The following is a 118303-nucleotide window of genomic DNA, read 5'->3' on the forward strand; positions in this document are numbered from 1 at the left end:
ACATCTCGCTCACACATACCATCGGGGGACACTGACACCTTGAATCTATGAACATGCAAAAATAGCCGTTGTCTTTTCAGCCTTGGTACTTGGAGTACAATTGAAAGCCCCGCAAGAAGGTCGCTATTCACATCATTGTGACATATGGCATCCACTACATTTTGGTCCGAGCGTGGAAGTAAAAAGCTGGATGGAAGGAACTAGTATTGTGCTTTTAGGGAGTGCAATTCTTAATCGTGGATATCCATTGCGATTAGAAGCTACAACGTGACAGGAGATACGCGTTGGAGATCAGTAACTCTTCCACAACAAACAACATCTTCTCCAAGCGGGATCCACTTTACTTCTCTCAACCGAAATGTCTCCTTTCCCGGATTTTCCCTTTCTGGGAGGACAGTAACTCCTCCCTTCCCAAGCCATACTGGTGCTATAGTTACTATAACTCCATCTATAAACCCTTGACCTTCAGCAAGCATGTCATTAATAATTCCAGCACCTCCTTCGATCATCAGGCTTTCGATACCTTCTTTCCAGAGCGCTTCTAGAATATCTTGCCAGGAGAATCTTCCTTCTTGATCCGGTGGTAAATATATGAACTTCCCGCTCGCTGCTCTTAGCGATTGTCTTTTTTCAAATGATATCTCATCTTCTTGCTTGGCAGTAATGATCCAAGGAGCTTTGCCTCTACCATCCTTCACCAATCCAAAAATTTTACTGTCCTCTCCGAAATCCCATCGGCCTTTAGGGTCAATTATAACCGGTCTTGGTTGCCCCTTCAAGTTTTTTCCTCCTCCATAACCTCCAACCCCTTCTATTCTGCAGTTCAAACTTGGATTATCTGCAATTGCTGTATTGACACCAATCAATATAGCATCATGTTTCGATCTCAAGTAATGCGTCATTGCTTTTGAAGCCGGGCCAGATAAGGGTGAACCGATGCCTGGACGCATAGTAATCTGAGAGTCCATGGAGGTGGCAAATGTGAGTGTTGTATGTGGAAGTGACTTTAAGTGAGCAGCTGCAATAGAACTTTTGCATGGTAGATAATCATCTATTTGGGCGCGATCAGTTTCTGGGAAGCGGAGAACGTCCCTGGTGGAAGACATTGTACTTTGATGACTCGTTAATCTGATTACCAATCGTTTAGAATGACGATTTCGTTTTGGTGTGTTACAGACAGTGCGTTGGAAAGAGCAATGTCAATACGATCATATTCTCGTGGTTTGCGTCGAAGCGTGTGCACGTGAAACAGAAACTCACTGGATCGAGCTACAGTACCATAGTCATGTGACTAAACGAGTTAAAGACTCCTACCAAGTACTTTTGTTCGACATGACTTCTGCGACAAATCTTTTTCTACGTCTTTCCTTGTACTTTTCCATGTATTCTGGCTACCTTTCCCGTACTCCAGTGATGATACAGGAAAATAAAGGTTCAGCTGGAGCGATGACACAGTTCAATTGACAGTGTCGCACTCGGCTGCTCTGATGGTTTGGCGATATATCAATGTTGTGAAATGTTATCATGCTCTGCTGACGAACATATAATCCAGTATTGCGTTTTTCACTAATTTATCATGTCTTTGTACGACCATGAAGTCTGACTATTGCCATATGCGAAGAATATTCTTTTAGTAGAAGTACAAATATGTAAGGAGTCTTGATGCGGTACTTGATTTATCCAGCGCAGCGCAGTGTTTCCAATGATCAACCGCAATTCAATTTAAGAATTTAGTTCCAAGGTTCTGAAGCTACTGTTATTGATTTCATTATTTTTTTTATTCCAAATAAATGTAACAATCAGAAGTATTTCATTATCTAAAACAACTTCAATATTCAGAAGGAACTGGATACCTTCGGATTTTAGATTGTTTCATTGCAGTCCGAATTGTTGAACACTCTGGAAGCACTTGCTTTGTCACTCTAAAGCCACCTCTTATGTATCTCCCCTGTATTACTCCCAATATTGAGACGGTTCCCCTGCCTTGCTGATCTCATTCGTTTTGTGTCCCGCCTGCGCGATTTCCATTCAATGGCTAGAAACGTTTTGAACCCTATTTACTGTTCAAACACAGCAGTCCAGTCTTCCTTCTTCATCCACTCTTCTAGAGTAGTCATGGGGCATTTCACCCCAGCCTATGAACTCAAATTAGTCACAAAGTTTCTTATCACTCGCAGATCTCATCCTCCTTCCCCCACACAATGTATTTCACGTACCTTCTCAATATCTTCCTTCATCCACAATGTCTTATCACCTCCATCATATCCCGGGTCGCTAGAATAGACGAACATAGCATTCAATTCCTCTCCGAAAGCTTTATCCTGTTCTCGTCCCACAAACTCATCTTCTGTGCATTGCCTATATGTCGCAGCGTTTCCAGTTGTTTCGCTCCATAAACGAATATACTCGCTCCAAGAACAGTTGCTACCGCATGCCATGTAGCTCTTACCAGGTGGAAGCTGCGAAACTGCATAAACAAAAGAACCAAGATCACTGTTTATGGCAATATGAGGAACTGCTTTATCCGGGGTCGTTGGGAAACTCATTTGGAAAGTTCCGTCGGGTTGCTATTCAGTATCAGGTTAGCTGATGACATCCCCTCACATCACCACATCCAGTTGTGAAGGCATCAATAATAAAATGACAATCTTAGGACTTTGTGTGATATATAGACGAAAGAATAAAGGAACATACCTTTCCCAAATAACTTTTCACAGCCAATTTATAACTACTAGTAAAGTACCCGGTCATAACACAACTCATTTTTCTAGCCAATTGCCCTTCGCCTCCATATTTCTCCCTCACATAATACGGGAAAATATCAGCCTTTGCATCATGATGATACACTTCCGTAAACTTTCCTTCACTAGATTTTCCAGCATGACTCAACGTACTCGCAATGAACCCATTTGCATCAAGTCCTGAAACAACACTCGAGTGGGCAGCAGCATCAGCGATATTCTTTCCTTGTCGATACTCAACATCATAGGCATATTTCCGGCACGAGATTCCATGCTCCTGAGCTTGTTGACGACAATCGGGACGGAAGAAAGGTTCCCAGTAATTTGTGACGCTAAAGATAAGGTGTGCACCCTTAAAAGCAGAAATCAAAGAGTTTACATCATCTAAGTCCGCTTCCACGATCTCAACGCCTTGCGCGGAGAGTGATTGAGCTGTGGCGGATGAGGCATTTCGTGTTATACCGCGGACTTTGTAGTTGGAGTCCTGAAGAAATCTTTGGGCGACAGAATTCCCTTGATTGCCTGTTACACCGATGATTACGATTAATTTGGTCATAATGATTGGAGTGGGGATGGACACGGAGATGGCTTTGTTTGCGGAACGGGATGATTTCTGATTAATTATTTTTGAAGATGGCACCGAAAAAGATACCAAGGTTAAGTGGGGTTTCACAATCTACTCTACTTACCCCACAGTCATCCAGTTTTTTTCATTCGATGTCGAAGTAAGCAACATTCCATTTATGATGTACTAAATATTGCAAGAACATACTTGAGAACTCAGTTTCACATCATGACCGTCCTGACTCTTTCATATTGGCACACACTGAAATTGAATTCACCAATCGAGAGAATGTCGAATCAGATTTGGAGAAAGTGTCATGTCAAAAAGAAAATGAACAAGCAGACAGACAGATTTAAAGTTGACATTTGAGATTATGTTTTTGTTAGTTACAAATCCTCAACCACTATTTCGTGGTCTTTTCCATGCTTTTCCATCCATCTGTAATCTACCAAAAATATTACAACAAGTATGCAGGCTCGAAGATAAATGCCATCCAGAGAAAAACATCGAGGTGGCTTGGCTGTACAACTTCATCCCTAGAAATCATTTCCCACGAAGAACAAATTATCATAGAATGTGATGTTAGCAAAAGCAGACCTATTTCCTAGCGAGGAAAGACTCTCCTAGTAAAAAGCTTATTCATTCACGATTTCGCTCATATCCGTTCTGTGTGAGAAGGTGAAACTGCAAGAACCTCTTTGTTGTGCTTCGAATGATGTACCGTACGCCAGCTCACGCGAACCATGACGATTGAGCACACATACACTTGCCCAACCCTACATGGAATGCATCCCAAGCCCTTGCCAACGGCTAAAAGCATGGTATGGAAGCAACGAAAGGTAGATTTTGATTCCCAAAAGCCTGGTTGCCGGCATATACCCGTTGGTCGAAATAGCTTCGCTTCGGTAAATACCGCTGGACACGCCGAGGATAGGAGAGAGCTCTTCATACAGGTCATGATTCCCGCATTGATGCAAGTCAAATTTGTGGACATCAATGCACTTGCTGATATTCTTGAGCAAAAATGTCGCTCACGATATGGACGAAAATTGATGGTAATTTCTCGATGTAATCTTACATTAAACGAACCTTGCTGATCACACCAAGTATCAAAAGTCGAAGATATAAATTTCATGTAACTAATCGGAAATTTTAGAGTCTCTTCAGCTAGGATGGAAAGCGGGGACATAAACCTGTCAAAACCGAAACTAATTTTCGGGTGTGGCCGTTTTTCCGTCCAGCTGGGGAGAGTAAAATTATCGGAAATTTCAAGTGTGGGGTTGTGGGGTTGTGGGATGAGGGGGAAGGGGCGGGGATGAGATCGACATTTATCTCACCGTATATTGTCAAGTTCAAAGTTTTACCCCATCTTAAACTTTGAAAGTTTTGAAGATAGTACAGCTTCGATCAACCGTTTTTGCTACCCGTTTCCCAAAGCTTGATCTCAATGGTTGGTTGAATTTTCGGCCACACTGTGCAAGCGTACCCGATCGGTTCTATCCAATCACTTAAGGTTCTAAGGACATTAGCTCTTGGAACTCATGGTGGACGGAATGGGTATGTGAGAAGAAGAGTGGACGTGATAGATGTCCTCGTGAGTGGTAAAATCCAAATGGAATCGAGATTGCTGTGCCTATTCTCAGATTCCAGGTGTTTAAAAGCTAGAGAATCCCACGTCAATCTCTGAACTCCCACTTGTATATCAGTTGCAAACAATGGAGCCCCTCAATCCAAAAAGTCTGCTTCGTGCAGCTTTGCTTTCCACTGCGCTGTGTGGTCCGAGTATCATAAAGGCGCAGGATGTTATCACCGATGATACATATTTCTATGGACAATCTCCACCTGTGTATCCATCTCGTGAGTTCCCATCTTTACATCTCCCATAATTTCCTATCTCTCTTTGGACAAATGACTTATATATGCCACAGCCGAAATGCCAGGAAACGGATCATGGGCAACTGCTTATTCCAAAGCTGTCGCTCTGGTTTCCCAGATGACCATGGCTGAGAGAGCAAACCTCACAGTTGGGAAATCAGAAGGCTTAAACGGTTGTGATGGCCTAACAGGCTCTGTACCGCGACTCAATTTCAAAGGCATCTGTATGAACGATGCCGGAAATGGTCTTCGTGATACTGAATTGGTGAATTCCTGGCCTAGTGGTGTCCACATGGGTGCAAGTTGGAATAAAAACTTAACTTACCACAGAGGGTACAATATGGCAGGGGAATTCAAGGCAAAAGGCATCAACGTTGCTCTTGGTCCCGTTGTCGGTCCCCTTGGAAGAGTTCCAATCGGTGGGAGGAATTGGGAGGGGATGGGCAACGATCGTACGTTTTCTTTCCATCACTTGATTCCCCAAAGTCATACTCTTTTTGGCAATGCCTCGAGACAATCTAAATATCGCTAACAATAAATAGCATATCTTTCAGGAAAGCTCGCCGCTCAAACTGTTTCCGGAATGCAAGATGCTGGTATAATAGCATCAGTGAAACATTTCATTGGGAATGAGCAAGAATATAAGCGAAACCCATCGGGCAACGTTTCCGCCATCTCATCTAATATCGATGATAAAACAATGCACGAATTATATCTTTGGCCATTTGCCGATACTGTTCATGCAGGAGCTGCCTGTGTCATGTGTTCATACAATCGACTAAACAATTCATATTCCTGCCAAAATAGTAAAGCTCAAAATGGACTTTTGAAAACTGAATTGGGCTTTGAAGGATTCGTTGTAAGTGACTGGGGTGCATTGCACGCTGGTTATGCAGCAGCAGAGGCAGGATTGGATGTTGTCATGCCAAGCTCAGACCTCTGGGGAGTGAGTGGTGAAAATTTGACAGCATCCGTTGCCAATGGGTCTCTTGCGGAGTCAAGATTGACCGATATGGCTACTAGAATTGTGGCCAGTTGGTATCAAATGGGTCAAGATGAAGATTTCCCAAAACTTGGTTTGGCGTCTTCATATTTGACACCACATGCCAAAGTCAATGCCCGAGATCCTTCATCAAAGCCAATTCTTTTGAGCGGGGCAATGGAGGGCCATGTTTTGGTTAAGAATATCAACAGTGCTCTTCCCCTCAAGAAACCCGAATTACTTTCTATCTTTGGGTATGATGCACCCGTATCAAGTCAGAGTAACATTGGAAATACTCGATTTTCGTACGGGATGGAAGCTATCTTGGATCTCAATATAACTGACACCCCCATCGATATCTCATTACAAATCGCAAGCAACGGAACCCTCATTGCTGGAGGTAAGAATGAGTTCGATATTCCCAATAAAATAGCACATATTAACAATATGTATAGGTGGAAGCGGCTCAAACGCCCCGCCATATATCTCTGCCCCGTTTGATGCGCTACAGGAACAAGCTTATAATGACGACACAAGTCTTTTCTGGGATTGTAAGTTTATGTCAATTTATGTTTGTAAGCCTGACTAATAGATCATAGTCGTCTCCGTTGATCCTGATGTTGATACCGGCTCGGATGCTTGTCTTGTATTCTTAAACGCGTATTCTATCGAGAATAGTGATAGACCTGGTCTTTACGGTTAGTTGAACATTTCCTATCATACTCAAGAAAAATAATACTAACAGATGTAGATGAATTCTCTGATACTTTGGTAAACAATGTTGCATCAAAATGCAACAACACCATTGTGACTATTCATAATGTTGGAATACGTCTGGTCGATCAATGGATCGAGCACCCAAACGTTACTGCCGTGATTTTTGGTCATCTACCTGGTCAAGATAGTGGACGAGCACTTGTTAAATTGTTGTACGGTGTTGAATCATTCTCCGGTAAACTGCCATATACGATAGCAAAGAACGAGTCAGATTACAATGTGTATAATCACTCGGTACCTGAGGGTATTTATACACAATTTCCACAGAGCGATTTTTCAGAGGGTGTCTATCTCGATTATCGCGATTTTGATGCCAAAAATATAACCCCAAGATTTGAGTTTGGATTCGGATTAACCTACACTACTTTTAAGTATTCCGACCTCTCGAGTACAGTTGTTTCGAATGCGAGCACAGCTTACTTACCGCCGATTACCACCATCATTCAGGGTGGAGCCCAGTCTCTCTGGGACGTTATCGCAAAGGTTCAAGTAACTGTGTCAAACAACGGTACAATGGCCGCCATGGAGGTTGCGCAATTATATGTCGGTATTCCGAATGGACCAGTTAGACAACTGAGAGGTTTCGAGAAGGTCAACATACCAGTTGGAGAAAGCGCAGTTGTGGAATTTGAGTTGACCAGGAAGGATTTGAGTGAGTGGAGTGTGGAGGAACAAAGTTGGGTCTTGCAACAGGGAAATTATGGGATCTGGGTTGGATCGAGTAGTAGGGATTTGCCTTTGAGTGGAAATTTGATCATTGGAGGATCATGAAATTGGAAGAGAAATCAAATGAATCGCCAAGGGTAATGAATAGTAATGATAATGATACATTTATCAAAATCAGAGTTTTGATTTCTTTTGTGACAACAAGAGACTGCTTGTGTTGTGAGCTCTCTATAGTGTGAGACTGTAGGAATGCCTCACACCTTGTTATATCACGACCCTCCTCACCAAAGTCCCCTGGTGCCATGAATTCCTTTTTGGGACGAATCAATATAAAGCTTCCTTCACGGAGGACATCGATTTTTGTTTATCCATGAGCTTCGTATAGATGCTTGATGGGATGTCTGGGAATGAATATACAGGACTTCCTGTTATCCACTCGGGGATTTCGGAAATACATCACGATAAATCTCTCCGTAATCTTATAATTATCCAAGTAGCGACGATTGAGCCAATCTGCTACAGACTTCAAGGTTCGTACAGGATTCAGAAGTTATTCAAGACACCAGCCAAACTTTTGCTAATGTATAGCTTCTTCTGTAAAAGTACGTTCTCTATAAGCTCCACGTGTTCTTGACGTGTCATTAGCTTCAGCACTAGATTGGTGTTGGTGTTGGTGTTTGTGTATCAGATCTGGTCCGTAAGCTTGCTAACTTATCCTTGAGCTCTCTCCACTTGGAGTGTTCAGGGTCTCTTGAAGAATACTGGCATAGTGCCTAGTAATAATAATGATATCGCGGCCAGTTTTCAGATGACGATAGGCTCAGCCACCATCAAATCAATCCGGCAATCCGGGGCACAAAACTTGAACATTGACTCGCTCGAGATTGATAGGATGAGACGTGTTTGTTTCATCGATATACACATACACTCGGTACTAAAATGTAATTCCTCAGAGGATAGATATATACATTGCTCTTGAAGGGAAGGCTGTGTTGCTTGGCGACAGCGATGATTTGTGAGTAGACTATTGATGGTTACGACGAGGTGACGAACTCAAACTGTATACTCATTGCCACATGATGACTTTGAGAATAAGCTGGTAGGTAGGTGGATAGGTGGGTAGGTAGGTCGTTGGGTATTTTGGTTATTGTTCTCTGTCCCAGCGTGTGTATATATCGTACCTAGGGATGTATTAAAGTCGTTTCAGACACACTACGATAGTTCAAAGTAAATATTCCATTTGGCAACATTTAAAGGACCATTCTCCCTCTCCTTCTTACCTGCCAATTGAAGAAATATATCGAAATTTTGACCGGATTGGGGTTTCATAAAAACTACGCCGCATCGCTGCATTTTCCAAATTGCTATCATATCAGCCTCCTTCACATTTACCTACCGCCCTTTCCCCAGATAACCGCCCATCAAATCAAAATCATTTTTTTTCTTTCCCTGAAAAAATTCATACAGGAAAATATATCGAAGAATACCTGAGAAACCGAAACAAACTGTGTATCGAAAATATCGGTCGAAACTTCATGCAGATCATCGACGGTCCACAGCCTATGGTGATATAATTCAAGCAACGGCTTTCGTTGTCGCAGTACATAAGATCTCACTATCGCATTCCCTACAAGACATCGGCATCGATTTACCTGAAAGATAGAACGTGTCGCAGATTATTAAAGGCAGTTTTCGCAGTCACAGCCATGAAAGCCATGAAGAATATGGGCATGAATCGCATGTTGGGTTCACTGAAGCGATGTAGGTAGATCTCGGAGGAAGTTCCACTACTTATGCGCCATAAAGTAAGGGGGTTGATTTGTATTTGACTGACCATGGAAATTCTCCCTTGTAGCCAAAGATTCTAATGAAGAAACTGGAGATCCTCAACACGATACACCCGAAGCAAATGCAGCCAGAAATATTGTATGTTATTCTCGGAAATGACCGAAAGTGATGGTGTTGATCGTAATACAGCGTTTGTTCTGCGAATCTGGGGGTCCAAATGGATCGGTATGTAATCCTACATTCACCTCACTTTGAATATCCTTTCGCAAAGCATTATATCTAATATTTTACAGGGTGAGGAAGTGGGTTATCTGCCTGCGATAGTTGAAGCCGCAGAATCCTCCCCGGGAGCTGCGAAAGAATGCGCCTACCATATTCGAAAGTTCCTCTCCAAGGACAACCACAGCAAAGCCTACGTACAATACAATGCGATAATGTTAATTCGAATTCTGACCGATAACCCTGGAATGACCTTTACGAGGAATATCGATGCGAAGTTTGTACAAACAGTCAAGGAGCTTCTGAGAACTGGAAGAGACCCAAGTGTCAAGCAGATATTGATGGAAACTTTGATCACATTCACGAGAGACAAGGCAAACGATGAAACATTGGCCCCTCTAATTGAGATGTGGAAAAGAGAGCAAGAGAAAATGATGAAATTAGCAGCAAGTTTCCCCAAGCATTATGGTCGATGGATTTTCTCTTCTAATACATCACAGGGTCCCGCCGGTCCCGCCGGTCCGCGAACCCTCGCCGCTCCGCCCTTTGATCCTAATGCGCAGAATTACTTTGGACGAAACCACCATACTCATCGCCTCCCTCCTCCACATGAACTCTCGTCCCGTATCGAAGAGGCACGCACTTCCGCAAAACTCCTCTCCCAAGTCGTACAATCTACGCCTCCTTCCGAACTCCTTGCTAATGACCTCATCCGCGAATTTGCTGATCGTTGTCAATCTGCAAGCAGAAGTGTACAAGCATACATGGTTTCGGAGAATCCAGCACCAGACAACGATACTATGGAAACCTTGATCGACACCAATGAACAATTAAGTAAAGCTATGAATCAACATCAAAGAGCAGTGCTACATGCGCGGAAACTTATGGGGCTTGGGAATGGAGATAGTACTCCTCCGACTGGAACAAGCTCGGGATTTACACCACCACCTGGTCCGCCACCCAAACAAGTTTCCAAACCTGTCCCAAGTAATGGTAAGAGATCAGTGCCACCGATTCCTCCACCAGGAGATATCGCGCCTATGGATGACGAGGACGATGAACGAAACCCTTTCAGTGACCCAGAGCCAAACTCATCAAGGAAACCACCGTTCCCGTCTGATGCGCCACCGAAAACAACTGGTCAGTTTAATGATACTCTTGGTGTCGAACCATATCACCCTGGATTCAAAGAAACCAAGAGCTATGTCGGAAGGCAAGATAGTAGTATAGGCAATGTTACAATGCATGCTGCAGTCAACGAGCAGGTATCAGATGATGAGGACGACGAGCCAAGATACTCAGTAGCTCAGGGTAAACAACCTGTCTATCGATACTAGAAGATTTTCAAGAATATATAAAACGAGGGTAGAGAGATTTCAAAGCATGTGGTGAACATTGAAGAATTGATGCATTTACGATTTGACGGATGTATATTGGAGCAATTTTCTCGGGTTGAGAGCGAAGCGGCATTTTGATACCTTGGGGTTTTAAGATTTTTAAGTGGAGTTTTTAATGGGTGGTCGTAGCTGTCAATTTAAGATCGAAATCATATTTTTTCGATCCTATTTCCTTTCACATCTTGAATTAAAGGGTTGGCCCGAGAAATTGGACGAAATCGATCAATACATTAGATCAATCGGGATCCGATGATATTTCCACTGTATGTTAGCCCACCTCCCACTGCGGAACCATCATTTGCAAGCTGATAGATTGGAATGCATTCAAAGTTTGAGGTGAGATGTCATAGGTATCCATCCGCCTCTGACGTTGATCCCCGCATGATTTCGGGCTAAGACGTCCGAAGTGTGAATTGTAGATTGAAAAGGCTGGAACTCACCGGAAACTTTGGGATTGTATCGTCAATGCTTCATCCCATTTATGATCATTTCCGGTCCCGAATTCGAGATTATCACTATGCAGGTACAATCTCAAGTACTTGCCATGGAAAAGTTATGACAAGATTCTCATGTCAAAGATTGGGCGAACTTATTATCAACCGCCTATCAGTCTTATAAAAACGCCTATCAATACGCCCCACTAATATACTGTTGATGTATGGATCTAGCTTGAGCCGAATAAACCCCACCCGAGCTTCGAGCTTCCTTATTAGGTTAATCCCCTGACCTTCTCCCCCGCCATCTCGGAAATACCCTTGCCTCGGGGTCTAATATCAACGTGAGTATGGAAACCAATGAGATAACAACTGAGCAGTCAATTAGATCTTCAAGCAAGTACCTCGTACGAGACGCATTCAAGGTTCTCGCCAATCATCAGATGGGGAACACACGCGGCTCAGTCATGATTGCTATCACTATGTTGCGGTGTCAAGTATTCCTGCAAGTTCCTGCATTATCAATAACTCTAGATAATGTCAAGCCGATTTCGGTGTCCATGATTTACATTGATTTGTATAAGTATACACCATTTGTTGAGAATCAACAATTCAATACTACCTTACCCCTCTTGTCAAGAACAGTGAAGGCGATGCCAATCTCATTTATATAATACTAGGAAAACGCAGGAATAGCTTCCACTCCAACATCCCGATCGACGTATTTCCTCGTTCTTGTAGCCTTCATTCTTTGCCTCATTGCCATCACCTTTTCGTGTCGATTTTCGGCTTGAAGTTTCAAGATGTTGTTCCCTCGTCGTCTTCCTCACGTTCTCAGTGTCGCCTTGGCAGCTTTACCTTCCATAAAAGCTACATCGATACCACTAAACTCGACGTCACATGGCGATGGAAAGAATGGAGCCGTTGCTAGTGAAAGTTCTATTTGCACAGACATTGGTATCGATATTTTGAAAGTCGGAGGAAATGCAGCTGATGCTGTAAGTTCAATCACACCAAAATTTACGTTCAAATCTCAATTATTCTAACACCCCCACTAGATTGTGGCCGTACAACTCTGTGTCGGAGTAGTTGGAATGTATCATTCTGGTATTGGAGGTGGTGGTTTCGCAACTGTACGATCAGCCAATGGTAGTTACGAGTTTATTGATTTCCGTGAAATGGCTCCCGCCGCCGCTTTCGAAACAATGTATTCCCCTCCTCTCTCCAACTCTGACGCCTCCCTCTACGGTGGTTTGGCAAGTGGTGTACCAGGGGAACTTCGTGGTCTCGAGCACATCCACACAAAATACGGGGTATTGCCATGGAAACAAGTAGTTCTACCTGCAGTTAAGGTTGCTCGCTATGGTTTCAATGTTACCGCTGATTTGGTCCGCTACATGGCCTCTTCTACAACTTCTTACGATTTTCTGACGTACGACGAAACTTGGGCAATTGACTTTGCACCAAATGGGACCAGAGTCAAGCTGGGTGACCTATTTACGAGAAAGAGATATGCGAATACACTTGAATCCATTGCCGAATATGGTCCAGATGCATTCTACACAGGCGCCATTGCAAATGCTACAATTGTTGCACTTCAAAAATCGAATGGAACGATGGAGCTTTCGGATTTGAAAAATTATACTATCGAATCTAGAGTCCCTTCAAATATTACCTATCGAGGTTTCAAAATTCATAGCGGAACTGCTCCATCCAGCGGCGCTGTAGTTTGCAGTGTCTTGAACATTGTTGAGGGGTATGATATGTCAAGTCCAAGTCAGCTGAACTTCTCGACTCATTACTTAGATGAGGCAATGCGATTTGCTTATGGTCAAAGAACTTTGTTGGGAGATCCAACTTTCTTACCAAACTTGACAAGTTATCAGCAGGAGATGCTATCAGAAGATACAGCTGTTGAAATCCGATCGCAAATCGAGAAATATCATACTTTGAATGTATCCGCTTATAATCCTGAAAATTATGGTATTCTTTCTGATGATGGAACATCTGCTTCCGTTGCTGCTGACAAGAGCGGTCTCACAATTGCCATGACATCTACCATTAACACATTATTTGGAAGTAGACTCATGGTTCCAGAAACAGGTGTCATTATGAACAATGAAATGAATGGTAAGATCTTTAATTCAAACTGTGTTTTTGTATTTCCGCATCATATTAATGATTCTCCAGATTTCTCTATCCCAAATACCACCAACGCTTTCGGTTATGCTCCGGCCCCAGCCAACTTCATTCAACCCTTCAAGCGACCCCTCTCCTCCATCTCCCCAACCATCGTTGAATACCCCAACGGTACTGTCTACATTGCCCATGCCTCTGCAGGCGGCTCCCGTATTATCACAGAAGTAATCCAACATCTTTGGCACGTCCTCGACCAAAACATGACTTCAGCTGAAAGTCTCCGTCAACCAAGATTACACGATCAATTATCTCCTAATAACGTTTACTTTGAGTATGGATCCGACACTTTCGGCATCGAAGGATATAATAATGAAACCACTGCATTCTTTGAGGAAATCGGAGCAACAATTTCGTTTGTAGCGGTTGGAAGTACGACTGCGCAGGCATTGAGGAGATTAGGAAACGGAACTTTTGAGGCGGCAGGTGAACCGAGACAACTTAACAGTGCGGGTTATACGATTTAGATCTTAGGAGTGACATTAAGGATACGGTGTATATGTGACACGATCATGAAAAGTTTATTATTCCCCTATTATTCCCTATTACCGGGATATGTACTTTAGAATTTTGACAATAATAAGCATTTTAGTTTACGACTTTTATAAAAAGCAATTTGACTCTTTCTTGAACCCTCGATTTTTTGGCCATCACTCATTCAATTCTAGAAGGGGAATCGGCAAATTACATGCTACATATTATCATTGCATTTTATTGCGTTTTTTAATCACTTCCGAATTCTAGATTTTGCCTCACGCCCTCCCTACCTGGTAACCACGGATTCCACCACTTTACCCTGTCACCATAGCAGGAATCACTTCCATTTTCGGGAAATATGTATAACGTTGAAACAATCACCCCCAACCAGACTCGGTATCAGTAAAGGGACTTCATCGTAAAGCGGACTGCTGAAGAGGTCACAAGATTGAAAGCCAAGGAAACTATACTTGTAGTCAAGTCAAATCATTAGCAGAAAATGTCACAGTTGAATGAAGGGGTTATTTTTTTAATTCTTTTTTGAGATATTGAGAAAATTGAGTGTGATATAAGTACTATAGAGTGTATCACAAGAAATGTCTACGTGATTAGATATGTCAGCAGTTGTCTCGGAGAGAAATGAGCATAATAAGATCGCAGTTGATGTCAAAATGACACGAGAGATCATACGATTCGCGATTCAGATCTAGTTTATTTGTGCGGCAGGAATCTCCTAAAATAGACAAAAGTGTGAAATGAAGTATTTCATACGCGAAAGTGCCAGAATATTTGGTTCGAATATAGGTATCTTTAAACTTTCTTTTTGGTTCATGAAACTGACACATAAAAATGAACAGATTAACTGATCTCCGAGTGCCAATGGCAACTGTAAAGCTATCATTTATTCCGAGATCAAGTCGGTGGACCCCTTAAGCTGGGATATGCGAAATGTGCGATGTAAGCTATGAAGATTAACAAGGCAAACAATCATACTGCATAATATATGAAAGCATGAGTTGGGGACGGAAGATTTCAAATATTGCCAAGAATGGGTAAGATCATCAACAACTGTGGCAACCAAGCAGAGAAATAGCAAGCAGATCTTATTTGACTAAATAATAGATAATATATGTGTGCTAGTACCACACAAAGATATAACACAATCATTAAATGATAAAATTGATCCTTTTAAGAAAGGATCCAGAAAAAGAAACCAATGTTAACCAAGGAGACGAAAACTGGTATACCAAACACACCACCATTGAACCTCGAACCATCCATAATAAACAACCGGGCGCTATTCTTTTTGGTACCTCATCGCAAATGATTCTTGAGATACTCGCCAATTTTCCATCCTGACAATGTACCTCCAATGACCTCCAATAGCCAACTAACAACTCCCTACAAATAGTCCCGAAACGTCATAAAAAGAGAATTATCATCCATAAATTGCTTCCAAAAATCGGGAGCAAATTAATGGCGTTGGAAGTCCTAACTCTAGAAGATATCCAAGATGAACGAAGATGCCAATATGAGATGACAATATAATCAATCATCCGATCCTTGCTGATGATCTGATGTGTACATATTCTATTCCATATTTTGCTATTCCTGTGATATACTTTTGTTATTGAGTAGTAGCCGCAGCCGCAGCTGAAGCCATCTGTGCTAATAATGTATGTTCAGCAGAGACTCTCCTTTCTTGCTCTGGCTTTGATTGTGGTGATCTGACTGGAACAGTGGCGGCGATGTTGGGAACGTGATTGTTGATTTTTGTTGCGTTTTGAGGACGCAATTCAGCTTCTAGACCAGAAAGAATTGACATGTGCTGTGCGTGGGCCTAGAAAATTAGGGATTTAGTGGGGTGATTGACTTGTGAAAAGGATGGCGATAGAAAAAGAGAACACTCATTAAGAGTTGAATGAAAATAGATGTGACAACTTACTGGAATTTGTCTACCCGATCCGCTTGCTCCACCTGCTGCGATAGTAGTAACACCACCACTAGTTGCCAAGGTAGATCGTTCTGGTGTATGCTTTTTATCAACAATTAACAACCCATCTTCTGATGAACCGCAAGAATCTCGCTGTACAGATGCAGATGCTGTTGCTTCGAGTTCACCATCCTTGACATCCTTCCAAGAACATTTAGCATGCTTCTTTGTGCATGCAGCACAAGCAGTCATATGCTTGGTGCATGTAAATCGTAAACGTCGACATCGATCGCACGGTGGTGTAATTGGATCTCCTTTGTGGAGTTTCTCAATCCTGGCAGCCATCAAAACGCGATATTGCCCTTCGATCCCATCATCAGAATTAGATGGTGGCTGTGATGCTCGTTGGTGATCAGAACCTGGAGCTGCACCATTGAAGGAATGGAAGTTTGAGTGCTCAGAATTATTAGGACGGGGTTGCTTTGATCTTGGCTGAGATGGTAACGATTGACGACGGCTTGGGCTATGAAATTGTTCCAACAAATCTTGTTGCAGCTTGGCAGTCTCACCATTTAAGGGAGCGGGTGATCTGCTTCGATTGACGGCAGAAAATGGTTGAGATGCGAATGGAAGGGGAGATTCAGTAGGTTGTTCGGGAGATTTCTTTGCCTTGATAGCATTCTTTCTGCCTTTCATATGGTAATTGAGTTGTCTTGCTTTACTGGCCACTGCATCGGCCTTTTTGATTAACATTGTAAGTCGATTCTCGAGAATGAGAAGGGTTCCGAGCTCCGAGTCTTCATCTTCTGGAAGAGGCTGACTTGGAATCATCCTTTCCGGAGCACCTGACATGATCAGTCGATAATCGTCTTCAGATATTTCGACTTGACCTCCATTGATCCAGAACCGACAAACTTTCATGCTATGTAATGCATCGCTAAGAATGAAGTCTGTTGGGTTACTACGCGCGAAAGAAACAACTTCCAGCCAGGTAATTGGCGTTTGTTCGAGGGCATAGGAGCTTTGAATGACTTTGATTGGACCGTCAAAAAGCTTTTCAAATGATTTCAATAGTAAAGGACCGACAAGTTTTGCACCAAGATTAGATGCCAGACTTTCGCGTCGTTGAAGAACACCTAGCTACGTTATTATTATATCCCTTAATGGTCATCACGCACAAGGAAAACTTCCTCCCTTGCTCCCCCACCGAGCGGGAATCAATACACGTGATTCATATACACACCTTCATATTCGTCCAACATGCTCAAAACATCTCCGAACGTTTCGGAATCTCCTTCGACCAGTTTAAGTTTGTCGCTTCTGGCTTTGACTAAATAGTTGATTTGCGCAGCAGCTGTTGGGGTTGCGCTTTCGCCCAATCGAGGAGCTTGTGTTATGCGTCCATGGCCCTGACTTCCTGAACTTTCCGGGCTACGTTTCCGTTTTTCACCTTGGGGCTCCGTTGTAGATTCCATGATTATCGCTGCAATTCAATCGTTTGGAATGGCAAATTGTAACCTATATGTAGATAATACGTAGGTGAAGAAAGATGACGAGGATGAGCGGAGGGGGAAGGTGGAGAAGTAGGAGAGGCGGAGAGGTGACAACAAGTTAAGAACAAAGAAAGGGAAGAGCAGAGGGTGATTTTAATGTTTCAAGTCAATTGTGACATTGAAGTTTGAAGTGCAGATTGATAGGAGTCAGACAATACGAGTTGTGGTTACAAGTAAACAAAGATTTGATGGAGGATTGTGAAGGAACTGTTTTGTACAAAGCGGAAGATGGACCTCCGCCCGTCGCGCTTTCCTCGGTTGAAGGTTAAACTTTAAAGAAACATCCACGTGATGATACCTGGTTGTTTACCCAGGAGCCTAGGTACTCAGTAGGTTTCCACTCGGGAGATGAAGGGAGAAAACAACCACTTAACCTTAGGCTCACCGGGTACACTCGAGAGTCAGAAGAGGCAAGGAGGTGGGTGTCATTCCACGGTTTAGAGTTGGAATGTTTGATTTATAAATAAATAAATAGATAAATAAATAAATAGATAAAACTCTCAAATTATATTCAATTGAGCCTCAAATTCCATCTCTAGAATGGTTCTCAAAGGAGCATCTCAATTCTCCATCCGTCCCTTCCCTTTTATTTATAGTCTTGATGTGCAAGGTATATATATAGATCATTCCTTCTCATCCATTCTATTTTAGAGGAGAAAACCCTCCGACATTCCGCCCCCTCCCCTCTCCACTCACTGAAAGAGGGAGCACTGTTCAGGTTGAAATCCATGTATTACCATTTCTCCCCGACATGCCACGATGAGATATATTCGTCTACCCTAGCGATTTTCAGGAAGTTTTGCATAAATATCCATTGGACTATTGTTGAAGAGAGATGTTCATCAGTATGTGTTTGGGTGGATTGATCTCCCCTAGCTTGCCAATGAGCTGGATGGACTATGGAAGAACAATGCAAAGTAAAGGATAAATATTGCAATTCCCACCAATTCATCACTCATAAATCTCAGTCATTCATTTGATAAGTCTAATTGTACTAACGTATACCGTATCTATGTTCTCAAATTTGAAACCATGCCCAGGTAGGTAGGTACAAAGTAAAAGCTATCGAACCTACAATATATTTATGATGAATAACCATCGACGAGGCTGAGGCTTTTTCAAGCCCCGCCATTGGAATCAACGATCAATATTTACATACATTATCCTTCAGCTACACACAAAACAGCCAGAATACTTCTCTTCCAACCAATTTCCCACACTCGTTTTCACCATCGTTTCAATACTTTACATACCGTGAGCTTCCTCAAATAGAACAATAGTTTTTTCTTTTCCGCACTGCACTGCCACTCACTAACAATTACGAGGTAGTCTTGCAGATCTCATTCATTGATATAAAAGGGGCAGCCGCGCGCTTTATCCTTCTTCCCGATAATACACATCATACCCTTAATCGACTTAACATAACTACCTCAACTACTCCAAATTCCGTTCGCATACTTTCCCTGAAAATTACACTCAAACACACAATGGTTTCCACCAACGGAGTTACAGACACCAATGGAGTCACCGCAGGACTTTTCGGGCCTGAGCTCGTCTCCCCCGAAGTTGCCAAATCCCTCCCTGAATCATATACTCTCCGCGCCCTTCAGAAGTCAGATTATGCTCGCGGATTTCTAGACGTTTTACGGGTTCTGACCGTTGTTGGGGACATCACCGAAGAGCAATGGAATGAGAGGTACGATTGGTATAGCAACCAAGGAAAAGGTGGCTACTATCTACTAGTCATTGAAGATCAGGGAAAGGTTGTTGCTACGGGCGCTTTGATTGTGGAAAGAAAATTGTGAGTATCTTTAGTTTATGGAGGCCAGTCCCGGGAAGTGATCAATACTGACTCAATGAAAAGCATCCATAATCTCGGTCTCGTAGGTCACATCGAAGACATTGCCGTAGCGAAAGACCAACAAGGAAAGAAACTCGGATTGAAGATGATTCAAGCATTGGACTTCATTGCGGAGAAGATCGGTTGTTATAAAAGCATATTAGACTGCAGTGAGGCCAACGAGGGATTTTATGTAAAGTGTGGGTTCAAGAGGGCTGGTTTAGAAATGGCTCATTATTATGATCATTGAAACAAGCGTCGAGATAACAAGTTTGGGTCTCTAGACATAGCGAATTGGTTGGATTTTGATTTGGAATTAAGCATAGAGCGAGCGTTATAAATGGAAGACAAAAAGGATACCATGTACAGATTTGTTTTGATTGGGAATGGATTATTTACTCCCGGAAAATTTAAAGCAATGCATATTAGATTTATTGTGGTTTTATTTCCTCATCCTTTTTTGATTAATACATTCGCGATTTTTGATGCTTCATACCCATTGAGGTTTTTTGACTGTTTTTTTTCTTCTGGTAGATCCAAGACCAGTCCTCAATCCAATTGGACTAGATTTCATAACAATTCGTGGTTCCTTCTTGATTGGCTTTCTTGCAACGCCAGCAGGGCTCATAAGTCCCAACGCGGAGTCTCTAAATTTCGTCTCTGGATCAATCTTCCTCGAAGGAAGTGAGATGACGGTCGGTTTGATTACGTCTTTCCTGTAGATCTTGATGGGCACAGAAACCCCAGAGCCAATAACCACCCCTGACCGTTCATCAGACACATAGCTGTCAGAATTTACGGACATTCCCCTCACTCTCCATCCTAAAACATCCTCCTCAACTTCGTCCAATAATCCACCCAAGCTTATACGTCCCTTGGAAGCATCATCCAGTCCTATCCTAATACTCTCTTTCCCATCCCCTAAGGATAAGCTACCATCGTTACCCCCCCATACACTTGTTACATTATTTTCAGATTCCCAGTATCCCTTTCCTGCTTTACTTCTGCCATTAATTTTCAAAGGCGGAAGGTCAGCAACCCACCCATCTAGCTCTGCCATTTCCAATTCTTCCACATATTCTTCCACGATATCAGCCAACTCAATCATTCCCTCGACTTCCTCTTCCATGATCAACACCATTTCTGTCAAACCTCCAAGTACATCCCCTTCCAAACCATCTAATTCCTCCCCACACATCATCTTCTCCCCAGTAATTGTGTCCATTACAGAAGCTACTTCTTGAAGTAAAGATGCGAGTTTATGAGCGGTTGTTTGATGACTGGGTGGTGCTGTCGGCATTCGCGGGTAAAGCTGAAGCAGTGGAAACATTTCGGACTGATATGTAGATTCTATTGGGGCTTGCGTCATGACATTTGGATGCCTCTTTGTTGCTACGACCCCGTCATCACGCTGGACTGTGTACTTTGGCATCGATATTGGCGCTATTTAACAGTCTGAAAGCTGATGAGGATTTGAGAATTTTAATTGCTGTTGCGAAATGACTTGAGATCTCTCAAAGTAAAGGAATGTTGATGAACGAAACAGGACTTAAATCTCCAAGATGAGTTTTATTGCTTTGATCCTCGATTGCTCCACAGGGCGTCATAAGTATTTGATTTCTGTGCTAAATATTTACCACATTCCAAGACGGGGTAAAGTAACTCACAAAAATGCTGTTGGTCTGGGAATCTTACAGCCATCCGCAATGCTTTACTGCATCCCAGATCATCGGCCAGAAATCGCATGATGATATTGAGATCTTTAAAATATGCTACTTATGCTGCGAATCCTTTTCATCTGATTGTGGATAATTATCATGGGAATTAACAGATGTTGATCAGGGATCGTGGGAAAAAAGGGGGAACGACAGCGAATCATGGCCGGTTCCTGTACGAGTAATTCATGCAAAATGTAAACGCATTGATGAACCTCCAGTTGAAAGAAAAATGAGGAATGTTTACCTAGGTATTCTTTCATATACCGAGATATGGGGTAACTCAATAACTCATTGCAGGCAAGGAATGAATTGAAATCCATGAGGGAAATTAGGACATCAGAATGGGCTCGGCGACGTCGATAATAGATCTTTATGATAAATTACTTTGTTGAAGACAGTGAAAAATTATACAAAGTCAAACTCAAGAAGCTCTAACACTTAGCTTTAGAACCGCATTCGTATAGTCGATGGAAAAAAAACCAATTGAGGGTTTCGCTGATTTAGCTCGTTATTTTTGACGCCATGATTGGGCAGTGCTGGAATTTGCAGTGGACAAAATTTATTCCAACCCAAGAAGACATTCAAATCTAGCGAGACATTCGAGTTTGATGATATGCTTAAGCTCAATGAAATCGTTCCCACCAGTTCAAACATTCAAGCCGATGTTGAATGTTCAACGCAGAGCGCACTCAACATCACTTCACATATCTTTCGGATAATGTATGACAAGAACACGATTATCGGAGCAGCTTCTAGGCCTCATTGCACTTGCATGGGGTACCTAAGACGATCAGAGGATCGTTGGTTGCTTGAAAAGCCCATCACAAGATCTTTCAACTTCCCGCCACTCAATCTACTTGGTAACACCACATCACATCGTCTGATTTATAAAAGCCCAGATGTTCAACGTCATGTTTCATTCGTTATAGTCGTATTATTCCTAAGATATCTTTCACCTCAACGACCTTCGGATATCGTATCTGCATCCATTTGGGTGGCGCTTGTAAACAATTGGGTTTGATGTGGGCGTATCTGGTTTCCCCTTGAAGCGCATTATAAGATATTCTTGTGGATTTTATTCCCTTTCACCTGAAATTTTCTTCTACCCTCTTATCCTTTTTTCATTCTTCCTGTTGTACGAAAGGATTCGCGATTTCTTCGCTACCATCAACTGGACTTATTCCAATGAGTAAGGTTCCTCTTGCAACCACTAAACCCAATGATCTCCAAGCTTCGGCTCCTTCATCATCTGCGGAAGGACTAAGTCAGTATATGGGTTTGGCAGAATAGAAATATGCTTTACCAGTCAGCTTCTCCTCCACATCATCCAATACCAAATTCATCAGAGCATCATAACCCTTCAATGTGCCTTTCACTAAGGAGAATTTATGTCAGCAACTTTCCAGTTTATCAATGCAACCCATAACGTACCATGTCTGCCACCATTAAACTTGACTGTGACCTGCTTATCCATGTATTTTCCCAAGTCCAAAATATTCTCCTTCTTCGGTTTCTCGAAATTTCCCCCGCCATGTCCACCCCTCTCCCCACCATGACCTCCTCTACCACCTCCCCTGCCACCTCTGTGTTCACCATGACCTCTACCACCTCCACGTCCGCCGCCTCTGTGTTGACCTTGACCCCTTTCAGACATCCTGTCGCATGTATGAGAATATGCGGTCTGTTATCTGTTGGGGAGATTATGTGAGGGATATTGACGGTACCAAAGAATTCTAGAACTTTTGTGATGGAGAGCTACAGCAATTGAAGCAAGTTAGCCGCTAGAATAAAGCGACATAAGTGGCTGACATGGAAGGCTGCAAAGACGAGGCTGAGATCAGAAACTGTGGCTGAACATAAATGTGGAAGGGCGGTGTCGACACAATGAAATTAATTACCATTCCAATTTACAGATCAACATGTTAGAAGTATATCCGCTTCACCAATACAATTCTTACACAATATCTACGAAAGCCCGGCGTTTTAGTTCTTTTCAAAATTGACAAGAGAATGAAAATCCTGCGCCCGGTCATCCTAGGAATCATGTTGAAGTCGAGTGTCAAGTTCTAGGGAGGTTTCTTGAAAGTCAGTTTTCAATCAAACCAGTAATTTACTGGCAACTGTCTCTATTCTACGAGACTGTGAGTGCATATCCTTAGGTAGGTACGATTTCCTAATGTCTTCACATTCTTCACTATCATGTATGGTTGCTATCACAACATCATTCCCGAGCTCATTATGCATTATCACATGTCAAATGATCTTGAAGTTCTATTGTCAACACCCCGCCACGATTCAATGATCTGCATCCTACATCATGGGAAATAATATGTACCACAAACATTCAGTCCTGTCAGGTACGACGACCTCAATTTCATTTCCTTCGATCATGAATTTATAGGGCCAATGTCGAGGAAGTCTTAATTCCGGAAACCTAATCGAAAACCCAAATTTGCCACACATAGCATAATCGATGAGTTTGAAAGAATTAGAGCCTCAAGTTCTAGAGGCTCTGGATGCAGAACTACAATATCAGGCAGAGGAGATAGTGGGAATAGAGGACAATGCAGTGACGTACCATAAACGTCTGCCGCAGATAATTCGAGAATCGACGCTTCTTCCATCGCCGATTGCCACAGCTGTTAGCCTGGTAACGAGGTCATCTTCTCTTTATATTCGACTTGGTACATTCATAGGGGGCCTTGCTATAGATGGTGCACGAGTAACAACACTCACCGGGCTAGAAGTCAGTAGAGCTATTATCGAGGGAATACTACATCGTGCTGGAAAGGACGTTGCAAATCGAAGTACTGGGGAATTAGGAAAGTTGGAAGCAGAAGGGCTATTGGAACGAAGTATTGCGAATTTACACGCCACTATTACAGGAATATCATTCGCTGCTTCTACTAGTTTTCATTTTTCTTCTGTAGCTTTGTCTTCAGCTACAGACATTTCACAACAGTTACTTGGTACACTGGATTCAATTCTTGGTTCGACTGATTCTTCGAGAGCAATAGCAAGCATCATTACATTGATTCGCCGAGAGTTTCAGAACCCCGCCACAGGAGTGGAAGGAGAAAAGGTTGGTGTAGGAGATCTTTTGTTGGGTATTTGTGGGTTGGCACTATTACAAAGATGGTGTCGCAAATTGACCGATTTGGAATGTCGAGAAAACAAACACGAGGAGGTTCTTTGGGATGTGGTTGTACTTGATGATGGCCGGCGAGCGGATGTGGTTGGTATGATATCAGGAGATTCCCCCAATATTCAAAGAGATCCCACCAAATTGTCTTTCATGAATACAAGAGGTGGTGAACTGTTAGAGACGATTGAAAGAGAGGAGTCAAGTCGAGCTGATGATGGGGAAGACAAGGTAGAGAGTGTATTGAGACAGAGGCTAATCAAGTCTCTACCTTCTGATGCCTCTGTTTCTATCACGACCTCTACCATCACAACAACCATAAAAACAATCACCGTGGAAGTTTCAGGATTCGAGCCTCCTGTTTTTCTGCCACCTCCCGGCGTGGAGATACTGGAAGAACATGCTATTCGTCTTGAAAATGCGGACCTAATCAGAGGGGGCAAACAACCAGAAATTACACCAGTACCGAGATATAGAGTCGTGTATGGAATAGTAGGAAATAGATTGCGAAATACGAGTGTCGCAGAACAAGAATTACTGCAAGCCATTGAGAAGAACGTGGAAAGTGATAATAGTTTAGGCGATGACCAGGACTGCGACGCTCCCGGCAGTGTCGCCTATTCAAATATACCCAAAGCGACTTATATCGACGATGGTTCGCCTATACAAGAGGGATACTCGCCCGTCGATCCTCGCCGAAGAACTACTGGTAACAAATCAAAAATGCCCAGGCTATCACTTCCTGGTGTTTTGGATGAGAAATGTATAGTAATTGCGGAAATGTCTTCTTTGGTTTCGGACAACTTGGCAAATCAAAAGAGATCAAGAAAGCCTATCAGCCCAACATCATCAGATGATAGTTCTAAACAGATTTTCCTCAAGCCGATTTCGAACAATCAAATATCTAAAAAATCGAAGACCGATGAAACAACGGTGGAAAGACAAGATAAGAAAAATTCTTTTCGCCAGGCCTTGAAGGGAAGATCAAGTACCAAGTTATCCAATCTGTTCAACAAAGATGAAGGTAAAGAAGACAGCAAACCTAAACTTCCACCTCGACCTCGTCCAACATGGGGAGATCCCACTCATGCATCAATAGTTAGATCTACCTCAGCTCATCTATCAATTCCACAGAAGCGGTCAAGGAGTACTGCAGGCTCCTCAACACCAGTGCGTGGAAATCAGGCCCCATTGACATCGGAAAATCTTGATAAAATTCAGCCCGATCTACCACGCACTCCCTCTAGAACCAGCTATTACACGGTTCACGAACAACGAAAAGATTCAATGGTTTCTCAAACTGACACTTATTCAATCCACTCTTTTGACCAAGGCCGTCCTCATTCCCCAGTAACACCGAAGAATCGTTACATGGGCCAGAATAATGCTATGAGGTTCCGATCGGAGAGGGGTATGACCCTCGAAAATCCACTCTTGACACCCAAAAGCCATCGACGCACACATTCAAATGAAGAAAGTATATTTACATTGAACACAAACAATTCAGAGATTTGTCTCATCCCAAATTTTGGAAGAGAAAAGGGTATATTTGAAGGTGGGGAAGCATTAGATTCCCTGATGCGGACTGGCAAGATCGATGGCACTTTTCCAAAGCGGCATATCATACAGAACATTACCCGTTTCGTCAAATTCGCATCTGCTTCTTACGGCTCCAATTTTCTTCGAGTAATGGGGATCTCGGATCCTAGTACAAGACAAGAGCTTAATGCTATACATCATTTTGAACATCAATCATTTTCGTCTCATACACAACTGCCTGCCGACACTATTCTTCTTTCTTCATTTGTGGATCCTCAAGGTGGGACTGATTCTAGTGGACTCACAAATACTGGTGTTCCAATGGTTCATTATGTATCACTAGATCATCAATCACAAGCTATAGTCCTCACATGTCGTGGTACTCTAGGATTTGAAGATGTTCTCGCCGATATGACTTGTGATTATGATGAACTGGTTTGGCGTGGTAAAGCTTACAAAGTCCATAAAGGGATTCATGCATCTGCCCGTAGGCTTCTTCATGGCGGTGGAGGCCGTGTTATGGCCACAATAAAAGCAGCACTTGAGGAATTTCCAGATTATGGTCTGGTTATGTGTGGGCATTCATTAGGTGGCGGTGTAAGTACTTTGTTGGCTATAATGGTTTCCGAACCTGCTGGCTATGGCACGTCATTCGTTACTTCCTATAATCCCGAAAATCTATCCACATCCCTTGGCGCTACTGATAATTCTTCTCAAATACTACACCTCCCACCAGGTCGACCAATCCATGTTTATGCTTATGGTCCCCCTGCTACGGTTTCTCCATCTCTCAGATCTGCAACCAGAGGACTCATCACAACAGTCGTTAATGGTAATGATCTTGTCCCTCATCTTTCCCTCGGTCTGCTTCACGACCTTCAAGCAGTAGCTCTCGCGTTCAAGAACGACAACTCGGGAGCGAAGGGTGAGGTGAAGAGAAGGGTATGGACGGGAATGAGCAATTCATTTACTGAAAGATGGTATGGGCGATCTGGACATGGAACTGATGAAGAAGAGGAAGATAAGTGGCATATGCTGCACTTAAAGCGCTCCGAGCTTGTATGTTGAGTAATAAGCTGGTACCACCTGGAGAAGTTTTCGTGGTTGAGAGCATGGCTGTCTTAAAACGAAACGCTTTCATAAGGAATAGTGATATGAGCGATGGACAAAATAATGGAGGGGAAGATGGATTAGGTAAACCAGCAACTAGAAGTGTATTAAAGTACGTGAGGGATGTAGAGAAGAGGTTTGGTGAAGTCAGATTCGGGGGAAGTATGCTGTTGGACCATAGTCCAGGAAGATATGAAAGCAGTTTGAGGGCATTGGGAAAGGGTGTCTTGGGCGATTCATGACTCCTTCCCCACAAAATATCATTATTTTCCAATATATAAAGTTATACTTGACAATCGAAGCCTTACTGAGGCTGCACAAACATCATATCAAATCAACAGGAATTGTTCACAGCAAAACTAGCTGTTCAGAGGATGCATAAGTACATCATGCATAGTTGCTATCGATGTTTCCATTCATCCCAATAATTTCATCTGGAAATTATTAGCATGCTAAGGATTACGAGCGAAACTTATCCATATGTCACTTAGCATTCCCGATCCACGTTGTATTCAACCACATTGTATGCTTTCATTCCAACATGTTTCAACATCACTTTTATTCTAAGACTATTGCTTCCTTTGAATTCTTTCTATGCTTGTTGACTAAGTAACTTCTACCAAATTCATAAAATCTTCTAGCTAAGATGGCTATGTTCATCACTCTCCTTGCCATCTCGGCATCTTTCGCTGCTGCAACACGAAAGTCATTACCAGTAGTTGATCTGGGATATTCTATCAATTAAGCTACTATTGATGTATGTTGCTGAGCTCTCAATCGTATCTTTCTCAAAGCCAACATTTCCACGACAACTAGCCATGGAAGATACTATAATTTCTCAAACATTCGGTATGGAGAAGCTCTTGTTGGCTCACTACGATTTTCCAGACCAATCACACCGCGAACTGCCAATCGAACTATAAATAACGGTCAAGAAGCAAGATCATACCATCGAGCACACCCTTATTGGTTAAAGACAGCACGGCAGTATATTAATAAGGTCCCGCTAGATGAGATAAAGCAAGAATGGTTCGGTATCAACAATCCGCCTTTACATGATGCCAGTCAATCCGAAGACTGTTTATTTCTGGATGTGATGGTACCTACTACGATTTTTGAAAAAACTTCAAAGATTGAGACATGCGATGATGAACCTAGTGCCCCTGTTCTAGTTTGGATTGATGGTGGTGGTTTTACTTGTGGATACAAGCATGCAACTAATCCTGCAGGATTAATCGAGAATTCAGTGGTATTAAAGGAAGAGTTCGTCTATGTTTCCATAAATTACAGACTTGGTCTTTACGTTAGTATAAGCACGATTATTCTTAAATTGAACATGCTAATTTTATTAGGGCTTCTTAGGTGGACCACTTCTGAAAGCCGATGGAGATGCGAATGCAGGTCTGCTTGATTAACGATTTGCTTTAGAATGGGTCCAGGAGTTCATTTATTTATTCAGAGGTGACAAGAATCGAGTGACTGTCATGGGGGAATCGGCCGGAGGTGGATCTATACTACATCAAATAACTGCATATGGTAGAATGAGGGGTCCCCCGCCATTTCAACAAGCTATTCTACAAAGTCCGGGTTTTCAGCCAAATCCAGGAAGTTATCAACAAGAAAGAATCTTAAATTACGTCTTGAAGGACGCAAGTAGCTTTTCAAATAGATCGATCACAACTATCGATGATTTGCGAACAGTAGATACTCGGACATTGGCTAAAGTCAATTATTTCATCGTCGCAAATTCTCCTTATGGACTTCATACATTTGGTCCAACTGTCGATGGATCGTTTGTATCCGCACTCCCTGGTCAAGTTCTAGCGGATAAGAATTTTCACACTTCTCTGGAATTGATGATATGGGGAATTGACCAGGAAGGTGTTCTATTCACTTCACCATATATTTTGAACCAAGTAGATTGTGTTGCCGACCTCAAATGGTTGTTTCCAAGAACTCCCGAATTGTTAATTTATGATGTTTTCGCCCTTTATCCCGATCAACTCGATGGGAAATATGGTTATACGAGTGAAATGATGCGGGCGGCTTTTACTAGTGCAGAGTCCTGTTTTGCATGCAATACGAGATATCTGAATGTTAAAGTCGGAAACAAGACATACGTTTATTCATTCAATGTACCTCCGGCACTACACGCAGACGACGTTGCTTATACATTTTATAATGGTCCGGGGAGTGTTACATGGGATGGAAACCCTGTATTTGAAGGTGCGGCACTCTCTCTTAAGATTACATTGTGAACTTTGTAACTACTGGTACTCCGAATGGAAGAAGGGCTCCTGATTTTCCTCACTATGGCAGCGAATCGAATGTTTTGAGTATTAACTCATCGTTTTTGGTAACTATCTCTGTTGATCCTTTGGTGAGGGGGCAATGTGAATGGTGGCAGAAAGCGCTTTATTATTGATTGTATTTGTCATTTTTCGTCATGCATGACGAGAAACAGGGACCATGAATCTCGAGACTTTCAGATTAAAAGCAGTTCATGGCTTAATGGGGATGATGCGGTACAAATTTGAAGCTTGAGCAATGCCTAAAGACCATTATGCTAAGCATTGGTAGACTTGAATTTTGATCTCAATCGTTTTACTTCGTGATTTTTTTGAGGGTATTTTGATTTTTCAACACTGACTCATTTCATTTTCTATCATCTGTAGCACTCAATCATTGTAAGACTCATGAATTTAAATTCCATAAGAACTCATACTTCAATTACGCTAACATGATATGTATCTATTATCCACTAAGCTTGAGCAGGAATAGACAACGCTTCGAGCGGAACATCTTCCTATGATTACCCATGAAATTCGAGAACAAGAAAGTTTCAAATAGTAAATAGTCATCGCTGAAAATTTGTTATAAAGACGATTTCTTTAAAATATGGCTATTATATAATAAATATATATTAAACATCAAGTATTATAGGTATCACCTCGCTGGTGATTATAACGTCTTTATAATAGATTTAATACATTTAGTAATATTATGTCTAATCTATTCTAGATTTAGAGCTACAAGAGCTATATATAATGTGTTCGTGTATTAGTGTACTAGTGCACTCACGTGTGCATATTCACTTGTATTGCTATAAGTATTATTTCTTGTTTGTATATAACAAAGTATTTAGTATCAAAAGACCTAAGCCCCGTGGAATAATATACTAAATATTAAATATTACTAGAACCTGGAGTTTGAATGAAGACAAGAAATTAATAAATCAAAACTATACTATCTATTTATCAATATATTAAGGGCCTTTATAGATTATATCGGTGATGCTTTGAATAGAAGATCTTTCTTTCATAGGCAAAATAGCCTAGTCGACTACAATTGATTATTAACAAGATAATTTCTATAATTGAAACTGACTCAGCAAGCGCTGTCGTTGTCATCGCCATTCTTTCATGGAAGTAAAACTATCTAGTAACTATTGAAAACTTATAGTCAATGGCGAGGCACGAGGTAACATTCGGAGTATTATTAAAATGAAGAGAGGGCATGGAAAAAGTTACAAGTATGCATATCTGGATTTTATAAGACTGCGACCTGCGTGAAATCCGAAAGTTGTAGGTTTAAATAAATGCAATTTCACCCAAACTGACTTTCCCAAAAGGCTATGCCCAGTATGAGAACGTTTGCGATATTAAAATTATACAATACCAAGACCATACGAGATTCCTTGATTATCAAGCGGTAGCAAAGGTGAAATAATAGAGCCGTTTCTCGTGCTCAATTATCTTGAGTTACTCCGCATTCTTCTTCTTTTTTGCGTGAGATTTCTCGTTTCTCTTCTCGTTCTTTCCGCAACTTCGTTTCCTCAATCTCCTTAACTTTGGCCCAGGTTTGAAAAGCATTCTTGTTCTGCGTACAACATATCACAACTTCTCGTGTAGCTAGAACATCCTCCAAGCAGTCGTGAATGGCACCTTTGTTCTTTCTAATCTCTAACTTGAGAAGTTCGGAGCACATTGTTGACAACCCCCAAGTTCGATTGAAGCCAACTTCTTTTTTTGCAAGAATCGCGGAGTCCACAATACGGGGGTGTATTATTCTTAGCGCATCCAAGTCATTTTCCAAAGCATGACCGATAAGGATTGTGTTAGCATCAATAAGTTCCCACAACTTGGATCGAGCCTCTTCCCAACCATCCAGTGCCTGACCTCGTGAGACAGCTTCATTGAGAGTGTGTATACTTATGCCATGGATGGATGATCTCATATCGTTAATGCGCTCTTTCGGACATATGAGATCATTAAGAATCACTGCACCTGAAACGAAGTCGACTGCGCAGAGTAAGATCGCTTCACCACCACCACCACTGGCTACTCCTGCCATTTCACAATCGATGACAACCGCCAGATGTTTGGGTTCATTAGAAGCAGCTGGGGTCTGTTGAAAGTCCTGGTGTCTGAATGATCTCAAGGGAAATTGGAAATCATGTATTGGCAAAGTCTGGCAACCGTGGGCGCCTGGCTCGCTTCCGTTGATCCAGCAGCATTTGTAAGGCTTTCTGACATTCTGCAGAGTTTGAATTATCAGTATAATCCTGGCACAAATTTTCGTCACACCTCAAAGAATAGACACGTACCCACTTGTTACGCTTGTATGGATGAAAGGTGCATGGCTTTTCGTAATCAATTCTTAGTTCTCGAACTATGGCCTAGTCAGTTTGAATTTTCAGAACTAGAATCAAGCATGGAAAACTTGCCGTTACAACGCTTGCATTTTCGAGAATCGACATAATCCGACTTATTATATAGTTGCATAATGTAATTGTTAAATTGGAGATCTTCTCGCGAATGACAATGTGAAGATAATGTGTCTAGCACCATCCGAGACTCAGATTCATGAAACGTTGACCAGAGTGATTCTACAACTGGTACAATCATCGCGACAGTAAAACTAGGAATTTGGGTTGGAGTGTAAGTGGAGATAATTGGAGTCAGAAGTTGATAATATCCGTCTGGAACCGTATGATTCAAATTTAAAGACGCGCCATTATGTTGACAGTGATTCATTTGGATGGATTGAGAAGGAGTTGCCTGTTGATATGGCGTTTGTCCAGAATTTGTATGGTTGGATCCCACTGGATGGAAAACATTGGATTTGCTTTGAATAGAATTCTTGTGAATCGATGAATTATTGACATGTTGTTCTAAACTTCTGTGGTCTTTGAAAGACCTTTGACAGAGGCTGCAGAAGGCCGACATGGTGTAATTTTGGAATTGATCAATTTAATTGTCCTTTTCGATCGATTGATTTGAGGTGGTTGCTGGTGAGCAAGATAGCTACAAAAAGAATTACCCCGCTTCCTTCCTACCTGAGTAGGCAACACAAAATTATGAGGTGGCACTGAGGTACAAAACTTGAAACCATATAATATCCAAGTTTGATTGGAAGTATTGTTGTTACATGGCGTCTTCATATCGTCCACCGAACAGAAACAAGTCAACAACACAATCATCGACATTAGGTATCTAGCCTAGCTAGGTACATCCTACCACAATCATTGACGGATCTCACCCATAGAGTTATGACAACAGGATCCCAACTTTTGGACACAGCTCAAACGTAGAAAAATAGCGAGATCAAACCAAAAAAATAGAGGCATCAAAAAGAGAGCTACTTGCCTCTGTTGTGTCGATTAGTAATCAGCTCGAGTGACTACTAAGTCTATCCCCCTCTTACCGAACACCCCTGCATTTCGGACATTTTTATCACCAAAAATCAAAAAAATTGAATTTTTTAACTTTTTTATTTATTAATATAATTCGATAAAATTAAGTATATAATATTATAATAATAAAACAAATATATTATAAAAAATTTAGATTTTTAATTAAGTTTTATTTAAAGTTATTAATAATTGAAATTTTATTTTTTATTTTATATATAATTCTTATATAAATAAAAATATTATTAAATTATTAATAATTTTTGAATGAAAATAATTAAAAATAAATTACAAATTTTAATTTTAGTTTTAAATTATAAACTATAAGAAAATACTTAAGAATATTACAAAATATTTTATAATTCTTGATTTATAAAAATTATTAATTAAATTGATATTTTTAATTTTTATAAATTTAAAAATCTTTAATATTATTAAATATAAAAATTATAAAAACTAAATACTTATATTTTTATATATTTTATAATATAAGATTTTGATTAAAATTTGTAATTTATTTTTAATTATTTTTAATTAAAAGTTATTAATAATTTAATAATATTTTTATTTATATAAAAATTATATATAAAATGAAAAACCGAATTTCAATTAAAAATATTTTCTAGTAAAAAATAGCTAAAAATTTAATATCTTTAGAATTGAATATTATTAATATAAAGATTATAATATTTCAATTTTATTATATTATATTCAATTATAATAAAAATATTAATAGATTAAAATGATGGTTTTTGGTGGTAAAGGTATTCGAAATGTAGGGGTGTTTGATAAATGAGGGGGTAGACTTATACTAGTACTTATAACAATCATCATATCTTGTTTGATTGAAGTTATAAAGTTATAAAATTGGAAATCTTGAATGTTATATCTAATATGCATATTCTCCATTAATTGGAACCGCCTCTCAATAATCTTAAAATCTTCGTAAAGAGCTCTTCGGAAATCACAAACGCGATCAAAACGCTTCCCCGACCCTGATTAACATTGCATGAGTTGATGCGCCCCGAGTTCTCTAACGAGCATCGAGAAGCGTTTGCCGTAACCCTACAGCAGTCATCGAGGTGCAAATTTTCGTGTCTTTATATCGAAAATTTATCAAATCCGCTTCCTCTTCTACTTTGGACAAATTATAATTTACTCGTCGACGTTCTTGTAGTGTTGGGTGAGTCATTGGTTCCAATTCTTAGCACCAATTCAAAAATGTTATGAAGATTCGCGATACTGTAACGACTCATATTCGTGAATCTAGGAAAAACTTCGATAGATATAAAGATTACACCTTCAATTGAAGAATTGTTCATGGCAGTTGTTGATTAATCGCGTGTTGAATTGAAATATATTCGGATGATCAGGAAGTGCGTAGGGTCGTGATAAACTATAGTATCTCATTTAAAATACCTATAGCTAGAGATGATTTTGACTATTCCATGCACAACCGTATGTATTGCAAAATTCATATTACCATTGTAATACTACTGCATAATTACTATTTTCAACACTTGAATCAACTAAGCATAACCACTAAGCATAACCACTGCGGTAGGCTGTCTTTACCTGATCCAACCCGTACCTGGACATCCACTCCGCAGATCGATAATACCCCTCAATCAAATGACCTATCTCACCAAATTCAGCCTCAAAATGACAAGTCACCTCTTGTGGCAAGATATAACGATGGCCTCTCCAGTCTTGGAAATGATACGGAGGAGCAAGAGGTGTCCGATCCCAATGATTCAAAAAATCCCAAGCTCGGATCTGGTACTGCCCGTAATATTCATTGAGCAATGTGAGATAGCCCATATCCCCTGCTCCCGTACTTGCAAATGTGAGGTGTTGAACAAGTGATCCAAGGTTGTCATCGAATGCCCAGTCTTGAGGAGATGAACAATGAGAGCCATAAGTGTGGCGGACATGTTCAACAATACCCGTGAATCCCAGACTATATATCGCCCATCAGCTTGTTTTCTAGATATATGATGCAAGAAATTGAGACCTTACGTGCTCACCCCTCCACCCATGGAATATCCAGCAATAATCAATTTCTTTGGCACTATGTTATGATCCTGCATTGTAGTGACTGCATCACCGAGAGCGGAGAAGACGACATCTTTCATTCCGTTCCACATGTCCAAGTAGAAACTGTGAACTCTATTCCCGTCATCGTATACAGGATATGGAAGATCCCACCAGTTCGGACCTTTACCATCAGTCCATGTGTTTACTAGAATCTCATCATCCGTGGACCCTTCAAAGGCAATGGTGATTGTATCCTGGTCGTTGACAAGAATAGCTTTGCGATTTTGATTGATACCGGTGTGAATCTCAATGATTTTTGAGGCGGAAACTGTATCGTAGTTGCGAAGATCGCTCTGCAGAGCAGCAACATCTGGAATTTCAGAGGCTCTCCAAAGTATCAAGGCAGCATATTTGACATCGTGCCAATCACTAGTTCCAGGATCGAGTTCTACCAGAGGCATATTTCATTAACTTAAAGGCTGTGTTCGATCAATATCAACTATTAACAAGCTCTTAGCAACAGACTTCGTATTGAATATGATGTTCACTGTCTGCTGGAAATTACGTGAGTTGTCGGTGGATATGTGATCATGTCGCAACTTACTGGTTATTATATTTTGAGCTGTCTTTTGCATTGAAAGTATTACGCGTGATGGGAGAATGCTTGTATTAATTGCTTTAAGGTTGCAAGGTATTAAATCTGATTTGCTTAGGATTATAATAATAAACCATTTAAAGGATGTATAATGGATACCCTCTGAGTTAACGAGTAGGTTGGACGGTTATAACACGGATATCTTCGGTTTGCCTTGTGATATCTATTAGCTAGCTTTATATTAGAATCGTTATAGATAATGTTTAGACAGAATATTAAGAAAGAGACTATCTAATGATTCAAAGTAATAAACATCTTTATAAATGATTAGAATAATATAGTTTAATACTAATAAGTATATTACAGAAGTAATCATAAACTTATCAGCATCCGCTCAATACAATAAAAGATAACTTATCTAGATCCATATCAGCTGTCCAACAACATTTGAACAAATTGATGTGACAGATTGCATTAAGGAACAAGACGTCGTATTATAATTCGGCTTATCTACAAAGCTGTGAGCCCTTAGCAGCGAAGTGTTTAAACCTTGCGAAAAATAACAAATTCGAGGATAGTCAATCAATCTATATCCTCAATTCTTCATAATATTAAGTGTTATAACTCAGCCCGCATATAGATAACTATTCAAAATAGACTACTTCCTTTCTAGCCCCTGTTCACACATTAAGAAGAAAGAAAAGAGTATGATTTAAAAGAGGTTAGAAGAGTTTAGTCTTGTAAAAAGGCTATCGTCATAATCCACTTCTATACCGCTCGTATACCATTTACGGGTCATATTCCGAGGGTGTGGTTGGTTCTGACATCCTTAAATCGATTGCTATATTTTAACTATTTTTCAGGATTATAAATTTTGGTTTTAGGATTAAAGACACGTTTAGTTAAATCTTGTAGTATTAATGAATCGTGATTACACATCAATACGCGAGATTATGATATATGAGGCGTCGAGGAGACTATGATTTTATATTTCAAAGGTTTGTTTTTTGAGTTGAGGCTTTTTGAAAAGAGGTGTTGTTTTGATTCAGCTGGTCTATACGCGGGATGGCTTTGGTGGCTGATATGTCCCAACTCAGCTTGAAGTTCAGCTATTGATATTATGCGGCTCGATATATAGGATATCTACTTTAGGATTTAAGAGTAAGTATCTTTTGATAATTGACTGTAATGCGGGCACTATCGTCAGGTCGTATGTATACACATCAGTCCACCGAAGGACTATTGACAATGAGCATGTGCGAAATCACCTTATCAAGAGCTGAGCAGCCGAGTTATAAGCCTATAACTATATATCTACAGCTGTTTCCCAGTGTGCTGATTGTTTTTAAACATTAACGCCAGATACATCGTCATTTGTTGTGCAAATTCCTCTTTCGTTCCTACATACATCGATAGCTCATTTCACAATGTCCGCGACAGTAGATTATGAAGACGACGAGGAGATGCTTCTCGATGATCTTAGCGGCATCAACGCGACAAGTCGTGCGGTCGACTTGTCGACACAAGACCGCCAGGGACTCTTGAACTTGGCCAAGCAACACCCAGACATCGTCATTTATCCTGTTATAGGCCTTTCTTTATCAATTTCTGCATTCGTCTTTACCTGGATATTCAGTAGGCAAATGTGGACTTGTCCTAATTGGACAAGTGATTGCCAGGTCAAGCCTGTTGTCGCCTTCCTCATTCAAAACTACGCAATCGTTCAGGGTGTTGTGAGCACAGTTCACGGGATAGGTTTGAGTACCCAAGCTTATTCGGTTTACACATTAGCTTCTGCATCACTATGGGCAGTATTTTCTCGGCGATCTCATCGACTTCACGACATTGACAGCTATCTTTCCGCCGCCGGAGGCTCACTACCAACACTTCCAAAGGCAATCTACAAATTCAGACGGAGTGGTGGTCTGTACATATTTCTTTATGTCTTTGTAGTGGCCATACTCGTTGCCACTGATGCGACAATTGTGGGGTTCTCATACAAGAGGCAGCAAGTTCCCGTGGTACGGCTGAGCAACTTCCCAATTGGAGGAGGCTGTGGCCTCAGATTCGGGCAACGGAATCCCTCAAACGCACTTCCCGGCCCTGCCACCGGCGCATTCAGCATGTATTCGTCTTGAAGCGCAAACCTCTCCTCGGAGCCGATGCAGCAATATAGACAATACTTCATCGATCGTACCATACTCGTGGAAAGAGGAATGTTGTCGGCCAGAGCTGTCTATATAGCGGAAGATATTCAGTGTACTGGCCGATTGATAAATATCACCAAACACACGGATGATACTATGACTGTTAACACTAGCCTCCCAGATAATGATTACCGAGTTTCTATCCGAAAGCAACCGCTCTTGACCGTGTATGTCGACAGTATTGAGAATAAGAACGCGACGAGAAGCATTTCAACCCTTGTATTTGCCTCCATCAATGGCACTATCGAAAGTGGCATGCTAACAAAATTTATGTACAAAAATTATCCCAGCAGTATCTCAGCCGTCGCCTGTACTGTAGATATCAACTTAGTGGACAGTTACGTTGATATTGGCACCGTTGGCAGTGCTACTGAGCGATCGAATCTCTCAACAGTCGAACACCTATCGGGGCCTCTAGCCTTTCGCAGAAACTTTGGATCTTCTGTACCAGTCCAGGCTGGACCAACAGCAGACCTTGCCATTTGGCTGGGTGTAGCTCCAACAGTGTTCGGAATGCAGGCTTACGGTGCACAGCCAATGTTCGGCTTGGACAGGTATAATAAGACAGGCGCACTTTTTGAACCTTACACCATGACATCCTCGGGCATGGGCAGGTCGTTCAAAATATCGCAAATCGGGGAGTTTATTCGCATTTGTACGGGCGCAATGGCAGTAGCGATGAGTAGAGAGTGGCTTGATACTCCCAACAACATCACTACCCAGGCAATGGATACCAAAATTGATACGGAACGGTCGTACATCCTACTAGGACCCTCCATCATCCTTTGGATCATGATGATTGCACTAGCAACAACGGTGGCTTGTATGCATCGACGGGGCTTCATTCCTGTCATGAATGTGGCGGAGGTGAGCGAACTGGTTGCGTTCAGCCAAACCGTAGACATAGCAGAAGCAGCAAAGAAAGCGACATCAAATAAAAGAGAATTTGTTGGAATGTTGAGAATCAAATATGGCGTGTCTAATGACGGGACTGGGTCGATCGGTTTGTGGAAGCCAGAGAAAGCACGACAATTCATGAAATACTAACTATTATTCCGAAGGATTTTAATTAGATCATTCATATTCAGTAATAGGAGTAGTGTCGATTAGTGTTATAGTAGCTAATATCAAAGTTATTCATATGATATCAATATATACAAAAAGTAATATACTAACATGGTTTAACACCGAATATACTATATCATCAAATATACTACTTCAAAATACACCTAAATTAATTGTTTTTTAATATTTGCATTTTAATAACGAATTATTATTTTAATCGAAAAAACATATATTAAATAATTAAAAAAGATAAAATATTCAGAAACCTAATTTTTATATTCATATTTCTATTATATTTCTACGAGTAGAAAAATCGAGATTATTACAATTTCTATTATAAAAAACCCTTTTTAATAATAATTCTTATTTTAATTTAAATTCTTAAAAAACTATTTGATTTTTACATTATTTATATAAATGAATATAATAATTTCTTTAGAAAATTAAATTATATTAATAAATAAAGGAAGTATATAGTTATATATCGATGTATTTTGTATGTATTATTTTAATTAAAAATAATATAACATATTATCATGGAGAATAGCTATATTACTTAGTTATCTTAATTAGGAAGTAGGTATATATAGTAATAATAAACTAGATTAACTTGAGATATAATTATAAGAATTATATCTACTTTATATAACGTAACTTATAGTGAACCGGGTCATATAGGGAACCGGGTCAGGTACCTGTGACGATTCGGCCTTAAGCCTTGATTAGTCACTCATTTACCCCACTAGACAGAACAAATCACTTCGTCTAATCTTGATCCTATTTTGGTTCTATTCAGGCCCTATTTAATAGGATCTATAAAAGCTCTCTTCAGATTCATTTTTTATATAATAGTTTATTATTCTTTAGTTATAATAATTAATTCATTTTATTATTATAATTTGATTTTATTGTTATTATATTATAATAAACTTTTAATACCTTTAAAAAGGATAGAATATTCTTTGAGAAAATTATAATATTTAATTAATTATATTTCTTTAGGGTTATTAAATTAATAATTTATTTAAACAATATTATTTAATTATTATTAATTAATAATATCTTTCTATTGAATATTAATATACTAATAATATAATGAAAGCTATAATTTAGAATAATAGTTTTAGTAAAAACAGAAAGCTAGTATAGGAAATATATTGTATAAAGAAAACAAAGAAATAGAACCCAATTAATTCGATCCTTTTTTTTCAGATTTGTTAAAATAAAACTTTTTGAATTTTTTTAATACTAATATAATAATAATAGTTAAACTTCAAAAGCTATTTTTGAAATAGTTATTAAAATAAGGAATATATAATAAAAACCGTTATTACTCAAAAATAATTAAATAGACTATAATATTGAATCTATTAAAACTCTATTTATAATATAAAAATATTTTCAAAAATCCTATAGAAATTTTTCCTTCAATTAAGATATATAATAGCTTTATAATTTCCTTTACTTTTAAAATAAAATTAAATACTAAAATGAAAAACCTAGAACCTCTAAATAATAAAATTAATTTTATATTTAAAATATAAAGATTGTTTATTAAAAGAAAACTTCTTAATAATATTAATTATTATTTAGATAAAAATATTAAAGTAAAAGCTATCTTTCAATAAACTATAAAAAAGCTTAGAAATATTTTAAGTTTAAAATAATATATAAAAACTTTAAAACATTTATAGAATCTTTAAATTATTTTAAAGATATATATTTAGTTTTTAATTAATTGGAATTAGTTATTGAGGAATTTTGAGCTTTGAAAATGAATAATAATATATTCTATCAATTCTATATCTAATTTTTAGAATTAGTTATAGAATCGAATTAATCAAAGGAAAATCTTTATAAAAAATTAGTTATAAAGATATTTCTATTATTGAAGAATACAATTATTATTATTATAAATAGTTATCTTGATTTTCAAAAATATATTTTTTATTTAATTAATGTAGATATAAGAATATATATCAATTATCTAAAGAACTTAATAATATTAAAGTAAACATTTTGATACTCAAAAAGATTATTTTCAAATTCTTTATAATCTAATAGGGCATTAAATCAAAAAAAATCTGTTTTTATTGGCCTATTAAAGAAAGTTTTATAATTCCTGGAGTTTTATTTAATTAGAAATCTTATCTCCTTAAAATCTTAGGAAAATACTTTATATACAGCATTCCTAATTGAAGTAAAGATTATAAATATTTAATAAAAATTAATAAATTAACAAAATAAAAGAAAATTTCCCTATTATAAATAATTAATTATATTTAGAACTAATCTTTGATTCTGATTTATATAAATTAGGAAAAGATTAGTCCTTAAAAAAGTCTTTATTTAAGGATTTCAATATATCAGAAATATTGATTTTAGGAATTTTATAGGGAGAAATAGTTTTACTATTTTTTGCTAATTACAAACTAATAGCTTCCAAATCCATTATTATATATTAACAAATATTAATACTAATATTTATCTTTTTATTAATACTTAGTTTACTTAATAAATCTCTAAATATATAAATATTCTAATACAAGCTTTAAATTATTATATAGATATTTAGAGCTATAATAAACAATTAGGGGTTTTTATTATTTATACTATTTATCTCATTTTATGTTTAAATAATAAAACCTTTTTAGAATACTCTTTTTATTAATTAATATAAAAAGAGATTTAATTCTAGAAAATAAATAATTGAAATCCTATAATATTATTTCATAATTTTATAATCATATATTAATATAGCTTATTAGTTTTTTTATAGTATTTAATTTCTCGAATAACTTCAATATCCCCTGTAGCTCTTTAAATTAATTAAAGTTATTTAATAATACTAAATATCAAATAGATCTTTATTACTATAAAGCTCTTTTTAATATTAGTTTTATTAATTTTTTTTAATTATCTTAAATTAGGTTTATTATATAATATAATTAGATTATCAGAAATAATTTTAAACTTATGAACAAATTGATTATAGAATAGAAAATTCAAGAAATCTTGATTTTCTTTGAAAACTTGAATAGGATTAAGATTAATAATTTGGTTTTATTGAATAGAACTAAAATCTTTATTCTCAATTATTTGTTTTCTAAAAATAAACTATCAAATCCTTTACCAAATTATTCTATGGATATTATAATTATTATTATTAAAGCTTTTAAATTATATATTTATTATTATAATAATACTATATTTGTTATTTATATATACAAAATTAATAATATATTGAAAAATCGCTTATATAATATAAAACCTATAGAATTGGAAAAATTGTATTTACAAATATCTATAGTATATTACTTATAATTAGATATTTTCTCAAAAAACAAATCAAACAAACTTCCTGAATATACTCTTTATAATTATTGAATCGAAATCCCTAATAATATATATCTCAAAATAAGCTCTATTTATAATATATTTATAGAAAAATTATTAATAATAAAAGAATATATTACAAAAAATCTAAAAAAGGGATTTATTGAACCTAATTTATTTCTTTTTGTAGTTTCTGTATTATTTGTATTTAAACTAAATAGCAATTTACGATTCTATATAAATTTTCAATATTTTAATATTATTATTAAACAAAATAAATATTCTTTATTATTAATTAATAAGACTTTAATTTATATATCTAAAGCAAAAATATTTATAAAGTTTAATATCCATTAGATTTTCTATCGAATAAGAATATATTCTAATTTAAAAGATTTGATTATATTTTGTATTTGTTATAATATATATAAATATAAAATCTTATTATTTAATTTTATAAATGATTTATTATATATCAGAAATATATAAATAATATATTATTCAATCTCCTTAATATTATTTGTATTATTTATTTGAATGATATTTTTATATACTCTAAGAATATATAGAAATATAAGTAATATATTATTCAAGTTCTGGATTGATTATGGAAAGCTGAATTACAAATTAATATAAATAAATATGAATTTAAAGTTATAAAAACTAAATACTTGGGGTTTATTATTAGTATTAATAAAATCAAAATTGATTTAAAAAGATTGATATAATCAAAGAATAGAAATTATTAATTAATATTTGAGGAATATAATCCTTTTTAGGATTCTATAACTTTTATTAATAATTTATTCAAGATTTCAAAAGAATAATTAAATCTTTTATTTAATTAATAAAGAAAAATATTCAATTTGCTTAGGATTTAGAGTATAAAAAAAGTTTCAAAGAATTAAAATGCAAATTGATATAAACGCTTGTTCTTTGATATTATTATATCGAGAAATAAACTATAATTGAAACGAATATATCTAATAATGTAATAAACGGAATTCTTTCTCAATTATAGAAAAACAATTAATAATACCCTATAATATTTTTTATTAAAATAATACTTCTAGTAGAAATGAATTATATAATATTTGATAAAAAGATATTAGTTATTATAAAAGCTTTCAAGATTTGGTATATTGAATATATAGTGATTCCTTATTATATCAAGATTTATATCAATTATAAAGTATTAGAATATTTTATAACTAAGAAGATTCTTAATCAATATTAAATTGAGTAAACTAAGATTCTGTTAAATTTCTAGTTCGAGATTATATATCAATTAGAAATAAATAATATTATAATAGATGCTCTAAGCTATTGAAAGTAAAAAACTATTAAGTAAAAGATTAAATGTTTAGAATAACGGACTTAAATCTTTTTATTAGATACAATTCTTGACTAATAAATTATTAATAAACTCAATATAGAGGGGAGGAAGTAATAGAGTTATTATCTATTGATATTAATAATATAAATTTAATAAACAAAATTCTATATACTAATTGAAATTATATATCTATTTAATCCAAATATGATTTAGTAATTAAATTCAAAAAGAATTATTTAATAAAGAATGAGCTCTTTTTTTATAAGAATTATTTAATAATTCTAAATAAGAATAATTTATATATCAAAATTATAGAAGAAGTTTATATTCAAATCTCTTTAGCTTATTTTGATAAGATAAAGATTAAACTAATTCTAAGAAAAAGATATTTTTGAAAGAATATATTAGATTTTATTGATTAATATATTAATAATTATATTATCTATTATAACTTTTATATCTTTAAAGATAAAATATTAGAATTCTTTTAGTCTTTGTTTATATTCTCTTAACTATAAGTAGATATATTTATAAACTTTAAATCCTTTTCTATTAATAAATTAGGATATAATAATATCTTTATAATAATAAATAGATTATTGAAATAATTGATATTTATATTATATTATAAAACAATTATAATTAAAGATATAATAATTATATATTTCAATTATATATATTAATAAAAAAGTATTTTATCAATAATAATTTCCAATCAGGGTTTCTAATTTATCTTAAGTTTTTGGAAAGAGTTTATTTGCATTTTGGAAGTCAAATTGAAGCTATCTATAATTTATTATTTTCAAATAGATGGGTAAATAGAAATCATAAACCAATATTTAGATTAGTGTTTATATCCTTATATCAACTATTATTAGAACAATTAATTCGATTTGCTATATATTATGAATTATACTTAACTTACTTTCCCTTATAAGAGTTTAGAAATGTTCTTATTCAAACTTCAAAATGGATATTTTTCTATTACTTCTTTTGATTAGAATAGATCTATAATATTTCCTATTCTTATAATACAAATTTTTTTTTTTCAAAAAGATATATAAGCTTTTGTGATTAGAATATATAAAGCCTAAAAATAGTAAAAAGGATTATTTTCAAATCTTAAGAAAAGAAAAGAAAAGATATAAATAAATATAGATAACCTATTAACTTTGTTATAAGAAATAAAGTTTATATTATTATTAGGAACTTTGCTATCAAAAGATTTAATAGAAAATTGGATTTATAAATAATAGGATTCTATATTATTTTGGCAAAAAAAGAATATTTATATTATTTAGATTTATTTGAAAGTATAAAAGTTTATAAGATCTTTTTCTTTAACAAGTTATACTTAGTTTTTAATAATTCTGTTTTTGGTCAAAAAATAGATTCCTTGTCTCTTATTATAATATCTGCAGACACTGAATTCGAAGTATAAGATATATTAGCTTTCAAGATTATTCAAAATGAGGTTTGATATAAGATTAAATAGGTAAGCTATAATAATGACTTTATATAATATTATTGTAGTGATATTATATATGCTTTATATAAGATAAGAAGTTTCTATTTGTAATATTCTTATGTTATTAGATTATTAAAGAATTTATTTAATTGAATAATAAATTAGAAAAAGAGTATCAATAGTTATAACAAATTTTTGAATAGAAAACTTATAAGTTTATATTAAAAATAGATTTATTTAATAAGCTTATTCTTTATCAAAAAAAATAAAAGTATAAACTATTTTATAAATCTTATCAAAAGTTGTTTACTTTATTTTGCTTTTTATTAAAAAATTTTTATATTTGTTTTATTCTTTTTCTCTTTTGAAATTTATTTTATAAATCAATTTATTTAAATTAAATCAATTTTTGATTCAATTTGGAAACAAAAATTTTTGTAATATTTTAAGTTATTCATAATATATTTAATTCCCAAATTATATATCTCAAATCCTTTATAATCTTTATTTCCCTTTTTCTCTGTAATTCTATATCCCACTTTAGAACTAGATAACAATATACAAAACCTATTTGATTAGTAGCTTTGTATTACTAGTCTTTTTATCACAAATATTAATATTATCAGCCTCCACACAGATAAAATTATTATATTTATAGATATCTTTAATTATTTTGCTATAAATCCTAAATTGTTAAAACAAATATAAATTGAAATGATAGATATGACTAAAGTGTAAATAATATAATTAAAAGATTTATAAATGATTTTATAGCAAAAGTAAATATTTATAATAAAAAGAAAAAGTTTTATAAATATTTGAATATAATAAAAAAGGATATGAATATTAAATATTTCTAATTTGTTATTATAACTAATTAAGGAATTTATTTTATAAGAGAACTTAGATTTGTAATTAAATGTTTAAAGAGATTTGTGGATTCAAAAAGTTGAGTTATAATAAAAACTATCAAATATAATAAAAGATAAAGAAATAATATTATTAGTTTCAAAAATTTCGCTTATTTTCTTAATTTGATATTTAATAATTTAAATATTTATTATATACTAAATATAGTTATTATAAAGCAATTTGAAAGAATTGAAAACGGTTAATATAATGAAATCAGATTCCTGGGTATTATTATTATGAATTTTAAAAGAGTTTATGAATTTATACTCAAATCTTCTATTTTTTGTTTTTCCTATAAACTTTTGTTATTATAGAAATATAATATATATATATTGCTCTTTAGTTTTTATAACAAATAGAAAGTTTCTGAATTATATTTCTTTATTAGTTTTTAGTTTTAAAGAAAAGGAAAAAGATATAATAGTTAGTATATATTATAAATCATTAATGATATTTTAAATTATAATCAAAAAACTTGAATTATAATAATAATATTATTATATTAAGTATATAAAAATCTAATTGAAATTCTTAATAGTGATAATAAAGAATTCTTCATTATTTTCTTTAAGAAAAGAAAATCGATTAAATAAGGAATAGAAAATATAATAATAATAAAAAAGGAATTGGGCTTATTATAAATAAAAAAAACAAAGTAGATTTGAGAATAAGTTAATTCTTGAAAGAGGAATAATATAATGATTCAGTTTTAAATTTTGATTAATCATTTATTTACTTCATTAGGCAAAACAAATTATTTGTTTAATTTTAATTCTATTTTAATTCTATTTAGGCTTTATCTAATAGAATTTATAAAAGTCTTCTTCAAGCTTATTCTTTGTATAGTAATTTGGTATTCTCTAGTTATAATAATTAATTTATTCTATTACTATAACTTGACTCCGTTGTCGTCACAGTACCTTTACACCAAAATTTGTATGTAAAGGTACTTAGAGCGATTTTTTATAACTCTATAAATACTAGAAATATAGTTTCGATATTTTGAAGTATGATATATTCAATATAAATATTTAATATAACAAAATTTTATAGAGATATAATGTTTTTTAATAAAGATATTAAAGTTTCTTTTAAATTTTCGGTTTTACCTAATAAAAATTACTATGAGAATTTTTGAAATCGTATTAATTCAAGAACAATATTATTAAAAAGTGTTCTATAACTTTAATACTACATTTTTATTAGATATTAAGCCTAATTATCAAAAAAAATTAAATTATCTTTAATATCCATAGAGATATAAAAAGTCGCTCTAAGTACCTTTACATACAAATTTTAGTGTAAAGGTACCTGACCCGGTTCCCCATATGACCCGGTTCACTATAAGTTACGTTAATATAGTTTATTAGTATTACAACGGATTAATAACAGGCTATAGAATTACTAACTTATAGACTATAATAGTATTATAGATCTTAATGATTTAGTTATAGTATATTAAAAGACACTAGGTATCTAAAAAAAGTTTTAAGTATATATATAATATTAATTATAGGATATTCTAGAAATCTAAAATATAATTCTCAGAATAATAGATTTTAGAAAAGATAAAATATAATAAGCAAAAAGACTTTATTAGAATTAATAATATCCTAAAGAATTAGTTTTAGAATAAAAGAATAAATTAGAATAATAAGAATTACAAAATTAATGTTTTATAATAAATAGTTTAAAAACAATAATACTTTAAGAATAATTAGTTATTTTAACTATCCAAATAAAACAAAGATTTATATAAAAGAATAAGTTTTATTATAATATAAAGCTTTATACTTAAAAACAATTATTAATTTTATTAACTATAGTTATAAGAATTATAACTAGTTATAATTTTATTGAATTCCTATTTAAAGTTTAATTTAAATTATTTCAAGAAATCTTTAGATATTTCCATATAATTCTAAAAGTAGTTCCTATAATACTTTGAATATTATTTCTATTTCAAATATTAATTCAATAAATTATTACTAAATATAGTATTCAGAAATCTTATTATAAATTAATCTATATTAATAATAAATATCATTAATATTAAAATAATTAATATTTTAAAAAAGATTATTATTAATAAAACTCTTAAAATAGTTTTATTAAATAAATATTAAAATAATTAATAGAAACTCAATATTTTTTTATATAATTAGAAATCTATTTTAGATTTAATAAAAAAATTTTATAATTATAGAATCTAAAAATATATAAATTATATTTTATTTATAAAAAGAAATAAGCAAATAAATTCAATTATATTTATAGAACTATTTCGAGTATAATAATAAGAATTATATATAATTTATATAAACAACCTTTAATAGTTTTGAAGATTTTAAGATAGAGATTTATAGAATCTTTAGGAATTCCAATAAACTAAAAATAATAAAAAATAAAATCTTCAATTTTAAACAAATAGAATTAATATTAAAGTATATTATAAAATTCCAAAGATATATAGAAATAATCAAATAGAATAATATTATTATTATAAATTACTATTATAAAAAACTTAAACTAAAAGTTAAACTAAAATTAAAAAGATTTACTAAGAATATAAATTTGAATAATTTAATTTAGAACTTTATCAAATTAGATAATTATTTTTATAGATATTAATAAAATCAAAGATTGTATAAACTCTAAGGAAATCAAAAATAAGGGTGTTATTGTAAAAATAAGAATAAACTATATTACAATCTATAAAAATATAGAGATTTTATAAAATTAGATATTATATATTATATATTTAGGAATAATAATTAGAAAAAAGAACAAAAATAAAAAAATAATTTATACTTTAAATATGAAAAAGTAGAATATTAAACAGCAAAATATTAAAATAAGAAAATAAAAAATAAAAAAGCAATTTTAAGAATAAATTCAATAAAAACCAATTTAATATTATTTTTATATTATAATTATATATTATAAATATAATAAAACTAATTATATTATTACCAGCTTATAAAAGTAAACTCAAAGAAAAAAAGGAAATCAAATATTTATTATAAATAAACAAAGATTTATAATTAGAAGAATTATAATCAATCTAAGAGATTAATTAATAAAATCATTATATCTAGAAATTTGAGAATATAAATAAAGAAACTATTAATAAAGATTTCAATATAATAAATATTAAGAAAAAAGAAATATATAAAATGAAATATATTAATTAATATTAAATCCTATAATTTGAAATTATTATAAATATATTCTTTATAGAGAGAATTAGTGTAGAATATTTTCAATAATCAAATAAAAAAGAATTATAGGAAATATTCTATTAATATATATTTGAATAGAATAAAAACAAGGATTTGTTTTTATACTAAAAAATCAAAAAAGAATATTATATTTAAACTTAGATTATATTATTATTATTAATTATAAGTATAATAATAAAAGTTATTTAAGGAATCTATTGATATACTTTATAAAAAGATTTATTTAATAATAAAACAAGATCAAGAATAAGTATTATATATTTAAGAAAAAGAAATCTTAATAAATAATATTTACTAATAAAATCATTTAGGATAATGGGGATAAGTAAGTTAGATTATAATTAAATATTATAGAATAAATAAAACAAATCTATTACAAAATCAAGATAAATAAATAAGTATAAATTGTTATAATAAATTCAAAGGTTATAAAATTTTTTATTATATTAGAAACTATAAAGTATTTAGGAATTTCATTTTAATAGAAATAGAATCTTTATTAATAACAATTAGTTAATAAATAATTAATAAAATCTAATAGAAATATTTTATAGGAAATATAATTAATATAAATAAATATAATTTAATATTCGGAGATTATATAGTTTAATATTATACTATTAGATTAATAATAGATTATTTTAGAAATATTATAATTGAGGGTATATAATTCTATAATAAATTGATTATTAGAAATAATAATATTTGATTAGTATAAAACAATTATAGAGATATATTTAAAATATTTGTGAGATGTAATATATATTAAAAAGAATTAAATACAAATAATATAGGTAATGTAGAATATTTAGTTTAGAGTTCTTTATTAAAAGCAAAGGTTAGTATACTTCTTTTATAAATATAAAAACTGATGATATGGTAGGAAATTATAATTAAGGCAAAATGTCACGGTGTGGAATTACGTGGTATATTGGTCCTATTGAATAGGACCGAAACGGGCGCTTGTATTAGAGCGCAAGTGAGCTAAAGCCCGATTGGACTAGCTTGCTTATGAAAATTCTGTATATCTTTAATTAGGAAGATCCTGTATTGTAGCTTTTCGAACTATATTTTAATCTTTAATCTGAACCTATTATTTAAATCAATATAATTTTATTGAATTAGGGCAAAGTTACTAGAACCCTATTATTGCCTGCCTGCCCCGTAATACAAAAGAGTCTATAATATCAGAATAGTACAAAAAATATGAATATGTTTTTAAAGAATTAGGGATTTATAAGATTTTATTAGAATATAAGCTATGGGATTATAAGATAATATTAAAGGAAGACAAAATATCTATATATACTCTAATTTATTTAATATCAGTAAATAAACTAAAAATGCTTAGAGAATATATTAATAATAATTTAGTTAAAAAATAAATTAAAGAATCTATGTTCTAAATAGCTAGTCTAACTATATGAGTATTTAAAAAAAATGGATTTGATAAACTAGTTGTAAACTATAGAAAGCTTAATATGCTTATCAAAAAGGATTAATATCTATTTCTATTAATTATAGAATTAAGAGATTAATTAGGTGAAATAATAATATTTATTAAAATAGATTTATATAATAATTATTACTTAATTAGAATAAAGAAAGGCAAAAAATAAAAAATCATTTTCAAAATTAGATATAGATTATACAAATATTAAGTTATACTATTTAAGCTAATTAATATATTAACTATTTTTATAAGATTTATAAATAATATATTATTATAATATCTAGATATTTATTATATATACTACTTAAACAATATTCTAATATATTTAAATAATAAAGTCTAATATATCAAGGATATTAGTAATATTCTCGAAAGTTTAGTTAAAGCCGATTTGCTATATAAACTAAGCAAATACAAATTTTATATTATAAAAACAGAATTCTTAGAATTTATTATATTAAGCTAAAAGCTTAAGATAAGTAAGAATAAAATTAAAGTAATATTTAAATAAAAGTAGCTAATTATAATCAAGGAAATATAATCTTTTCTAAGATTTGTTAATTTTTATAAAAGATTTATCAAAAATTATTTAGAGATTATTATATCTTTAATTATATTAATCAAAAAAGATTAAGAAAACTTTAAATAGATTATCAAAATATAGGAGTTATTTGATATATTTAAATAAATAATAATAAAAAAGCTAATATTATTAATTTTCGATTTAGAAAAAGAAATTATAATAGAAATAGACTCCTTGGATTTCATTATAGAAATAGTTTTAAGCTAATTAAATCAAAATAAGAAATAATACTCAATTATATTCTATTCTTGAAAATTATTCTTAGTTAAACTAAATTATAAGATATATAATAAAAAATTATTAGTGATAATTAATATATTTAGAAAATAATAAATTTATTTAAAAAAATCAAAATATATAATATAAGTGTATACAAATTATAAAAACTTAATTTACTTTATTATAATAAAACAATTAAATAGATAATAGATTAAATAATCAAAAACTATAGCTAATTACAATTTTAAGATTTTATATATCAAAGAATCAAAAAATATTAAAATAAATACTTTTAATCAAAAACCAGAATATCAAAAGAATAAATTATATAAATTATATATTATATTCAAAAAAGAAAGCAAATCACTAGTTTATAATATATTATAACTTATAATTATTTATATATTAAAAAATAATTATTTCAAAATCAAAATCTAATTATATTATAATAAAAATATTATAGTTATATATATATATAAAATAATAGAATTAGAATTTATTATAATAAATAATATTATATATTTTCAAGGAAAAGTATATATTTCAAACTAAATAATTAAAGAATTTGTAATAGAATAATATAAATTACTAGTATATAAATATTAAGGAATTATAAGAATATTTATAAGAATATAAGAAATTAGTTATTTTTTATAAATAAAAATGATAGTTAAAGAAATTATTAGAAATTATAATATTTATATATATAACAAATTATTATAATATATATTATATAGTTAGCTTCAAATCTTAAATATATTTTTTCAATTATAAAAATTTATTATATAGAATTTTGTAATTAAATTATTATTTTCAAAGGATTCTACTATAAAAATCAAATATAATATAATATTTAATATAATAAATAGATTAACAAAATTTATATATATAATATTATTCAAGGAAATATAGAATACTAAGCAATTAATATATATATTCTTTAGAATTATAATAAATATATATAAAGTATTAAATAAAATAATCTTGAATTAAGATAAACTTTTTATTTTGAAATTCTAAACTATTTTATTAATACTTATAAATATCAAAAGAAAGCTATTGATATTTTTTTATTTATAAATAAATAATCAAGTAAAAAGAATTAATTAAATAATAGAAATATATCTTAAATATTATATAAATTATTAATAAAATAATTAAATAAAACCATTATTTATAATATAATTTATATATAATATATTAAAAACAGAAATTACAAAAATCATTTTAATACAAACTGATTTTGGATTTAATCTATAAGTATATAAAATCCTGATACTATAAAAAGTTAATATCGAATTAATAATAATATAAATCGAATAATTAAAAGATCTTTAGAAGTAATTAGTTTTTGATTTAAGATTTATATTTTCCAGAATAATAATATATTATAATATAAAACATAGTATAGAATCTATATTTAAAAAAAGGAATAAAGTTTATTTGCTATAATGAAATATTAAAATTAAAAGATTAAATAATAAATTCGATTATAGAAAACTAGGATTATTCAAAATTAATAAAATAATAGAAATAATTAATTATTAATTGAAATTATTAGATATAATAAATATTTCTTTAGTATTTTATATATTCTTATTTAAACTTATATTATTAAAAGTATTAAATATATTATTTATAGAAATTAAATCAATTAATCCAAATACTATATATAATATCGAAATAATATTAGATTATAAATATATTAGAAATAAGGTTAAATATTTGATTAAATAATTAGATTATTTATATTTAAAAAATATATAGAAACTCAAAAAAGATCTTAATTATTCTAAAAAACTATAGATATTTTATCTGAAATATTTATATCTATTAATAAAACCTTAAGATTCGTTTTGGATAATTTAGACAAAAAAGGATTAAAGAAGTTAAAGAAAAAGAAATTAATAGGAGTAGATATAATATTAATATTTATTATTTCTTTCTTAATATACTTTTTTTTAATCTTTTCTTTTTTTAGTTTCTCCTTTTCCTTTATCTTTATTAATTTATTAAGAATTTATAAATTATAATAAAGTATTTCAAATTTACATTTCAATAAAAAACATTTCTGTTTTTATAATTATAGGATTTTAATTATAACCTTTTTCTCTTCTTAATTCAACCTCTTTTTCTATTAGAATAAATTTTTTTAATTATTTTCAAATAAACTTTAAATATTATATTTTTTGTTATTACAAATATATTTATTATACTACAAAAAATCAAAGAGTGAAATAATATATTTATAATTAATACACTCATATAATAAGTATAAAGATATTTCGAAATCTTTTTATTTAATAAAATAAGTAAAATAGATTTATTCTTTTCTTTTATTAATATTTAAAGGAAATATAATAAAGAAAGGAAATACTATAATTATTAAAGTATACAAAAAGGAAAATATATTAATATAAATATTTAGGATAAATATTAAACTAAAAAGGGAATAGTATTATAATAAATTAATAATAGACTATAGAATTACTAATTTATAAGCTATAATAGTATTATAAACCTCAATAATTTAGCTATAATATACCAAGGGATATTAAGTACCTAAAGAAAGTTTTAGGTATATATATAATATTAATTATAGGATACCCTAAAAATCTAAAATATAGTTTTTAGAATAATAGATTCTAAAAAAGATAAAATATAATAAATAAAAAGACTTTATTAGAATTAATAATATCCTAAAGAATTAGTTTTAAAACAAAAGAATAAACTAAAACAATAAGAATCATAGAATTAATATTCTATAATAAACAATTTAAGAATAATAATACTTCAAAAATAACTAACTATTCTAGTTATTTAAATAAGATAAAGATTTATATAAGGGAATAGGTTTTATTATAATATAAAGCTTTATACTTAAAAACAATTATTAATTTTATTAACTATAGTTATAAGAATTATAATCAATTATAACCTTATTGAATTCTTATTTAAAGTTTAGTCTAAACCACTTTAAGAGATCTCTAAATACTTCCACGTGACCCTAGAGGCAGCTCTTGTAATAATTAGTATATATACTATATCAGTACATATATCACTTTTACCTCAATTCTTATTATTTAATTATAATATACAATATATTAATTAATTAATATATAATTAACTTATAAAAAAGCTTGAATACTCTTAGCTATTAAGATTATTCAATAAAACAAAAAGTTATTCTTTAGAAAGACTATTAAGCTATATAATATTATTTATATAATACTTATTCAAAAAATAAATAAAATACTTTTTATAATTAAGATTTGATTAATATAATAGAAACTTATTAAATTAGAAAAGAATATTATTATTTGATATATAATTGATATAAATAATAAAGGATTTAGCCCTAAAGTTAAGAGGGTGAAAGATATAATAAACCATATTCTAAATTCTCAAAATACAAAATAAGTTAAAAAACTTTAGATTTATTAATTTATAAAATATTATATAAAATTAAGAATATATTTTAAATATATTTATAATTTTCAAAAAGCTTTTTACAAAGATTCTATACTTATTTAAGATTGATTTCGATTTATATCGAATATATAAGCGAAATTTAATATTCTCAATTATAATTTATAGAACTTTAATAAAATAAACTTTATAATAAGAATAATAAGTATTAATATAATTATTATTAATATTAAGAGATATAATAGAAGTAAAGCTATATAATTAGATAATTAAGAATAAGCTATAGTAATTATATATAGTAATAGTAAGAGAAATATTATATCTCTATTTCTGATAATTTAAGGATAAATATATCTTTTTAATTAATATATAGAAATTGATTTTTCTATAAATTAGACTATTAAATTTATAAACAATAAATGGATAAATAATAAAATAAGCTTAGAATAATTGAAATACTTCAATAAATATATAAGAAATCAAATTAAGGGTAAATATAGAATACTAATACTAAATAGATATAAGAGTTATGAATTGATATTATTCTAGAATTATTATAAGGAGAATAATATTAAATATATATATTTACTATTATATTCAAGTTATTTAATTTAGTCTCTTAATATTAAATATTTTAGTATTTTAAAATAAGAGTATAGTATATAAATTAAGAAGTTTATAAAAATATATATTAATTATATCTTAAAAATCAAATTCTTTATAGCTTTCAAAGCTATATATCAATAATCAATTATGAATTAGAATATAAAATCAGAGTTTTAAGAAATAGAATTAATTCTATTTAATTCTGAAGTAATACTTTTTAAATTAGATATTCGAATTTATACATCTATTCCTCCTTTTTTTAATTCAGATTCTTAGGTTTCTTAAATATCTTATAATCCTATAGAAATACTTTCTCAATTAATACTAATTAAATCTCGAATAAATTGTTATTAATCAAGTTTTTTTATATCTTTATTTAAAACTATATTAATTTTAATTAAAAATATAGAGAAATTAATATATGAGAATATATTTTTGAATATAGAGATTCATATATTTCGAAAAGTAAATAAGATATTAAGCAAATATTAATATATAAAAAAAACTTAATTATATTAAGGGGAAATATTTATTAAATAGAAAGCTATAGATATATTATTTTAATAAAAGATTAATATTCAAATTCAATATAATAAGTATTAAAATGAGAAGAATTTTAATAGAGAAGTATTCTTTAGTTAATATTATAATAAATGTAAAAAAATAGGTTATAATATAAGAATCTATCAAATTAATATAATAGATCCTAGATTATTAGATTCTTAATAGCTTTAATTAATTGAATTAATAGTTATTAAATAATATGAATTCAAAAGTATTAATTAAGGTAAAAGTGGTGTACATACTAATATAGTATATGTACTGATAAACCATGTTATCTAAATCAGATAATAAAGTTATTTAATTAAGTTAATAGAGTTTACTAATATTAATAATAATAAAATATTTTATAATTATGTGAGTAGACACTTTAGAGAAGTGCTATACTTAATTATATAGTATTGTATAAGACAGTGATTTCCGTAATATATATATATCTTTTTAAAGGCATTCAATCTAATATTAGCCTATTATATAATCAGATCATATAATCGTCGCTTATAAGCTTACGAAAGCAACTATTAATTCAAAAACGATTATTAATCCGAAAACGATTATGTCACGGAAATCACTGTCTTGTATAATACTATATGATTAAGCGTAGTATTTCTCTGAAGTGCCTACTCATATGATCACAAAATATTCTTTTATTATTAATATTAGTAAACTCTATTAATCTAATTAAGCAATTTCATTACTTGATTTAGATATATAAGGTAAATATGATCCTTATAATCATATCTTAAGTTAATCTAGTTTATTATTACTATATATACCTATTTCCTAATCAAGGTAACCAAGTGATATAACTATCCTCCGTGATAGATTATTAATTCGAAAATGGCTATAAAATACGAAAACGGTTGTAAAATAAAGAATACAAAAAGGGGCTTTATTTCGAAAGAATGAACGGATTAGGAAGAGATCTATAAGAGATTAACGAAAGTGGAAAAGCTAAATTAGTAGGAAAAAGTATAAAAAGAGGTCTTTTTCCTTTTAAATGTAAAATAAGAGAGATTATTATTCAATATAGATTCTTTAATATTATATATGTTATGGGAGCTGTCTTTAGGGTTATATGAAAGTGTTTAGAAATCTTTTGAGATAATTTAGACTAAATTTCAAATAGGAATTCAATAAGGTTATAATTAATTATAATTCTTATAATTATAATAATAAAATTAATAATTGTTTTTGAATATAAAGCTCTATATTATAATGAAATCTATTCTTTATATAAATCTTTGTATTGAAGTCGATCAATAAGTCGATTAGCAAATCGATTAATAAGTTGATTAGTTTTTGATTATATAATACTTATCCTGTGATTCCTATTGTTTTAACTTATTCTTTTGTTCTGAGGCTAATCCCTTAGAATATTATTAATCCTAATAAAGCCTTTTTTACTTATTATATTCTATTTTTTCTAAAATCTATTGTCCTAGGAACTATATCCTACAATTTAGGGTATCCTATAACTAATACTATGTATATGCCTGAGGCTTTCCTTGAGTACCTAGTGTTCTCTGATATACTACAGCTGAATCACTGAGGCCTATAATATCATTATAGCCTATACGTTAGTGATTCTACAGCCTGTTACTAATCCGTCATAATAATATATCACACTGCTTATATAATTCATTTTAGTTATTAATTAGAGCTAGCTTCCATTATATACTATTAGTCTATGACCTATAATAGTATGTAAAATTCGTAATATACTCGGTGATATAATACATTCGGTGTTAAACCACGTTATACTATTATGTTATATATGTTTATTAAAAAACACATAATATAGTCGTTTAACTCTTCTCGTCTGTAGTAAATCATACGATTGAGATCTAAACGATACGTTGTACTAAATAAAATAATGAAGGATTTGAACTATTACGGTTCAAATACAGTCAAACTTACTGTAACTGTTAACCGTGTTTTATAGTGAATCTGGTTATATAGGGAATTAGTAAAACCTTTGTTACTCCAAGTGATCTCGATGTACACATACCACTTCCCTAGCCGGTTAGTCTAGTGGTCCTTGCTCAACGATTAGCTAATCATGCTGCCTTGACGACGGGTGCACTTTGTCTTGGGCTCTCAACATCTCTACCATTATCACCACCGTCGCAGACTACAGTCCATCAACACCACTTCTTATTCTATCCCGGCCGACCCCAAAGTAGTTCCAAGGTGTCTGCCGCGACAGCAGGTAACCGTGTACCGCCTGCCTACAGCCCACGACACTCCCGACGACCAGTGTCTCGCGGCCAGCACCGACTTTTGACAGGCTTCTACCCGTCGCTCTACGGACGGCGGCAGACCCTGGGTGCTGGTGCATCTTGCAGCACTGGAGCTCGTCATATAGAGTGTATTGTGGCTAGGCTGGGCGTGCAGGAATGAAAGCGACCGAAGCCTCGATTCCATGGTCGTTTGGTTCATCTACAAACAAAGCCGATTCCCATCACTTAGCCCAGCTCTATCGCGACACGGGGCTGGCCTAGCGGGATCGTCTTGACGGGTTTACCACGCCCAGGTTTGCTGTAAGTGGTCGTTCGAACTGACAGTTTATAGTACAAGAAACCGGTCACTATGACTGCCAGTACTGCAGAATGCTCCTCTCCCGCCAATCCCACGTCCTCACCCTCCCCTCGATCGATTACGTCTGGCACCGTGATGAATCCGAACAAGCCTAGGCTCAACCCAGAGCTTGACATCGAACAAGAAAGCCAGACCGCGCAAAGCCCTGACCCAGCACGCCTCGATCGATCCCCAACGCGAGACGAAAACATCGCGACTGCGTCTCCCAGTACTCGTGCTTCCCCGTCTCTGTCGCCCAAAAGTAGCAGCTCTGGTGCGCCCTCTCTGGGACACATCGAACCAACATGGCCTAAGAAAATCGATGTGACCAAGATCTCTGCTCTTGCGTCGTGGGGGAAAGGGCAGCGCTTGCCTGGCTTGCTCTTCGACTTTCACTGGGTGCTGTCTTCCAACAAGGCCTTCTTCCAATTGCGCGCCTCTGTCCAGCTCAAGCAGGCACCTGGTCCGCGTCGCGACGGCAGGACCAACGTCTTCATCCATATCTACCCTGAACGCATTCAGCAGCTGTCTTTTGAAGCAGAGCCCGTAGACAAGATATTTGGAAATGATACTATAGCACTAGTATTTACGCTGTCTAGGCCGCCGGCCCTGGTGCTGCCACCTACACCACTCGAACCCAGGAACAAAGCGTCAGGGACTATCATCACCTCCTTTTTTCATTTGGCTAGACAGATGTCGTGGACCGTGTACGCTGCCGTACCGCCACGGACTCTGTCTGCTGCACGGATACGACAATTCTGCGCAGCTGTCTCCGAGCCGTTAGCTGGTAGCATCTTTGCTTTTGCGAGTGCGACTACATTGTACCAGGGTCAAGGGGGCAAGATAATTGAGGGAAACAGCCTGGAATCTAGCACTGCGGGCGACGGCGATGATATTTGCAGTGAAGTGCACGATCATCCTCCAGAATACGAAGCGTCAGGCTCTGCCCCTGTCTACCTTGACCTCGACAAAGGCAAAAAGCGTCTTCGTCAAGCGAGCAGTCCCGAGATATACCAAGAGCAGAAATCACGACGCCCAGCCGATATAGAGGATCTTCTGCAGTCGCGCCTGTCAGCCCTTGAACAGCGTTTCGACGACGCACTTGCGGCCCACAAGAAGGAGATAGTAGAGCTCGTCGGGCAGGCCGAGTCACGAATAATGGATACGCTCCGTAGAGAGATGGACGAACAGTCGGCTGATTTCGAGGAGTCGTTGGACAGGAGGGTCAAGGAGGAGATAGCAGAGCTAGAAGAAACGGTGATGCAGAACATTAGCGAGGCGCCACTACAGGCCACTCTGACCTTTCCTGCACATCCTTGGTACTGAACCATGCCCCATCTTCTGGGCCCATCTTCTCCGGGGCAGACTCGTTCTTAGCACTACTGAAAGGATCAAGTCCAGGTTAGGCGAATGGTCAATGCCCGTAGTTAAATATAACATATATATATCTAAGTTATAAATCAACTAGTACTGATAAATTTCACTGACCAAATAGCACAGGGTATTTACTTAATGGCTTATGTTGGATAAAAAAATATCCCGGATAAGAATTCTCTAAAAAAATACCGACAGTTACCATTGCCAACAACGTACCGGGATGTATAATCCCGTCGACAATCGTTGTACACCCGGCTTCTATCGAACATCCTGTAATTCTTTTACTGTTGTCTGAGTCAGCTGTGTAGAATATCTGCTGCCAGGTACGATAGAAGATATCTTCTCAAGTTGTTGTGTTGATTTTATATCGTCGTTTGCGTTCTTGCTAGTTTCTATTCGGCATATTTCACGATCTTTTAACAACAACCCCTCTTATCTAGAAGATGGCTGATCGGACGGGGTTTCTCGCTGATGCTGCATTACAGTCAACACAACCAATTGTTGTTGCGAAACATAATAGCAAGACTTCAGAGCCCAATGATCCACAGCCACAATTAGGTAAAGGATTACCATTTTGGGTCTTTCTTTCCTTGTGTTTTCTCGGTCTATCAACCTCTCTGGAAGTAACTATCGTTATGACAGCTCTGCCCACATTGTCGTCCCTATCGTGTTTGGAATCTTGGGCTTGATCGCTTTTCATTTCTACGAATCGACCAAGTTTTGTAAGGAGCCTGTTCTCCCTAATCGATTATTTGCCAACCGAACCTTGTCAGCAGCATTCTTTATGGCTTTCGACGGTGCACTTCTGCTATACTGGATCATCTGGGATCTTCCAGTATACTTTCAAGGCACTTTTGGGGCTAGCCCGTTGCAATCTGGTGTTTATCAATTACCTCTCAATTTGTTTCTCGTCCCAGCGGGAATAGTAGCCGGGGGATTCGTTTCGAAGAGCGGAAAATATAAGGCTACACATTTAGTCGGCTTTGGCTTTACTACAATTGGCATTGGCCTTTTCACGCTGCTGCGTCCTAGCTCAGGCAAACATGCATGGGCATTCTTTGAGATCATCACCGCAACAGGGCTTGGAATGATACTTACAACTATTCTTCCTGCCATACAAGCCTCGCTCCCAGCAGATGATGTAGTAAAATCCACTGCCATGTACGCCTTTACATGCAGTCTTGGTGGCGTGTGGGGAGTGACCATACCATCAACAATTTTCGATGGCCAAGTCGATAAATTCCTGAAAGACGTGAGCGACCCGTCTATTCGTGAATCATTAAGCAATGGAAACGCATATCAACTAGCGGCAAAGGGTTACATTCAGTCATTGCCACGAGAGATGCATTCGGAAGTATTAAGAGTTTATGCCGGGGCATTGCGGACGGTCTGGCAAGTTGGGATTGGTTTATCTCTGGCTAGATTTCTGGCAGCCTTCGCTGTCAAACAGTATAGCATGAGTCAAAAAGAGCAAGGAAAGTTTGGCCTGAAGGAAGGCAATAGATCTGAGAATGTCATTTCCTACGCTGATACGGAAGTTGGCACCAATATCCAAGTGGAAAAGGAGGAGAAAGACACTCCAGAAGAGATTGGAAATGGGGCAGAAGGAGTCAATAAACTGTAGCCTAGAGATGTTGTTCACCTGCAGAGGGTAGGTTGGCATCAAATTCACCGATCACAATCTGGCTACCCTTAATTATGGATATCATTTTTCTTTACCTCGTTTTCGTTTATTCAATACCTGCTTTAATGTTAATAGATTGTTTTAAAGTCTTATCTGTGATTATCTAAAACTATGCCTGAGGTGATTGGGCATTATATATGGGATGAAACAATCAAAAAGGCCTGTCATAAGTCAAGTGTTTCTATTAATTCTCATGTAAAGTATATCAGATTGCAGTTGTTTTATAAATAATAACAGAAAGATCCACCATACATACCTAAATAGGCCCCGAAGCAACAGGGGCATGTTACTATGATAAAGTAAGATCAATAACCTGTAATCCCTCATTTATATTGCAATATCTTGCTGTGAAATGAGATAGAAGTTCTACAGCCCAAATTAACATACCAACTCAACTCAACCCACCCCAACCCATTGTGCCCGCCTTCGCAAGTTTTTCCCTCCCCCCCATCCCCAGTATCACCTCCACATCTCCAACAAACACCACGACCCCGCCAAAGGTTCAATAATTTCGCACCTTCTCCTCAGAATCGTCCAATTCCTATCTCTTTCCTCACCCCCATTCTGATACCGCTAGCTCCTCTTCTCAACTCTAATTATTCTCCTTGTACTCTCTACACACATCAACCTGCATTTCACCAAGAATGCGCAATTGGTGCAGACATTTGTCTTTGTCTGGACGCACTGGCTGGGTAATCTGGAAAAACTCATGTTTAGCAGAGTAGGGGAACCCGAAAGCTTGTTCTAGCATATCAACACACCGGCCCGGAAAGCCATGTCATTTCGGCTTTTGGCTTGCGGAAAATGAAATGGGCGGCTGTATTGATATTAAATCTGAGAGGGATAAGGTAAAATCATTAAGTGAAAAATATATTCATAGCTCCGTGATCGCAAAAGATGCTGTTTATCTTATCATAGTTTGTTTAGGCTGTTTATTGTTATTGTATAGCCGATATAGTTAATGAGCTTTAGATACATTTATATCATATAAAGGAGGGGAGTATAATAGGTAAGATCAATAGTAAGTATTTGGCAATTAGAGATGAGGAATGGAAGTGGAGGTTAGTGAAGATAGTAATATGGGATTTGCTTCCTTATTATACTATCAATTTTCAATATGCTTTATTTTCAATACTAGCTGTGGGAATAGGAATCAGTAAGCTAGAGGTTAGCTTTTCCCTCCTGATCTTTTGTTTCTCAAGATAATTGTATTTTGACTAATTCATGTAGGACTGGCCACCCCTTTTTGGAGTTCTCAGCAAAATCACCACAGTTCGTGCTTTCTGGGGCGAATTCTGGCAACATATTATCAGACGGGTATACATCCTACATATATCACCCCACTATTATATCAGCATAAATTTTCAACTAACTAAATGCTCGAATACAGATCTTCAATACATATACCCGCTTTCTCGTCGATTTATTCCATATTCACCATGGCACCCTACTTTCATCATATACTCAGCTTTGGGTCTCTTTAATTATATCCGCTATATTCCACGCTCAATCAAACCTTATAAGTATTAGCTCATCTAACATCAGCACTTCCGAATTAACAATCGGAATATTACAATTTTTCATGTGGCAAGCGTTAATAATTACAATCGAGGATTTTGTGCAGTGGGTCTGGAGGGGTCTGGGACAAAAGTCCCAGGGAGTGAGCTTTTTTCGGAAGGGAGTGTGTTGGGTGTGGGTGGCATGGTGCTTCTGGGCAAGTATTCCTTGGGCGGCTGACGTTATGTTGAGGATAAGGATTGCAGAGGATGAGTTGTTGTCGGTTTCCATTATGAAGGAAAAGATAGAGCCTTTGATGGGTTGGGTTAGGGACTTTTAATGGTTTTAAAGCGAGTGATTTTGTGAAGTAGGTGGAGATCTAAGTCTGCACCCTTATATATCGAATACCCTCACATTTCGAATACATCAAAAATCACCCCGCTTTGAATTATTATTATATTTAGAGCTTTAATAACTCTATAATTCTTTGATTAATTAAGTCTATCCCCTCTTTTACCGAATACCCCTGTATTTCGAACACCTTTACTATCAAAAATCAGAAAAATTGAATTTTTTAACTTTCTTATTTATCAATATAATTCAATAAAATTAAGTATATAGTATTATAATAATAAAACAAATATATTATAAAAATTTCAGATTTTTAATTAAGTTTTATTCAAAGTTATTAATAATTGAAATTTGCTTTTTTATTTTATATATAATTCTTATACAAATGAAAAAATTATTAAAGTGTTAATAATTTTTGAATAAAAATAATTAAAAATAAATTACAAATTTTAATTTTAGTTTTAAATTATAAACTATAAGAAAATACTTAAAAATATTACAAAATATTTTGTAATTCTTGATTTATAAAAATTATTAATTAAATTGACATTTTTAATTCCTATAAATTTAAAAATCTTTAATATTATCAAATATAAAAATTATAAAAACTAAATACTTATATTTTTATATATTTTATAATATAAGATTTTAATTGAAATTTATAATTTTTTTTTAACTATTTTTGTTTAAAAGTTATTAGTAATTTAATAATATATTTATTTATATAGGAATTATATATAAAATAAAAAAGCGAATTCCAATTAAAAATATTTTTTAGTAAAAAATAACTAAAAATCCAATATCTTCAAAATTGAATATTATTGATATAAAAATTATAATATTTCAATTTTATTATATTATATTTAATTATAGTAAAAAAATTAATAAATTAAAATAATGGTTTTTGGTGGTAAAGGTGTTTGAAATATAGGGGTGTTCGGTAAGTGGGGGGGTAGACTTAATTCTAAATTTTGAAATTATTATATTTATATAATAAAAAATAATTACTTTAAAAATAATTTTCAAGAAGTATTTAAAGTAATAATAAATAAAACTAATATCAAAAAGCTAGCTTGAATTATAGTATATTATGTAATATGCTTTATAATTATATATATAATAATATATCATATTAAAAAAGTATTTAAAATTAATAAGAAATAATTTTAATTTAATAGAAATTATTAATAAACTAAATATTAATATTAAAATTCTTTAATATTAATTTAATATATTAATAAATAAAAAATATAACAAATTATTTTTATTATTATATAAAAAACGGATTTATTAATTAGAAAATGATAAATAAAAAGCTTTTTTAAATGAAATCCTTTTATTAAAATTAAAAGATTATATTATATTAATTCTATATAAGTTTTTAGTATTATATTTAATATTATTAAGAAGTAATTCCAATATCTTTTAATTCCTGAAATTAAGATTATTAAACTAAAAAATAAATAGAATATAAATAAAACAAGAATTATAAAGAATTGGGAATTCAATAAACTAATAATAAAAAATATTAATTAAAGATTTATTTAGAAAAAGTAATCTGATTTAAAAATTTGAATTTTTTTTATTAAATATTTTTAAGTTATTAAAAAAGTATTTAATTCATTTATTATATATAAAAGAAAATCAATATAATAATAATAATTTTCTATAAATCTTATTTTATATAAAAATTGGTTATTTATTATTATAGAAAATAAATGAACTATAAATAATACAACTTTAGAATAACTAAAAAAAAATATTTATTTCTCAAAATATCTTTTTTAATTCTAAAGAATGAAGATTTTTTATTTTAAATAAATATGGAAATTATAAAATTATAAAATTTATATTAGAATATTTTATTAATAAAATATATTTATTATTTTTATTATTATATATATTATATATATTATAATTATTCGATTTATTAACATTCTTATTTTTAAAAAATATATACTAAAAGAAATTTAATTAATTAAATCTACTATTAAATTCTATATTAATTAGAAAATAAAACCTTTTTTATTATTATTAGAAAATTAGAATAAAAGATTTAATACTTCAAAATTTCATAGTCAAATAAAAAACTAATAATTTTTGATTTAAGAATATAATTGAATCTTTTATAAATCAATTTCTATTTAAAAACAATAATAATAAAATTTTATTATTTAATTCTAAAATTAATTATAATTTTTTATTTTAATTTAATTGAATATAGAATTATCTTTTGTTTTATAAAAAACTTTTTATAAAGTATTTAATATATAAAAATATAAAAATATAATAATTCAGAATAAAATCATGAATTTAGTAATATAATAATTCTTATTTTATAAAATCATAAAGAGATTTGATATCAAAAATTATAAACTTTTAGAAATAGAGAATAGAATTAGAAAATTAAAATATTAATTGAATCAATTTATTTCTAGAAAAAGATATAAAGTTTAAATATCTTCAAATTCAAAGTTTATAAAAATTAAAGCTATAAAAAAAATTCAAATAAAAATTGAAGATTATAAAAATAATAAAAATAAATCATTTATTATTATAAATAATAACTTTACAAATAATTATATTAAAGTTTAAGGGTTATTAAATAATTGAAGTTTGAAATATATATAAATTCAGTTTTTAAAGTATTCGAAATATAGGGGTATTCAATATATAGGGATATAAACTTAACTTATATATCTAGGTAAGAGATACTTGTTACATTATATGTATATATACCTAGTTTGTTTTATTGATTTCCCTATTCTACTATTTTAATAAAGTTAGGCATAAGCCCCGCAATCGTAGACGCACTGATTGTAGGTGGAGGCTCCGCAGGCTTATCGGCAGCTCTGAGTCTGTGTCGTGCGCTATACATTTGCATAATCTTTGATTCCAACTCACCACGGAACAAATATTACACTCCCATTCATCTTACCCTAATATGGGAAAATCGCGATCCCGCAGCACTTCGAGTTGCGGCTCAAGAAGAGTTACTCTCTACTGGCCTCGTAAGGTTTGAAGAGGCAGTTGTAACTATGATTGAAAAGACGGAGAATGACCTTTATTGCCTCAGCGATGAGAGAGGAAGAAAATGATTGGGGAGGACTGTTCTTCTGGCATATGGCGCCGAAAATATTCTACCAAATATCAAGGGTTACAGGGATATCTATACACAGTCTATGTATACCGTTTCTATCTTGTCCAAAGTCTGGTTGATAGTAGAGAGTCTAACGAGCTAGATTTTCTTGCATATTTCAATTCTGTTATGAGCTTCGAGGTCGGAAATCGGGCGGGTTGCTTGCAATCGACAGTCTCGCAAATGCTTTCCACGCCTTAAAGCTGGCAGATGATGGCCACAAGTTCACTAAAACGATAACATTACGTTAGCTAACGAAATTTCGCTGAAAATTGAGGACTCTGAAATGCATGTAGACAATCGAAAGATAGTATCGCTTGGGCTGGAAAAAGAAGAAGGGGAAGCACTTATCGAATTTCTGATTTATCGCCCTCTGACGAAAGTGTCACGCTTGCTTCCAGATAAATTAGGTCTCGAATTTGGGCTAATGGGAGAAATCAAGGTGACTCAGCCTTTCAATCAGCCTCTTGTCTAGAAACTTTTATCTTGACACATCTGAACTGCCCATCATACCACACAAAATTTAGAGCTTTGTATGCGTGACCTTGAATACAGAAGTACTTGAGAAAACTTTAGCGCTAGTCCATGGCCATGAAACACAAACATTAATAATCAGGTGCTAAATTTTTAGGGAGATCACCTATAAATTCATGAGAATAATTGAAGCTTTCTAGGCTTATCAACGTCTTCAGAAAATGAATCTAAGAGATCACACTACGGAGGTAAGTGTTACGGAGGTACCCGCACCACAATATGGATTTTAAGATAAAGGCAAGCTTTGATATTGTGACCTATGAAAACAATATTATAGAAGTTAGAAAATTAATAGATAATTAAAAACAAAAGTAATTAAACAAGTAATCAATAAATCAGGAAAGATAGGTACCTGTTTTTATTGGTATCTATCTTATAGTAAGTATAGAGTAATTATTTATTACAGATTATCTAATAAGTATAGATTAAATAAACAATAATATTATTGAAAGTCACAAAAACAGAGGTCATATAATAAGTTATCCTATTAGTTCTATTGATTATTATTAATAGAATTAATGGAATCTAATTACTTTTATTATTCTTAATAAATAGAATCAATAAAACAATAAAGAATAAAGATCTATATAAAGAAACAGATTTCATTATAATATAAAGTTTTGTACTCAAAAACAATTATTAGTTTTATTACTATAATTATAAGAATTGCAACCAGTTATAATCTTATTGAATTCCTATTTGAAGTCTAGTCTAAACTACCTTAAGAGATCTCTAGCCACTTCCACGTGACCTAGAGGCAGCTCCCGTAACAGTAAGCAGTTAAGTAAACCCCCTCGGCTTACACGATAAGACTCGAAACTCACTATAAGAGCTCCGGACTGTATATATTAATGAGTCACATGCTAGACTAAGGTCCTAGAAGCTATGTGACTAAGAAGGGAACCTGAAAGGGACCAAATCGTTACAAATCCTCCTAACATTATTTCTATAAGTTATAATATCAAGGACTTATATTTATTCTATAATCTATATTATAATACAGATACCTCCATAATAAGGAAGTACTAAAAATTGAATATAAAGTAAAGGAAAAATCTAAAGAGAAAAGGCTATAAAAACAACTATACAAATACTCAATTGAAGAATTAAAAGAAAAGATTGAAAAAGAAAAACTGGAAAATAATTCAAATAATTTAGGATTGGAATTAAAGGAATGTATAGCTTATAGAATAAAATTGTATATAAAATAATTAAAAAAGTATTCGAGTTCCTTATAAGTTATATTGTAATCATTCATTATATATATAATACTTGTTTAAACCTCTAAAAAGATTTTTTCAATTTGAAATATGACTTATCTTCAAGCTTGATCTTTGAAGTTATGTTTTTAAAGAAACTCAATATTTCTATAAGAATTTCTATATTGGTTGGTTTATTATGCACCCACGCGGCTACGATGATAAATACTTGATATCAGATCTCTGGCACATGGCCGGGGGTGAAATATTCTGGTAAATGAAATTTGGCATCGTGCCGCTGGCCTTGTTCACGTTGGTTCAGATCGAATGCATCCTACTTGGGACGGGGATTCTCTAATGTCAGGTACAGAAAACAATTAGGAAGCAAAACAGACTTCAATCAACTGATACAGTACAGCATATTGAATCAAGGGCCAGACCTCGAGTTTTGATGTCTCTTCTTGTGGGTGATAATAGCTCCTAGCTTTGAATTCGATCAACTGCTGAACGAATGAATGACGGCTCCTAAAGGGAGATTACCCAACTATTTTGCCCCCCAAATCATAATATTCTACCCGCTATCTACCGACACTTGCCTGCTGAGAGGATTCCAACTCTGTTATGTTGTGATTAACAGTTCGGCCACTTGTGATGGAAGTCGCGAGTTCTCACATAAATTGGCCAATCATGTCAGTTTCCCGATTTTCTGCCATGAACGATATATACACAGGTGTGCGTACAATTTCCAGTCTGGTTCCTCCGCTTCCGTATCTCTTATATACCACCAGTACCATAAATTCCTGAAGCTGCAATCTACTGGCTCTTCTCCAAACCAAGCTTCGCAGCCAGCTCAATACCCTCCACCACCTTGTCAGGGGTGCTCAAAAATGGCGAGTGCGAAGCGGCAATGCTGAAAGTCGTGATATTACTTCCCATAGATGCTGCAATGCCTTGCTGCACTGGAAGGGGAATTGCCTTATCGTCCTCGCAGAATATGTAAGTGCATGGCATGTGGTTCCAAGGCTCGTGCGTTGATTTGCCACTGAAGACGGCAGAGGAGGTATGTGAGAGTTGCGCAATCCATTCCTGTTGGTCTTCCGGTGATAGGTCGTGGTAGAAGATATCCCCTGGTGTGTCGGCATAGCAATAGTCGCCCTGTGAAATTTTAATAAAAGAATTGATACTTTGAAAGTACTTATACCTTGAAGTTCATCCAAGGAAGCGGGTTACCTCCGAGAGCAACAAGAAGACTGACGCCCTTCGGTAACGCAAATGCACTCAAGTAAACAAAGTTGATGACCCCGCCTTCCTTCCCATCACTCTTCCTCTGAGCAAAGCCCAGGCCTTCGACAGCACAAGATCCAACGACCCCTCCATATGAGTGAGTAACGAGGACGACTTTCTTTCCTGCCTCGACCAGCTTCTCAATGGCAGCCCGGGTATGAGCAGCATCGTCAGATAGGTCTTTATTTGGGGGCTCGGCTCCAATGGATGGCAGCGCTACAGCTTCAGTTGGATAACTTAGGGGCTTAAGTGATTCTCTCACAGCATCAAAGCTGGCAGGAAAGTGCCATGCTCCAGGCACGAAAAGGATGGTTGGCTTTTCAGTCGACATTTTGGATAGATCTGCAGATTACTACCAGATATGTCTACTTCTCTAGATTAGCAAATGTTTTAGGATCAGGAGAAAAAGGAAGCAAGAGATCGGAAGTTTGACTGTCTCCAGATATGAAGCCAGGCCCGCTTCCAAGCCAAGAAACCCAATACGAACCAGCTGATTTTACTACCTGTTTTCTATTGCACCACTACGAATTCAATGTGGAGTCTACTACATAAAGAATACTTGTACCAAAACAACCGACTCAATGAGAGCTTACACGCGATCAACAACTACAAGTCTAGATCCTTCTTTTTGACGCTTCTTACACGCAAGCTCAAATTTTTTTACAAACTAGCTATACTTACAATCAAATATACTCCACATAGCTCGCCAGCTGATATCTCAAAAGCATAAACCAGCCAGAAAGTCCTCCTTCATACCCCTCAGTGGAAAAAGTTAATTCAGTGGATCACGGCTTGTTGACAGAATCGTGAAACACCATAGATAGAAATGCCAGGGATTCTAAGCTGAAAATAAAAGAACTTATACATACCATAAGAAAGCAATGTTTTTCAATGGTTCAAGCTAGGGGGTGGTATACAAAATACAGCATTGCCAAACATTTGGTGTCTTGACGGAACTGTTTGGCCTACTGCGAAGTACGTACGCACGATATGAAAGGGACTTTTGTGAGTCATGAGTCATGAGTCATGACGCTGATAGCCCGGTCCACACGGCACAAATTCATCCTTCTTTCGATGATGGGTAATGGGCAGTAGCAGGGATACAGTGACATAGACATGGGCAGGATCACTCCAGAGGAAGAAAAGGCCAAAGAGTCTCGTGGTTAGGGTTGGGCAAATTATATAATTTCTGTGTTATCTATCACCGCAGAACACGATTACTCATCCGGGTGAACTCCGGGGACGCCAAGGCCTGGAACCTCGGCGTATATCAGGAAGTTGGTAATAGCAAACCTTAGATCCAAGGACTACCGGCTTGGTTTACGGCAAGTCCATAGTTTATGAGTTTACAAAGGAATAAAGCAATTAGGATTTATAATATCAATATTAGAAGAGAGTCAGATATAAGGGACCAAATATAGCCTGAATTAATCAGAGTATAAGATATTCTTATATAATCCCTTACTTATTCATTCGGCGTATCTCCGGCATATTCCCTACTATTGAACCCTGACATTATTATACTTTTTTGAACATTTATCAAATATTATATCAAGATTATACATATATTTTTGTAGCTAATCAAAGCATTAAAATAATTAAAAGTAGGGTGAATTCGAAGGCATTCTCTAGTAGGTGGTCAAAAAAAGTTCATTACGCGTTTAATTTTTTCTAAGATTCTATTTATGTCTATTTTGTGATTTAACTCATATGATTATAAGAATATAATCTTCATAGATGTTTTCATCATCGAATAATCCAATCAAAATCCTTTAAAATATCTTCAAAAAAGAACCCACTCAAAAAATCGATATATAAAGTCTTTGATCAATATTACATATTATAATTTTTTAACAAAGATAACAAAAGTAATATGCTATATATGCTCAACCCTACTTGTGGTGTCGCAGTTATGGTTGTTCGCGTGTGTTAAAGTGGCGATCACTGTGTCCCGCGGGGCTTTCCAGGGCCTGACCCACCAAATGTCAATTCCTCTCAGGGGAGGTATGATTGGGACATGGAAGCTAAATGGGTTGCTTTACTTCTATTGCACAGGACTCGGGAGTCTGTATCAATACCCAAGAGCGGGAATAGATTAGCGGTTGATAGAGCTCCGTGCGAAAATAGTCTCGGTCGTGCATAACGCTGCGGAAACTACTGGCTGTCAGACTAAATTCTGCAAGGAACATCCCTAGGGTACTTGGAAAGCTACTGGCCAATAGGTGAAATATAAAAGGGTTGTTGTCGGTCAATCTAAAAATTTGAGACAGTTGCAAACTTTGTTCACTTATTGTTCCTTTTTCTCCATTATAAACATCCACAATAGAATTCAGAAGGTCAATGCTCTACTTAAGAAACAAATGAGACTTAGCCTTCGATGAAATGTTTGAAATGGAAGTGCCACTGAATTTTATTTTGATTGCATTGATGGATTCGTGTAAGTGAGGTCCTCAATAGTATTTTGGCCAATTCTACCTGTCGAGCCTTTCGGAGACTTACTTAGCTGCTGCTAAAGAGTCGCGCGTCGCTTGGAAAAGGTTCAGGCGCCATGTCAGAATCACGTGCAGTGGAGTCACATGGCTGACATCCACCACCTCTTTGTGTTATTGATTGGCTGAAATATAGATCGTGGAGCGACAGGGACTACAAGTATTTATCCTTGAGCCCAAGTATGTAGTACGATAGCTGGTTCGCACACGCTCGCAGATTACTATTTCCTTTTGTTCCTGTGGTACTGTAGTAAAGCTATCAACCCTTGTTCCTAACATAAGATCATAAACTCTGTCACAAAAGCCCCATAGTCGGGATCACCCAAGCTTAGTTTCGAAAGAAAGGGGATAGATATCAGAATGTTCTGTTCTTCGTAGTAGTTCACGCCAGATTATATATCATAGAAATCATAGTTTCTACTTGATCAAATCAATACCGATCTGATAGGTGTTGAAACTGTCGAAATGGCGGAAGTGGTCCTCATAGACAACCGACAGTCTGAACTCAGAGCTACAAGTGTCGCAGTCGTTTTGCTTGCAGTTGTTTTTGTTGTACTTCGATTCATATCTCGGCGGATGAACGGGATTGGAATTGGGAGTGATGATATTATGATATATATTGCTTTGGCAAGTTCAGCTTACTGCACCTGTTTTCCTGTAAAACGAGAGCTGACTACTTCCAGTTCTTTCTCTTCATGGCTTTTGCAACATGTATAATTGGTATGTTTCTCTCAAACTGACATAAATTCCAAATCGCTGAGACCTTTGAAAGGACTGTATTTTGGACTGGGACGACATACGGCAGCGCTGAGCACCCCCGAGATTATATCATACGCGAAGGTGAAGATATTCATAAATGCTCCTTGAGATATCATGTTAGCTGACATAGACATAGTCGCTAATAGCATTTGAATGTCTATACGTCACCTGTGTATGCTTCACTAAGCTATCGCTGCTATTGATGTACCACCGCATTTTCCCAGTCCGCAGTATTAAGATCGGATCACTCATCCTTGGCGGCCTTTCCGTGGCATGGTGTATCTCCATCATTATGGTGTCGGTCTTCCAGTGTGTTCCAATCCAGAAGATCTGGAATCCTACTCTTGAGGGTCATTGTATCAATCTGAAGTCATCTTTTATTGGAAATGCTATCCCTAATATCTTGACCGATGTGGCGATCTTGGCGTTGCCCATGCAGCAAGTCTGGGGTTTACACACTAGTATCATGCAGAAGACACACATCACATTTGTCTTTTTGCTCGGAAGTTTGTAAATTATAATCTGGTGCATCCATCTAGATTTGTTCAGCACTAACGATATGGCCAGCGTTATTTTCACTAGTATTTACCGCTTCACGACTCTTTTCCAATTTCAGCCTGCAGACATCACTTGTACGTGTCCTCGCCAAAACCATCCAGTCAGTGAGCAAACGAACCGGGAGCTAGAAGCTAACAACTTGACTACTTCCAGGGACACTAGCAACAGCGGAAGTATGGTGCGTAGTCGAATCAGCCTCGGGAATAATGTCCGCCTGCCTGCCAACCTTGGGCCCTCTCGTCCAATTTTCCGCTCGAAAGCTCGGTATAACAAGCGTTTTAACTCGGTCATCGCAAGCACGCACTTCCTCTGCGGGTCCACATTTACAAACAATCGGCGGATCAGGTGGACCAAAGAAGAGCATCAACACTAGTGGGAAGTTCGACAGCTCTAAAAACATAAGAGAAGGCTCAAGGCCGTTTCGTAGATTATCTGCGGTGTCCGGAATTAGCGACGAGAGAGGGGACTGGAAAGGGGGAAGTAATATGAGGGCCACTGTGAGGACGCACGATGTGGAGAGTGCGAAGAGTTTGGGGAGTGATGAAATACCACTGAATAATATTGTTGTGAATACGGAGATAGAGTGGACTGAATCCGGATCAGGGAAGACCAGTAAGAATATTGATGAGAGAGATATGTACTAAGATGACGTGAGTCGTTAAATTTTTGTATTATGAGCATAATCTGCAGTGATCGGGGAAGGCGTTCTTTGAGTTGGACTCCAAAATTAGTAAGCAATCAGGATATATCAAGTCTCATTGTTTGATTAGGAGCTTCATAGAAGAAGACGATATCATGTTGCCACGAAGATCTTACTAGTCTGATAATTATATTGAGGGCTAAAATTCATCATACTACAAGAAATATTTCAAACTACCGAATACTAGCTTCTCCTCAAGGTTTTGAATAGCCACAGGGCCTGAAGCCATGAATCTAGAAACAGTAAGGAAGAAACACCTTAAATTTTTGTAAGTATAATTTTCTAACTATTTTTTAAGGAATTCTTTAGTAGTTATTATTAGTGGTGATTTATTTTGATAAGGGGTATTACGTGTTAAGGTACGGATAAAGACTTATATTGTATTATAAGGATAGAAGAACTATAGAAGGAAGAGACTCTACTTATAAGAAGTAAGGTGCGCTAGTGGTGAGAGCCTTAGGCACGAAGGCAACTATAGAACAGGTAGTTGGCGTCGTGATATTACGGGAGCTGCCTCTAGAGTTATATAGAAGTGTTTTTAGAGATTTCTTACAGTAATTTTAAATTAAATTTTAAATAGAAATTCAATAAGATTATAACTAATTATAATTCTTATAATTATAATATAAACTAATAATTATTTTAAACAAAAAGCTCTATATTATAATAAGACTTATTCCTTTATATAAATCTTTATTCTTATTTAAATAATCTAAATAATCTATTTATTATAATTATTTATTATATAATACTTATTATTTATTTAATCCATATTTATTTTATAATCTATAACTATTATTTATATTAAAAGATTAGGTAGAAGAGGCCTCTATATTAACTATATTACTACTGTTACAGGAGCTGCCTCTAGGATTATATGAAAGTATTTAAAGATCTCTTAAAATAGTTTAGATTAAACTTTAAATAGAAATTCAATAAGATTATGATTAATTATAATTCTTATAACTATAATAATAAAACTAATAATTGTTTTTGAATATAAAGCTTTATATTATAATAAAACCTATTTTCTATATAGACCTTTATATTGAAATCAACTAATAAGTTAATCAATAAATTGATTAATAAATCAGTTAACTTTTGATTATATAATACTTATCTTATAATTCTTATTATTTTAACTTATTCTTTTATTCTAAAATTAATTCTTTAGAATATTATTAATTCTGATAAAGCCTTTTTTGTTTACTATATTCTATTTTTTCTAAAATCTATTATCTTAAAAACTATATTTTATGATTTAGAGTATTCTATAACTAATATTATATATATATCTAAGGTTTTTTTAGGTATTTAATATTTCTTAATATATGATAATTAAATCATTAAGGTTTATAATATTATTATAATTTATATATTAGTGATTCTATAATTTATTATTAATTTATTATAATATTATCTCCTTTTTAGTTTAATGTTTATTCTAAATATTTATATTGTCGTAGGTCATAGGCTAATAATATGTAATATGGAAGCTGGCTCTGGTTAACGACTAAAATGGATTATATAAGCAGTGTGACACGTGATATTAAAGAATCTGTATTGAATAGTGATCTCTCTTATTTTACATTCAAAAGGAAAAAGACCTCTTTTTATGCTTTTTCCTACTAATTTAGCTTTTCCGCTTTCGTTAATCTCTTATAGATCTCTTCCTAATCCGTCCATTCTTTCGAAATAAAGCCCCTTTTTGTTTTCTTTATTTTACAGCCGTTTTCGTATTTTATGGCTGTTTTCGGATTAATGATTGTTTTCGGATTAATGGTCGCTTTCGTAAGCTTATAAGCGACGATCATATGATCTGATTATATAATAAGCTAATATTAGATTGAATGCCTTTAAAAAGATATATATATTATATTATTTTTTAATTAAAACAATATATATTAATATATTTTTCTTTTATTTATTTAAATGATTATAATATTTTCTTTTTTATTATACCTACTATATAAATAGTTTTTATTCACAATATTCTCAACTTAATTTATTATATTAAACATTCTAATATTAAAAGGAATTCTTATAATTTATATATTAAATTTAATCATTATTATATTATTAATAATAATTTATTATAATATTATATTAAATATATTCATTACAAAAAAGGTTATTACTATCCTAAATTAAAAATACTTATAAATTATAAATCCTTAAAGTAATAATAAAAACTATTATACTTAAAAAAAAAAACTTTTATTTAGTTATAAAAGATTAATATCTAGATTTTTTGATTATGTAAATAATAAGAATTTCTTTATAAATATAAAAAGAAAATAAGTTATTAAGATTTTTATATATTAAAAAAGCTTAATTTAATTAAAAAAAAATAATTAAAAAAGAAAAAATTGGAAAAAAATATATAAAAAAGGAGTTAGTAAATATTGTTGCTATATTTATTTCTAATAATTCTTTTTTCTTTAATTTCTTTGATTTTTTATTATCTTTATTATTTGAAATAAAATTTAAGGTTTTATTGATAGATATAGGTACTTTAGGTGGAATATCTATAATTTCTCAAAATAATTAAAATCTTTTTTAAATTTCTATATATTTTCTGAATATAGATAGTCTAATTATTTAATCAAACATTTAATTTTATTTCTAATATATTTATAGTTTAATATTGTTTTAATATTATATATAATATTTAGATTAATTAATTTAATTTTTATAAATAGTATATTTAATGTTTTTAATAATATTAATTTAAATAAGAATATATATAATACTAAATAAATATTTATTATATTTAATAATTTCAATTAATAATTAACTATTCCTATTATCTTATTAATTTTAAATAATCCTAATTTTCTATAATCAAGTTTATTATTTAATTTTTTAATCTCAATATTTTATTATAGCAAATAAACTTTATTCCTTTTTTTAAATATAGGTTCTATACTATGTTTTATATTATAATATATTATTATTCTGGAAAATATAAATCTTAAATCAAAAACTAATTACTTCTAAAGATCTTTTAATTATTCGATTTATATTATTACTGATTTGATATTGATTTCTTATAGTATTAGAATTTTATATATTTATAAATTGAATCTAAAATTAGCTTATACTGGAGTGATTTTTGTAGTTTCTATTTCTAATATATTATATATAAATTATATTATAGGTAATAGCTCTACTCAATTATTTTATTAATAATTTATATAATATTTAAAATATACTTTTATTATTTAATTAATCCTTTTTGTTTAATTATTTGTTTGTAGGTAGAAAAATGTTAATAGCTTTCTTTTAATATCTATAAGTACTAATAAGATAATTCAGAATTTCGAAATAAAGAGTTTATTTTGATTTAAAATTATTTTATTTAATACTTTATATATACTTATTATAATCTTAAGGAATATATATATTAATTGCTTAATATTTTATATTTTCTTGAATAATATTATATATATAAATTTTGTTAGTCTATTTATTATATTGAATATTGTATTGTATTCGATTTCTATAATAGAATTTTTTGAAAGTAATAATTTGATTATAAAGTTTTATATAATAAACTTCTATAATTAAGAAGGTATATTTGGGGTTTGGAGTTGATTATATAGTATATATTATAATGATTTGTTGTATATATAGGTATTATAATTTCTAATAATTTCTTTAATTATTATTCTTATTTATAAGAAATAACTGATTTTCTATATTTTTATAAATATTCTTATAATTCCTTGATATTTATATATTAATAATCTATATTATTTTATTATAAATTCTTTAATTATTTGGTTTGAAATATATACTTTTTCTTGAAAATATATAGTATTATTTATTATAATAAATTCTGGTTTTATTATTTTATATATATATATAGTTATAGTATTCCTGTTATAATATAATTAGATTTTAGTTTTGAAATAATTATTTTTTAATATATAAATAGCTATAAGTTATAATATATTGTAAATTAATAATTCGTTTTTTTTTCTTAAATATAATATATAATTCATATAACTTATTCTCTTAATATTCTGATTTTCAATTGAAAATATTTGTTTTAATGTTTTCTAATTTTTTAATATATAAAATCTTAAAATTATAATTAGTTATAATCTTTAATTATTTAATCTATTGTTTATTTAATTGTTTTATTATAATAAAATAAATCAAATTCTTATAATCTATATATATCTATATTATATATTTTTTCAAATAAACTTACCATTCTCTAAATACATTAATTATTATTAGTAATTCTTTATTATATATTTTATAATTTAATTCAATTAATAATAGTTTTTGGGAATAAAATATAATTAGTTATTATTTCTCATTTTAGTCTAATTGATTTAAAACTACTTCTATAATGAAATCTAAGAAGTCTATTTTTATTATGATTTCTTTTTTTAGATTGAAAATCGATAATATTGGCTTTTCTACTATTACTTATTTGAATATATTGAATAATTCCTATATCTTAACAATTCATTTGAAGTCTCCTTAATCTTTTCTGGTTAATATAATCAAAAGTATAATAATCCCTGAATAATTCTTAATAAATTTTTATAAAAATTAATAAATTCTAAAAAGAATTATATTTCCTTAATTATAATTGGCTGTTTTTATTTAAGTATTGTCTTAATCTTATCCTTACTCATCTTGAGCCTTTAGCTTGATATAATAAATTTCAAGAATTCTATTTCTATAATATAGAATTTATATTTACTTAACTTATATAATAAATTGGCCTTAACTAAATTTTCAAGAATATTATTAATATTCTTAATATATTAGACCTTATTATTTGAATATATTAGGATATTATTTAAGTAATATATATAACAAATATTCAGATATTATAATAATACATTATTTATAAATCTTATGAAAATAATTAGTATATTAGTTAATCTAAATGGTATAATTTGATATTTATATAGTCTATATCTAATTTTGAAAGCAATTTTTCATTTTTTGTCTTTCTTTATTTTAATCAAATAATAATTATTATATAAATCTATTTTAATAAATATTATTGCTTTATTTAATCAATTTTTTAATTCTATAATTAATAAAAGTAGATATCAATCCTTTTTAATAAGTATATTAAGCTTTCTATAATCTATAACTAATCTATTAGATCTATCTTTCTTAAGTATGTATATAATTAGATTAGTTATTTAAAATACAAATTCCCTAATCTATTTTTTAGCTAAATTATTATTAATATATTCTCTAAATGTTTTTAGCTTATTTATTAATATTAAATAAATTAGGGTAACGTAACTTATAGTGAATCAGATCATATAAGAAACCGGATCACAAAATTTGATTGTTTCTATATAATCTTGTTTTACAAGCTACATATTCATTCAATTCTAACTCTAAATCACTTGAACTATTTTTTAGCTTTTCTTCTTCAATTTTCTCTTCTAATTCTTCAATTAAATATTTATATAATCATCCTTATAGCTTTTTCTCCTTAGATTTTTTCCTTTACCTTATATATCATTTTTAATATTTCCTTATTACTAAAAACAAATTAATTTTATAATTTGATTCTTTTATTTTTAATTCTTTTTTTTCGAATCTTAATTACCTTCTATATATTAATAAGCTATTTCCGAAATAAAGCTATCTCAGTATTTTGAGATTCTATAAGTCTAATTATTCTTTTAGTATATTAATAAGTTAATAATACAAGAGAATTATTATTTACTAAAGTTTTATTAAAAATTTGATTTACTTGTTTTAACTTTATTCCATTTAAAGGAAAACTTTTAAATATAGATAAATCTAGATTTTGATTAAAGATTCTTATTTATAGAATAGAAGATTATTAAAAGGAATTAAATAGTAATAAATCGAGTACTTTTTGTAAAGCAAAAGATATTAAATTAATTTCTTTCTAATTAGTTTTAATATTAAAAGAATTCAATACTTTTTTTCTAATATTTTAAAAGAATTCTATTTATTTAGTTTTTTGAATTCGCTTTACACCAGCTTGAGAATATTAATCAACCTTTAAAGTATAATATTATTTTATTAATTTATACATTAAATATTAAATAATTAAAGTAAATAAAAGTAATAAAGAAATAATATAAATAAATTAATATTTTTCTTTATATAGAAAGTAATAAAGCTATTTATAATATAATTTGAATAATTATTTATAATCAAAACTTAAGATTAATTATTTGATACTTTCTTAGATTCTAATTTGAAAACCCTTTTTAATTATTCTAATTTATAATTATTTAAAGTCTATCTATTTATACTTATAGAAAACTACTAGCTTTGAGATATATCCTTTAGAATTCATATAGAATTTATATTTTAAGCTTTAAAAATAATTATAAATAATAAAGTATTTCCAGCTATATTAATATATTCAAATATAATTATTTGTTTTTGTTTATTAATTATAACTTTCCAATTTGATTTCTGAATAGAATCAATTATAATATATATACTTTAAATATTTCCAATTTCAAATCCAGTTTTATCCATATTATACATATTATTTAATTTATACTTTTATTTAATAAAATATATACAAAATATATTAAACCAAATTTGAATATTCTTTAATATTATCTCTTTAATCTGATTAAACTCTAATTAATATAAATAATATATTTTAAATTCTGAATATTGTTTTTGGAATTTATAGATTCATTCATAGCCTGTAAATGGAATTTTTATTGAAATAGAATTTTGAGATAATATAATCTGAATATATTAAAAATGAATTTCATTAGTTATTTCCTTTATTAATATAGATATAATAAGGAATTTAATAATAATAAATTATAAAATCTATTATATAAAAATATTTTCTTTTATATTTGAAAGAATTTGAGCTATTTTGTGAAATTGAATATATAATTTCCTTCCAGCAACCCTAATTATGAGAATTGATTTAGAAACTTCAAAATACTCTATAGTCTTTCTAATTGATTTAAATTCCTTTAATTAAAATACAATAATAGCATTCTATATTTTCTTTTCAATTTGAAAAAATATAAAAAATGATTTGATATATATAACAAAATTTATTAGGATTTGAAGTTAGTGATAAGCTAAATATAACCCGGTTCCCTATATAACCCGATTCACTATAAGTTACGTTATATATAGATATTTTGTTTTTTTTAATATTATTTTATAATCCCATAATTTATATTCTAATAAAACCTTATGAATTCCTAGTTTCTTGAAAATATATTTATATTTTTTATATTATTCTGATATTATAGGCTTTTTTGCTTTAATTACGATTTTCTACTATATCATTAACTTCTGTATTTATAAAGGAGGTATATTAATCTTTATTTTTAATAAAGAACTCTAGATTGAGTATTCTATATCGCTTATATTATTTATATTTAATTCTTCTTAGTATATATTATATTTTATGGATATCTTAAATATATTCTTGTAATTGTTTTTATATTAATTAAATATTATTATTTTTAATAATTAATTTATTATAGGATTATATGCCTTTAATTATAGTATTCCTAAAATAATCTATTATTAGCCCAATAATATAATATTAAGCTATATAATCTCTAAATATTAGGTTATACTCATTTGTATTAATTATATTTTTTATAAAATATTTCTATCAAATCCTATTAATTATTTATTAATTAATTATAATTAATAGAGTTTCTATTTTTATTAAAATAAAACTTTTAAGTACTTTATAGTTTTTAATATAATAAAATTTTCTATAATTTTTAAATTTATTATAGCAATTTATATTTGTTTATTTATTTTGATTTTATAATAAATTTATTCTATCTATCCTGTAGTATTTGTGACGATTCGGCCTTAAGCCTTGATTAGTCACCCATTTACCCCATTAGGCAGAGCAAATCACTTTGCCTAATCTTAGTCCTATCTTAATTCTATTTAGGCTTTATTCAATAGAATTTATAAAAGCTTTTTTAGATTTACTCTTTGTATAATAATTTGTTATTCTTTAATTACAATAATTGATTTATTTTATTATTATAATTTGACTCCATTATCATTACATTATAACAAATTCTTAACATTTTTGAAAAGAATAGAATATTCCTTAAAAAGATTATAATATTTAGTTAATTATATTCCTTTAAGATTACTGAATTAATAATCTATTTAAATAATATTATTTAATTATTATTAATTAATAATATCTTTCTATTAAATATTAATATACTAACAATATAATAAAAGCTATAATCCAAAATAATAGCTTTAACAAGAATAAGAAATTAATATAGGAAATATACTATATAAAGGAAACAAAAAGATAAAACCCAATTAACTCAACCCTTCTTTTTCAGATTTATTAAAATAAAATCTCTTGAATCTTTTTAATATTAATATAATAATAATAACTAAACTTTAAAAACTACTTTCGAAATAATTATTAAAATAAGGAATATATAATAAAAACTATTATTATTTAAAAATAATTAAATAAACTATAATATTGAATTTATTGAAACTTTATTTATAATATAAAAATACTTTTGAAAATCCTATAGGAATTTTTTTTTTAATTAAAATATATAATAGCTCTATAATTTTCCTTATTTTCAAAACAAAATTAAATATTAGAATAAAAGATTTGGAATTTTTGAATAATAGAATTAATTTTATATTTGAAGTATAGAAATTATTTATTAAAAAAAACTTTTTAATAATATCAATTATTATTTAAATAAAGATATCAAAATAAAAGCTATTTTTTGATAAACTATAAAAAAAGCTTAGAAATATTTTAAGCCTAAAATAATATATAAAGATTTTAAAATATTTATAGAATCTTTAAATTATCTTAAAGATATATATTTAATTTCTAATTAATTAGAATTAATTATTAAAAAGTTTTGAACTTTAAGAATAAATAATAATATATTTTATTAATTCTATATTCAATTTTTAGAGTTAATTATAGAATTGAATTAATTAAAGGAAAACCTTTATAGAGAATTAATTATAAAGATATTCTTATTATTAAAAAATATAATTATTATTATTATAAATAACTATCTTAATTTTCAAAAATATATTTTTTATTTAATTAATATAAATATAAAAATACATATTAACTATTTAAAAAGCTTAATAATATTAAAATAGATATTCTAATATTTAAAAAGATTACCTTCAAATTCTTTATAATCTAATAAAATATTAAACTAAAAAAATCTGTTTTTATTAGATTTATTAAAAAAAATTCTACAATTCCCAAAGTTTTATTTAATTAGAAATCTTATCCCCTAAAACTCTAGAAAAATGTTTTATATATAATATTTCTAATTAGAATAAAGATTATAAATATTTAATAAAGATTAATAAGGTTAATAAAATAAAAGAAAATTTTTCTATTATGGATAATCAATTATATTCAGAATTAATCTTTAATTCTGATTTATACAAATCGGGAAAAAACTAATCCTTAGAAAAATCTCTATCCAAGGATTTCAATATACTAGAAATATTGATTTTAGAAGTTTTATAAAGAAAAACAATTTTACTATTTTTTGTTAATTATAAACTAATAGTTTCCAAATTTACTATTATATATTAACAAATATTAATATTAATATTTATTTTTTTATTAATACTTAATTTGCTTAATAAATCTTTAAATATATAAATATTCTAATACAAGCTTTGGATTATTATATAGATATTTAGGGCTATAATAAATAATTAAAGGTCTTTATTATTTATATTATTCATTTTATTTTATATCTGAATAATAGAATCTTTTTTAAAATACTCTTTTTATTAATTAATATAAAAAGAAATCTAATTCTAGAAAATAGATGATTGAAATCCTATGATATCATTTTATAACCTTATAACCATATATTAATATAATCTATTAATCTTTTATAATATCTAATTTCTTAAGTAATCTTAATATCCCCTGTAGTTCCCTAAACTAATTAAAACTATTTAATAATATTGAATATTAGATAGATTTTTATTATTACAAAACTCTTTTTAATATTAATTTTATTAATTCTTTTTAATTATTTCAAATTAGATTTATTATACAATATAACTAAATTATTAGAAACAATTTCAAACTTATGGATAAATTAATTATAAAATAGAAAGTTTAAGAAATCTTAATTCTCTTTGAAAACTTGAATAGAATTAAAATTAATAATTTGATTTTATTAAATAAAATCAAAATCTTTATTTTTAATTATTTATTTTCTAAAGATAAATTATCAAATTCTTTATTAAATTATTCTATAAATATTATAGTTATTATTATTAAAACTTTTAAATTATATATTTATTATTGTAATAATATTATGTTTATTATTTATATATATAAAATCAATAATATATTAAAAATCATTTATATAATATAAAATCTATAAAATTAAAAGAATTATATTTATAAATATCTATAGTATATTATTTATAATTAAATATTTTCTCAAAAAACAAATTAAATGAATTTCCTGAATATACTTTTTATAATTATCAAATCGAAATTCCTAATAATATATATCTCAAAACAAGTCTTATTTATAATATATTTATAAAAGAATTATTAATAATAAAAGAATATATTATAGAAAATTTAAAAAAGGGATTTATTAAACCCAATTTATTTCCTTTTATAACTTTTATATTATTTATATTTAAATCAAATAGTAGTTTACAATTTTATATAAACTTTTAATATTTCAATATTATTATTAAATAAAATAAATATTCTTTATTATTAATTGATAAAATTTTAGCTTATATATTTAAAGTAAAAATATTTATAAAACTTGATATTCATTAAATTTTCTATTGAATAAGAATATATTTTAATTCAGAAAATCTAATTACATTCTATATTTATTATAATATATATAAATACAAAATCTTATTATTTGATTTTATAAATAACTCTATTATATATTAGAAATATATAAATAATATATTATTCAATTTCCTTAATATTATCTATATTATTTATCTGAATGATATTCTTATATATTCTAAAAATATATAGAAATATAAGTAATATATTATTCAAGTTTTGGATTGATTTCAAAAAGTCAAATTATAAGTTGATATAAACAAATATAAATTTGGAATTACAAAAACTAAATACTTAAGGTTTATTATTAATATTAATAAAATCGAAATCGATTTAGAAAAGATTAATATAATTAAAGAATAAAAACTATTAATTAATATTTGAGGGATATAATTCTTTTTAGAATTCTATAACTTTTATTAGTAATTCATTCAAAATTTTGAAAGAATAATTAAATCTTTTATTTAATTAACAAAAAAAGATATTCGATTTATCTAGGATTTAGAATGTGAAAAAAGTTTTAAAGAATTAAAATATAAACTAATATAAATATTTATTCTTTGATACTATTATATTGAAAAACAAATTATAATTGAAACAGATATATTTGATAATATAGTAAATAGAGTTCTCTTCTAATTATAGGAAAATAACTAATAGTATTCTATAATATTCTTTATTAAAATAATACTTTTAATAGAAATGAATTATATAATATTTAATAAAGAGATATTAGTTATTATAAAAACTTTCAAAACTTAATATATTGAATATATAGTGATTCTTTATTATATTAAGATTTACATTAATTATAAAATATTAGAATATTTTATAATCAAAAAGACTTTTAATTAATATCAAATTGAATAAATTAAGATTCTATTAAATTTCTAGTTCGAGATTATATATTAATTAAAAATAAATAATATTATAATAAATACTCTAAACTATTGAAAGTAGAAAACTATTGAGTAAAAGATTAAATACTTAAAATAATAGATTCAAATTTTTCTATTAAATATAATCCTTAATTAATAAATTATTAATAAATTCAATATAGAAAAAAAGGAAGTAATAGAATTGTTATTTATTAATATTAATAATATAGATTTAATAAATAAAATTCTATATACTAATTGGAACTATATATTTATTTAATCTAAGTATAATTTAATAATTAAATTTAAAAAGAATTATTTAATAAAAAATAAGCTTTTTTTTTATAAAAATTATTTAATAATTCTAAATGAAAATAATCTATATATCAAAATTATAAAAGAAGTTTATATTCAAATCTCTTTGGTTTATTCTAATAAAATAAAGATTAAGCTAATTCTAAAAAAAAGATATTTTTGAAAGAATATATTAGATTTTATTGATTAATATATTAATAACTATATTACCTATTATAACTTCTATATTTCTAGAAATAAAATATTAAAATTCCTTTAATTTTTACTTATACTTTCTTAATTATAAATAAATATATTTATAAACTTTAAATTTTTTTTTATTAATAAATTGGAATATAATAATGTTTTTGTAATAATAAATAAACTATTGAAATAATTAATATTTATATTATATTATAAAACAATTATAATTAAAGATATAGCAATTATATATTTTAATTATATATACCAATAGAAAAATACTTTATTAATAATAACTTTCGATTAGAGTTTCTAATTTATTTTAAGTTTCTGAAAAAAGTTTATTTATATTTTGGAAATCAAATTGAAATTATCTATAATTTATTATTCTCAAATAGATAGACAAACAAAGATTATAAATTAATATTTAGATTAGTATTTATATTCTTATATCAATTATTATTAAGATAATTGATTTAATTTATTATATATTATGAATTATACTTAATTTACTTTTTTTTATAAAAGTTTAGAAATATTTCTATTTGAATTTCAAAATAAATATTCTTTTATTATTTCTTTTGATTGAAATAGATTTATAATATCTTTTATTCCTATAATACAAAAAAAGCTTTCTTAAAAAAATATATAAATCTTTACAATTAGAATATATAAAGCCTAAGAAATAATAAAAAGAATTATTCTCAAATTTCAAGAAAAGAAAAGAAGAGATATAAATAGATATAGATAATCTATCAATTTTGTTATAAAGAATAAAGTTTATATTATTATTAGGAATTTTGTTATTAAAAGATTTAATAGAAAATTGAATTTATAAATAATAGGATTTTATATTATCTTAACAAAAGAGGGATATTTATATTATCTAGATCTATTTAAAAGTATAAAAGTTTATAAGGTTTTCTTTTTCAATAAATTATGTTTAGCTTTTAATAATCTTATTTTTGATTAAAAAATAAATTCTTTGTTTTTTGTTGTAATATTTATAGATACTGAATTCGAAATATAAGATATATTAGTCTTTAAGATTGTTTAAAATAAGATTTAATATAAGATTAAATGAATAGATTATAATAATAACTCTATATAATATTATTATAATAATATTATATATACTCTATATAAAATAAAGAATTTCTATTTGTAATATCTCTATACCACTAGATTATTAGAGAATTTATTTAATTAAATAATAAATTGAAAAAGGATATTAATAATTATAATAAACTTTCAAATAGAAAACCTATAAGTCTATATCAAAAACAAATCTATTTAATAAGTTTATTTCTTATTAAAAAGAAATAAAAGTATAGATTATTTTATAAATCTTATTAAAAGTTGTTTACTTTATTTTGTTTTTTATTAAAAAAAATTTATATTTGTTTTACTCTTTTTCTTTTTTGAAATTTATTTTGTGAATCAATTTTATTTAAATCAAATTAATTCTTTGATTCAATTTGGAAACAAAAATATTCGTAATGTTTCAAGTTATTTGTAATATATTTAGCTTTTTAAATTGTATATCTTAGATTCTTTTATGATTTCTATTTCCTTTTCTCTTTATAATTCTATATTCTATTTTGGAGCTAAATAATAATATACAAGATCTATTTGATCAATAGCTTTGTATTATTAGTCCTTTTGTTGCAAATATTAATATTATTAGTCTTTATATAGATGAAATTATTGTATTTATAGATATCTTTAATTATTTCGCTATAAATCCTGAATTATTAAAGCAAATATAGATTGAAATAATAAATATAGCTAAAATGTAAATGATATAATTAGAAAAATTTATAAATAATTTTATAATAAAAATAAATGTTTATAATAAAAAGGAAAAGTTTTATAAATATTTGAATATAATAAAAAAGATATAGATATTAAATATTCTTAATTTGCTATTATAATTAATTAAGAAATTTGTTTTATAAAAGAACTCAAACTCATAATTAAATATTTAGAGAAACTTATAAATCTAAAAAATTGAGTTATAACAAAAATTATTAAATATAATGAAAAATAAAGGAATAATGTTATTAATTCTAAAAATTTCGCTTATTTTCTTAATTTAGTATTTAATAATTTGAATATTTGTTATATATTAAATATAGTTATTATAAAGTGATTTGAAAAAATTGAAAATAATTAATATAATGGAATTAGATTCTCAGATATTATTATTATGGATTTTAAAAGAGTTTATAAACTTATACTTAAATCCTCTATTTCCTATTTCTTCTATAAACTTTCATTATTATAGAAATATAGTATATATATACTACTTTCTAGTCTTTATAATAAATAAAAATCTTCGAATTATATTCCTCTATTAGTTTCCGATTCTAAAGAAAAGAAAAAAGATATAATAATTAGTATATATTATAGATTATTAATAATATTTCAAATTACAATTAAGAAATTTGAGTTATAGTAGTAATATTATTATATTAAATATATAAAAATCTAATTGAAATTTTCGATAATAATAACAAAGAACTTTTTATTATTTCTTTCAAGAAAAGAAAATTGATTAGATAAGGAATAGGAAATATAATAATGATAAAGAAAAAATCGGATTTGTTATAAGCAAAGAAAATAAAGCAGACTTGAGGGCAAATTAATTTTTAAAGAAAAGGTAATATAATAATTCGGTTTTAAGTTTTAATTAATTATTTATTTATCTCATCAAATAAAACAAATTATTTTGCTTAATCTTGATTCTATTTTAATCCTATCCAGACTCTATCTAATAGAATCTATAAAAACCCTTTTCAAACTCACTCTTTATATAATAGTTTGTTATTCTCTAATTACAATAATTGATTTATTTTATTACTATGACTTAACTCTATTGCCGTTATAGTATTTAGTTATAATATAATTTGCTTATCCCTATTATTTTAAATAATTTTATTAGTAAATATTATTTGTTAAGGTTTCTTTTCTTTTAAATATATAATATTTGTTTCTAATCTTATTTTATTATTAAATAAATCTTTCTATAGGGTATACTAATAGGTCCCCCAGATGATTTTTATTATTATATTTATAACTAGTAATAATAATATAATCTAAGCTTAGATATAATATTCTTCTCCAACTTTTCGATATAAAAACAAATTTTTATTTTTATTTTATTTAGATATATATTAATAGAATACTTCCTATAATTCTTTTTTATTTAATTATTAAAGATGTTTTATATTAATTTTTTTTATAAAGAATATATTTATAATAATTTTAAACTATAGAATTCAATACTAATTAATATATTTTATTTTATATATTTCTTCTTTCTCAATATTTACTATACTGAAATCCTTATTAATAGTTTTTTTGTTTATATCCTCAAATTTCTAAATATAATGGTTTCATCGATTAATCTTTTAGATTAATTATAATTCTTCTAATTATAAGTCTTTATTTACCCATAATAAATATTTAATTTTTCTTCTTTTTTGAGCTTATTTTTATAAATTAATAATAGTGTGACTAGTTTTGTTATACTTGTAATATATAATTGTAGTATAAAGATAGTATTAAATTAATTTTTGTTGAATTTATTCTTGAAATTACCCTTCTTATTTTTTATTTTTTTATTTCAATATTCTGCTATTTAATACCCTGCTTTTCCATATTTAAAGTATAAGTTATTTTCTTATTTTCATTTCTTTTTTTAATTATTATTTCTGGATATATAATATAAAGTATTTAATTCAATAGGGTTTTTGTGTTTTTGTAAATTGTAATATAATCTATCCTTATTTTTGTAATAATACTTTTACTTTTGATTTTCTTAGGGTTTATATAATTTTTGATTTTGTTAATATTTATAAAAGCAATCATTTGATTTGATAGAGTTCTGGATTAGATTATTCAAATTTATGCTCTTAATAAATCTTTCTAATTTTAGTTTGATTTCTAATTTGAGTTCTTTACAATAATAATTTATAATAGTAGTATTGTTCTATTTGATTGTTTCTATATATCTTTGGAATTTTGTAGTATATTTTAATATTGATTCTATTTATTTAAGGTTAAAGATTTTATTTTTTATTATTTCTAATTTATTGGAGTTTTCAAAGATTCTACAAATCTCTATCTTAAAATCTTCAAAATTATTAAAGATTATTTATATGGATTATATACAATCCTTATTATTATACTCGAAATAGTTTTATAAATATAATTAAATCTATTTGCTTGTTTCTTTTTATAGATAGAATACAATCCATATACTCTTAGATTCTATAACTATAAATTTATTTTTATTAAATTTAAAATAGATTTCTAGTTATAAGAGGAAAGTATCGAATTCTTGTTGATTATTTTAATATTTATTTAATAAGGTTATTTTAAAAGTTTTGTTAATAATAATCTTTTTTAAAATATTAATTATTTCGATGTTGATAATGTTTATTGTTGGTGTAGATTAATTTATAATAAGATTTCTAAATATTATATTTAATAATAATTCATTAAATCAATATTTGAAGTAGAAAATATATTCAAAATATTATAGAAACTATTTCTAAAATTACATAAAAGTATTTAAAGATTTTTCAAAATAATTTAAATTAAATTTTAAATAAAAATTTAATAAGGTTATAACTAATTGTAATTTTTATAATTATAATAATAAAACTAATAATTATTCTTAAGTATAAAGCTCTATATTATAATTAAATCTATTTTTTATATAGACCTTTGTATTGAAATCGATTAATAAGTTGATTAGTAAATTGATTAGTAAATTGATTAATAAATTGATTAGTTTTTGATTACATAATATTTATTCTATAATTCCTATTATTCTAATTTATCCTTTTATTTTAAAGTTAATTTTTTAGGATATTATTAATTCTAATAAAACCTTTTTTATTTATTATATTCTATTTTTTCTAAAATCTATTATTCTAGAAACTATATTCTACAATTTAGAATATTCTATAACTAATATTATATATATACCTGAGATTTTCTTGGGTATCTAATGTCCCCTAGTATACTACAGTTGAATCACTAAGGCCTATAATACTATTATAGTCTATATATTGGTGATTCTATAGTCTATTATTAATCCGTTGTAACACTTCCGGAGTTTAGGCGAGTTTAGAAAAAAAAACTAATATTTATAACATTAAGAAAATAGTTTATTAAAGCTTAGAAAGAGATCTATAAGGAATTCGAAATATAAAATAATATTAACTATAATCTAGCAGAATTATTAAACTTAATATAAAAAGGATTTTGTCTCTTTACAAATCTTTATTGTGATTTGTAAGTAGTATAAACTTTATACTGCCCTAAACAAATACTATAATATTAGAATAGGTTGAAATAAAGGTATTAATAATTACAGAGAATTACTAAATTAATTATAGTGTAAAATATACTCGGGTACTAATATATTTTCCACCTCAAGTCGAATTCGTAGCATCGAGATTAAAAGTAAAAACAAGTATAATAGAAGCGTTTGAAATACTTTTGATTTACTATAATTGCTTTTTTTCATTATCTTTAAGGATACTTCCGAATTCTGATAGTATAATTTCAAGTGACTTTGTTATAGATTCATTGGTATTATTAGTCTAAATAATAATATATATCTTTAGCTACTATTATATAAACAAGAGTATTCACTTTAAAGGAATAACTTCAATATAATAACTACTATATTAAAGAGATTAAGTGAATACAAAAGAGACTAGCTCTTTCAATAGTGCCTATATTGTAACGATTCGGCCTTAAGCCTTGATTAGTCACTCATTTACCCCATCAGGCAGGGCAAATCACTTCGCCTAATCTTGGTCCTATCTTGATCCTATCCAGGCCCTATCCGATAGAACCTATAAAAGCCCTCTTCAGACTCACTTTTTGTATAGTAGTTTGTTATTCTCTAGTTACAATAATTGATTCATTCTATCACTATAACTTGACTCCGTTGCCGTTACATATATAAAGCCTATTACTTTCCTATATAACTAGCTCTTTAAATAGAATATAATTAGATATATAGAATCTATAATATATAGATATTATATTTTCTATATCCTTCTCAAATTAATACTAATTAATAATATTACAAATTATTTAACTAATTATTCGAAAACCCTTTTTATTTTTTTTATTCTTATTCTTTTATTCCTATTATTAATATTATAATATCCCGGATAATAATGTATAATGTTAGCTTTAAATAAGCTAATAAGTAATTTAATCAATCTATATTTATAATTATAGGAATCTATAATAATATTATTAGTATTAATTTATTATAAAATGATAAATATAATCTTTAAAAAATGAGTAATATTCTTTCTTACTCTTTTTTTAATAAAGCTATATTTCCAGAAACTAAAGTTCCCCAAAATAAGAAAAATAAGAATTCAAGAGATATAAAGTTCAAAGGGGAATCTTAGGATTATTCCTTTTTAAAGGATCTTTTTGTAGTTAAATAGTTTTATAAAGGATTTATATTTAAACTTATAATAAAGTATTATATTAATAACTATTTTCAATTTAGAAATATTATATATTCAAAAATAGAAGTTACTAATATATCCTTTAGAAGATAATTATATATAATTTCGAGGGTATTCAATAATTTTGGATTAAGAATATTAATAAATTAATATTTTATAACTTTTATAGAGTTCTATAATATTATAGAGTATATATTAATCTTAATATAAGTATTAAAAATACTTTTATAAAGATATTCTTATATAAAAGATATTATAATTAAATTAAAGAATAACTTCTAGAATATTAAATTAATAAGATATAATTATTTATATTTACAAAATAAACTAATCTTTCTATTACACTTGATATAGAACTATAAGCCAAATCTTCTATCGATCCCTTTATTAGGCCTTTAAATAATAGTCTAATTAATTATTTAACTTTACTGAAATCTAATAAAGTTATAGATAATCTAATTATTCCTTTCAATATATATAGAGAATTACTTTTATTTTATAATTCTAGGGATATATAAATTTCATATATAGCTTTATTAGAATTCAATAAAGACCCACCAATAAATACTTTTCTAGAATTATCTAATAATAATAATAATAATAACTCGAATAGTTTTGATAATAGAAACAATTAAAATAATGATAGAGATAGTAATAATAATAATAATAATAATAGAGGTGATAGGAATTATAATCATTTTAATTATTTCAATTATAAGAATAATTAGAATAATAATTAATATAATCAAAACTATTATTTTATTAATTTTTTAAAGATTTATAGAAATAATAATAGATATAAAGATATTAATAATTCTTTTAATTTGAAGATCTTTATATTCAAGGAATATTATTATAAAGTATTTATAATATTTGAGATAATTATAACAGTCTTTTTAATTATATTTTCAAATATAATTAAAGATTATTATTAAGTTAACTTAAATAATCTTTTTGATAAATATTAAGAATTATATAAAATAATAATTAATAATTTCAAAGAATTTGAATATTAATAAAATATACTTCTTAAATAAAATAATATCTTTTTCAAAGTCTATATCAAGAATAACTCTAATATAAATCTTTAAGAAATATTTAATATAATAATTAAGGATTTATACTTCTTTTAATATATTATTCCTCTAATTATATATAATTCTCAATTATATTATATTAAGATTTTATTTATATACAATAATATTCCAGAATATTACTTTATAATATATAATTTTTATTCAAATATTTCAAATTATCACGGGGCAGGCAGGCAATAATAGGGTTTTAGTAACTTTGTCCTAATTCGGCAAAGTTGTATTGATTCAGATAATAAGTTCGGATTGAAGATTAAGATATAGCTCGAAAAGCTATAATACAGGATCTTCCCAATTGAAGATATACAGAATTTTCACAAGCGAGCTAGCCCGATCGGGCCCTAGCTCACTTGCGCTCCGGCACAAGCGCCCGTTTCGGTCCTATCCGATAGGACCAATATGCCACGTGATTCCACACTGTGATACAAATCTTATTAATTAGATTAAATAGATTATTAATTTCTATTAAAAAGTATTTTCAAAATAAAATATATTTATTAAAATATTCTTTATAAATTAATATTTTTATAATAATAAATCTTCAAATTCCTTTTTTTGAAAATCTTATAATAAATATATCAATAAATAATCCTTCTTTATATTATTCAATAAAAGCAAAGATAACTATTATTTCCCTAATTATAAGAAAAAGAACTATAAATATTATAAATATATTTAAAAGGAAAAAGATTAATTTAAAATAAATTATTATATTAAATATAATAATCTTGATAATAAAAGCTTTATAAAATAATATAATTAATTTCTAATTGATATTAAATAAAAAGATAATTAAAATAATAATAGTAATAATAACAATTACTTCATTAATTAATACTTTATTAATATAAATAGTTTAGAAAAGATTCTTAGAATATTTTTATATTAATAGATATTTGTAATAGTTTATTAATAATAATTAATTTCAATAATACTATAAATATTTATATATTAATAATTGAAATATATACTATAAATAATAAATAATATAATAATAAAAAATTCTTTAAAATTATAATTGATATAGGTATAGCTCAAAAATTGATTATTGGGTATAATTAGTATCTAATATAGAAAAAGATTAAGAATATTAAATATAATAAGACTATTATTAACTAAATAATAATTTAGTATAATATTAAAGTAATTATTTTAATTAGCTTATTCTATATAAAATTTCTATTCAAAAATATAAAATGAAATATAATGAAAACTAATATTCTATTTTTATTTTATTTAGTAAATATAAACAAATTCAGATTTAAATATAATAATCTTAATAATATTATTATTATATCTAAAGGTGTTTACTCTGTGTATTAACGATTTAGCTATATATTCTTGTTATAGAATATTAATATTTAGGAATTAATTAATTATTTTATTAATAATAAAGAATACTACTTCATCGAAATTGAACTATAATAAATTCATTACTAATTCAATTATTTATCTATCTATAAGTTCTATAAGGTATTCAAGTACTCTAAATATAATAAGGATTTTGAAATAATTAAATAACTTATTAAATTCTATTATTATTATCAAGTTTACAGTAAGTTATCTAATAGATTTAAGTTCCTTTTATCTAATAAGAATTTCGAGTATAATTATATAATATTTATTAATATATTTTATATTAATAATAATCATATTCTATATATTATTAATAAAGCTATACATTTTCAAACCACTTAATAGCTAAACAATATATTTATAAAGTATATATAGAATAAGCTCTATAAATACTAAATCGATATATATATTAATTCATTGGAATATATTATTTATAATATTAATATTAATTTTATTAAAAAGAAATTCCAATAGTATACTATATCAATATCTATTCAAATAAAGATAGTCCTTATAGAAATATATTATTCTATAGATATTATTAAGAGGTTTTATATATTATTGTGTAGATCTTATAAAATTATTTATAATAAGATTTATAAACTGAATATTAGTAGGGCAATTATATTTCAAATAATTATAAAAACTATTAATAATATTATTGAACTAAATGATTTAATATCTACCCTATTTGTTTTTAGTATATTCCCTTATATTATTAAGAATAGTTTTTTAATACTTATTATTTAATAATAAGCTATTACAATCTTTAAAGCTATAATAAAAATCCATAAGCTATATAGCTTTATATAAATATAAGAAGCTCTAAATATATATGATAGCCCCTCTATAACTATACTTTATGATTTATTATTAAATAATATTATTTTAATTTGGAAAGAGAATAATAAAATAATTTCTAATAAATAAAAAGAATTATTCTTATTACTCAATATGAACAATAAGATATATATATTCAACCTATTTTATAAATTTATAAGATTTAGATTTATATTAATAAAGCTTTATTATTAAATTGATTGAATTAATTAAATTAACTAAATCAACTAAATTAATTAAATTGATTAAATTGATTAAATCAATCAAATTAATTAAATTAATCAAATTAATTATATTCTAGGTTATCTTAACAAATATAAAATAATTTTACTAAAATCTAATAAAATTAGATTATCTATTTTTAATATATTAATTATATATATTATAAATCCTAAAAAACCTTTTTTGAATTTATTTAAGAATAATTAGATACTTATATTAATATCTTTTCCATAAATAGTTATACTTTAGATTCAAGTTTATATATAAAATCAATATTCTAATTATTTTATTACTAATTTTAAGAATTCAATTATATATAAAGAATCTAGAAAGAAGAAGATTAATAAACTAATAGCTAAAGATATATTTGAGATTATATTATTATTAGATATTCCTTTAGGTATATATATTTTTAAGTTCCAATTTATTGATAAAATTAAAAATGAAAATATAAATACTAAGTTCTATAAATTAAGATTAATTATTCAAGTATATAGTAATATCAATAAAACAACTATTTTGATATAATTACTAATAATTTAATAATTGTATTAATATATTTTAATATTATTAATTATAAGTATTCAAAAGAATAGTATAAATATATATAATCAAGATATTACTCAAGCATACACTCAATTCATATTAAATCTATATTACATTTTTTATACCCATACTTCAAAAAAGATAGATTTACTAATTGATATAATTCTATTCATTATTAAATTATTATATAATATTCTAAAAACAGGAAATCATTAGTTTAGAACATATCATACTCATCATTACAAGAAACTTAAAATGTAATAATTTATATTTAACCTTTATCTTTTGTATATTAATAATAAAAGAATTAGATTTAGTATTATAAAACTTCAAATAAATAATATACTCATTATTAAGAATAATACATTTATATAAACTAAGAATAAGCAATTCAAGCAAACCGGTTTTATAATTAAGAATCGTAAAGAACTAATTTATAATCATTTATTGAAATTTAATAGTATTATTCTTATACTTTAAAATAATAATATTTATTTCAATTAGAAAAATAATATAACAATTTACAACTTGTTTTTATGGAATCTACGAATATTTATAGAATATATAATAAAGTTCGAAAGTATACTTCTATATATAATCAATATATTATATAACAAGCCTATAGAATATACATTATAACTATATATTAATCTAAAGTATCTTTTAATTTGTCTATAATAATATAAATAATATAATCCAATAAAGATGATATTATAATATTGAATAAACATATTAAATAGCAAAAAGAAAATTCTATTAAAGAACTTAACTATATATTATTAGATTTAAATTTATTTAAGATTATTGTTTTCACTAATACCTCTTTTACAAATAATAGAGATTATTCATTCCAAATAGGCTATATAATCGTTATAATAAATAAATATAATAATACTAATATTATTTATTAGTTGTTTATCAAATACAAAGAATTATATATAGTATTCTAGCTTTAGAGTTATATGAATTAATTTAAAGATTCAATATTAGAATAATAATCACTTTTATAATTAATACTATTCTTAATAAAAAGATTCCATTAGTTTTATATATTAATTCAAAATTATTATATAATTTGCTTACTAAACTAGATATAATTAATGAGAAAAGATTAATAATTAATATTATAGTACTATATCAATTCTATAAGAAAAAAGAGATTATCAAAATTATATAGATCGATAGTCCAACTAATCTAATTAATATAATAACAAAAGAAAAGCTATATCAAGCTTTTACTAATCTAATTAATATGAATAAGATTGATATTAAGGTAATAAAATAAATAAAAAAGGATTAAAAAAGAGAATGATTCTGTTGATAAAAGGTTAGGGATTTTAATTAATAAACAAAGGATTTTTATGACTTTACGAATTTCTTTTTCAGCTATACATATTAAAGATTATAAAAAAGAGTCTCAAATATATAAACAAGAGTATTCATTTCAAAGAAACAACTTCAATATAATAACTATTATATTAAAGAGATTAAGCAAATGCAAAAGAGATTAGCTCTTTCAATAATATCTATATAAGACTTACTACTTTCCTATATAATTAGCTCTTTAGATAGAATACAATTAGATATACAGAACCTACAATACGTAGGTGCTACGTTTTCCGTATTCTTCTCGAACCAACAGCTATAATATTAATTACAATAAAAACCCCGAATATTATAATTCCATGTATTGATACCTCAAATATCAGATTTATAACTAAAGTAACCTTAACTAGTATTTTATAATACTTATTAATCTTTCAATTTAATATAAAATCTTTTAGGAAAAAAATAAAATTATAATTATTGATTTAAGCTTAAGGAATTCATTAAAATAATTTATCTTGAATTATCTCAAAAATCGAAATTAAAATTCAATTTAATGGTTTTCTGATTAGTTTTGTTATAATAATCAAGTTTTAATATTAACTCTCTTATTATTAAGATATTATTATATTAGATTTTAATTTTAATTTTGAAGATGATTCCCAAAAAATTATATAATTGAATTTCTTGAATTTTAATTAATAATTTTATCTTTTATTTTTTTATTTCATTAATTTCCAAAAGATTATATATCAGATTCGGAATTTGCTAATCTATAAATTTAGTGATAGTGTAATAAAGTAATAATATTTTATTTTATTATATACTAGTTGAGATATTAATACATAGATTAATAATATTCAGGGTTTTTACCGTATTAATTAATCATATAGGCATTTATTATTAAGCAAATAGGTGATGAACTCACCGATAGATTTAATACAGTGAGTGATAAAGGTTAAGTAGAATTATAAATACTAAGAGAGAACGATCAATGTCAAATCCAGACGCAGTAAGATGATACATGCCAATTTGTTGTATCTTCTAGTGCTTACTTCGTCATCCCGCAAGCCATAAGGTTACTCGTGCGGCCAGAAAGTATGCAAATCCGGCGCTATGAAAACTAGGTTAGTCCTCTTGTAGTTTACCATCTTGTGGTATGTGCATCTAGCGTCGGAGTTGCATACTTTCTGGCCGCACGAGTACTATCCATCGCCAAATTAGCAACTGCCACTAATTTGATCTGCCGTGCCGCTGATATGCATCCGCAATTCCGATCAATTAAATGAGGGCTGAATTATAAGCAGAATGAATTCTTAGATTTCTCAGAGATCAAGTTTTCAGAGGCGCGTCCAAGCAAAATAGAGTAGTTAAAAAACTAGTACAAGTAAATAAATTGATTTTAGTAAATTATAAACGCTTGAATCTCTGGAGGGAAACCCTTCTCCTTGGTTTGCTGCGACTCCATCGTGCTTATCTCTAATGCCTTGGTTCTGAGCTTGCTTCTTCACTCCGTACCATAAATCAACCAATAGAAATATATTTGTTATTAATCGGAGTATAGATTTCAAACTTCAATCTCATTGCGAAATGCGTGGCTCGAAAATCAATCTCAATTCACCAGGCTTGGCTGTAAGCTGGTCTCTCAAATCGCGTTCAACAGCGTCCCCATTATCTCCAGGATGGAAATGTATCTTGAATGCCGAAATTAAATGCGCACTTGCCATACGAACTTCCGTCAGTGCTAGGTTCTTGCCTACGCAACTCGTGCGTCCTATCTTGTCAGTCTAAAAATGAATTATACTTTCAGAATCATGTGAAACATACCAACTCCAAAGGGTGCGAATGCTCGTTTATCCAAGATCATTTCGGGACGACTATACCATCGTTCCGGACAAAATTTGTGAGGTTCCTTCCAGGCTCAGCTGAGTGTGATTGTGATGTGAATTAGCTGGATTTTAAATCCCGGGTGCAAGTAGAAAATTTACGTCTTCCAATAGAATATCGCGGGGCGGCAATTTTCACATTTCCTGGTATGTGTGTCCCATTCACGTCCATTCCTTCAGGTGGGCTGACACGAGTCACGAAGGTAAGAACGGCTGGTAACAAGCGCATGGCTTCATTAATTGAGCCGTTCAGATGATGTAGAGCTGCAACTGCGTTTACATCCTGCAAATCGACATTGGAGATCTCTTGATATATTTTCTCCGCATCTTGAGGATTCTTCGCCAGAAAGTAGAATAAGGTGGTCAACGTTGGAGCTGTAGTGTCGCTATAGCAATTGGATCAGCCAGTTTAGAGATACTTGAATGCCATGTTTTTCATACCTTCCAGCTACAACAACCGTTGCTGTGTCTCCACTGAGCCATCTGCGGTATTGACCATTATTCTTGTTTTTCTCGGCGTCTTCGATGAACCAAGACGCAATGTCTCTCTCTTTGACTGTGACCTAAGATGGATTCAGTACCACTCCACAGAGTTCTCAAACCACTATGCTCACCTTCATGCGACGCTCCATACATGTATCACAGAATGCTAGCATGCCAAACCAATCTTTGACTTTCCAGAACCGAGACAGAAACGCAAACCCTATTCTGGGTATCCATATGGCTGGGCTGAAAGGCCCTAATAACGTTATGGCAGATCGCACCATCTCAATAGCTGAATGATATTCTGATTTTTCCATCATGCCAAAGTCTTGACTAAAAGCAAAATCACCCATTAAGCCGAAAGAGAACCATTGCATTAAGTCGTTGACAAAAATTGGGTTGCAATTAGCTTTCTCGATGTGATTTCTCAGGCCCATAACCTTTCGGAGAACACGAGGCTCGTATGATGAGAGAGCTATAGTTGTCAGAATTATATCTTCAAGAATCTACTACTTGCTTACCACGAGTGCTTAGTGAATGCGACCAGATTCGTCTCCTCTCGTCGTGCAACTCTTTATCTCTCGTGAAAACAGAAGATACTCGTGGGTGAAGTAAGTCGTACCAATCAGAACGAGTAGTATTACTTTTAGGTCCATCCATAGCTTCAAATGCGCCAGCGGTAAAGACGGTTATCTCGCAAGGACCTGGTAGTGTTTTTATCAGTATTACATGCCTAATTAATCGGAATTTTGGAGAGTCCACCCGTTCTCACAAAAGATTCATACTTCTGATGGAGTCTCTCTAAGGCTAAATGATTTCGAGAATCGCGACACTGCCAGACATGCCATAGTTTACTGGCAGCCGCAAGACGTGGTCCAGGGAAGTGTCGCAGTCGATGAAAAAAAAGACGATAAATGACAATGCTGCTGAAAAGGGATGTGAGATAGCAAAGAATCGAGATAGCAGCGGCAAGATGACTGGAGTAGGTTGTACCACCCTTCCAAATTTCAGCGGCTACCACGCTGATGGCTAATATTAAATGTATAGAAAGGATAGCAGGGGCAAGTAGATGCCACTCATTGTGGATGAAAATAAGATTATGAGTTGCAATGCCTATGCAACTGGCTGTAAGAGCCCTTGAAAGCATTTCGAAACTCATTTTGAGCGGAAAATTCATATTGTAAGAAAGAGGGGTAATACGATCCTTAAGTATTCTAATAGACGACATAGCGTTGCTTGTAGTATTTTTTTTTTCAGTAGTACATTTAATAGTATGTCTTTTAAGCGATTTCTACTTACATTAAGAAACAGTTAAATAATCCAGACCAGGAATGCGGGAATTTTTTTATTACCGCTAACTTTAAGAATCACAGGGATCGTAGAGTAAATGAGAGTGTTTTTAGATCTGATTAATAACTTCTTTAATTAATAAATTTGCTACATATTCGTTTTAAGTTTTGAATTTGTTTCTGATTGAATCAATATAGAAATGATAGTTTTCTTCATTCTAAGATAAATTAGTATAATTAAAGCTAATCAATAATTGAAAATAAAAAGTGTTACGGTGACAAACCTAAGGGCTCAAGAAGTGTATAGGCTTGAGGCTTTGGAACGATCTTAGGCTGATAATAGGCCATATATAATTATAAAATAGAATGATTTCATAGTTTTTAAGAAAGTAATAAAAAGTCTTTATGTATCACGGGGCAGGCAGATAATAATAGGGTTCTAGTAATTTTGCCCTAATTCGATAAAGTTGTATTAATTTAGATAATAGATTTGAATTAAAGATTAAAATATAGCTTAAAAAGCTATAATATAGAATCTTTTTAATTAAAAATATATAGAATTTTTATAAATAAGCTAATTCAATTGAATTCTAGCTTATTTACATTCTAATATTAATATTTATTTCAATTCTATCTAATAGAATTAATATACTATATAATTCTATATTATAATATTACTCCTTTTCTAAAAATTAAGTTTTATTGAGATAAGAATATTATAATTTAATTGTTTATAAGTAGGTAATATTTGATTAAATGAGTTTTAGTTTATTAGGGTATTTTTGATGGAAATTGTAAATCAGTTTTTATATATTCTTTAGATAACTTATAGATTTTTTAATTAGTATTTTATAGCCTACCTAATGAATAATATATTTCAAATAAGATTCTTTATAATCTTTTCTTTTCTAATAGAAGTTTAGAATTTTGGTAGCTTCAAACTATTCTAAGCTATTGATTTTAATAAATAGTAGTAATAAGTTATACTACTTAGAAATGAAATTGTTATATATAGAATATAATAAATTGATATAAAAGATAGAGTGAGTTTTTATTGAAATAGGAAGTTTTAATTTATAAATATAAGAATCTATTAAATTCAGGATTTTAAAAAAACTAAGGTTTTTTTAATTAAACTTTTTTTATAAATATAGAGTTTTAATATTTCTAATATTTAATTAGATTAGATTACTAGATAAATATTTATAAACAAAGGAATAGTGGGTATCAATATTTTTTGAATATCAGGCTTAACTAGCAATTAATTTGATCTATAAATATAAAAAGATAGCTTTCATTTTAATAATAAATTCTTTGATATTTCTTATAATAGAATAAATATTCTAAAATAATGTAGATTTAAATTCTAAATAGAAATAAAATTTGTAATTAAAGAAGAATAGAGTTATTTGAATGTTTTCGGATTAGATATTATTAATAAAAAATTTGATAAATAGAAATTACTTTACTTAATTGTTTTATAGATAGACTATATATAATTGAAGATATTATTCTAATATTGTATTAATTCTCTTAGTTTATTTATTAATTTCAGAATAATAAGCAATTAATAATTTAATAATAATACCTAAATACTTATAGATATATTTCTAGAATTTAAATATAAATTAAACTCTACAATTTAATATAATTATTAAAAATAAACTATAAAGTTTTTAAATATTCTTTTGAAATAAATAAACAATCTCTTTAGAATTGCAAATACTATAATAAGGCAAAAAGTGTTTCATTTTTGTTAGTCAATTGATTATTATTATAATAATATTAAAATCAGTATTTTCAAACAAATATATAATAAAATCTATTAAGATATCTTACTAAGTTTTCTATAGAATTAGGAGTAAACAAAAAACTTCTTTCTAATCTCTATAATTTGGAATAATATAATAACAACTATAATAATTACAAACTCATTATATAATGTAATTATAATATCTAGGCTAATAATAATCTTAAAATAATAATTTGAAGGTTTAAATATAATATAAATAATCAATAATAAGAGATTCATAATATAAACAAAATAAATAAGTTTTCAAAAGATTATAATTAGAAATATATAATTTCCCTCAATAATATAATAAATTATTATTTTCAATATATTTAATAAAAATAATTTTTGAATATTTTAAAGATCCTTTTTGTAAAGATTTTAGAATAAATTCAAATATAGAATTAACTTAATAACTTTTATAAAATAAGATAAATAGATTAATAAAAAGATCTAAAGGAGTTTTTAAGTCTTCTAATAATATTATAGAATTGAATATAAATATAATAAATAGAATTATAGGTTTTATAACTTTACTATTTTCTAGTAAAGTTATTCTAATATTAAAATACAAATGGTTAATGGTATTAATAGATTCGAGATTTCTTTAATTATAGATAATTATAGTAAATTATATTTTCTTAATAAACTTAGATTTAATCGGAATAATAGTAATAGGGAATAAATCAAAATTTAAATTCTTTTGTTTTAGAATAATATAACTTTAATATAAAAAATATTTATCCTCTTTCTTAAAGAGATCTTTTAATCTTCTAATCAATATATCAGGTTTAATATTTAGTTTTCTAAAATAATAAATAATTTGGAAATTAAATCGAAATAGAAACTTAAATTAGTAAACTTAACAATAATTTAATAATTTTGTTATAATAAAGTACTTCAAATTTCTATAATTAATAATCACTTGAATTAATAACAAAACATCTTTTAACTTAAAATATTATTTTTTGAAATAATAAATAATAACTAGCAATTTTTTATTATAAATTTTATAATTATATTCAATTATCAAATATTTTTTTAAGAAAAATGTAATAGGTTATAAAACTCCCTTATTATTATATTAAAAGAATATTTTAATAAATATATAGTTAAAAATATCAATCTTCAAAATCACTTCCTTTTTCTAATTAAAGGTAATCAGAATAAAAACTTTAATAAACATTTTTTTTAATTAGTTGAATATATTTTGATAGGTAGAGCTCTATAAAAACAGAATATTCTTTTTAGTCAAATTTATTATTAAATTGATTATCTTTAAAAAATTTCTAATAAATTATTAATAAAAATTTGTAAATTCAATAAATATTTGTATATTGATTATAATAGCAGAGGATTTCCAATTTATAATTATTTGAATTTTTTTTAAATCTATTTGAATATTATCTTTTTCTATAATAAAATCTAAGAATTTGATTTCGGATTTCAGAAATTCATATTTCTCGAATTTAGTGAATAAACTAATTTCTTTTAATATTTATAGAATCTTCTGGATATAATGGATATATTCCTTTCAGATTTAATTATATATCAGGATATTATTTAGATAAATAATACAAAATATATTTAAGTATTTTTATAAAGAATTATTGATATATTTCTAAAAGGTTATAAGTACTTTTATTAACCCAAATAATATAACTAAAAATTCAAATAAACTAAATTAAGTATAGAATATAGTTAGGTATTCTTATCCTTTTTTTATTCTTATATTATTGAAGATAGAAATAATATTAATTTTATTGAAATATTTTATTTCTTTTAGATTATTTAGAGATTCTTTTATTAATAATAAAGAATATCAATCCTTAATAAATAGATTGTTTAGTATTTAATAATTTATATAGAATTAAAGATCTTTATTAGCTTTTTTAATAAATAAAACAAATAATATAATAAAAGAAAAGCTTAACTAAATAAACCCTTTCTTAAGATTTTCCTTTAGTTATTATTTTAAAGCTTTTAATTCGATATGGGATATAGAATATAGAATATCAAATAGTAGAATAGCCCTTCCTTAAAACAGATCTTGTAGTTATATAATTGATAAAGAGATAGCTTTTCTGTATTTTTAAAAAAAAAGATATCTTTTTAATTTCAGAATTTAGATAATAGATTTTGAAGATTAAACTCTTTTTTTTTCTAATTCAGAATATTATCGATTTGTTTTATTAATATCTGAAATATTTCATATTTCTAATGGGTATATATTAAACAGACTTTTAGGGAGATAATAGCTATATCCTTATTCTCTAATCTTTTGGGATGGGTAGGTAGATATACAAATTGAGTTTTTGGAGGAATATTAGATAGAGCTTTTATATGGGAGGGATAGAATAGAATATTATAGAATTTATAGCAAAATAGATTATTAAATTAAAACGAGTTTATTGTAAAGTTGATATAAGAATTATATTTTTTAAATTAAACTATTTTTAGTATTACAAAATAATGAATTAATTCGATTATATATAGAATGATTTTCTTCTTAATATAATTATTAATTCTGAATTCTATACGAATATAGAAAATAACTTAGTTATTAAATAGAATATTTCTATTAAATCCTATAACTTTGAATATAATAGATAGTTGATGTATAAATATTTTCTAAAAAGATATCTAATTTCAATCTGTAAAGACAATCCTTTTATATTTACTATTAATTATAGTATAAATAAAGAGATCCTTTTCTTTTATAAGTAGATTGATAGGTAGAATTATAAGATCTGTATAATTGTTTAATTTATTTTTTAATAAAAAACTATAAGTAGTAGTAATAGATAGACTAAGAGTATATAAAGAATCGATCTAATTACGGTTTAGGCTAAACTTATTCTATTTTCTAATCTAATAGAGTTAATTGGTGAGTGGGGAGGAGAGCAAGGGGGAGAATGTATAGAATACTATTCTTTAAAAGAACTATTCAATATAGAGCTATTTCTGGTGGGATTAGTTATAATAATAGTGATTTGAAGCTGAATAAAATGAATATTAGAATACGGATAGTTATGGATTAAGTGATTGGTAGAACCATAGTGGTAGTATTCATTGTGCTTTTTTTATAATAAATTGCTATTAGTGATTTGTTATTGAAAATTAAGATCTATTGGGTTTTTAGCAAGAGTGGATAAAGAAGTTACCTTACTAATATAGATTGGAATGGGAGTGGGGGTATGAATAAATTGAGATAAAATAGTAATTAATTAGCTATACTTTAGATATCTGTAATGATTTTCTAGCTTTTAGCAGAATGTAGTATACACATTAGTATTATATATTAATAGTTTAGTAGTAATGATCTGGTTTGCTAACTTATTGGATAGATCTTATTTTAGTAGGATAATTAGTATTGTATTGTTATTAACTATTTCTGTTTTTAATGCTAATTATTGAAATTCGGTATAAAATATATGGAATAATTAATTCTTTTATTATAAAGATATTAGTTATTTCTGAGTTTCTATAATTTTATTTACATTTCTATAAGCTTATTCCAGAATATCTAATAAATTGGAATAATCCTTTAAACAAATGAATTCTCTTTATATATTGTATAAATATATTTAAATAGTAATAATTCTAATAAGCTTTTTGGTAATATAAAATAAGTAGGTATAAGTAATAATAAAGCAATCGAAGTTGGTATACATTTTATTTTGAATCTAATTAATAAAGCAATTAAGATTGGATTTGATATTATTAAATAGAATAGGGTTAGGTAGCTTTTTGTTTAGCTAGATTTTAATAAGTGATGGGGTTGGAATATTTATAGATTTTGTAGGGGTCTTAGGGGTTATAGTTTTGGTATAGATAGGGGTGATAGATATAGACTTAGTAAAACAATTGAGTAGGCGGATATTTTGTATAGTGATTTGTTTTTGTAAGGTAGCTTAGATATGCTTTTTAATTAGCAATTCCGAAATCTTTTATTCGAGCAATTAATTGAATCTCTTTAGCTCGGTATAATATATAGATATCAACTGGAGATATTGATATTAGATCTAAGAATCCTCTAATATAGAGATACCAAATTCCGAGGTGTCTCTAAATCAACTAGATGAGTGCAGGGTAGATATTATGAAGCAATAATTATTAAAAAGAAACTACATAGTATTACAGAGTAGGCAAACAATAATAGAATTCTAATAATTTTGCCCTAATTTAGCAAAGTTGTATTAATTCAGATAATAGGTTCAAATTAAAGATTAAAATGTAGCTCAAAGAGCTACAATATAGGATCTTCCCAATTGAAGATATACAGAATTTTCATAAGTAAGCTAGTCTGATCGGGCCTTAGTTTACTTGTGTTTCGGTGTCAGCGTCTGTTTCGATTCTATCCGATAGGACTAACATGCCATGTGATTCCACACCGTGACATTGTGTTATATTATACTAGTTGATTCATTACTACTACTAACTCTTTACAAAAAGCAATTGAATAAATCAAAACTAATATAGAAATTGTTTAATTTATCTTGAATTTGAGATATAGTTTTAAGTATATTCTTTCTCCTCTTTTTAATGTAATCAATACTAGTAAATATACAGGCAGATATTCTAATATAATATATAAGATTTAAATAATAGGAATTTGCTATTACTCTTAAAGTTTCAGTTAGAAACATTTAAAACCTCTTATAATTTATAATAAGTCGAATTAGTTAAAGCTTAATCTTAGTCGTATCGATAATAATTATTAAAAGATGAACGTAATTAATTAAACTTCTAGTATTATCTAAATAGCTTCAGCTTTTACGATTACTAAACAAGGTTTTATAAACTAAATCGTTTTATAAATAAACAAGATTTCACATTCAAATATATTTTGATATTCAAAATGAAGAAATTATAGTTTAATTTAAATCAATAAAAGTGAACATAAATCAGAAGCGGTGAAAATAACGACTGTAATACGAACGAACATTTGATTTACAGCCACCCTAAATTGCCCCACTTCCCTACAAGGTAACTCTGGCATATTGTCATATTCGGCTTAGCACAGATATGCAATATACACCCATGTAAAGATGTACCTATGTATATAACTAGTGGGGACCCCAAGGCCCAAAGGTGATAATCCATGTGATAGACGCATCCCCTCTGAAATAATATTTCATTCCACATTCTCTTCTTTCCACATCCTCTTCTACTTTCTTCAGCCTCAGCCAAGTACCCCTTTCTATCCATCAAAAAAATGTCTTCATCGTTTGTGGTTGTCATATGCCATGGATCTTACCACACGCCAGAGCCATATCGACCCTTCCAAGATGCTTTGACAGCCGCTGGCATTGAGTCATATTGCCCACAGCTGCCCTCGTCAGACTTGACGAAATTGAATGTAGGGGACCTCGCAAACCCAGATTATGATCGAGATATTCCTGCCGGTGGATACCCACAGCCATCGGATGATTTAATCATCATCAATGAATTGCTTCAAGACCTTATTAAAAAGGGCGAAAAAAACGTCATTGTTCTTGGTCACTCCTCTGGAGGTTTCACGGCGACAGCCTGTGCTATCCCAGAGTTGCAAGCAAACGTTCGAAAGAAACGTGGTCTCTCTGGTGGTATAATTGGTATTTTCTATGCTTGTGCATTCTTGATTCCTGTGGATGATTCTGTGAATGGCTTCTTTCAGCCAAAAGATGGAAGTTCTCCCGTGGTTCCACCCTACTGCAAATTTCATGTAAGTTTTGCTTACTCAGCACCCGATGGCAGTCTCTTCAGACATATAAGCATTGCTAACGACGATCAATTGTCAGGTTCATGGAATGAACGGCGTTGCTTCTACAGTTGAGGGCGCCAAGTACTTCTTTAACGGGCTAGACGACGCTCAGGCTAAGAAATATGAATCGACATTGACGGCATCTCCGATATTCAAAACCATTTTGCATAACGATGCATATGTTGCTTTGCCGTCTACATACCTTATAACGGAGAACGATTTAGCTTTGCCTACAGTGTATCAGGAAGGGATGATTGCACTACAAAACTCTCGACCTGGAGTCAACATAACTATCGTTAGATGCCCAAGCGGTCACTCGCCCCATTTGACCTGGATTAAAGGTTTTGTGGCAACGGTTCAAAAATTTGGGAAGGGGCTGCTGGCATAGATAGTCTGGTGAATCTCCGCTGAAGTATCCACTGCAATAGTAACTGGCACTGCCAGCACTGTGATATCGAGGACCCCAATCCAAGTCGGGCTTCTCGATGAGCCAAAAAAAATTAGAGACCCGTCTTATCTGCTTTGATGTCATTAAAATCTTACTTCAACTTCGTTTACGATGTTTGCATTGCCATTGAAAAGTACTCTGCATGCGTGTCACGACTTAAATCACACCCTTATCTAATTTCAGGGGTGATACGTAATCCTTTCTAGTATTGTATCATAGTTGGAAGCCAGCTCTATTAGCCCAGGATGTTGCTTACACGACTCGCATATTGAGTCATTTCCTAAGGTCCACCAATTTTGTGCCTTGGTTCTGCAGCTCCTCTCTTTGGAACCAATCCCGTAAATGACATCAAGTGCTAGTCTGAGAGATACAGGCTGGCATGTGGTTGCTTATTTCATTGTATTGTATAAAGAGATCGACTCATACTGGAACGAGCCTCTTAAGCTAATCAGAATTTCAATCATCATAATTCATCGCCATAGATGACCAATATGGGGAATAAATATTTACTCTTATCATCATACCTACTCTTTCTCTGCATGAACATCGGAGTGATTTGCGCGTCTATACTTCCGATTCTTACACACAATGAGGGACGTAGCCTTACAAACACCACTCTTTGTCGATGTCTTCCTGCCCATGAATGCTGGCCTACCTCAGCCACTTGGAAAATTTTCAATCAGACTTTAAGTGGTAAACTTATTGCGACCAAGCCTCTCGCGAGCTCATGTCATCTAGACGAATTTGAGGAATACAGTGAAAGAGATTGCGAAAGTATTCAAGCTGCATGGAGCTATGCCAAAACTCACCTCAGGTCTTCATCTTCGATTATGGCACCATTTTTTTCAAACTACAGCTGCGATCCATTTTCACCAAAATCGTCCAATTGCATAGTGGGCACTTATGTCCAATATGCTGTAAATGCAAGTGATGCTTCCGACTATCAGAAAACAATCAATTTCGTACAGAAGTATACCCTATGGTGGCAAAGTTAATATTCTGGACAAAAATAAATTCAATATAAATCCCTATACAAATTTCTATTTTATATATTATAATATTGATATATATATTTATTAGTAATAAATAGAGCTTTTTATTATTGATAAATTAAATTGATTCTTTTATGATTTGTTTATTATTGAATTTTGATTAAAAAAAAGAAAATAAGAATCTTAAAAGGCCTTAGAGCTTTCAAGATTTTTGAATATTAGAATTAAGGGGAAGGTGGATAGAAAGGTATATATATAGAAGGTTAAAGAAATAAATAAAAGCTAAAGAGGAGAAAAGGAATGAGTATAGAAGCTAAGAGGTGGGTAGAAGGCATTAGTTGAAAGCTTAAAGAGAAGTAGAGTTCTTTTGGTAAGTTATATTATATAAGGGAAACCTATAAGAAAGCTTTCAAGTGAAATTATAAGTTATATTACTATACTATACAATATAAAATGTATTATATAAATAAGAATATAATCTGATTTCAATTTATATATAAATAAATTTGAATTCAATAAATAGAAGTATAACAAAAAGATTAATAATCCTTAATAGATTCTAATTGAAATATTTAAAAGAACTTTTCTATTCTTTTATTAAAATCTAATAAAAAATTAATTTAAAAGGAAAAGAAAAGAAAAAGAGAGAAGAGGGGATTGAAAAGTAAGTAAAATCTAAAAGCTTTTTATTTGATAAATAATTGTTATCTTAAACCAAAACTTTCAATTAATCTTCCAGAATTTAAGAAATTCACTAAAAACTTATTAATTAGAATAAGCTTTATAAAATATAAAGATTTAGATTGATTATATTAATACTTTAAAAACAATTTATTCAATATATAATAAAGGTATTATAGAATTTATGGCAATTACAAAAGGATTACTTCGTTAACCACGGATTCTGCCACCACAGGGATAACTTACGATTGACAATCAGGAATACTGGCCATGACTATTACGGTAAGGCGACCGGTGCCGGTGCTATTGCAATTTGGACTCATCATCTCAAGAATACCGAAATAGTTGATTATAGATCGAGTTACTACAACGGAAAAGCGATCAAAGTTGGTGCAGGCGTAAGTGTGATGGAAGCTATGACTGCAGCCAATTCCCAAGGATTGGTGGTTGTTGGAGGCAATGACGGGACTGTCGGTTTTGCTGGCGGATATACTCAAGGCGGTGGCCACGGCCAACTGGTATCGAAATATGGCCTTGCAGCTGATCAGGTTCTCGAATGGGAAGTTGTCACCGGAAATGGAGATTTTCTTATCGCTTCTCCGACCGAGAACAAAGACTTGTATTGGGCTCTCTCCGGTGGTGGTGGCGGCAGCTATGGAGTGGTCCTTTACATAAGGCGGGGGCCGATTCAACTTGAATCGGTGCCGAAATAGGACTAGGGTAAGCGAAAGGGGTTAGGCGGTACAGTTGAATCAGGAGTTGAATCAGCAGTGTAGAATACAATATAACTTTAAATTGACTACTACTCTTGCTTTAAAACTAATATACAGCATTAACATCTAGTAAAAATTGGTGCCAAACAACTGAAATCTATATTATGAGTAAGTTTGAAAAAGTTTAGGGTTGCTTAGGGTAAATCAGCTGACTTAGGATTGCTTAATAAACGATCATTCAATAGGTTGAACAGAACGAGCACCACAACAACAAAGATGACGATACATTTGAATATATTGCTGAATACGAGATTTTAGTCTGTACTCTACATCAAACAGCAGTTTGAGGACTTGAGACTCATCTTCGGGATAGATATGGTCTAGAAAAGAAAAGGCGTACCTTATTACTTGAGAAGTATGGCTTACTCTCTTTCCGGCACCCCAAAAATGTTAGAGTACCTGAGCCAGGTGGTCTTCCATTTCCAGCTTTTGGTCAATCTATAAATGTGCTACTTTGTAACAATTGTATTCATATTACATTATTAAAGAATAGAATGCAAAAACATTGCAAAGATTATAGCTAGCGGTTTTCGAAGATCAACCTAAAGTATTGGATAGAAGTCAAGGTATAGACATTTTTTAGTTATATATATCAGAGATATTTTATTGTAGTTACCAAGGCAAATCTTGAAGAACTAGAACCACTAGCAGAAAACGAAAACAGAACAGTTCGAGATTAACTATTATGCGAATTCAAAGATCTTAACAATCAAAACTAAAAAAGATATGAGATTGTTGATGATAAGACAAAAAAGAGCAATAATACTGGTTGGTGGAGCTTTATCCAATAATAACCATACTTTAAAAACCGCAATATTAAATGTATTGCTTATATAAATAGGTTATCGGACTGAAAAAATAAGCAACTATAATGCGCCAGCGAGATTGTGAGTATTATAATTGAAAGGGCAATAAATGGACTAAATAGCTTCCATAACGACACTCTATACTAACTGCGAATAGCTAATTCAACCAAAAAAGTGAAAAACCATCCTATAGTGTGTTTATAGAATAAAGATAATTTAGATTGGTATATTACTTATCTTCAGTGATTTGCATGCTATTTATTATATATATACATAACACAAAAAAAGAGAATAACGAAGGAAAACTTGGGAAAAAAGGAAACTGGAAGTAGGGAAGAGATGTCAGTAAGTAATCAAAACAATTCTGCAAATGAAAATAAAAATGAAATAGGGGAGGAAAACCAATAGGTAATTAATTCTAACAAGGTTGCTATTGATGTAATGAAGGATTACTGTGAACTAACCAAATTCAATTTGGAACAAAAAGAGCTGCTTGAAGAGATGCTTGAGTCACTGGAAACTAGAGAAGATAAAGATAATCAGATCTACAAGATGAGAGTATTCTTTATATCTATAATTCTATAAAGCTTGAAAGGGTGTGACCGATTTGATAGTCCCATAATGCATTTTGCTGCAGTATTAGGGATTATAGAGAACGAAAACCAATTAAGGTATAAAGATGAATACTCATATATACTTATGGGATTTATATATTACATCCAGGTTTTGTTTTTGGAATACACTTTGTTATTTGCTACCAAAAAAGAATAAACAACTAAAGACATCGACCAGTTTTTGGAATTACAAAAGAAATATCTAGTGGTAGATAGTTATAGTCCATATAGTTTCTTAATCAAGATACTGGGGTATAGTAAAACTATAAGTATGCAGAAGATTAACTAGCCCAGTATTACTTGGACTTAATCCGAGACAAATTGTTCAGATGGTGATCTATTGGAATTTCATGAAAAGCCAATACTTATTAAGCGATTCAAGGATTCTATCCACAATATAATTCGGGAGGCCAAGGATATCTTATAAGAGGATTTGATATGGGTAAGGTAGAAAAAGAATCGCTTTGAGATTGATTTAGAGAATATTCAAGATGATTTGTTATTAGCAAAATGGGGAGCTTCATAAATCATTAATGAGGCTAATGGAATAAAAGATAAGCTAAACTGGATAATGGAGCAAATATTGAAAGCTCCCAAAAAACAGCAATTATGGGACTAGAAAAACAATATATGGCAAATAATAAGAGTTCGCGAGTATTGACAACTGTAGAAACGATTGAAAGAGCTCATACTTGTTCTAGGACATTAAAGTGATAGTCCTCCAGCTTGTGGAGAGGAAATTACTCCCATTCGATTCCGTAATGGTTTACTCCAGAAACAGAACATTTATATTATTAATAATCGAATGGGATATGTAACATGATATCACAAATCCCAGGCACTTTTTGGTGAGGCTAAAGTGATTCCCTGATTTCTTCTATAATATATAATACAGATCTGATTAATTTATTTGGCTTGTGTTTAGCCATTCTCAGAGATTCTCAACTAGAAGACAAATAGACTTTCCCGGAGTGATTATCTCTGGTATAATAAAAATGGGTTGTGGATACACGAGCATCTAACCAAGGTCTTAACTTAGGAAACTACAATTCGACTAGGAGTCCACTTAATTATGCAAGACTATCGAAATATAGCTATCAAAATAGGCTATAAGTATATTGATGCCGAGTTTATGAGAGATCTGCCCATAACTAAAGATATACTATATAAGGATATTGATGTGATTGTGAGTACTGTTAATCTTGTAATTGCTTATGGAAAGGATATTATTGAATGGTATAGAGTTTGGGGTAATATTATTCGAAATCTCAGTAACGAAAGCATTCGAATCTTCGAAGCTATTGATTTGCAATAGCACCAGCTTCTAGAACTGGATAACAAGCAACCAAGACTATCTATGAAACACCAATGAAAGTTATTTTACAGGATATCACCACTCAGTTTTATTTTTAAAAGATCGAGATCACTGTTGAGCTAACCATAGCCTGCGATTTTCACCCCATTGGTATTCAAGATTTCTCAAATAGAACTACTCATACCATCTTGTTCGAACGTAGTTACGTTTACATCACCAGAACTAGAGAGTATAGGATTTCTAAGTCGGCCGCGGACTGATATAATTATGACTATAGGAGTGCTACCACTCAACACGGTTCTAGTTTACTCCGGTAGTGAGATTTATAAAAACTTGAAAAAAGTGCTGAATTAAGAAAAGCCCATATTCCGATTGGAGAAATAAAAAGAAGTCATATTTGCTGTATTTGAACCACAAACACTATTAATTATAATATTGCCAACTAACAGGGGAAAAACACTAATATTTATTATCCCAGCAGTACTTCAAAACCCAGAAGTCAGTATTATCGTTGTACCATTTAATGCATTCGAAAAGGACTATATTCGATGATTACAGTTTGCTTATATCAAGTATATCGTGTGGCACCATGGAGAAGTAGATTATACTCCAGTTGTTGTGGTTAGTATTGACCGGGCTGCATTCACTGATTTTATTATGTATGGGTCGATGCTCCGGAAACGAAAGCTATTGTATTGTGTTGTGCTTGATGAATGTCATCTTTCATTTACTGCCAATGATTATTGATTGAAGCTTTAGTAGCTTGATTATTTTCAAGTATTGCGGTGTTCCCATGATCTTGCTGATAGTTACACTGCCTCTGAGTTGACTCGATGAGTTATGAGAGGTTATGCATATCTCTGACTTTCGTTTTATTCGAATAAGTATGATTCGTGTTAACATTCGATATACTATATGACGGTATCCGAATCAAAGTGTCATGAAGATTGTTCGGGAAATGGCCCAATTGTGGGGTTTGGGGAAAGGAGAGTGGGGTATCTTTTATTGTAATAATTGAAATAGGACTGAAGAAGTAGGCCAGATCTTAAATTGCTTATTATACTATTCTATAATTGAGGAAAAAGATGCGGTTATAAAGAAATGATTGCAAGCTGAAGGATTTATTACTGCGACTAAAGTACTCAGGACTGATAGGGACTACCCGGGGATTGTTTATATTATGTATATTAAGATCCCATATGGAATGATTGATTTTGCACAGGAGACTGGACATGGTGGTCGGGCTAGAGAAGATGTTGATTTGATTATTTTGTTAGAGAATTTGGAATATCAATAATTCAATAAATAGGACACTACTAAGCTTATAATAAATGAGCTTGTTATGTAACGATTTATTCAAATTTGGGACTATTGATAATTTATTATAAATGGATATTTAGACGAGGAAGGACAGATTTGCAATGAAGCAGAAGGAAGGCTTTGCGATTGTTGTAGTGGAGGAATATCTGATTGAACTGCTAATCAGATTCGAACTATTCAGGAGATATAATGATTTGAGAATAAAATAAATGAAGTACAGTGGCACTATGCATTTTGCTGGGTATGCTATAAACTAGAACGAGTATATCATTTATCTGCTTATTACACTTTTACTCCAGGGCTCAGTATCAAATAAAGCGAGTCACTTCAAATCAGAATACAGTTCGACCAAAGATATCGAGATTGCTGGAGGTATAGAATCAGTCAGTAGATTTGCAAGAGTGTTGAGAATGAACGAGTATATTAATAGAATGGAGTAGCGGCTTGCTTATGGTTTGAGTGGATCACATTTCCGGGGGCTTGAGAGATCTTTATTCGAGAGGGATATTCTGGATAGAATATCGTAGTATACCAGAAATGGCTTGGATTCCAAGTTTGATAGAAAGTTCAAGGAGGGATTATCAGTAATGGGATGTGGCTTCTTTGGATTATACTGTAAGTAGAGCAGTTAAACAAGTTTAGGCCCGATTATACTAATATAGAAGAAGGCAGTACTATTAACAAAATGGCTGTTTCCATTATAATTGTAATTCCCAACCCTATGATTTCTATAATCGCATCTAGTATTATGGCGGGTCTCAATTGAAGAGAGCAAGTTATTAAATGGCTTAGCCAATATTGCATCTATTATAAGGTAATGAAGGCTCCATAAAGCTACAGTATGCACTGATATAAGACATACCACCAATTGAAAGACATCACCAACAACTTGGGATATAAAGAATTAGTGAAATAACAAATAGGTATGGATCAATTTCGGGAAGGAATTTACCAATAATATAGCGATTCCATTACATAATATAGAAGTCGATTATCTATAAATATTAATTATATATATAGCGATATAGTATTGCCCACTCTTTTTATTCTATATAAACGAAAATGAATTAATGAATAGCTGATTCGAGAAAGATACGAAGTTGAATTTGGTATTACATAGGTATAATAATAATTTAATGAGAGTAGTAATTGAGAAGGATGAAGAAAGAGTCGAATTATAGAAGTGTTTGATGTGTTTATGGAAAAGTTTGGATGGATAAAGAAAAGTGTTTAAATCGGAGAGTGTTTAAATCGGAGAGTGTTTATATTTATTGTTTTGATTTGAAGTAAATCTAATTTGAAGTGATTCGAATAGAATACTATATAGGGCAGCATAAAAGAAATAAGGGATAGGGTTATTCTAAATATAGAGAGAATATCAGGCTGAGAAGAATCAAGGTGAATATATAGACTAGATATATTTTTGAAAAACCCCCCCCTTATAACCCAGAAATAATAAAGAAAATTATCAAACTTCCCCTATAACCCAGGAATAATAAAGAAAATTATCAAACTTCCCCCACAACCCAGAATTATTGGAAGAATAGAAATACTCCCTCCACAACCCAGAAATACATTAAAAAGCAATGGAAGGCCCCCGAAACCCAGAACCCCGCTCCAGATATTGCTGAGGGGGTTAAGCAAGCTCTAATATTTAGAAATAGTTATAAAAGATAAAAAAAGGGTTTAGACGGGATTAAAAGAGCAATTGAATAAAAATATAGCATATAGCATATAAGATATATATAAGAATGTTGAAGAAGGGTATTTCGACATCAAACAAGTAAATATATAATATAATTTATATATCTCACCCCACCCAGACCCATTCACATAAAACACCCATTGTAACCCCGTAGGGTTTTAAGTATATATATATAAAAGAAAATGAAAATTCGAATTAAGTTATTTCCATGAAATTATAAAGATTATAGAGATTGAATTATATATAAAGAAGGTATTAGGGTTATATAGTAATGATATTAAAATATAAAAGGAAAGAATGAGTAGTGGAATTTAGAGGTGGTAGGATGTATGTGGGGTAAGGGTAAGGGTTAAATAAAAAAAGATTAGATTTTTAGGGTTTTTGTATTTAATATAAGGTTTTTAGGGTTAGGGTTAGGGTTAGGGTTAGGGTTAGGGTTAGGGTTAGGGTTAGGGTTAGGGTTAGGGTTAGGGTTAGGGTTAGGGTTAGGGTTAGGGTTT

The 118303-nt window shown here is 29.8% G+C and overlaps 19 protein-coding genes across 19 annotated transcripts; 10 read left to right on the forward strand and 9 right to left on the reverse strand.

Annotated features, from left to right (window-relative positions):
• Positions 1-260: 260 nt before the first annotated feature.
• On the reverse strand, positions 261-1106 carry Bfra_008605 (putative riboflavin biosynthesis protein; the record flags this gene model as incomplete). Its single annotated transcript, XM_037338963.1, has 1 exon — positions 261-1106. The coding sequence occupies one exon, from the start codon at positions 1104-1106 to the stop codon at positions 261-263; it is 846 nt and encodes a 281-aa protein (XP_037192269.1).
• Positions 1107-2057: 951 nt separating this feature from the next.
• Bfra_008606 (putative nad dependent epimerase dehydratase protein) lies at positions 2058-3297 on the reverse strand (the record flags this gene model as incomplete). The annotated part of the gene is made up of 3 exons (XM_037338964.1): positions 2058-2135; positions 2217-2567; positions 2695-3297. 3 exons carry the CDS (start codon positions 3295-3297, stop codon positions 2058-2060), a joined length of 1032 nt encoding a protein of 343 aa, XP_037192270.1.
• A 1724-nt stretch (positions 3298-5021) lies between these two features.
• Positions 5022-7711, forward strand: Bfra_008607 (putative beta-glucosidase m protein; the record flags this gene model as incomplete). Its single annotated transcript, XM_037338965.1, has 6 exons — positions 5022-5163; positions 5235-5633; positions 5724-6563; positions 6619-6714; positions 6763-6861; positions 6915-7711. 6 exons carry the CDS (start codon positions 5022-5024, stop codon positions 7709-7711), a joined length of 2373 nt encoding a protein of 790 aa, XP_037192271.1.
• A 1601-nt stretch (positions 7712-9312) lies between these two features.
• On the forward strand, positions 9313-10950 carry Bfra_008608 (putative gat domain-containing protein; the record flags this gene model as incomplete). Its single annotated transcript, XM_037338966.1, has 4 exons — positions 9313-9367; positions 9462-9532; positions 9584-9619; positions 9688-10950. 4 exons carry the CDS (start codon positions 9313-9315, stop codon positions 10948-10950), a joined length of 1425 nt encoding a protein of 474 aa, XP_037192272.1.
• A 1297-nt stretch (positions 10951-12247) lies between these two features.
• Positions 12248-14107, forward strand: Bfra_008609 (putative gamma-glutamyltranspeptidase protein; the record flags this gene model as incomplete). Its single annotated transcript, XM_037338967.1, has 3 exons — positions 12248-12442; positions 12503-13574; positions 13635-14107. 3 exons carry the CDS (start codon positions 12248-12250, stop codon positions 14105-14107), a joined length of 1740 nt encoding a protein of 579 aa, XP_037192273.1.
• Positions 14108-15744: 1637 nt separating this feature from the next.
• On the reverse strand, positions 15745-17525 carry Bfra_008610 (putative c6 finger domain protein; the record flags this gene model as incomplete). The annotated part of the gene is made up of 3 exons (XM_037338968.1): positions 15745-15957; positions 16063-17186; positions 17294-17525. 3 exons carry the CDS (start codon positions 17523-17525, stop codon positions 15745-15747), a joined length of 1569 nt encoding a protein of 522 aa, XP_037192274.1.
• Positions 17526-19090: 1565 nt separating this feature from the next.
• Positions 19091-19693, forward strand: Bfra_008611 (putative glucosamine 6-phosphate n-acetyltransferase protein; the record flags this gene model as incomplete). Its single annotated transcript, XM_037338969.1, has 2 exons — positions 19091-19404; positions 19468-19693. The coding sequence occupies 2 exons, from the start codon at positions 19091-19093 to the stop codon at positions 19691-19693; spliced, it is 540 nt and encodes a 179-aa protein (XP_037192275.1).
• Positions 19694-19933: 240 nt separating this feature from the next.
• Bfra_008612 (uncharacterized protein) lies at positions 19934-21189 on the reverse strand (the record flags this gene model as incomplete). The annotated part of the gene is made up of 2 exons (XM_037338970.1): positions 19934-20886; positions 21081-21189. 2 exons carry the CDS (start codon positions 21187-21189, stop codon positions 19934-19936), a joined length of 1062 nt encoding a protein of 353 aa, XP_037192276.1.
• Positions 21190-22233: 1044 nt separating this feature from the next.
• On the reverse strand, positions 22234-22815 carry Bfra_008613 (putative small nuclear ribonucleoprotein; the record flags this gene model as incomplete). Its single annotated transcript, XM_037338971.1, has 3 exons — positions 22234-22410; positions 22465-22536; positions 22593-22815. 3 exons carry the CDS (start codon positions 22813-22815, stop codon positions 22283-22285), a joined length of 423 nt encoding a protein of 140 aa, XP_037192277.1. The 3' UTR covers positions 22234-22282.
• Positions 22816-23634: 819 nt separating this feature from the next.
• Positions 23635-29210, forward strand: Bfra_008614 (putative lipase protein; the record flags this gene model as incomplete). Its single annotated transcript, XM_037338972.1, has 5 exons — positions 23635-26901; positions 27294-27334; positions 27841-28255; positions 28305-28353; positions 28429-29210. 5 exons carry the CDS (start codon positions 23635-23637, stop codon positions 29208-29210), a joined length of 4554 nt encoding a protein of 1517 aa, XP_037192278.1.
• Positions 29211-30699: 1489 nt separating this feature from the next.
• On the reverse strand, positions 30700-32180 carry Bfra_008615 (putative rna protein; the record flags this gene model as incomplete). Its single annotated transcript, XM_037338973.1, has 3 exons — positions 30700-31488; positions 31559-31623; positions 31685-32180. 3 exons carry the CDS (start codon positions 32178-32180, stop codon positions 30700-30702), a joined length of 1350 nt encoding a protein of 449 aa, XP_037192279.1.
• Positions 32181-34186: 2006 nt separating this feature from the next.
• Positions 34187-35142, reverse strand: Bfra_008616 (uncharacterized protein; the record flags this gene model as incomplete). The annotated part of the gene is made up of 2 exons (XM_037338974.1): positions 34187-34604; positions 34664-35142. The coding sequence occupies 2 exons, from the start codon at positions 35140-35142 to the stop codon at positions 34187-34189; spliced, it is 897 nt and encodes a 298-aa protein (XP_037192280.1).
• Positions 35143-58285: 23143 nt separating this feature from the next.
• On the forward strand, positions 58286-59599 carry Bfra_008617 (uncharacterized protein; the record flags this gene model as incomplete). The annotated part of the gene is made up of 1 exon (XM_037338975.1): positions 58286-59599. The coding sequence occupies one exon, from the start codon at positions 58286-58288 to the stop codon at positions 59597-59599; it is 1314 nt and encodes a 437-aa protein (XP_037192281.1).
• Positions 59600-60093: 494 nt separating this feature from the next.
• On the forward strand, positions 60094-61274 carry Bfra_008618 (putative major facilitator superfamily protein; the record flags this gene model as incomplete). Its single annotated transcript, XM_037338976.1, has 2 exons — positions 60094-60242; positions 60293-61274. 2 exons carry the CDS (start codon positions 60094-60096, stop codon positions 61272-61274), a joined length of 1131 nt encoding a protein of 376 aa, XP_037192282.1.
• A 7593-nt stretch (positions 61275-68867) lies between these two features.
• Bfra_008619 (uncharacterized protein) lies at positions 68868-69669 on the reverse strand (the record flags this gene model as incomplete). Its single annotated transcript, XM_037338977.1, has 2 exons — positions 68868-69209; positions 69256-69669. The coding sequence occupies 2 exons, from the start codon at positions 69667-69669 to the stop codon at positions 68868-68870; spliced, it is 756 nt and encodes a 251-aa protein (XP_037192283.1).
• A 2623-nt stretch (positions 69670-72292) lies between these two features.
• Positions 72293-73788, forward strand: Bfra_008620 (putative integral membrane protein; the record flags this gene model as incomplete). The annotated part of the gene is made up of 6 exons (XM_037338978.1): positions 72293-72454; positions 72511-72547; positions 72600-72667; positions 72723-73096; positions 73154-73218; positions 73298-73788. The coding sequence occupies 6 exons, from the start codon at positions 72293-72295 to the stop codon at positions 73786-73788; spliced, it is 1197 nt and encodes a 398-aa protein (XP_037192284.1).
• Positions 73789-99533: 25745 nt separating this feature from the next.
• Bfra_008621 (putative benzoate 4-monooxygenase cytochrome protein) lies at positions 99534-101481 on the reverse strand (the record flags this gene model as incomplete). The annotated part of the gene is made up of 7 exons (XM_037338979.1): positions 99534-99727; positions 99781-99873; positions 99942-100225; positions 100281-100402; positions 100454-100797; positions 100844-101026; positions 101178-101481. 7 exons carry the CDS (start codon positions 101479-101481, stop codon positions 99534-99536), a joined length of 1524 nt encoding a protein of 507 aa, XP_037192285.1.
• A 7140-nt stretch (positions 101482-108621) lies between these two features.
• Bfra_008622 (putative prolyl aminopeptidase protein) lies at positions 108622-109537 on the forward strand (the record flags this gene model as incomplete). Its single annotated transcript, XM_037338980.1, has 2 exons — positions 108622-109110; positions 109187-109537. 2 exons carry the CDS (start codon positions 108622-108624, stop codon positions 109535-109537), a joined length of 840 nt encoding a protein of 279 aa, XP_037192286.1.
• Positions 109538-110136: 599 nt separating this feature from the next.
• Bfra_008623 (putative fad binding domain protein) lies at positions 110137-111983 on the forward strand (the record flags this gene model as incomplete). The annotated part of the gene is made up of 2 exons (XM_037338981.1): positions 110137-110514; positions 111603-111983. 2 exons carry the CDS (start codon positions 110137-110139, stop codon positions 111981-111983), a joined length of 759 nt encoding a protein of 252 aa, XP_037192287.1.
• Positions 111984-118303: the final 6320 nt, after the last annotated feature.

Source organism: Botrytis fragariae (genome assembly GCF_013461495.1).
Source record: "Botrytis fragariae strain BVB16 chromosome Unknown tig00000061, whole genome shotgun sequence".
Classification (NCBI taxonomy): Eukaryota; Fungi; Ascomycota; class Leotiomycetes; order Helotiales; family Sclerotiniaceae; genus Botrytis; species Botrytis fragariae.